The following is a 144,179-nucleotide window of genomic DNA, read 5'->3' on the forward strand; positions in this document are numbered from 1 at the left end:
TGTAGATATTTTTTTGCTGAACATTTCTGCCTAAAATTAAAAATCTGAATACACAGTTTGATTCAGCATATAAAAGAACCCCAATAATTCAATTTTTGATGAAATTCAACAGAGTTTAATTTTGGAATCATCAGACCTCTATGTGGACCAATTTAAAAACAGGGCCCAAAGTCTAACATTTAAATTCATGGTTAGATTCAGCATAATAAAGAACCCCAAGAAATTAAGACTGAATTAAACCCATTGAAATTGGTCAATAAATTAGCAATTTATACAAAGTATTAGAAAAGTATTGTTTTTGGCTCCTATTTCCTAAACGGTTTTGGCCCTAACCCCCAAAATCAATCTCAACTTTCCTTTTTAGCTCACCTGGCCCAAAGGGCCAGGTGAGCTTTTCTCATCACTTGGCGGCCGTCGTCGGCGTTAACTTTTTACATTTTGAACTTCTTCTAGAGAACCACTGAATGGAATGAAACCAAACATGGCATGAATGTTTCTTATGAGGTGCTGACCAAGTGTTGTTACTTTGTAGCCGATCCATCATCCAAGATGGCCGCCAGCGGGGCACTTAGTTTAACATAGGACCCTATGGGAAATGCAAACTAATGACTTCTTTTAGAGAACCACTGAATGGAATGAAAACAAACATGGCATGAATGTTCCTTATGAGGTGCTGACCAAGTGTTGTTACTTTGTAGCCGATCCATCATCAAGATGGCCGCCAGCGGGGAACTTAGTTTAACATAGGACCCTATGGGAAATACATACAAATGTCTTCTTTTAGAGAACCACTGAATGGAATGAAACCAAACATGGCATGAATGTTCCTTATGAGGTGCTGACCAAGTGTTGTTACTTTGTAGCCGATCCATCATCCAAGATGGCCGCCAGCGGGGAACTTAGTTTAACATAGGACCCTATGGGAAATACATTAAAATGTCTTCTTTTAGAGAACCAATAAATGGAATGGAACCAAACATGGTATGAATGTTCCTTATGAGGTGCTGACCAAGTGTTGTTACTTTGCAGTCGGTCCATCATCCAAGATGGCCCCCAGCGGGGGACTTAGTTTAACATAGGACCCTATGGGAAATACATACAAATGTCTTCTTTTAGAGAACCACTGAATGGAATGAAACCAAACATGGCATGAATGTTCCTTATGAGATGCTGAACAAGTGTTGTTACTTTGTAGCCGATCCATCATCCAAGATGGCCCCCAGCGGGGAACTTAGTTTAACATAGGACCCTATGGGAAATACATACAAATGTCTTCTTTTAGAGAACCACTTGCTGACCAAGTGTTGTTACTTTGCAGTCGGTCTATCATCCAAGATGGCCGACAGCAGGGGACTTAGTTTAACATAGGACCCTATGGGAAATACATACAAATGTCTTCTCATAGAGAACCACTGAATGGAATGAAACAAAACATGGCATGAATGTTCCTTATAAGGTGCTGATTAAGTGTTGTAACTTTGCAGTTGGTCCATCATCCAAGATGGCTGCCAGCGGGGGACTTAGTTTAACATAGGACCCTACGGGAAATATATACAAAATGTCTTCTTTTAGAGAACCACTGAATGGAATGGAACCAAACATGGCATGAATTTTCCTTATGAGGTGTTGACCAAGTGTTGTTTCTTTGCTGCCGATCCATCATCCAAGATGACCGCCAGCGGGGGACTTAGTTTAACATAGGACCCTATGGGAAATACATACAAATGTATGTATTTCCTCCCTAACAGGAGGGATTGTGCCTGATATTCATATGATGAAGACATAATCTTTCAATCAGTTTAATTGAGGTCTGGAGCTGGCATGTCAGTAACTGCTAGTAGTCTGTTGTTATTTATGTATTGTTGTCATTTTCTTTATTTTCTTTTGTTTCCTATTTTGACATCGGACTCGGACTTCTCTTAAACTGAGTTTTACTGTGCGTACTGTTGTACGTTTGTTTTTTCTACATTGGCTAGAGGTATAGGGGGAGGGTTGAGATCTCAAAAAACATGTTTAACCCCGCCGCATTTTTGCGCCTGTCCCAAGTCAGGAGCCTCTGGCCTTTGTTAGTCTTGTATCATTTTTAATTTTAGTTTCTTGTGTATAATTTGGAGTTTAGTATGACGTCCATTATCACTGAACTAGTATACATATTTGTTTAGGGGCCAGTTGTAGGATGCCTCCGGGTGCGGGAGTTTCTCGCTGCATTGAATACCCATTGGTGGCCTTTGGCTGTTGTCTGCTCTATGGTCGGGTTGTTGTCTCTTTGACACATTCAATTTTAAATGTCTTCTTTTAGAGAACCACTGAATGGAATGAAACCAAACATGGCATGAATGTTCCTTATGAGGTGCTGACCAAGTGTTGTTACTTTGCAGCTGATCCATCATCCAAGATGGCCGCTAGGGGGGGGGCTTAATTGAACATAGGACCCTATGGGAAATACATACAAATGTCTTCTTTTAGAGTACCACTGAATGGAATGAAACCAAACATGGCATGAATGTTCCTTATGAGGTGCTGACCATGTGTTGCTATTTTTTTGCTGATTTACTGTTCAAGATGGCCACCAGGATATTTTATTAAATAACGGGACCAATATTAATCCAAATTTGGCCTCAATCATTATTATTTGGGTATCTGTTATGATTTTTATCTATCTTTACATGATTTCTAAAACCAAAGTAGAGTCAGGTGAGCGACACAGGCTCTTGAGAGCCTCTAGTTTAGTATGGAACATTGTGATACAATTTCATAGAGATCCATACACAAGTTATTGTCCTGAAACAAGAAAAATGATTGTTTTTGGCCCCCTAATTCCTGTATAGTTAGGACAATAACCCCAAAAATCAATCCCAACTTCTGATGTGGAACCTTGTGGTACAATTTTATAGAGATCCATACACTTATACTCCAATTTATTGTCTGGAAACTGAATGTCTTTGAAAGACGACGATGACAACTTCATACCATTATACAACTGCAAAAATTTGCGGTCATATGAAAATTAATATTTCAACAGGCTGAAGGACATCTTTTTCATGGTTAAATACTTGATGGTTGAGGGATTTTGCAATCTTTTCATGTTAAGAGTAATGTGTCAACTATATTTGGTCTATAAAATCATTGTAAAGTGTATGTGTCTATCTGACCTGGACCTCATTAAGTGTTTCAGTTCTTGTACATCGTTGGCTTTTGTGATTATGCCAGTTTTTTCGTGTTCTCCAAGTATAAAAAATATTTGGACTACAGAATCCTGTCAAGGGGCATATCCAGTTTTTAGCTCACTGGGCCCCAAGGGCCCCATGTGAGCTTATGCCATCACTTGGCATCCGTCGTCGTCGTCGTAAACTATTTCAAAAATCTTCTCCTCTGAAACTACTGGGCCAATTACCTTCAAACTTTAACTAAATGTTCCTTAGGGTATCTAGTTTATAAATTGTATCCGAAGTTTTAATCCATCGACAAACATGGCCGCCATGGCTAAAAATAGAACATAGGGGTCAAATGCAGTTTTTGGCTTATATCTCAAAAACTAAAGCTTTTAGAGCAAATCTGACATTGGGTAAAATTGTTCAGTTGGTCAAGATCTATCAGCTCTGAAATTTTCAGACGAATCGAACAACCCATTGTTGGGTTGCTGCCACCAAATTGGTAGTTTTAACAAAATTTTGCAGTTTTTTGTTATTATTTTGAATATTATTATAGATATATATAAACTGTAAGCAGCAATAATGTTCAGCAAAGTAAGATCTACAAAAAAGTTAATATGACCATAATTGTCAATTGACCCCTTAAGGAGTTATTGCCCTTTAAAGACAATTTTACACAATTTGTTCATCAAGTTTGCTAACATTTAAAAATCTTCTCCTCTGAAACTACTGGGCCAATTACCTTCAAACTTTAACTAAATGTTCCTTAGGGTATCTTGTTTATAAATTGTATCCGAAGTATGTATCCATCGACAAACATGGCCGCCATGGCTAAAAATAGAACATAAGGGTCAAATGCAGTTTTTGGCTTATATCTCAAAAACTAAATCTTTTAAAGCAAATGTGACATGGAGTAAAATTGTTTATTTGGTCAAGATCTATAGGCCCTGAAATTATCAGACGAATCGAACAACCCATTGTTGGGTTGCTGCCACCGAATTGGTAGTTTTAACAAAATTTTGCAGTTTTTTGTTATTATTTTGAATATTATTATAGATATATATAAACTGTAAGCAGCAATAATGTTCAGCAAAGTAAGATCTACAAAAAAGTTAATATGACCAAAATTGTCAATTGACCCCTTAAGGAGTTATTGCCCTTTAAAGACAATTTTACACAATTTGTTCATCAAGTTTGCTAACATTTAAAAATCTTCTCTGAAATACAGGTGAGCGATTCAGGCTCTTGAGAGCCTCTTGTTTTGAAAGGGGGTGTAATCCAAGAAACTGAAGAAATACTGCAGAGCAGAGCAAAGCCAACACTTTTTTGCACGAATATGCAAAAAAATTAAATAAATTGGGAATGTGTCCATGGGACACAGATGATGCCCCCGCTTGCATATAACGTTATAAAGGGCCTTAACTCAAGAACTGTAAAAGTGACACTACCGAAATTTGAACTTGATCTGAGTTTTGTGGTAATAAGCATTATTTATAAGTTTAACATTTAGTCGACATAAACTTAAATTAGAGAACAGAAACGAAAAATTCAGCAATTTTCCCATTTTTAAAGGTGCATAACTCTAGAACAGTAGAAGTGACGCCACCAAAATTCTTTATCTGTGTTTTGTGGTAATTATCATTGTGCATAAGTTTCATAAAATTTGGTTGAGGCAAACTAAAGTTAGACAACAAAAACTAATATTTCAGAAATTTTTCCATTTGTAAAGGGGCATAACTTTAGAACGGTGAAAGTGACACCACCAAAATTCAAACTTGATCTGTGTTTTGTGGTAATAAACATTGTGGATAAGTTTCATAACATTTGATTGAGGCAAACTCAAGTTAGAGAACGGAAACAAAAAAATCAGCAATTTTTTATTTGTAAAGGGACATAGCTCTAGAACGGTAAAAGTGACGCCACCAAATTCAAACTTGATCTGTGTTTTGTGGTTATAAACATTGTGGATAAGTTTAATAACATTTGGTTGAGGCAAACTAAAGTTAAAGAACTGAAACAAATATTTCAGCAATTTTTCCATTTGTAAAGGGGCATAACTCTCGAACAGTAAAAGTGATGCCACCAAAATTTAAACTCAATCTGTGTTTTGTGGTAATAAGCACTGTGGATAAGTTTCATAACATTTGGTTGAGGCAAACTAAAGTTAGAGAACAGAAACCAATTTTGGGACGTACAGACGGACAAAGGTAAATCTTAATGCCCCCAATATGTCCATAAAAATCTATTAAAGGGTGCATACACCCTCTATGCCACCCCTGAATTTACCACTGATGTCCTTAATTTCATGGTTCATTGATTCATATAACGTCAGCTACATTATGTAAGTTTTAGGTAATATCTTGTCTTTTATACAACTGAAGTGTTGTTCTTTCTCGAATTGGATACTTATTGTTTGACCATGATCATGTTGATATCATTGACTTTCAATACAATGTATAATTTATTCAAAATCAATTGAGTACACCTCCAATCTTTGCAAGGATTAAATAAATAACAATTCCCATACACTGTGAAATCAAATTTATTTCCTGGCTACCAGCAACATATTGATATTAAGAGAGCAACAGAATTCGTTAAACAATGATCACCGTGTTTTCCTGAAAAAATAATGAAAATATTAAGTATGGATAAAATTTTCAAAACCAAAATTTAAATATATAGCTGAGAATTAAAATAAATATGTTTTAGTTAAATTTAAACTCGCCTTTAAAGAGAAAGTAACTAAATAAAAAACAGGAATAAATAATCTTTTTGGCATGTGCTTTGTGACTATGAATAATATGTATTCCATATTTAAAGAGTTGAATAGTAAGTGTGGAAGACGTCCTGCATAGTTTCTTGTTATTGATTTTCTTTCTGCTGGGAATGCACTTTAAATTCCCCCCAAAATTGTACTGTTTTTGAGTCAATCACTGAGGGAGAGAAAAATGTCTAGCATCACCTCCATTCTACAATTTATGGAAAACCTAATAGGTATAAGTAATTATCTCTCTAGGTCTTTCTTTTATCAAATGAACTCATAATTTATTACTCAGTAACAATCCTCTTTCTTTTCTTCTGTTTTCAATATATTTAGCTCTACAAAAGATGTACAGCTTTTGGCCATTTTGATTATCTTAATTTACCAGTGTCCTCAGCCCAAACAAACCATCAATATAAAAAAAAAAAAAACCCAAAAAACAGAGACTTAATCCTAAACTATTATGTTATTACATTGTAGCTGGTTCACATACTATGCCTCTTTAAGGTAGATACTAAAAATTAATATATTTTGTTTTGTTTACCTACTGGTTTAAAGATACTATTCCCGTGTTTCATCTCACAGGGACACAACTTGAAAAATTACAGTTATATGGTGGCTAAAATAAATAGCTCAAGTGCAATGCATGTCTATTTTACACAAATGCAGCCCGAAATATGATTTTTTTTTTAAATTATCTCCCTTACATAAAAAAATATTCATTATTAATTACCTCCCTTATTCATGCTTGCTTTGCATCAGTGATTTTATATTTAGACATGCAACTTTTACATAAAGAATGGTTATTAACAGAAACGTGTGCATGCATTTGAATATATATACCTTTACACAAAGCTAAAAGAACAAATAAAATATTTCAAATAAAATAATACAAGAAATCTTTGGCACAAAAACATAAAGAAAGCAATAAACATGTTATAATCTTACAACCATTGGTTAAGGGGGTATCCAACACTTTAGATAAAATAGATTTGGCTCGTTTAATTTTCATAAATTTTTTTACAAAATATTAACTTTGACCTGTTGACAAAAATACAAAAATTTCAAGAAATTTGAACCTCACAATTTACAGGAATAATTTTATTGGATATATAGCAGTTTGACAGATACTAATTTTGATCATTGAGAAGCTTGATTTCTCTTTACTTACAGTATGTGACTAAAATGGTCAACTATTTTTAAAGAGTTAACTCCCTTAGGTGTTCTGTACCCCCTTAAGTACACTATTTTCATTAGATGAAGTTACAATTTGTATTGAGATAGTTGTATATATAAATCTTGTGTTAAGAAACTATGGTCCCTACAATATTAGCATTTCTCTGGCAAACAAAATGTTCAAATGTTTTTCTCTTTTCTTCATTCAATTGCACCATTTAACCAGATCCTTTTCAACTGTAAGCTGGATTTCAAAATAAGTCTGCTTGCCATTTCTGCTGCATTATATGACAATTGACAAAAATTTCATTTTTTTTTTGCAGCATGCCATTTCTTCTGCATTATATGGCCATAAAAAAATTCATTTTTTACATCATGCTTTAAACGTTGTCAATTTTCAACAGTCTGTCATGACATTTTCTCATTTGTTCAGTGTTTACACTCAGCTTCTATGAAACATGATATGACTAGTCAACCACCACATCATGAGAGGTTGTAGAAGTGATATGGACAGAATCAGATACCAGCTACGCTTACTTCCACCACGTGAAAATCCATCGTCAGCTGTCTGTGATAACAACTGTACTCTTAATGTGCGAATCTGTAAAATATGAACTGAGATTGCATGAACAGGATCAATAATTCATACTTTGAATAATCACATGTATTTGTACATAAACAAATCTGGAATATAAATTTTTCAAAACATTTCCAGATACTTTTTTTTCGAGATGTGCCAATCAGACCACTTCAGACATGTGATTAAAATGCCTAAATTTTATGACTGCTGTGGGTTTAAAGATATATAATCCAATTTTCCATACAATAAGAACAAGTTTCTGGTATTTTACTCGGCACAGAATTAACAAAATAGATTTACATTAATGTCATGTCTGGCAGTATTATTGGATACAGGGTTCTCACTGAGGATTTTTCAGGTACTCTCAACACAATTTTTGATTATGGCAGGTCCAAAGTTCTGATTCAAGTTTAAAAATTTAAGATGTTTGTAATGAAATCATAATGAATCTGTATAAAGTAACGAGATATAGTAGGATATCCAATGAGACAACTATCAGAGTTAAATATGACTCCTGGTTTGGTATATTCTAGAAGCAAAGTTGAACTCACTTGTGCAAAAGATTGTGTCAAGTCACATTTTTACGATTTAAGGACTAATGCACTTGTTTTTCTGAGAACACTGATATAAGTGATGAATACTTACTAAAAATACTGAAATTGTAATACCAAACCATAAAAGTACGAAGTAATATCCATTGGCTAAGAAAACTAGACCTGATATCAAAGCAAATATCATTCTGAAAACAAAAAGAAATACATGTGTTTTTAAAGTGATCTACATAATATCTATACATGTATGTACACTATTCCAACTATAAGAAAGATCTTCACTTACCTAAAGCTATCTACAAATAATATATGAGAATAATATGACATATAAAAGCATATTTCTTTCACTTTCACCAGTAAAACCTTATTCTATTAAATATTGCTGAATTTTTTATATAAATACAGAAACAATATTTTGAGTTAACAACTTCTATGTAAGCTATGGTTTTCAAGGGGATATAAAATTTAATCACACATTGTTCAATGAACTTTGAACATGTCCAGGATTCCTAATAGATTCATAAAGAGTTTTTAGTGTATAACGACTTCAGGCCCTCCCAAGTAGGAGAGATTACAGGTAGGGACTGAATTTTTCAGGTTATCACCTATCTGGTATACACACATAAGTCAGGAATCTGATGTTCAGTAGTTGTCGTTTGTTGATGTGGTTCATAAGTGTTTCTCGTTTTTTATATAGATTAGACCGTTGGTTTTCCCGTTTGAATGGTTTTACACTAGTAATTTTCAGGGCCCTTTATAGCTTGCTGTTTGGTGTGAGCCAAGGCTCCGTGTTGAAGACCGTACTTTGACCTATAATGGTTTACTTTTATAAATTTTGACTTGGATGGAGAGTTGTCTCATTGGCACTCATACCACATCTTCTTATATCTACATATAGTCAAACTTCTCTTGCCTCCACATATTTAAGAAATGTTGCAATATTAAACTCACCCAACAAATTTATATCCACAATATGCTATCACATCTGTGTATTTTAAGTTAGTGTTGACATTCATTATATATAAACTGATCATAATAACAACAAGTTCTATAATTAACCAAACAAAAGCTGAACTGGCTTGTATTCCTAATTGTTCTGGTGTAAATCTGAAATAAACAATGATACAAAATTAAGATATAATTCATATTTTTAATTGTTTGATTGATTGTTGGTTGCTAAATACCATTAATTTTTAATTGACACATTAAAAATTTTGTTTGATGCTGTTTTCTGGCAAAATTTTAAATTCTATTCCCATTTTTTTATGATTGTTTAAAAAGAAATAAAGTTGTTTTGACCATTACTGATCAGATGGTACCTGGGTAAATCTAAAAGTAAATTCATGAAAACATGTGCAATTTTATTTTAAACACCTTATATTTTTTTTTAAATTGCTCCAGATTTAAATTGAAATTAAATGACCTGTGTGGGTAAGAAAATTGATAATACATGATTTGTTTATAGTGTAGCAGTTGTGCTGGATGCATGAATACTGTAAATTCAGAAATCCATTCATTATTGTGATTGTTGACCAATGGACACACACGTGAGATTAATTATTGCGATTTCAGGAAATGCAGCATAAAAATAACTGCATAGATATTAAAAATGCAAGTTTTTATTTTTGTGAAAAATAACCTGTCAAAATTTTTGCAAAAATAAAAACATCCCAATTGTTCTGAATTTACAGTGCACAGTTAAATTCAATCAGAAAGAGTTCATAATTGATATCAGCTTCAATAAAGCATGCTGTATTTAGGAGCAAGAGCAAAAATTGGTCGGGTCGAAGTCAAGAGTAATGTGTCCGTGTAGGGTGACATGTCTTCCTGCAGACTGTTACCCTTGTGAACTAGCACGTTAAAAATCCGTCTCAGCATGTCAGTCTAGTACAAAGCAGGATTAATATTCATATCTCATTAACATGTTATCGTCCTAAATATGCATTTCATTTGCCACTAGACATTAAACAGCCATCCATCATCATCATCATCAAGTCTATTCAATGACAATGTATTAAATATAAATTTTATTATACAAATTATCCATTAAAGAAAAAAATTGTTTTTATCTGTAGCATATGTTACAGGTTAATAAATCTCTTACCTGTTTTGTGTTCCTAGGACAATACCTGCTACTAAAACATATGTTACAAAGGCCATAGCTGAAATCAGATTATAAACATCTGTAAACATTTAATATGATCGTAATACACTGAAAAATCATTACTAAACAATTTTTCAACAATTTCTGCATCAATAGTATATCACATACATACAAAACTCATTTATGTTTTTTTAACTAAACTAGTCAAAATTCTAAAGGTATTGGTTTAAAAGAAAAGTTATTTGATGTCTTTAATGATGGTGTTGAGGGGGTGGTAGAAAAAATTTTCTCTTTGAAGAGAAATCATATTTTTTAAGAAAGGTTTCAAGAAAAAAATAACACAAGTACTACAATCCTTGCTGAAGACTGAAGAAAAATCAAAATCCCAGAGACTGTTTTATTTTCAGAGAAGAAAACTGTTACTTTTTTTAAAATCCAAAAATTCAAAACCATGGTTGTCATTGGTTGCTGTCTGCCATAATTGTTTTTTGCATAAAACGAACAGATGGTTAGCTCATTTGAATTGTTTCCCATTTTGTAATTCCTTACTTCTCATGCCTTAATATACTTACAACATGGGTTTTGCTCATTGTTGAAGGGCATATGGTGTCTAGTAGTTGTTCACATCCTCATCTTTTAGTCTCTGGTGGATAATTGTCTCATTGCCAATCAAACAGATCTCCTGACTTTTTTAGTAGAATTCTAAAAAGCTTAATAACCTATTGTGAACTTTCTTGGGTTTTATCTTACCATACTTACATGGTATATACAAATCTGGTGCATTTAATTCATATCTAGGTTGGACTGGTTCATCTGAATTGTATTTTATTGACCAATCCTGTAATATATTCACGTAGTTAACATTTTTTTAAAATTAATTAGAAGTGTCATTCTTAATACTAAATATATCATCATAATATCATAACATATGCATGCATACACATCATGAATTTATAGTCTTATACACAATAACATGTATATACACATCATGAATTTATAGTCTTATACACAACATATGTATACACATCATGAATTTATAGTCTTATACACAATAACATATAAATACAAACCCTTCAAGAAAAAAAATTAAAATCTACCCTTTTAAGTCATATAAATTCTACTGATACATAAATTTTACTATTCTGTTAATTTCTGTATGAACTTTTATATTAAACTACATTTTCAATAGATTCATAGATCTCAAAAGGCTGCATTTAAAATATGAATGGAAAAATCACTTCTCCTTTTATCTAAAAAAAAGGTGATGTTATGGAAACATAGAAAATAAATTACGTATGGATTTATTTTGATTTAGGAGGAAATCTAAAAAAAAATAGAGGATAAAACTTCTCCATACAACATATTACATGAAGACTTGCAAATCAAATATGGATTCTACAGCTTCCATTTCCCCTTGTATTGTTAGTCTGGTGCAATTTCTCAAGGCTTTTTAGAACTTATGCTAAGTTGCAAGAATCTACTCATTGTTGGGCCAAAAATAAAATTGAAATTGTTTGATGTTGCCTACCTCCCCACCTAAAAAGTAGCCTACCCAAAATATTTTATGACACACATCTTTTTTTATTTTTTTTCAAAGTTTTTTCATGCTCTAATGTTGTTTTCTCGTCTAAAACATGTGACACATGTTGTTGGCCAAAAAAGCAAAAAAAAACCTACAAGGCATTGTTAGGCAACATCAAACAAAGAATTATAGGATGGCCTTGACCACTAAATGTGATTATGAATAACTTCCCATCTTAAGAATAGATCGAACATGAACATATATTATATTTAGCATACAGGTACATTATGTTTATTTTCCATCATATTAATAGATCATACTTACTGATTGAGTAAAGGGAAATAACAAAAGTCCTAATTTTTTCCCAACATATGCAGTATCAACAGCGAAATAGTACTTTAATCTGGATGTAGCTACATATTTTTCTAACTGAAATGAAATATTATTAGAATTATATGCAATAGTTTATATTATAGATAACATTTCATAGATGCAAATACAAATATAAATGTACATTCCTGCTACAGTATGATTTAACACAAACTAGGCTTATTAATATCAATTAGTCACAATTTCATATAAAATGACCTTGTCATATAGCAAAAAAATTATCACTTTTTTGTGGCAACATCATTCTATTATTTATAGAACCACTATTTCTAACACTGCAAAAATGCAAAGTGCCAAAATGAAGAAATTCATCATCATTTTTTACAATTTTGAAATTGATTATCCTAGAATTAAATTTTATTGCATAACAACTTTTATTATTAATCCTCTAAAATGGCTACAAACTATTTACATTTTTATTAACATAATCTTTGCCTTGGTCTGCTAGAGAAGAGCCATACTGCATTGCCATATTTGCCATGGGATCATTGAGTATCTGACTTCCTGGCATTCCAGCAAAACCACTCTGATCATAACCTGCAAAAGAACATAAGATACAGTGGGATTCTTCAGGTTCTGGAGACCTCATTTTCTAATGGGTTGGTCTACATTTACCTTATAGATCACTCATCTATTATAATTATGGCAGGGTATGAGGGGTAACCCTGATGAATAGTGAAAATGTATTTGATTTAACGGTTAAGGAACATATATTGCATATGATTAGGGTTTGTCAATGTTTTGTTGCAAGTTTGTGATTAGAGCTTTTCGATCATATTTTACACGATAGTAATTTTGTGCGTCTTTAAGAAGAGCATGTAGATGTACATTTGTAATAAATAATATAAACTAAGTTTAATTTTGGACCCTTTGGACCTTAATGTAGACCAATTTAAAAAACGGGACCCAAAATTAAAAATCTAAATACACGGTTAGATTTGGAATATCAAAGAACCCCAATAATTCAATTTTTGATGAAATCAAACAAAGTTTTATTTTGGACCCTTTTGACCTCAATATGAACCAATTTGATAGCGGGGTCCACAAATAAAAAATCTAAATACATGGTTAGATTCAGCATATCAAGGAACCCCATATATTCAATTTTTGTTGAAATCAAACAAAGTTTAATTTTGGACCCCAATTTGGACCAACTTGAAAACTGGGCCAAAAATCAAAATACATGTTTAGATTCAGCATATCAAAGAACCCCATATATTAAATTTTTGTTAAAATCAAACAAAGTTTAATTTTGGACCCCAACTTGGACCAACTTGAAAACTGGGCCCAGAATAAAAAATCTAAACACATGTTTAGATTTAGCATATCAAAGAACCCCAAGAATTCAATTTTTGTTAAAATCAAACTATGAGAAAAAATTGACCCCCACATTTTCTTTTTACCCCCCCCCCCCCCCTTTTTTCCCCCAAAAAATTCTTTCCCTCAAGATATGGTCATAATCTCAATTCAAATTTCCAATGGAGTTTGCAACCATAATTACCCATTTAAATTTACCATAGTGCTAACTTAATCTATTTTATAATAGAATTTAAAATATAGTGTCAAATCTTTCATATGGATTTTTTTGTAAAAAAAAAAGATGCAACATTTGCAAATATTTTTACTGGTCTTCCTTTAAAAATATGCATTTCTTAAAACATAATTTAAAAGCAGTGTAAGGGAAGTAACCAAAACGTTGTATTTGGATTACCTCCCTTACACTGTTTTAAATTATCTTTATTGTTCATTAACCATTACTTTATACATAATTTAAAAGCAGTGTAAGGGAGATAATTTCAATGATGTATTTGATTTATCTCCCTTACACTGCTTTAAATCATGTTTTGTACTAAAGTATTTGTCCGTTAACCAGGACAACCTTGTTTTTCCCCATTTTTTGCCCCTAATTCCTAAACGGTTTGAGCCATAACCCCCCAAAGCAAATCCTAACCATCCCTTTGTGGTATGTAAACTTGTAGTATAATTTCAGAGAGATCCATACACCGTTCCACAGTTATTGTCTGGAAACTAGAAAATGCTTATTTTTGGCCCCTAATTCCTTAACTGTTGGTACCATAACCCCCAAAATCAATCCCCACCTTCCTTTTGTGGTATTGAACCTTATGGTAAAATTTCAAAGAGATCCATGCTCTTAAACTAAAGTTAGAGTGCGAAAACCAATGTGTCGTCGGTCAACGACGACGTCATACCAATATACGACCGCAAATATTTTTTGCGGTCGTATAAAAATGATATGAGGAATTCAAGGAAAAAGGACCTCAACTTCCAATAAACTTTGATGAGACCTGTTTATTTTACATATTTCACAATACCTTGTCCAGGTGGTGGTCCATATCCATACTGTGGAGGGGGTGGTTGTTGCATGCTTGTGTCTTCATATAACTGTGGTTTAGATCCAGGCTTCTTTTGTCTTCTTTTCTGTCCAGCTGTGGAAAAAAATGTTAATATGTATACATGTACATATGACTTATGTTTCAAATTATCAAAGAAGCATAACACGACAGTAACAATAATGTTTTATATTCTTTATATATACATTATAATGAGATATTCTAATCGTTGTTACAATGATGTTAAAATTACTGTTTCCAATCAGCCAGGTGCAAAAAAGAATTTTTTCCATAAAAAGGGAAAAATAAGAGAGTTCTTATGAAAAGTTGATTTTAAAAAAAAAATTAAATACATCTTCATGATGTATGTATATGTAATTATCTAAGTTATCTTTCAAAGGAAAACTGAGCGTTTATTTTACTTGTACCTGTGTTGCAGTTGTCTCAGTATTTCAGAGTTGAGTGATTTTTTTCTGAACTAACTTTTATAGTACAAGCTTCATCAGTTTCTTCATACTATTGAAAAAAGATTTGACGTGACCTTGTAATTTCTATGGTCCAATAAGACTGTTCAATGAATTTATAATCACTGAAATGCATAGCATTACTGGAAAAACAAAATTACCACACAGACTTATTCCAGGACATGTATATGAAGTTCAAAATAATTACATGTACCTCATGTCATAAGCTTTTGTACTTAAAATTCATACTACACATGCCTTTGAATGTGAAGTTACAGTTTTGTACAATGATTTCTTAAAAGCATATGAAATCCATGATATATGTACATGTACAAACATTTTTCACTGGAAATTTTACGGTTCGATTGATATAAATAATCAATTATTGGTGGATGTTGAGTTTATAGAAATCACCAAACATGAAAATTTGTCCAATCCACATATACTATCTATAAATTTTCACCATGGCTTTTTAAAGCTGTAGAAGACTATCTTAATAAAATAAAGTGGCAAGTCTGGTATTGAAAAGCTTACAAGTGTAGTGTTTGCATTTAAAGAAGTGCTTAGTTTCACATGTACTTTACATTGGAAAGATTAAATTTAGGTGACAAAAATCAATAAGATCCAAGTTTTACACAATCAACCACAAAATGAATGCTCCAAATTTGTAAAAAAAACTAGTTAAACATTGCCACCTTGTATACTTAAATAAACATGTAACAATTGTAAATGGTTTATATATTTGTTTGGTCATCATGGTCATCAGTTTGACCAAAGCTGATTAATTAAACAATAATGTATACTCATGTCATGAGTGATAACATAGACTCACAAAGCAAATGTAAATATAAAACCCAAAGCAATTTGCATATGATACTTTTAAAAGTGTAATAAATCTTCTTATTGATCATTAAAAATATCAGAAAAAGACCAAGTCAGGAAAATGAACTGTATTCAATTGAAATACTGAATTGAAGTTATTTACATACTAAATAATTTTATATTAACATGTGCTTCCAAAAGGTCTAGTACATTATTCATGAACTTTGTAGGTCTCAACATTGAATAAGCTAGTCTGAGAGGCTTTTCAGAGGACTTTGTGTCGTACAAATGTACCAATAAAATTAAGCTTATTAATGTTATTGATTATTGAGAAAAGAATGCTTTCCAGTGGCCAATCATGTTGGCAGCAAAATACCTTGAGCTTTCATTTGTATTTTAAATACAAAATGTACTATATCCTTGAAAAATTTGTCAACTATTTTTTAGTAAAAACTGTACAATGTAGATACTTCAGTTTTAATAGGCTTTTTCACAGTTATTGCAGCTATATTGAATAGGGGCAGATTTTCATAATGGAGGTGAAAATGCTTTGATAAACACGGGAAAACATCATTGAAAATGAACAGTTGCTTGGAAACATGCATAGGTTTTCCTGTACTTTCTTACTATTTCCACCTCCATCAAAAAAATCTGCCCCCTATTCAATATGAATCCGGGTCGGTTCGCCCTGATTCGCGTTCACCCTAGTACCTGTTCGCCCTAATTCCTGTTCGCACCGAGTCCGTTCGCCCTGATTTCTATTTTATTTTGTTATCTTGTATAATATAAATTATTTGAATCAGACTACACGAAATTTGTCGGACCGTCAGACAAATCCGGTGAATAATGGAGCGGTCTGGTAAAATTTTGTTGAATTCCGGTCCGAATGTCCGGTGTTGTTTTTTTCTTGGATTTTTCTAAAAACCCTACATTTTTCCCAATTTTGGGAGCAAAATTCTAAAAATGATCTCAAAATTCATTTTCATCTTTATTATTCATGACAGCGATGTTTATTTTGTTCAACCGCTAGCTTTATGCCGAAAATCGTCAACAAGTAATGTGTAAATTCGAGTAAAAACATATCTGCATGACTGACAAAAACAACAATGGCTGCCATCAACCGGAAATATAGACAAAACCGAATCAGATTCCGGGAACGGATAAGGCCAATTCCGGGTTTGCCGATCAAATACAATAAAAAATCCAAGCAGGTTCACAATATACAGCTATGAAATATAAACACTAGATTTGAAAACCAAAAGATATATGAAAAAGAAAGAAGATACAGGAATTATTGTATACAGATACTCTAAATTATTTTTAGTTCACAAATAATTTTCATGTCAAAATCCAATAGAATGTGACATTACTTTTCTTTATCAGTGAAATGCATTCAAGCAATTGTGCACAACTTTCATCAAAATATACACTCTTGTCACACGATTTTGTTTTTGTGCATTTTGGAGTGCAGTAGGGCACAACAAGTCATAGGTTTGTTGGTATTTTGTCGGATAATATACAATTAGATGTAAACAAAATTGGTCTGGTAAAATTTCATTCGGTCTGGTAAAGCTAGGTTGTTTACCAGACCGAATGTCCGGAAAAAATAAAATTCATTCGTGTAGTCTGTTGAATTAATTATGTTAAAGTTTGTTGAAAATTCCACAGAAATATTTGGTCAGATCATACGTTTTCGTACGTCATATGAATTCGTACTATGCATGCTTTTTCAATGGAAATTGTGACGTCACAATGCATTCTTAATAGCACGAAAACCCATGAGACAAGGATTTATGTTGTATTGATGCTACCAGATAATGATTTTTCTTTTGATTGCATTGAATATTTTGGCATATTCATCATGTTGAATGTGGACAGTATTTTGAAGAAGAAGAATTCAGGAACTGGAGACCAAGTTATCTGTATGAATTTATCTTTTTTGAAACCTTGTAACAATTTCAAAACAATCCAAACAGGTATAACAAGATCCAACTCACTCAACATCTTGAGATCAAAGAAGCCAAACGCGAAAACAATTTCCCTTTAATGTCTTACAGTTCTTACATCATTGTTTTAACTCATTTCAAGCTGACTTGTTTATTTAAAAAAAACAATATCATTATTAATCCATCAAAAACAATAACAATAACAACAACAATCAGTGAGACCAAAGACATCGTAATCATATCTAATCAGCATTCTAAATTACAAAACTTTGAATTTTCAGAATACTAAGGCTTTCCACCTCAGAAATATATTACCTTAGCTGCAAAACTTTTAGGAATTTTGGGTCCTCAATGCTCTTCAACTTCGTACTTTATTTGGCCTTATTAACTTTTTTGATTCGAGCGTCACTGATGAGTCTTTTGTAGACGAAATGTGTGTCTGGCATACAAAGTTTCAATCTTGGTATCTATGATTGATGAGTTTATTTACAATCAAGTCATTAAAAGTAATTCAGAATAAAAACAAATGTAACAATGAAGCCAATTAGCCTGATTAATGCTCCAAAACAAAAACTTTTTTTTTTTAATTTCAATGTATATTCATGAATTTGGAGATATACATTTTTAATATTTACCATTTAAATAACTGAATAAGATTACAAAACTAAATTAAACCATTAATATTACTTTTTTTATAAAAATTAGGGTGAACGGACCCAGGGCGAACGGACTCAGGGCGAACAGACTCAGGGCGAACATGTTATTAGGGCGAACGGACCTGATACCATTTAATATGGCTGCAATATCCGTGAAGTGGCCTATTGAACATGCTTATTGGGCTAAAACTTATACACCTTATCGCTTATTAGTCCAATCCAGGAAAAAACAATCACTAAGACTGTTTGCTAAAACAAAGGCCATCAGTAACGAGCTGAGGGAGGGAAAAGTTTAGAAAGCGAACATTTTGAAACTTTCGATAGATTATGATCCACTTTTTTGAAACACAAATTAAATAAAATGCTTTGTTTGAAGTGTTTACGATGGTTTAAACATGTCTCTTTCAAAAGTCTTATGCATAATACATTGTTTAAAAACGGCCCCAGATAGCTTTAACTTCAATTTTTTTAAATAAGTCAGCTTGGAATGAGTTAAAACAATGATGTAAGACATTAAAGGGAAATTGTTTTCGCTGCTTGGCTTCTTTGATTTCAAGGTGTTGAGTGAGTTGGATCTTGATATAACTGTTTGGATTGTTTTGAAATTGTTACAAGGTTTCAAAAAAGATAAATTCATACAGATAACTTGGTCTCCAGTTCCTGAGCACTTCTTCTTCTTCATAATACTGTCCACATTCAACACGATGAATATTTTAGCAAGTATATTCAATGCAAATCAAAATAAAAATAATTATCTGGTAGCAGCAAACAACATAAATATTTTGATGGAATTTTCAACAAACTTAAGTCTTAAACATAATTAATTCAAATAATTTATATTATACAAGACAACAAAATAAAATAGAAATCAGGGCGAACGGACTCAGTGCATCAGGAATTAGGGCGAACGGACCCCTGGCGAACAGGTATTAGGGCGAAAAGGTACTAGGGCGAACGTGAATCAGGGCGAACGGACCCGGATTCAAAAAGTATACAGATCGTTTGACCATCATAAGAAACAACTATGTTAAGTTTCATGAAATTTGGATAAGTCGTTCTCAAGTTACGGTGTAACATGTTTATGCCGGACAGACAGACGGACAGACGACATTTGTATACCATAATACGTCCCATCAACATTTTAACGAGCGTATAAAAACATCTGTGATACAAGCTCTGTACGACTGTAGAAACATTTGATAACTGATGAAAGCGAAAACTGTTTTATTCCTTACAATCTACTATTCAAACTAGAATGCATATCGATTGACTGGTACATATTTCCGACTCAAAACCATAAATACGAACCCTTGTGCAAATTAGAACACCCCCCTTTTGTCGACGGAGGCTCTTACTGTAGTGTAACGTACATTTCTTTCTTGTTTGCGCCAAAGACATTTCAAATTTAATGAATTACAGTAATTATTCTAAAGACTTTAAAAATAAGGATTAACTATTTACAACCATAAAAATCTTACGCTGTCTAAAATTCGACGGGCTATCCATATTTCGAAGATATTTTTCGACTGAGTTGGCAGGACACACAGACAGATTTGAAAACTGGTACCGTATTTAATCAGTAACGATGAGATAGCTAAAGAGTACGTCTACTGGTTTTAATGAAGACATCTACAATAAGTTTTCAGTCCCGTACCTGGGACAAAATTATGTGATTAATATATAAATACATCATGAAGCTTTTCATTCGAGGATATTTAATCAGCGTGCGAGGATATATAATCAGTGATTATAATTCAATATTTGATATATACGGTTTTCCATTGTAAAAATATTGAAAATTTTATTTTCACAATTTCAGCAACTCAGCACCAGAGACATATAAGCATGAATGATAAGATAAGATAAGATATTTTATTTTCCAAATTAGGTCCCCAGGGGGGGGGCATACACACATAACAAATATAATCTTTACAACATACAGTATTTTACATGACATTCATATAACACCTAAATATTGATATAAAGTGATACAGGCTATTTGTTAAATAAAAAAAAGTATTTAAGAGTTGCTACTCCAGAGATGTGGCAAACGTCCTCTCACTTGATTTTATTTGCAGTTGTTTTTATTTTATTTTTTAATATTTTTGATGGAAATGTATAAATATACTTGATTGTTTAGCTGCAACAGGTACCAAGGGACGATGCTCTAGGATTGTGAGCTTAAGAGCTCTAACAAACCTCGTAACTGATGCAGAGAAACAAACATAAATGTAACAAAAGTTCAAGTCTATTCACAGAAAATAACATATACTGTAGTAATAGGTATTGAGAATAGTGTAGATTTCCCTACTGCAACAGACACTACGGGCGGTGTTCAAGGAGCTGTGTTATTCACACAATCCAATTCATGTCTAAAGCAGACAAGAAAGCCACACCCTTAACAATTTTTAGAAGTAAATTTACCAGCAGCAATGAGAATTGACTTAATCTTCTGTGTTCATAAGCCATATCAGTTTATCTCTTGAGTTAAGACTTAGAAAATTGGGGCAACTTTTAATTATTTTTTGAAATAAATGAATGCGGTCATCATTAAATTATGTATTATAATTATGTCTCTGTCAGCACAAAAGATGTCATTAGATATAATTCTTTATATGCCATTAGATATATTTAAGTTTCATTTTATTTAAAAAATCATATTTTAAAAGGATAAAAAAAAATAAAGTTATTTCATTACAATAGACCGACTCAAAAGATGTCAGAAGGTAATCTATTGTTTACCTCAGTAGTACATACAGTGGACAGTTTATCATTTGTTTACAGTCTAGCCTAGTATGAAGTACAGCTTCAATATTTATACTTTCATCTCCAAAAAATTTCTTCAATAAAAATGTCATATTATTTTTCATGAATCTAAAATTTTCAATCCAACAACAAGACAATCTACAAATATTTGTTTATTTATTACTATATGTAAAGTGTACATCTTTATATTCGTTGTACATAGTATGAAGTACAGCTTTTACTTTTATATACAAAATTTGTTTTCAATAAACAATATTGTCGTGCAATATTTCATGAATTAAATATTTTCAAACCCAGTAAGCCTGTGTTCAAAGGAAAATCAATCCAACAACAACCAAAAGAATATTTAACTGTTAACCGAAATACTTTAAATTGTACACATATATTTCAGTTTGTCTGATTTCGTACACTCAAGTCTTTCAAAACTCTTATAGTGCCAAAAGTTTTTTTTTATTTTTCATAGTTTGTTTGTATGTTTGTTTTTAGTTTTTGTAGTTCATGTAGTTTCTTATTAATATGTCTACCAATTATTCATTGTTTTAATGAAATTTATGTCTGCTTCTGGTGGCTTCCTATTCTTTAACACCATTCTCCGATTTCTATCAGTTATGACCTCGAGATTAGGACTTTTAAAACAGATTATACAAATCTGAAAAAAAAGACGGACATTCAAATGTAAACAAAATTTCCTTTCACTTGTTATTCAATTAGTGCATGTTTTCTGTTTTTCAAATAAATAGTAGAATTAGGGATAATAGGTGCCGAACGTCTTCAAACATAAAATAGAAGAAATGTATAACGATACCCGGTATGAATAAACATGGGACATGATATATTGACTGTTAGTATAATAGTCCCAGAATAAACTTTAACTAGTAGTAGATAAATATTTGTTAAAATGGCGTGCCGTAACATATTCGAACAGGAAAATATGGTTTAATTTTATCTAACATTATATATCATTATATGTTGTCCTTGTCCACTTTGATAAGAAACACTAACAATTAAAATGGCGGATAAAAAGAAAAACTGGCCAGGTTTTACTGGAGAGGCATATCCAGAGGTGTGCGATATTCGGTCCATGCCACCTCAACCAGATGTGTTAAAGCCTGGACAGTTACCAGTTGAACAGATAAAGCAGTATTTTGAAGAGGTTGGTTTGGCTCTTTCTTAGACTAATTCATCGTGATAGATATTAAACACTGAGTAAATTACAATGTATGAATGTGTATTTGTTTAAATCAAATTACGACGTATATTTATTTGTTACATTAAATTACAATGTATAAAATTTTAATCTTCCTGTTCCGGGACATTTTACATTAAAAGTGCGAATTAGGTAAACAATAGTGAAATTAAGATAAGCGCATACTTTCATACAATATACATGTGTTATATAAACAAATGTTGTATGATTGCCAATGAGACAACTCTCCACCAGAGAACAAATGACATAGAAGAATAATTAGCATCTATAGGTCACCGTACGGCCTTCAACAATGAGCAAAACGGTTTAACCCAAACCGCATTAGCAATATGTCATGACTGTCAAAATAAAATATACGGACATTTACCTTATAATGTATATATACATGTATGTTTCATTTGTTTCATTCTTGAGGGTTGTGATTATTGTAGTACAGCTACTTTTGATAGCATATGGATCTGTTTTGTTTTGTTTTTGTTTTTGTTTTTGTTTTTGTTTTTGTTTTTGTTTTTGTTTTTGTTTCTTGTGTTGTATTTTTTATAGGGGAGGAGTTCAACTTGTATTATACGATTTGATCCTGTTTCATTCACGTTTTCCTATTATCTCCTGTATAATTTTTTATTGCGATTTTTTTTTCTTTTAGGGTTACGTGGTCATAGAAAAGTTTTTCGATATAGAAGCTGACTTAGAACCTTGTAGAAGAGCAATCGAAGATCTAGTTGAAGAACTTGCACAAAAACTATACAAAGCTGGAAAAATAAAAAGTAATTTTTTAATTGAAAAACCAACTTACAATATAGAGTATCAGGGGCGGATCCAGCCATTTTTAAAAGGGGGGTTCCCAACCCAGGATAAAAGGGGGGGGGGTTCCAACTATATGTCCCCATTCAAATGCATTGATCGTCAAAAAAAAACCCGGAACCCCCTGGATCCGCCACAGAGTATAAGATGACAGTTTCATTACATAAAAAACGACTGACTACAAGTAAGGGATAAAAATAGAAACCACGAGGAGAGAACACGACCGAGACCAATCAAAAGCCACGAGACAGGGATACGGACCCACAAGACGTTTACGAACTTCGAACGAATAAAAAATAACGATCTATATGCAATATATGGCGTTATTGTTGAAATGAAAAACAAGTATCTAGCAAAGTATTGGAAATCACAACAAAACCTTCAACCACCGACTTGATCATGAGAGCAAACACAAAATAATGAACAACAATGAACAGCATATGAATTGATTGATTAGTTACACATGTGTTGTTTCTATGAATTTATATGCCGGCGAGGGACAAAATTCAAATAAGGATTTTTATTATTAAATATTAATTAAGTACAAAACATTCTAATATTTTCATAAAAATAATCTGTCATATATATAAGATGAAATGGAACCAAGAAAGGAAAAGAGAAACACATTCTTTGGAAAGTGATAGCCGAATTTGCCCGTTAATTGTGATGTGCTAATGAAGTGATATATGACCTGGAAGTCGTATCTAAAGTGAATAGATATGTTTAGCAAACTACACATTCGAAGAACGAATTTTGTCTGATCTTTGTGTCCTAAATGCTCTTCAACTTCGGACTTTCTTTGGCCTTTTCAATTTTTTTGATTCGATCTTCACTGATGAGTCTTTTGTAGACAAAACGCGCGTCTAGCGTACAAAATTTAAATATTGGTATCTATGATGAGTTTATTTACTCCATAAGTCGGTAAATAGTGAAATGTTTCCTTCAAATTTCAGATTTATACAGAGATTATGGCCTGGATAAACGTCTGATAAAAATTGATGAAGAATGGCCTGGCGCTGTTATCCTTTTACACAAAATTGGTCATCTCCCACAGGTATTTTGTGGTTTTTTTTGCATTTAACACGTTTTATTGAGAAAATTTGAGATACCAAGGGAACACTAGAAAACTTTAACCAGAGGACAGATATGGAGTGATGATAAAAAGCTCACACACGCAAACGCCAAACATCTGTCCACAAAATAGTACACAGAAAATTAAATTTTGCAGCATGTAACGAAACAGTATTTTCAGACTATGTTGTTTTTCGATAAAAATATATTTATTAGAAAACAAATATGTACATACTACAGTCAGTATGAATATTGTTTATTTGGGTTCTCTGAAGAAAAGTTCGCCAAGCATTAGGAGCATGGCTCCCTGGAAAGCTACAAAAGCATAACTTTGTATGCATCCCTGCTTATGCGTTTGAGAATTGATCTTACCTGAAAATATCAAGAGTTTAATCTGTCTGATGTCATCTCCACAAATATCACGTTGATCTAAATGATTTAGTAAACTTTAATTGTATGTACTATGTATATATATATTTATATATATATATATATATATATATAAACAAGTCTAAATTGTGAAAAACGTTCAAACCTATGATTGCGTTGGATAAAAACCGCAATTTTTATACGTGTGCATGTAAAACAAATTTCTTGGTAGAGGGGTCTAAATACAGCACAAACAACATTTTCCAAAAGACCAAAAAAGTGAAAGTATATTTTAACAAATCGCATTTGACTAACAGGTCGAACAACTGATGTTCTTTAACCCTGCTGACTGCCATTGGCGATTGCCAAATACACGGATCACCAGATGTAACAAAATGGATCTTGACTAATAAGTTAATACCAAACAGAAAACAATAAACTTGTGGAAAAGATGGGTATACCGCAAACATGAGGTGCAAAAATATATATATACAACTCGTCTAAACATCAGCCCAACAATGTTAGATCTGTAAATTTGCTTTCGCAAATTTTTTGTTTTTCCCTCGCCGGGATTCGAACTCAGTATCTAACATTGTTGGGCTGATGTTTAGACGAGTTGTATATATATAGATTCTACCACTGCATCGAGTGTGATACGATATTTTTCCACTCGAGACAGTTAAATTTTCAAATTTAAAACGCGAGGCTCGCCGAGCGTTTTAAATATTTAAAATTTAACTGTCGAGAGTGGATACATATCGTACTACACGAGATTTGGTGGTGGAATCTGTTTCTCTAATGATTTTCAAACAATATGCAGGCAAACTTATTCCGTCTTTTCGAATGATCTGTAACAAGATGTGTTCTTTCTATGTGACGTCATCAGGCATGGTCGCCTTTTTTCATGCTGTCACAATAGGAAATTCAGAGGAAAGCAAGTAAATTCGACATCATAATCGGATTTTAACCAATGAAGAACTGAGATAAAACGAACCACACGTTAATTAAATTTTTTTTATACAATGGGTGCAGAAAGGGATAAATTGACGAAGAATTAGAGAAACATAATGTACACAGCCATGTATCACCATCACTGTTGGTGATCCGATGGATAAATCTGTTGTAGAGTTGTCACTGGTTCAGACGTACTTATAAATATACTATTATTTCTGTGACTGTATCTTGCATTAATTTGTAGGATACTTTACAATAGATATTTCAGCTGATCTGTAACAATTCCATCTTCATGCCTTATATATCATGTACTGTATTACGACGCTAGATTAAAACTGACGAGGAAAGATAACACCCGGCAATCGAAACCTTTAGCGCGTCGGATACAGTGCAGGCGATTTGGTGTCACGATATCTCAGTAGCATGAGTTCGAATCCCGGCGAGGGAAGAACAAAAAATTTGCGAAAGCAAATTTACAGATCTAACATTGTTGGGCTGATGTTTAGACGAGTTGTATATACAGAATGTACACAGCCATGTATCACCATCACTGTTGGTGATCCGATGGATAAATCTGTTGTAGAGTTGTCACTGGTTCAGACGTAATTATGAATATAATTATTTCTGTGACTGTATCTTGCATTCATTTGTAGGATCCTTTACAATAGATATTTCAGCTGATCTGTAACAATTCCATCTTCATGCCTTATATATCATGTACTGTATTACGACGCTAGATTAAAACTGACGAGGAAAGGTAACATCCGGCCACCGAAAGCTTTAGCGCGTCGGATACAGTGCAGGCGATTTGGTGTCACGATATCTCAGTAGCATGAGTTCGAATCCCGGTGAGGGAAGAACAAAAAATTTGCGAAAGCAAATTTACAGATCTAACATTGTTGGGCTGATGTTTAGACGAGTTGTATATATATATATATACTGTTTAGTATTAAATTTATAATTCAGATCCATTTATTACATCGGTGATCCGTTTATTTGGCAATCGCCAAAGGCAGTCAGCAGGGTTTAAGAACATTTGTTGTTCGACCTGTTAGTCAAACGCGTTTTGTTAAAATATACTTTTTCACTTTTTTGGTCTTTTGGAAAATGTTGTATGTGCTGTATTTAGACCCCTCTACCAAGAAATTTGTTTTACATGCACACGTATAAAAATTGCGGTTTTTATCCAACGCAATCATAGGTTTGAACGTTGTTTTCAATTTAGACTTGTATATATATATACATATATTTAGTATATTATCACCAATGTCTGGTTAAATTAGATATATCTGGTACATATCAATAAGAAAAAACGATAAAACCTTAAAGGACATCCTGTTGGCAACTGCACAGTGTATGGCTTATACTATGTGTTCTATTGTTAGAATATTTGGTCTATAGATTGGCAAATGAAGAAGTTTGTGTGCACGTAAAACTGGGTCAACCCAACTACGCTCTGTGCCTGTAACAGGTCCACAAGTACTTGTTTTAATCATTGGCAAGGTCGACTATATGTTTCTATCAATGGGAAGGTCGACTATATGTTTCTATCAATGGCAAGGTCGACTATATGTTTCTATCAATGGCAACGTCGACTATATGTTTCTATCAATGGCAAGGTCGACTATTTGTTTCTATCAATGGCAAGGCCGACTATATGTTTCTTTCAATGGGAAGGTCGACTATATATAATGGATGGTCGACCTTCCCATTGATAGAAACAAGTGCATGGACCAGGTCATGCTATAGATAAGATCAGATCAGATCAGATATTTTTATTCCAATTAAAGGGCCCATGAAAATCAAAGTAATTTGGTACAATTATTATTTATAATTGACACAAATAATTTTAACAATCATATATAAATATGAATATAATCAACTAAATTTTAAGATCTTAAGCCACAGCCAGATCAGAGTCATAAGCATATGTGTAAAAAGCAGTATATGCTATATGAACCATGTGTTGTTCGTTGTTGTTTATCTTTGTTTGTCTTTCTATTTCGGAAGGAATCTGTTGATGGTGCTTTGCGTGGTTTGTTGTACAAAGGAGGTTATATGAACCTCCTTGGTTGTACTATCCAATATTTTTGGTTATTCCTGTTTACCCTTTTGTATGTAATACCAGTACAGTCAGTTGTGTTGCATGGCTGTGATGTATGTTTACACAATTTTGGCTGATGGATCCCAATTATTGTCACATTAACCTATTATGTCTGTTTGGGTTGCTCACCCAATTTTGTCAATATGACGGACCTATAAACAATTATCATACAAGTGGGAGGTTTAGCTAGATATAAAACTATGTTTAACTCACCGTTTTCTTCGGGAAATGCCTGTACCAAGTAAGGAATATAACTCTTGTTTTTCATTCGTTTCGTTGGTTGATAACGTTTGATTTTGTCAGTTTTTATGAACTATCCCTTTTTGAGTTTACCCTGGAGTTTAGTATTTTTGTTATACTTTTGATCTAACAAACAAAATATTCATTTAAATAGTGAATATGCAGAAGTCCGAATACTACAATATTCATCTATTTACTGCACTAATTTCAGGCTTTTCGAAACCTCTGGGGAAACGAAAAACTACTGAATTTGATAGAGCAAGTCTTGGGTCCAGATATTGCGGGGATGCCAAACTGGAATTTCCGTGATAAAACACCGCATAATGAAGCAACGACAGTCCCGTGGCATCAAGGTAAAATTTATGTTAAAGAGAACCGACATGCGGGATAAATTGTAGACATTAAACTACAATGGTGGGTCAATGATTTGTAACAATATAGCCAAGGAAAACCGAATCAATATAATTTCTCCGCACTCACTTACATTGCAACGTAAAAAACAACAAAAGTGAGAACTTAGAAGCAACCTTGAAGAACTAATTTTAATTAGATTGATGAAAACTTTGAATGAACAAACTCCCGGCAAAGCTGCAAATGACACATGTAATCAAACGTCTCCCTTGTTACAATATCAATGATGTTTTTGATGCTTATAGTAGTTTTCGTTAAATGAGAACTTTGCGCTCCGTAATTTCAGCCTATTTTTTCAGACATCTTTAAATAAATCATCATGACCCTCTCATCCTGTCATCTCATTGCTTTTATTGACTCCGGACGCACTAAATTTATATAAGAGTGTTATTTTCATTTTATAAGTTTGGGGAATTATAATTTTCTAAATGAGTTAATTATCTAACAAAGTTCAAGTAGCTGCACATGTCGTTGGTTAGGTAAAGGGTTGTACCGCGTTAGGTTAACAACTATAACAGGTCTTCAGTAAAACAAATTAAAAAAAAAAACAAAAACAAGAAAGTAACACCATGATTTAAACAATTACATAGAAAGATGAATAAATAAACATGAGGCCAAGACATTAATTTTGACTATGGGAAGATTAATTTCTTATTACTTTTATATAGATATTTTATGCACGTATCTTTTTTTATAAATGGTACTCTTACTCTTTGGGACTACTGTATTGTGCCGTTGGTGTTGTCTGTTATTGTCTTTTTTTTGTATTAACTATCTATTATTTTCAGACGCTGGCTATTTGAGCACAGATGTGTATAAGGTTCTACTTGCTACAGTCTGGATACCATTCCTTGATACAAATAGGAAAAATGGATGTATGGAGGTAAGTGGAACGCTTATCAAATAAGTCAGTTGTTAACTTCTACGTTATTTGGTCTCTGGTAGAGAGTTGTCTCATTGGCAATCATAACACATTTTCTTTTTATACGACCGCAAAAAAATTTTTGTGGTCGTATATTGGTATGACGTTGGCGTCGTCGTCGTCGTCGTCGTCGTCGTCTGGCGTCGTCCGGCGTCGTCCGAAGACACATTGGTTTTCGCACTCTAACTTTAGTTTAAATGAATGGATCTCTATGAAATTTTACCACAAGGTTCAATACCACAAAAGGAAGGTAGGGATTGATTTTGGGGGTAATGGTACCAACAGTAAAGGAATTAGGGGCCAAAAAGGGGCCAAAAATAAGCATTTTTACCCTATATACCACATTGCCTCACATTCTCATTAAGAAAAAATTCACACACCTAATTAAATGGGCATTTAAAAAGTCAGAATGTGAATATATATGTTCAAACTCTTTTAGGTCATTTTTTAGTAGCAATAAACAGAAAAACTATGTCAATTGGATATGCTTTGATACTATATATGCCCTTGAATTTTTACTAGATAACATTTTTGTTCGCTTTGGAGATTCCGTATATCGTCAGGTTATCGGAATTCCAATGGGGACTAACTGTGCACCACTTATTGCGGACCTTTTTTTGTATTGCTATGAGTTACAATTTATGACAAAAATCAGCAAAGACCCATCGAAACAACATCTGATACACAAATTTAATAATACTTTTAGATATTTGGATGATATTTTGGCTCTCAATAATGACAACTTCAGTATGTATACTAAAGAAATTTATCCTGTTGAACTTACTTTAAATAAAGCTAATACTAACAATGACCACTGCCCTTTCCTCGATCTTGATATCTATATCATTAATGGAAAGCTTAATACTAAAATATATGATAAAAGAGATGATTTTTCATTTCCTATCGTTAATTATCCATTTTTAGATGGTGACGTTCCCTTGTCACCATCTTACGGTGTTTATATATCTCAACTTGTACGATTCGCTCGTGTATGTAACAATGTTTTAGATTTTAACGAGAGAAATTTATGTATTACTGAAAAATTATTACACCAGGGTTTTCGATATCACAAACTAGTCAAAACATTTACTAAATTTTATCATCGGTATAAGGACATCATTCGTAAATATAGCTCAACATGCAGACTTCTTATACGTTCAGGTATTTCACATCCAATTTTTTATGGAAATATTCTTTATAAAGCACAAAAATGTCAGTATTCACCTCTGAAGCTAACAAAACCTTTAAATAGACTTATTAAGAAGGGATATAGTTACGATACTGTTGTCAGGTCGTTAAAGATTGCATATTTTGGCGTTAATATTGATTCACTTATAGGGTCTTTGCATCGGCACTAAACACATTTATTTAAAAACCAGTTGTTGGCATGACACGGGTTATGTTCTTCTCATATATGTTATGATGGTATGATACTAAACCCCTAACGGGAAGGATTGTGCCTGATATTCATATGATGAAGACATAATCTTTCAATCAGTTTAATTGAAGTCTGGAGCTGGCATGTCAGATAACTGCTAGTAGACTGTTGTTATTTATGTATTATTGTCATTTTGTTTATTTTCTTTGGTTATATCTTGTGACATCAGACTCGGACCTCTCTTGAACTGAATTTTAATGTGCGTATTGTTATGCGTTTACTTTTCTACATTGGCTAGAGGTATAGGGGGAGGGTTGAGATCTCATAAACATGTTTAACCCCGCCGCATTTTTGCGCCTGTCCCAAGTCAGGAGCCTCTAGCCTTTGTTAGTCTTGTATTATTTTTAATTTTAGTTTCTTGTGTACAATTTGGAGTTTAGTATGGCGTTCATTATCACTGAACTAGTATATATATTTGTTTAGGGGCCAGCTGAAGGACGCCTCCGGGTGCGGGAATTTCTCGCTGCATTGAAGACCTGTTGGTGACCTTCTGCTGTTGTCTGTTCTATGGTCGGGTTGTTGTCTCTTTGACACATTCCCCATTTCCATTCTCAATTCTATTTTTTACAGAGTTTGTCTTTAGTGCCGTGTGGAGACAGTAGAGTGCCTCCCCGTGCTTCAGGTTTATGCTCTTATAATATACTAGATTATGGAGTGTGTGTCCGAGCGAGAACTTCTCTAGTTCATTACTTTAGGAATATTTATCAAAAAGTAGTATTTCAATATTCAGCCCCATTCTACTATTTAGTCAGACGTCAGTCGCTACCCTGATATACCCTTTCTTTTTCGGGTAATTACTACGGATAGCGTTTGACATCTTTAGCCGAACAGATTTATCATTTTTACATAATTTAATTCATTGTATGCTGGTTCATATTCTGGACGCCAGTCTTTGCTCCTTTCTAATATAATTCACAAACAAAAAACAAATATGAAGCTTAGAAATGGAAAAATATTAAATACTAAACTCGTTCAAAGGGTATCTACACGTCTCAATCTTCTAAAAATACTACCATCGCTAACATTTTTAACAATAAAAATCGTTGTTACCCTTCTATCGATAAGTGTCATGCCAGAAAATGACTTACACGTCCCCGTCTTTCCACCAACAATACGGTAAGGTCCACGTTTAATGGTCGCACATTTTCTTTAAATTTTGAAACTGATATAACTTGAAAAACAAACAGTATTAGTTATTTACTCACAAGAAACAAACCGGGATGCGGTATTCAGTACGTAGGTGAAACTGGACGATATTTATCTAAACGCACTCAAGAACATCTGTATCGTTTTAAAAGACCCAATAAATTCAAAAGTATCATTTATCAACACCTTAAGAAGCACAATCATCCTATTAAATATTTAGCAGTTCAACCTTTAGAAGTAGTAAATAAGCAGCCTGGTGAATCTCATTCAAAGTTTGTACGATCACGGAAAATAATTGAATTAAATTGGATTAAAAAATTACAGACAGTCTACCCTCTCGGTCTTAATGATAATATCATGGGAATTGGTAATATATCAAGAACCGATTCTGTTAACATTTTGGATATAGTTTCTAAAACTGTTCGTCAAAACCGTTCTCATGGTCGTAGAAAAAATCGCAATCAAAGAAAATTTTGGACCAATCATACCAATATTTCGGACCTAATTTCTATTTCAAAAAACAACGGCAGACATTATCTGTTAACAAAGCTCTGTTCATTACCGGTTAATAAGTTAAATAAAATTTTAGAGGATTGCAACACAATTTCATATAGCAGTCCTAAGTATGAAATCGTTCAAATTATAATGGCATATTGTTATTCTAAACTGTTTCCCAAAATTGATCGCCCTGAAGATCATAAAAAACAGTTTATTAAAATAAGGTATGTCAATAAAGGTTTTGATTTTGTAAATATTGCCGGTATTTTTAACGACCATTCTGTTAAAGAACAAATTCCGGGATATTTTGATAATACTGAACTCCCTCTTATTTGTTATATTTACAAAAAATCTACCCGGAAATTTGTGTTTAATTATAGCCAATTGTGTAAAGATGTTAATATCAGTGAAAATACACCTACTTCATGTAATTGCAGTAATTCCGAATACATTTATGGACCCATTTCCCATGTTATAACTGGAGATCTTAACATCGTTCAAGACCGAGAGTTAAAATCATTCCTCAGTAAAGGACCTAAATATCGTCCCCCGTCAATTATTAATTGGAATGAGTGTCGTAATATCATCCACGAGTCACTCCATACTTACTGTTTGAAATGGATAAAACGGGAAAAAGCTGACAAAAAATCTTTGGACTCTTTTTTTAATTCAGTAATGAACATAGTTGATATACGTATTCAACATTTTAAAGAACATTTTACTCTTAACAATAACCACAATAAACCTATTTCTCGTATCAAACATAAACTAAAAGAACTAGCCAAGGAATTTGTTTTTGTCCCGGCCGATAAAGCTGCTTATAATATTATTATCGTTTGACGTAAATTTCACATTGAGGTTCTGAAAAAAGAAATCACCATTTCACCAACATTCCAACTGACTCCATTTTCAGAAAACGACATCTGTAACAAACATAAACTTTTAGCTACCGCTTTACAAGCAGAACCAAATACAATGAAAGTCCAAACTATGTATTGGCTTCCGAAGCTACACAAAACACCTTACAAATATAGATTCATTTCGTCTTCAAGCCATTGTTCCACTACTAAATTGTCTATTCTTCTTACCAGTACACTTGGTACAATCAAAAACCTGATAATAAATTGTTCAAATAAGGCTTTCGAAAATAAGTATTGTGCAATAGCAAGAAATTTTACAATTGCACAGTATTGCACAATAGCAAGAAATCTTCAATTGCACAGTATTGCGCAATAGCAAGAAATCTTCAATTGAACAGTATTGCGCAATAGCAAGAAATATCCAATAGCACAATATTGCGCAATAGCAAGAAATTGTCAATTGTACAGTATTGCGCAATAGCAAGAAATATTTAATTGCACAGTATTGTGCAAAAGAAGATACTTCGTATAAATTGCTTATTTCTTGACCAATTTCAATGGGGTTTTATTCTTGAATTCTTGGGGTTCTTTAATATGCTGAATCTAACCGTGTATTTAGTTTTTGGATTTTGGGCCCCGTTTTTAAATTGGTCCACATTGAGGTCCAAAGGGTCCAAAATTAAATTTTGTTTGATTTCATCAAAAATTGAATTATTGGGGTTCTTTGATATGCCGAATCTAACCGTGTATTTAAATTCTTAATTTTTGGTTCCGTTTTCAAATTGGTCTACATTAAGTTCCAAAGGGTCCAAAATTAAACTTAGTTTGATTTTAACAAAAATTGAATTCTTAGGGATTATTTGATATGCTGAATCTAAACATGTATTTAGATTTTTGATTATGGGCCCAGTTTTCAAGTTGGTCCAAATCGGGGTCCAAAATTAAACTTTGTTTGATTTCAACAAAAATTGAATATATGGGGTTCTTTGATATGCTGAATCTAACCATGTATTTAGATTTTTGATTTTTGGGCCCCGTTATCAACTTTGTCCACATTGAGGTCAAAAGGGTCCAAAATTAAACTTTGTTTGATTTCATCAAAAATTGAATTCTTGGGGTTCTTTGATATGCTGAATCTAACCATGTATTTAGATTTTGGATATTGGACCATAATAGGTGAATGTCCAATTTAAAATTTTTAAGTTCTTAGACCACATTCATTCTGTGTCAGAAACCTATGCTGTGTCAAATATTTAATCACAATCCAAATGCAAAGCTGTATCAAGCTTGAATGTTGTGTCCATACTTGCCCCAACTGTTCAGGGTTCGACCTCTGCGGTCGTATCAAGCTGCGCCCTGCGGAGCATTTTATTTTTTATGTTTTATAATAGCATCAGTTTTTAATATGATATTTACTTCAATATTATTTATTTGCATCGACGAATACGATCTATTGAATAATTCAGTGAGGTTCAGAAGGCGTGCCACTACTGGAACAGGAACTGCTTATACTTCCAGGGAACTTTAATTTCATCCCAATTTTGGCGGGGTTCATATTGCTCGATTTTTAGCTGACTGAGTACATGTAGTTGTTTTGTGAACAGTTGTCGGTCTTTTCGTTGTTTTACGTTTTGAATTATAATTTTTATTGCAACAATGATATCTTATTTCATTTTTCAGAAGTATAAGTTATTGTTTCTTTTTATATAACCAAATATATTGCAATTTCACACATCTCTGAGGTGACGTAAAATCTCACCCTAGGAATTCTATATATATTCAACCTTAAAAAATATTCCTACAAGTGAGACAAGAAGATTACATTTTTAGAAATTTTCTCAACTATTTGAAGGTCATACCTAAAGGTCATTCTTCTGGTATGGTTGCTAACCATACTTGTTGTACAGGAGATACATGGTATATACAGTTAGACGAGGAAGATATGAATAAAACTTTAGGTAAGCAATAATGAATCTAATCAGAAACGCAATTGTTATGAACGTTTCTTACTGGACAATAATAAAAGGAGAAGGGAATTTTATTATTTCTTAAAAAAAAGCAAAAAACAAAGCAAAAACAACAATATATCAGGAAATGCTAGTGTTTATTAACATAGATAGCAGTCTCATCAACATTTAACTTATATCTGACATCCTGTTTAAAAACTTACATGGGTAGTGAGCATGATTGCTCTGACGCCTAACTGCCTTTTTGGGAATTGCTGGATTCATGGGTCATGGCCACTTCTAACGTCACCAGGAAGTCCTCAAAAGGCCATCAGACATCAAAGCAATCTCGGAAAAGGTAATGATATGCAGTAACATAGGAAGGATTATTTATAACAGCATGTTTAAGGTATTATGTTGGTCACAGTTCAAAGTTCAAAAGCTTTATTTAAAGACGTATATAAAAATATACAGAAACCATTGATTGACTTAAAACCATTATTTAATTTTTCATTAATACTTTATGTAAAATAGATACACTCAAATTGATTTTGCAAACATTTTGAGAATTGATTTAATCTCATTACTTTACAATTCGTTAAAGGTTGTAGTACTAAAGACAGACAACTTTGTCCAATACCCTATGGTGGACTTCTGTTATTTAACAACTTTATTCCTCATAGAAGGTAATATTTTAATATCGTATCATTTTTTGTTTTATGGATGTAATTTTGCAATACAGATTATAATATTTTTTTCAGTGTTTGTAGATATTATATAATATCCATATATTATACGGAATTTTGCTAGATTTAATTTTGACTTGTTTGCCTAATTTGGTTTTACAGTACCGCGCATGTTTACTCTTCCTTCATCATTCGGGTAAATAATAAAGTGCAAAATTTCATTATGTGAAATTAGTTTAAACAGTTAAAGGTTTCATAATTTGTGGAAATTGGCTATCACTTGAGGTTTCTTCGTAGAATTCATTGATTTTGGGCATCCATAGCAATGTTTAAATAAAATGACCGTTATTTCATGTCAAAACAAGACCCTAACCTGGCTTGTGCTGAAAAAATTAACATATCTTTAATTGTTGTAAGAGCTTATTGGTTCCCGGAAGTCATGAAGTACAAAAAAACAGGAACTTCTTATCTGAGAAACAGTCAAAATATGCCCTTCTGTTTAAATTTTATACAACTTTTTTATTATTCAAAATAAACATTCAATAAGGGTTCAGCAGTGCTTCCAGGTGTTTCCCGAACACGAACCCTACCAAAAACTGAGGGTGATCTCATGTGCTCCGGAATGGTAAGTAGATCCTGTTCCACATGTGGCACCCGTCGTGTTGCTAATGTAAGTACAAAACTGGTGATAAATCTAATTCGGATTGTAGTTACGACAATTGGAACATATATCCGTCGTCATCTGTAAAACACTTATTCCATAACGGTCAACCAACTCGTGATGGCGCTCGTAAAGTGTACGAAGGGATGATTTCAACTTTACCAGTTGGAACAGCTTCCTTATGAGCAGCAACCCTCTATCAAGGAAATCAGGATCGAAAATACAAGCCCTGGAATATCATGGATATTATTAAGCCAACCAAATTAACGCATTTTTCGTATCAATTATTCATATCACACTTCATTCAGTGTGATACGAGAGTTATCTCTTCATGCGTGAAATAGACAACCGAGTCAACAACCATAAGAGAACATTTATTTACTTAATCATCACATAGTAATATAATACAAATTCATGAAATAAATATCAAGGATTCAGAAAATAACACGAAACAGAACGAAATAACTAGAAAACAGTAGAACTTTGTTACCAAACTTTCCATAAAGAAATAACAATTTTCTTCAAAATATCGTTAATTTTACAATTTCATACTCTAAAAAAAAATATATTTTCCCAGTCTGGATAATGCATCAGAAGGAGTGCGTTGGAGTATTGACCTCAGATTCAAGAAACCAGGTTTACCTAATGGTATGTTCGGGTTAAAACCAGACGTCCTCCTGAGAACAAAAGAAAATCCTAACCTCAAGATTGACTGGGATACGTTTGATTCTATTGATAGAACGAAAGCACAAATTGCGTCAGTCAGAGATATTGTTGAGGTAAGGGAATATTATGATGATAATGTTGTTTAAAATTTAGAGGGTGATTTGTATGCACCGCCTACGAACATTATGTTTTCAGGTCTGTTCGTCTGTTTGTTGTTTCGTCTCGTACCAGGCGAATGAAGTTTATATGAAGTTGTTGTCACATCAACTTGGTATTTAGAAAACAAATACATGATTATTATTATGTGAATGTTTATAACATATGCCAAATTACTGGTAGATTATTTTACCCAGATTTCATGGTTCACTTAACATGGTTCACGGCAATGTGATATCGTGTGAAATACATGGTGTTCCGAGTTTTATTCGTCTGTCTATTTCATATATTTAAAAAAAATATCTAAGGTTCCTTTGCTTTAAAGTTAGATTTTTCTATTGCTTATACAAATCCAGGCAAGTTAATAATGGTACCAAGTTAACTATATAATGTCAATGTATTGATCAATACTAAAATAAACTAATCCACCATGTACAGCATTATTTGAAAATATTCCGGAGCTGGAAATAAAGAAAGGAGGATTTAAAACGGATCTTCTAAAGAGTTACAGCTAACGACGTTAATAGTTTGCACTGATTATGCAGTCTGAAATCGATTTTAGTCAGAACATGGAAGTATTGACATATGATACTTTCATGGTCAGAACTAGTAATAATAATGAGAAATCTCAAGTTATTACTAATTTGTCGTTTGCTATATATGTGTGATGCAGGAATTTCAATATTTGTATGTAAACATTTGATGCTACTTGATGAATCCCAATGTACCGGTGATAAGATTATTTTGAACATTGATATCAAGAGGAAAAAATCTTGTCAAAGCTCTGCAAGTTGCTGAAACGTTTCTGGAATTTCATTGCGTTTGGCACAAATGACCAGAGGGCGTTGATGGTCATATGGAGAAAAAGAGGTTACAGTTTAATAATGAGCAAGCATTGTGAACGATGTTGATGCTAATGATGAATTGGTGTTTAAAGTCCAGTAGCAAATATTACATTCATATCAGGACGAAAACATGTTAATGTGTTATGAAAATGAACCCTGCTTTGTCGACTAGACCGACACACCGAGTTGTTGTTTTGATGTGCTAGTTCAAATTGTAACAGTCTGTAGAAAGACATGAAACCCTACCCGAATCCATTGTTCTGACTCCGAGCCGACTGGTTTTTGCCATTTTTCCTTAATTTCGCGTGCTTTAAGGAGAAGAAACAAATACACATTTGCTAGTCTCTCTCTAAATATCCTGGTGAGGATCGAACACAAGTCATGCCTCACTCGAAGATGGCTCGCTATGATGAATGTAAACGGACACAAGTCATGCCGCACTCGAGGATGGCTCGCTATGATGAATGTAAACGAACGGCTGTAACCAATTTTTATTAACTCACAACTCAAAACTTTGTGAAAAGTTAACAAACAACAATAATAATAGTAGTTCTTTGTTTAAAGAGGGTTACAACGTAAGCTTTTAAACAAATCTTCTCTTAGGCCCTAATGATGTAAAACGAAAGAGTAAAGACAAATTAGTTCTTCGTAACAAATGAGAATATTTTGCAATTGGTATTTTTGTTAATTTACAGATAGCGGAAGATCAGGAGTTTGACACAAGTGTTCAAGGACCATGGATGAGAAAGTGGGAACTAGTCAACCACAACAACCACGTCAAAAAGCACGTGGAAATGGAAGCGGCAAAGAATAAGGATAAAAATTTAGGCTAAATGATAAAAGATGTTACAAAAAAAAAAATTGACTTATAAATTCAAATGCGACAATTAACTTTGACCTTTTTGTAGAAAAACTGTGATTAGACAATTAACGATTTGATAATTGGTGTAATTATGTGAGATTTTGTGAAAACTTCAGTTTTCTTGAGATCGTCGTTGAATAGCATTCGAAATGTTAGTTTTTCCGTTGCTTTAAGTTTGATATTGCCTGAGGCAAAATTAAAAAAAAATACTTGTGTTTAGGGATTCCCTACCTACCCTTTATTTATGCCAAAAATTGTTAATCCTTGAGTTTTTATTGAAATTTTTAGTTGTAAATCATGACAAAATTGCCATATTCAAAGGAAAAAAACTGAGCAAAATAAAAATATCATACCAACCTAGCCTATTAACACACATCTATTTTTGTTTGGCCTGACAACAGTTCAGATATGTTTTTGCTTTCAAAATATGTTGTACAAATGTGTATATTAATTGACAGAATTATACATATAATATATTATATTTAAATATGGGGTAATATTTTCATTTCAACATTGGGAACACATTGCATTTTATTAATATCATCATATATATATTTTAAAGATTTTCTGGAAAACGTAGGTTTTGGATTTATCAATTGGAGAAGTTCTAGGAGAACTGTAATTGATTTGGTTATCATTGTATTCTGAAAATTATTTCAGTGTTTTTCTAGTCTCAGTGAAAAAAAATTTGTACACTTAAGCACGTGCAATGATATTCTTTTGTGTTTATATGTTTGTTACTGGGTTGTTTAACAAGTAGCTTTATTTCTACATTTCCTGTATTTTGATAATAAAATGGTACACTTAAATTAGTATTATTTTTTACATAATAGTATTTAGTTCTTCAGAATCAAAATCGAATCGTTTTTCTATAACGATTTCCTTGATAGAGGATGGTATCAAAGAAGCTATTGGACCAAATGTTCTTAATAGTAAAGTTGAAGTTATCTTTCCGAAAGATGTACGGACGCTTTCGTGATTTGGTTGAACTTTATGGCATATTAATGATAATGTTAAGTTTTCTTCTTGACGCATATATTCGTGTGGCTAATGGAACATATCTATTGTCTTCTTAACGCAGATACTCGTGTGACTAATGGAATATATTTATTGTCTTCTTGACGCAGATACTCGTGTAGCTAATGGAACATATCTGTTGTCTTCTTGACGCAGAGTCTGGTGTGGCTAATGGGATATATCTGTTGTCTTCTTAACGCAGATACTCGTGTGGCTAATGGAATATACCCATTGTCCTCTTGGTTCAGATACTCGTGTTCCTAATGGAATATATCTATTGTCTTCTTGGCGCAGATACTCGTGTAGCTAATGGAACATATCTATCGTCTTCTTGACGCAGATACTCGTGTGGCTAATGGAACATATATATTGTCTTCTTGACGCAGATACTCGTGTGACTAATGGAATATATCTATTGTCTTCTTGACGCACTTACTCGTATGGCTAATGGAATATATCTATTGACGTCTTGACGCATATACTCGTGTGGATAATGGAATATGTCTATTGTCTTCTTGACGCAGTTATCGTGTGGCTAATGAAACATATACGTTGTCTTCTTCACGCAGATATTCGTGCTGCTAATGGAATATAATTCGTCTTATTTGCGCAGATGATCGTGGGGCTAATGGCATATATTTGTTGTCTTCTTGGCGCAGATATTCGTGTGGCTAATGAACATATCTGTTGTCTTCTTGACTTTAGATATTCGTGAGGCTAATGGAACATATCCGTTGTTTTCCTAGCGTAGATATCCTTGTGGCTAATGGAGCATATCCGTTGTCATCTTTAATTAGATATTTGTGTGGCTAATGGAACATATCCGTCGTCTTCTTGATGTAGATGTTCTATTCATTGACAATCATAGCCCGACATATGTAATCATAATAAGCAACACTATGAAACAAGAACACTAAACATTCTGGAGCACTTGAGATCATCCCCCGCTTTGGATAGGATTCGTTTTGCGCAATCTTTAGTTTTAATACTGTGCATTTGCGGATCCAGTGGGTGTTCCTGGGGTTGGACCCCCCTTTTTTTATTTTTTTTTTATTATGTGAATATTTCATGGTGTTCCGGGGGTTGATATCCACACCCCCTTTTCAAAATTACTGGGTCCGAGCCTGCATTGTTTTGTTGACTGTTTGTCTACAACTTTAACATAGACATAACACGAACGAGATACATCAAAAGAAAGGTGAAAGAAAAACAATTCAGCATATACGAATAGCAAACAATTAAAAAGAAAGAGCTGTGCAATGCGAACACCAACGATGAAATAGTGGTGATTATCAGATGCAGAAATATCAGTTTCAATAGCTTCATTGTAAGCAGTAACCCTCTATCAAGAAAATCAAGTAAACACTAGACGTTGATTATCGTACCAATCGGTTGAAATTCCAAAGAAGCATAAAAGAGACAAATGATTGCGCAGGATTTCCCCCTTTCTTTATTGTTATGGATATATATATTTGGGGTTTCCAAGTTATTTTTCAAAACCCATCCATTAAAAACCAGTTAAAATATGTCATTTATTTACAATTTGTTTTTTACTAAAAACGACATATTTTTTGGAATTGCCTCCGGGATAACAATTAGCATATTTATTATGGATGTATGACAACTGCTTAGATAAATTTGGGTGTTTGAAGACAGATGAAGCACGAGTCTTTATAGACCCATTAAGTTTTAATCGATTTTAATGCACACATATGCACGACATAACAAACAGCCTTAGAGTATCCACGTTTTTTCACGTTGTGTCCATTATTTGAAACAATCCTTGAATGAACCAATTCGTATTTTAAAGTTTTGTTTCCAGTCTTATAATTAAGGCTCACAAGATTTCGGTCTTTTTGGCTAGCATATTTCGTAGAGAAGTGTTGTAGACCGTTTTAAGGTCGCCATTTATAGTGTTGACAGCATATGGATTGTATATGAATGGGGAACATGCACATGTGCAATCAGGTCGATTAGACTCGAAATCGTCAATAATAAGATCCTGCAACACATATGTGTTGTGTTGTTGAACATTTTGATTGCAATAGGTGTGGTAAAGGCATATTAAGAGATGATTGGACCAGACTGAAACACTTAAGTACAAGCAATCTTGATGCACATTTATTCAAATGAGATGTATATAAACTTTATATCTGTAAAACTGTATATAAAATGTACATCAGTTGAGATGCATATAACCTATACATCTGTAAAAATGTATATAAACCGTTAATAAATCAATAATCAAGATCCATTTTGTTACATCTGGTGATCCGTTTGTTTGGCAATCGCCATGACAGTAAACAGGGTTTAAGAACATCCGTTGTTCGACCTGCTAGTCAAATGCGTTTTGTTAAAATATACTTTTTCACTTATTTGGTCTTTTGGAAAATGTTGTTTGTGCTGTATTTAGACCCCTCTACCAAGAAATTTGTTTTGCATGTACACGTATAAAAATTGCGGTTTTTATCCAATGCAATCATAGGTTTGAACGTTATTTTCAATTTAGACTTGTTTATAAACTGTTAATATATATTTTTACCAATGTACAGTATATTTGCATCTTTCCAGATGTACATATAATATAAATCTTAGCATGTGTACAGTCATATTATATGCATCTCAATAGATGTATAGTTTATATACATCTCAGTAAATGTACACTTTATATACATCTTAACAAATGTACAGTTAATATGCATCTTACTTCAAAATTGCGTGTACTAAAGTAGCTGTGTAAAGTCGGGAGATAATATTTTTAGATTTGAAAGATTTATGATGAAGGATATTGCCTTATGGCATCACGACTTTAATCCAAAGGAACGTTAAAGAAATAATAGTTTCTTCGTTTCATCTCTTCCAATTTTGAAGGAGGGTAGGACCTTTATCGGGACTCCGGGATTGGGTGTTTTTAAGCTCGGGATTTCGGGATCTGGGAATTCTTTTTTCGATTCTCGGGATGTCGGGATTTAATTTTTTTAAATTCGGACAAACCTCGGGATTCCATGTTTTTAAGCCCGGGATTTCGGGATCAAGACCCCTCCTACCCCCCCTCAATTTTAGAGCTTGACATATTTCATAGACATCCGCATATTATTGAAACCGTATGTTGACCCATATACATATGATTAATCTCTTGGTGTATTTTTGCTTTTTTAACTATCATTAGTATATTGGGTTCCTGTTTTATTGCCCATTAGCCAAAGACAATGTGTGTGCAAGTAACTGTCATGATGTTATATGCAACTCATCATTTACATAAATAGCAAAGATATCCCTTTTATAAGACAAAAATGGCTTTCCATACATCAGTGTATATGTTATCTGTTTTCTTCACGCTTACTCGCTCACGTAGACACATAGAATATAGATATAGAGGCACTTACCTGTCCTTATATAATCAAACACATCGGTAAATTTAGGACGATGTCAGACACAAAAGTGATATACTCTGGTTCTACTGATGAAGCATCTCCAGAATTGTTTAATATTCAGGCAAAGCCTCCGGCGCCAAAGGAAAGAAAGAAAGGACAGCTGCAAGATGAACTAATTCGGCAGTTTTTTGAGGAAGTAAGCAAACGTGTCTTTACTTATCTATGTTTTCCTTTATACCCTGAGCCTTTATATAAAATAAGGCTGCCTCTGAATTACAGATACCCGATATGAGACAAGCACATACAGAATGTCACGGGTTAACCATGGTTTTGAGCGCTCATCTTCTAACTTAACCTTTGACAGCGGTATAACAGCTCAACATGAAAACAAACTGTAAACATCAGTTGGAAACCCATGGTCTATAGTTGAAGCCAACACGAAGAAGATGTTTGAAACATATGATAGTTAATAACCTTTCTTTTGTTTGTCAATTTGTCAAATTTGATGACATTTTAGAAAAATATTAAAGTCTACTTGTTTAACTGAGTTTGCTTTTGAATATATCATGATAAATATTTTCCATTTTTTATCTTGGCATGATAATCTCAATAATTACTAGAATAGTTCTGTCTGCCTTTAAGCTTCCCAAACTTTCCCCTTGAGACAAATGAGATCATGGAGGATGGCTTTATAACACCGATATACTACTTGCATGCTTAATAATAGAAAACTGCTTTGCCATTCGTGAAATGTTCCCATGTGCAACATTGTAATTTTCCTTGAGATCTGCGCACAAGGAACACTAAATGGTATTTTTTATCATGTGTTCCCCATGGCAACCTTTCAATGTTGCCCAGAAGACCATTTTACTATATGGTAACTCTTGATATGTGTTCGCCAGGAGTGCATTTCACAAAATGGTAAAATAGTTATGTATTGTTACGCATTCAAATGCACTACTTGTCGGTTCCCAGGGGGATAGTTGATATAAGTTGCGCAATTTATATTTTTGTTGAAATTATTCCCCCTATTCATGCAATAATCTTTATTTTTATTATGTAGGGTTATCTGGTTGTTGATGAATTCTTCACGAGAGAAGAATTAGATGCATGTAGAGAAGATTTGAAACTTATGGTAGAAGAACTTGCACAGAAGCTGCACAACGCTGGAAAGATCAAAAGTATTTCAATTAATGAATTACACCACGTTATACTTTTTAGCCATAATTCTCTATCCTTAATTTTTTAGGCAATTTTCTCTATTCATTATTTTTTTATCAATTGTTGTTTATTTTGTACTGCCTTCATCAATGAGCAAAACTTGTACCACATATCAAGCTATAAAAAACCGACATGACAAATGTATAACAATTCAAACGAGAAAAACAACGACCTGATTTATATACAAAACAATAAACGAAAAACAAAAAAAAACGACAACCAATTGCAGGCTCCTGACTTGGGACAGGCACATTAAGAACGTGGGTGATGGAGTAAAACATGTTTACGGGAGCATAACATGCGACAGTTGTGTAACAACACAACAAAATAAACTACAAAATCAGTTGAAAAGATTGACTCATCAGATTGACATAAAGCACACAAAAACAACTAACAAATAGTACCGATCTGAGTGTACTCGCAGTGAATGAAAGCTAGTTCAAATCCAATAACAACTGATAAAAAAACATATATCCAAGACTAAAATATCAATCAGAACACTGGATGGATTAAATTTAAATATGTCATAAACAGTCAGAGAAAACCCTAATCTTGTGCGATGTCAAAATATAAGTATGGACAGAATGTGGTATCCTTTTGGTCATTTAACATTTAGTATTTATACATCCCTGACTTTCCTTTTTTGACTTTGAGCGTTAATATGATGAGATTAAATCCAGAGAAGCGGTACGGTAGCACTAAAATTAAGTGTTGTTATTTTCTTTATTTTGAAATATAGTGTATTTGTAAATGCTCTTTTGTTCCGACGTTGGAAAGTTCCGGGCGGAAAGAACTAACTAGCCGAAAAGTTCCGGAGGAACTTATTAACTAGTTACTTTGTTCTTCCTCTGGTTTAAAAGTTCCACCGGAACAAAGTGACTAGTTGAAAAGTTCCAACGGAACATATCAACAAGTTAGAAAGTTCCTTTTTGCCAAATTAGTCAAAACCGGAACTAACAAACTAGCACAAAAGTTCCAACGGAACTTAACAACCAGGCAGACAGTTCCATTTGGAGAATTGATGCAAAGTAAAAGCGCAACATATTATATTTGAACCTTTCAATGGGAAACCAAGATACTGATTACAAAAGTCAAAAGGAACTTATCAACTAGCCACAAAGTTCCTCTTTGGCAAATAAGTCAAAACCGGAACTAACAAACTAGCCCAAAAGTTCCAACGGAACTTATCAACCAGTCACAAAGTTCCATTTGGAGAATTGGTGCAAAGTAAAAGCGCAACATATTATCTTTGAACCTTTTCAAAGGGGAACAAAGATACTAGCCACAAAAGTCAAACGGAACTTATCAACTAGTCACAAAGTTCCTCTTTGTTAGGGTTAGGGTTAGGGTTAGGGTTAAGGTTAGGGTTAGGGTTAGGGTTAACTATTCAACTAGCTACATTGTTCCGGGACTTTTCAACTAGCTACTTTTTTCCGGAACTTTTCGACTGCACTCGGAATAAAACAACTAGTTGGAAAGTTCCATCGGAACGAAATAACTAGTTGAAAAGTTCCGCCGGAACAAAGTAACTGACGGAACATAGTGGCTGTTACATATCGATGCATCCTTTAGCGATTAAACCGAAATCCATTATCAGATATGTTAGTGGAAAACTCTATTAGCAGTTGGCAGAGTATGATAAATGAACCGAAAGGGAATATCATTGAGGAAAGAAAGACAAACATACAAAGATAAGCTAATACACCGAAACCTAAAGATTATTCAACACGAAGCCAGCCAAAAACCGGGACTGATCTCAGATGCTCCGGAAGGGTAGACAGTAGTGACACGCTTTGCGTTTCTTGATCATCCAGTGGTTAGGCGAATTCTGTGATAACTGACTTCAATTTAGATTTCATGGGCTACTTCTAACAAGCTTTTCTGAACTTGTCCATTTTAGAGTTATACAGGGACTATGGTTTATTTGAGAGACTTACGATGATCGAAAAAGAATTTCCTGGCGCAAATATTCTTTTACACAAATTGAAGAAAATGCCAAAGGTAAGCCATGTAGTTTGAAATTATATATTTAGTAATTTTACATGTGTCCTTTTACGACATTTTAATGTTTGCCAGTTGATACAAAAGAACGGTAATATTGATTATCTGTCTGAAATTAAACTTTCAGTCACACGCAACAATTAAATTATTAGTTGACTCGTAATTGAACTAAGTGCCCTGGCTTCATAATGAATAGTAACAACCAACCGGGCCTTCCCTCCTACAAAAACAAAACAAAAAACAAAGAACCCACCTTATTGCTGGAAAAGTTATTCGTATTATGTCTGTAAGTTTTTATGCTATCCAGTCATTAAAGTACCTCTATTCTCTATTTTGATTTTGAAATAGAACACAAAGATGATAGTCTGATGTACTTCCTCAGTCATATATATAAACAATTAAACCAGGATTCGGATTGCAGTTCTAAAAATTATGATAATTTAGTAAAGACTGAAATAATTTTTAAGAATGCATACTGTTTCGAAAAATTTATCATCAGGGGTAAACTGGTCATCTCTTTGTTGTCATCCAAATAATTATTAATATTATAGAGGTTTACTATATATTTTTCAAATATCATATTTTCAGTCTTTCTCTGATTTGTGGTCGAACGAGAAGATTCTAAATGTAATGGAACAGATACTCGGTCCAGATATAATGGGTCATCCGGTTTGGAACATTCGAACCAAAACTCCTCAAAATGAGGCTACAACTGTTCCTTGGCACCAAGGTAAAATAGGTCGCAATATTTTCCTTCTATAGAGAATTAAAATGCAGTATCATCTCATTTATTATAAAAATCGATGTATTTTTTAGATGTTGGTTATTTGAATAATGAGTCTTATAAAGTTCTGCAGCCGACCGCCTGGATACCGCTCCTAGATACAAACGAAGACAATGGGTGTTTACAGGTTTGTTTGCACTTTGAAATGTCTTTACGGTAATATTATGTGGACATTTTATCCCTTGTGTAATATTGACTCCTTGTACATGTAAAAGCATTTTATTTTCAAATTTTTTGTAGATAACGGAAAGAAAGTATTCCTCTCCAATTTAATATATCTGTATGTTAGTTTAATTGTTTGTCTATAGGAGTCCTTCAAATTCAATACTGATCAAATTGTTATCGAAATTAGTTGCAGTATCTTTCTAAAAATTGAGAATTGAAAACATGTTTACTACTTGTATTCGAATGATAGTTTACTATCTCCATTTTTTTCTTAAATGGCATGATCACTATCCTATTATGTGTGCAAACAGTTTGAATATAACCATCAGAGGTATTTATATTTTGGCTTGTTGTTTTTAAGTATATCGCCTTTAACTTAGTTTAAATTCAGTTCCTCTTTCCTAGCTGGCAAGACGTGGCCATAAGACAGGAAAAGTAGCGGATCACCAGTGTTGCTATGGAGGTACATGGTATGTTATGTTAGAGGAAGAAGAAATGAAAAGAAAGTTAGGTAAATAAAACTGTAACTCTCCAGCAGGGTCATTGAGAAAGGTCATGTGGAGTTTATTACTGAATCAATTATTCGCTCAAATAAGAGTATGAAATGTTCTCAACGTTAAGCTATATTCTAAAAATCATTGTCCATATATTGTGTATTAGTAAGTTTTATGAAAACTTTGAATAGTGATGTTCATGGAGGAAATGATGATTAAAACTGTCAAAATCCTGACTTGGTACAAGCACTTTCGAATAAAAATCGTGGGTTGAACCATATTTTACAATGCGCCAAACACCCTCCGCTTGTGTGACAGTCATTTCAGTTACAAGGAATCGTGTATCTTTATGTCCGTCTGTCTGTCTGTCTGCACGGCAAAATGCATATTTTAAGTTGAGTCTAATTTAGTTGGAAAAAATTATCGGTGTCGTTATGCCATTAAAATATTTAACTTTACTACATTAAGAGTGATTGTTGTCATTAAACTATGAATTCACTATTTCGTTTTAGTCATTTTGCATATTAATTGTTTATATTATAGCTTAATTTTTAAAAGTTGATAGGACTTTTAAGCATTTGAAAGGCTGAAAATCCAACGAGACTTATTTCTACCGAGAACGTAGGTTGAAGTCTTTATGTAGCAAGATAATGGAATATTTTCTAACAGTGATGTTTTTTTTAAATTCAGAAATTGATTTAGATAATGACTTGAAGATATGCCCTATTCCTTATGGAGGTATGCTGTTGTTTAACAATCTTGTTCCTCATAGAAGGCAAGTGAATATAGTTTATGAAATACGTCATTTTGAACCAAAATTAAACATAGATACATATAGATTCTACCACATAGCCCGTTGATTACGATATCGTCAAATTTTCAAACTTTAAAATACGAGGCTTACGAGGGTAAACCATGCATTTCAAAATTTAACTACCTATGTTCTAAGTCCGTTTAATAAAGTGGTAGAATATGTTTCTCTATTGATCGATCAAAGGAAAATCTCGATAGCAATGTTCCGAATGGATATGGCAGGAAGTAGCATTTAATCAACGTGTGGTTTATCAAAATTATTGGTAAGAACCACAGGCACTTGTATCTAAATAAAATACATATATACTGTAATAAAGTAAATTAGTATTTTTTTAAGCGACAAGTGCCTGTGATTCTTAGTTGTCTCTGAAAAAAATGACCTATATACTTTAATATAATATTATATTAAGGTATATTAGGATTTTTGTTTTCAGAGACAAATGCCTGTGGTAAGAACCTGTATAATGATGCACACGGAAAAAGGATATGAAAGTAATGACCGAAAGGATATGAATTTTAATTACCGTTCCAAGTTACCATTGTCGGTTTGCTGGGATTTGTAGCCAGGGAAGATTCTTGATTTTCTGACCATATATATCTTGGTTAAATTTACAATGTTTTCGAAAGAAAAACCTAAAAACGATCCTGTCTTATTTTTAGGCATAATTTATTAGGATAAAAAACTCTAGTAATATAATTACATTGTTAACTATTACAGTTGCCTTAATTATTTCTTTATTGATTGATTGATTGACTTGTGCATGCTGAACGTCACGTGGCTTACATGGGACAGGTATGGGGTATACATGAATGAGACGGCAACCAAATACATGCATAATATTCCAAACGATTTTTGAGTCATATTTACCGCACAAAATTATAAATAGCGTTTATGAAGAAAAAGAAATGTGGGATAAACGTCAGCGAGACAACAACTCGGCGACTAATTAAACAATAGTCATCTAGAGGTCAACAATAGGTAAAGACTGTATATAGTTTAGGGGTTCTATTTAGATTATTTAGGTATTTTTTTCCTTCAGCACCTTTTCTGCACTTCGATCCCTCAACTTTTGTTGTGTCCCATGTGTCGTTTGGCACTTAAACCGGTATCATACGTTTAAAAGTCTGGTGTTTTATTTGTTTTGCGTCGTTTTAAACCTTTTCGAATCCATCCAATTAGCCAGGATGAAAAACAACACACACATACGCACGAATAACAAACATATATGGAGATGTGGTATGATTTCCGATAAGTCAACTATCCACTCATGAAAGATCGAAGAACAACTCCAGATCACCATACAGTCTTCATCAATGAGCAAAGCAAATACCGTATAGTAAGCAATAAAAAGCCCCGGTCTTATTCATGTAAAAAACTAACACGTGAATATGCTAAACATACCGTACAGTTTGACACCTGTTTTACATCAAAATAAATTCCTGTTCAATACTTTTATACAGGACACTACATTCGAGTATGTTATATTTGTATCATTTGAACCAATCATTGATTCAAAAGACTTGCATATTATATATGACTTAACTTTAAAAAGTCTCCTTAAAATCCGAATTTCCTGATTCTAAAAATAGTTTATGTTACTGAAAGCAGACGACCAACGCGCGCGCAAAACAAAAATGTTACTTTGTCCAATTTTAACAGCTGTTGACATAAAAAAAGTTACAAACCTACATAAATTAATTGATTGGTTGTTGCTTATTTAACGTTCAGCGGCAAACATTTCATGCATGTTCAGGACGAGAATAAATTAACAATAAATACAATAGGTAGGTCCTGTAAAAGAGGCCTGTCCGTGATGAAGGTCCGGGAATTTTTGATTGCCACTTGAAAACGAGGGATAGAAATTTTGCCTCGCAACAGGCCATTTACGGACCCCTCAAATAGTTGTTACAAGGGTCCTTAACGTTTAAAGAGCGTGGCACTCTCTTCACGAGGCATCGGATTTAACGTCCCCATTCTGACCGGACGTGGTTGCGAACTTTTACATCCCGTACAGCCAAACGGACGCCCCACTTCGGCTAGGGTTTTACTGCCGGTAGTAAGAAGACCAAAGCGATCACATTTCTATTCACCAGTCACCCTTTGGGGGACATAAGTTAATCAAATGATGACAAATCGTTTTTGTTTTAATCAAATAGTACAACGTGTTATCTGATAATGATAAATCTGGTAACCTATTAAAAGTTATAAAAACATATATTAACATACAGGAAAATAGGTTGAATAATTTTAACTAACATAAATAATAACAGAGATGTGGAGTATACATTATTGACAAAGCAATCCAAAATCACAAGAAAGCTCAACAGACATCCAGAGTTCTAAACGGAGTTTTCAGACAGGTGTCCATATTTCCATCTTTGAATAGACTTGAGTATAGAAAAGCTTTATTAACATGCAACAGAGACTATCAAAAATGATCCGCCATTAACAGAGACTTATTTTAAAAGAAAAAAAAACCACTAATATATAACTAAAGATAAGTACTGGCATGAACTTGTGGCAGGGATTTTAAATATTTCAGTACTTGACGGTCCCCCTTTTTACCTCTGTTCAGTGGAGTAACAAAAATACATTTCAAAATTCCCCTAGAAATATCAATTACTGTATAACATAAGTCGAACCGGCAGACAACAAAACACATGATATGTATGAGTATTTTAGATGGGTACTCTTTTTGTTGTGACTTTTACTTAAAAATAAACTTTTTATAGTTCGATCTTATGTTGTACTGTTACACCACTGTCCCAGGTTAGGGGGAGGGTTAGGATCCCGCTAACATGTTTAACCCCGCCACAATCTGTATGTATGTGCCTGTCCCAAGTCAGGAGCCTGTAATTCAGTGGTTGTCGTTTGATTATGTATTACAAATTTGTTTTTCGTTCATTTTTTAGGCAGTTAAGCTGCCTTATGCTACCACCCTAGATTTGTGTTCTTCCCACTGAATGGTGTAAAAAGTGCTATTGTTATTATCTAGCTGGGTAATATGTTATTAATAACTAATTGGGCACTTTTTTCATACTTTCAATTCTGGAATACAAAAAATATGACCAGAAAAACCTTAAATGATCGTCGAACCACCCAAAATTTTTGAAGTTGCACATAGGAAGTAGTGCTCAATAGAAATCCGTACGTAGTTTATTATCCCATGTGCTTTTGGCTAAGATGACAAAGAACAATTGTATGAAATATTTCATCGCCGAAAATCTCTAATTGCAAGTCGTTTACATTTCCCAAATGGCAAACGGCGCAGCAATATTGTTCATGTACACCAAATCTCTATGATAGAGGAAATAAAGTTATACATAGTAGTCTAAGTTGGCGGTAATTTTAACTTACACGAAACGTAAGCTAGTAAGTATTCTGATGTTATAAAGTAAGTTTTGTTTATCATGATCTTCTTTTCGTTTAAGAAGACTGTGATTAATCAATTAATTTCAATTAAATGTATGCACATTTAAATTCCTTTCTTTTATTAATTATTCCGACTGAACTTGCCAATAAAGTTGTTGTTGTTTTATGAATGACAAAGATGAAAATCGACGTTGATCGGATGTTTTATAAAATGTGGACAACTCGTCCCAGAGACAACTCGGACCGCTTGTCAGATTTACTTAGGGTTTCATAAAATGTTAGACTAACATGTCTAGCGGAGCCATCAATCTTTCGTTTGTGCCTTGGGGTCTATTTAGGGGTATTTTGAGGGGCCTTAAGAAGGGAGGAGTTTACTATAGAACCCTATGGGATTTTATTTTTTTTCAATTTTCAAATGACTATTACTTGAAAATAGTAAGTGATAGACGCACACGGTCTTCAGTAATAATAACAGGACAATAGAACAAATCAAATAAAATATAGGGTGAGTCCCTGGGGGTCATCCCACCCCCTTCAATTCGAAAATGTGCTTTTATCTTGTAAACGGTCGCGATCCCCATTCCTAAACCATATATATACTTGTGTTGGGACAATAAAACAAATCAAATGAAAATTTGGGGGAATCCCCAGCGTCACCCCATCCCCTTATGTTTGAGAACTTGTAAAACGGTCGAGATCCCCACCCTACTGCATATATATTCTTGTATGGAACAGTAAAACAAATCAAATGAAAGATAGGGGAGTCCACAGGGGTCACCCCCTTGTTTTTTGAAAACTTGTAAACGGTCGAGATCCCCACCCCTAAACAGTATATATTCATGTATGGGACAAGATAACAAATCAAATGAAATATAAAGAGAGTCCCTGTGGTCACCCCCACCCCCTTCTTTTTGAAAACTTGTAAACGGTTGAAATCCCCACCCGTAAACCATATATATTCATTTATGGGACAAGATAACAAATCAAATGAAATATAGGGGAGTTCCTGGGGTCACCCCACCCCCTTATTTTTGAAAACTTGTAAACGGTCGAGATCCCCACCCTTAAACTATATATATTCATTTATGGGACAATAAAACAAATCAAATGAATTATAGGGGGAGTCCACGGGGGTCACCCCACCCCCCCCTTATTTTTGCAAACTTGTAAACGGTTGAGATCCCCACCCCGAAACCATATATATTCTTGTATGGGACAATAAAACAAATCGAATGAAATACAGGGTAAGTCCCCTGGGGATCACTCCCCCCCCCTTTTTGAGAACTTGTAAACGGTGAGATACCCAACCCTAAACCATATTTATTCCTGTTCGTCATTTCAAGAAGATTTGAATGATATACAGGGTCAATCTCCTAGGGGTCACATATGCATATCACTTTACTAGACCTAACCAATTTGTACTGGACTTTGCCCAATGTCAGGCGACCATGGGAATGAAGAATTATGGGAGCTCTGTTTGGAAGACTTCGTAACATCATCCTATTACAATTATTTCTTGTTTCTTATAAAATTTAACTGATGCAAAAATAAGTCTAGGTTAATTGAATTTACTTTACTTAATTTTTTAATTATTTCTGGGCCTATGAAAATTTTTATTTATGGCTCATTTTAAAGAAAACATATAAATCTTTCAAGCAGTGTAAAGCCCAAGAATGTTTGACCAACTGTTTTATAATCACCTGTCATTTTACTCCAAACTTGGGATGGAGTGACATCATGGACTTGGTGAAGGTAAGGATCATTTACATTTACTATGGGCAGGTCAATCAGACCTCACCTTTGATCCCTGTAGTAGTAAACCTTTGGCTGATTTGTGTCTCAAAACTTTTGTACTGTAGAACCCAAACGCAGTGTTACTGCCAGGGAAGCAAGTCCATTCATACTATTACAAACTCGTACTACGTCAACTTGTACCACTAAAAGTCAATTGGTACCAACGTTAACTACCAACTAGAACAACTGCAATCATTGCGAACTTGTACCATTGCAAACTCATCATTAAAAATATACATTGATATATGCATTGCTTTTGAGAACCTTGATAAAATATTAATTAATTTGCCTTAATAATCAATTCATTAAATAAACATACATGTACAATATACGAATGTTTAATGTTTGTTCTTTCAAATCTTAAAAAAAAAATGAAGCAACACTGCCACAGTTTTCATAATTATTTTTGCTTTGGTTTTTGGTTAACTGCCTATAGCGCTTACAGTGCTTTGATTGTACATAAATTAGGCCGTTATTTTTCTCGTTTGAATTGTTTTACATTGTCATATTGGGGCCTTTTATAGCTGACTGTTTGGTATGGGCTTAACTCATTGTTGAAGGCCGTACGGTGACCTATAGTTGTTAATTTCTGTGTCATTTGGTCTCTTGTGGAGAGTTGTCTCATTGGCAATCATACCACATCTTCTTTTTTATATGTCACTTATTAACGAAAACAAACTTAGACAGTTTGAAATCCAAAGCCAAACATTCAAAATACTGTAAGTAAAAAAAATATTCGTCTACTTTTTAAATCACAGTCTTGAAAGCTAAATTTATACAAATTGAGATAATGAAGTTAGAGTACAGGCACTTGTTTCAATCCATGGGAAGGTCGACTATCCATATATAATAGAAGACACATGGATAGAAACAAGTGCCTGTGAGTTAGAGGTTATACATTTTAATCCAAGGTCAAAAGAAAACTAAAGTTTTTAATGCCGACTTAAAAATGATAATGTTCGTATGATGCTATTTATGGTAACAGTAACATGCATTTTTACTAACCTCATGTGTATCCTCTTTGCATCAACAGCCTTCCAAATATGTCCAAAAAAATCAGATGGAGTCTTGACCTTCGATGGCAACGACCTTCGGAGCCAGTTGGCTTTTATGGTCTGAAAGACGGTATTCTGATGAGAACATCGAAAGATCCCAATTATAAAATTGACTGGGAATCATTTAACAAAGTCGACAGACACCAAGCACAGAAGAAATCGATTGAAGAAAATGAAAATGCTGTAAGACTTACTTTAAATATTTCAATAAGACGTTGGTGTCGTTTTTTTTTCGAATTCCAATCCTAGACCCCCTTTTAAACTCAATCATGAGGTAGTATGGTTTGTAAACTTCCCATATAATTGTTTAAATCAGAGGGTCAAAACCAGAGAGCTGATGAAACGTTGCAGATGTTCATAAAAAATGAACGGATACTCAGTGATATAAGGATGTTGAAACATCCATGTTTACATTCACATGAAGTTGCAGTACTATTAATAAGCAAACATTGAACAAAAATTTGGTATCAAATAAATTCTGCGGATATCGGACCTAATTCTTTCACAAACATTCTTAACAGTTTGGCATAGACCAATACGAAAAGTATAGTTAAGATTTGCTTCTTCTATTTTGGAACCATTAAGGGTAGAATGCTAGTCCCCGATGTTATCATCATATTCTAGTCCTTAATTCTACTCTGCTATTTTTTTTTATAATAAACATTTACAGTTCGTTCACAGATTGTCTCCCTTTTCTCTTCTTCGTGCCAGAATTACATGTCAGGTTTTGACTGTTCTGTTTATGTTCCTTTTGAAATGAGTGACCAATATTTCATGTTTTATCAACTCTTAAAATCATTTAGTCAAGTAAAGTCAATTCGGTAAATTAACTTAAAGGGAAAGTTCGCGATTTTTTACTTATTGTCTTATTATAGAAATAAGAAGATGTGGTATGAGTGCCAATGAGACAACTCTCCATATCCTCCATCCAAGTCACAATGTGTAAAAAGTAAACAATTATAGGTCAAAGTACGGCCTTCAACACGGTATGTTCACCATAACATAAAAAAACATATTCACGAAGTTTTATCTAGATATGAACACTAATAAAGAAGAACATTGCATATTATTAATTTTATTTATTGGAATTTCCTTGTGAATATATTATATGAATTTTCAGACCGAAGATGAATTTGACACAACAATACAAGGTCCATGGATGAAGAAATGGGAAATAGTTCATGTCAACAGGCACATATTAGAACATAGAAAGAAAGAAGGAAACCCGGAAACGTGGACAAAAGCATAGGATACATATGTGCTACTGTGGGCTGTATTTACTATTTACTCAAACTCCGAAACAATGATTACGTCGTCTCTACTACGTCAGTTTGCAAGTGACACCGCCATTATTTCGCTGTGTAGTGCTTACTTTGACTTCGAACATGTTGAGAGATATTTTTTTAAGTTTCCTTGCTACAAAACATGTCGTTAACTCATATCAATAATCAAGAAAATAAAGATAATACTAAAGTTTACAGCTATGATGAGTTGCCTTCTATTGACACGGAACTAACAGTTTATCCATCATTCAATCGTTTCACGATGTTTCAACCTATTGCTTATGCGATACTTTGAAATTCTAATCTGTATAAGTAGCTGTATCTATCATCCAAAACGATTTGCTTGTACATGACTTAAAGTTTGTAAGCAACATAAAGGACCAAAGCCCAATGCGATCATGATTTTCAGGAGGAAAAGGGAGGGGGATTAGGATTTAGAAAATGAACATCCACGCCTGGTCAGACCTGAAAATCTGAAAATGAATTACCACGCATGAGACAGGATGTAAACAAAATGCAGAAAACAGTTGTGTATAAAAGTGAAAATAAATTTTCGCACGACCAAAAATAAGCATGTCATTCAACAGTTGAAAACGAAAAGTCAATTCCCCAATATCCACCTGTCCCGACCTTACACAAAGAAAATCCACCTGTCTCGCCCTTACACAAAGAAAATCAAATGGTCGTCCACTTACACAATGTTAAGTCTTTAGCTTATTATGTTTTGATTTGATTTTACAGTCTTTTTTATCAGGAGAATAATATGTCTGTATTCTATACGACACTGTTCTGGAATGTTATACGCATGTATATAATAGGCATTGCAGTTTTATCTACGTCGCCAGTGGCGAGAACCGGTCTCAGTAACCGCTACAGTCCGTCCGTTTGTCCGTCCATCCGAAACAAAGAATTCCTAGTTTGTGTCATTTTGTTTGATATATGTTGAACTATAGTAATTTCTACCATTATATGATGAAGATGGCCCCTAGCTTGTGCCATCCATAACTCCCAACAGTTTACATTCAATATTTTCAAATCAAGCATTTGGGGGCCTGAATACTAGTATCTCCATTTTCGTGATTAAAGCAATATTCAAATACTTACCAAAAAGTTAAACAAACAAATCTTGTGATATTTAGTTATTGCCATCTTCAGTGCTATGAAGATAAAACCCTTTTATTGTCTGATACTTTCTGAACTACCTTAGGATCTTCCATATTCATGTATTCGACATTAAAATTGAGAATGGAAACGGGGAATGCGTCAAAGAGGCAACAACCCGACCAAGAGCAGAAAACAACCAAAGGCCACCAATGGGTCTTCAACACAACGAGAAAATCCCTCACCCGGAGGGGGGCTTTAGCTCACAATTTATATTATTAAGTGTAATATGTATTTATTCGATTTCATATTTTTTTGTCTGGAGCGTACTATTTATTGTAGTTTATGTCCTAAGGATCGTACAAGAAAGTTCACCAATGACACACTTTACGAACACATTGCATTACGTTTCTCTCGTGTTTTCTGTACAAGAAACATTGAACATAGTCATACTTTTCTCAGACTTACACGAAACACGTTGGAGGTATGCTGATCGACATTTTAGTCCGAGAGAACATGGTTTGTTAAATAGTTAAAACCAGGCTTTGAACTGGCTTTCAGGAATTGGGAGTACTCTTATATATGTATCTTGTGTTTTTGTTATTTGTTTACATGCTAATCTGATGAATCGGTACCTTTCCATATGGTTTTTACAGTGTTCTTTTGTTGTGTTGTGTTGCATCACAACTTTACATGTCAGTGGAGGGTTGAGTGCTCATGAACATGTAAAACCCAGCCGCATTTTGGTATGTGTCTAACCCAAGACAGGAATATTTTTGTTTAGCAACTTTCTTGCACATAAATGGAAGAGTGTCTTATTCTAGACGGATGAGAATCTCATTCATTCGAAGAAGCAGTTTTAAAAATAAAATTTCCGTACGTTTCGGCCTTCTTCATTGGAAGATGTGTATTAAAGCCAGACCCCCACAGTCACTTCGGACTAATTCAAAGTGTCCAGTCGTCGTAGTGCAGAAAACGATCACTCGCACATGCAAATTCAAAGAGGCAGTACTCGCAGAAGCATATTTGTTTTATATTCTTGAGTAGACGCTTGTTCTACTGTATGGTGTATTTGGATGTCATATATATAAATAAGAAGATGTGGTATGAGTGCTAATGAGACAACTATCCATCCAAGTCACAATGTATAAAAAGTTAACAATTATAGGTCAAAGCACTGCCTTCAACACGGAGCCTTGGCTCACACCGAACAGCAAGCTATAAAGGGCCCCAAAATGACTAGTGTAAAACAATTCAAACAGGAAAACCAACGGTCTAATCTATATAAAAAACGAGAAACGAGAAACACCTATGAACCACACCAACAAACGTCAACCACTGAACAACAGGCTCCTGACTTAGGACAGGTGCATACAAAGCAGCATGTATTTCATACTATTCACAGTTTTCTACCTTTGAACCTCTTAGGGTCCTGGCCCCAGCGTCATAAAACTTATATTTTCTGAGAAAAAAAATATTCTCAGTATGAAATATATTACTCGGCTTAGAATGATAATTTTTTTCTCTTCCATAGAACAATATTTTCAGCGATGTAAGCGGTATACGGATGTGTGAAAACTAGAAAAGTGTACCAAACTTCGCGAAAATGCATGTGAGATTTGATGATTGTTGTCAAAAGTCGTCTGCTAAAATAATGTTTGCTATCAGTATAGTGACGTTCGTCAATGCAAATTCTAACAAAAACACTATTAACAGTTGTAATTTTCTATCAAATTGCCTTCAATAGCAACATCTAACCATTTTTTTATATACTGAGGTATGGTTTTGGCAATACTCAAAATTTAAGAATATTCTTAATATGGTGGTGTGTTTTGCTGAGAATATAAAAATTGAGAAAATTCTCAGGCTGAGCCAAAAAAAAAAAATACTCAGAAAGTTTTATGGCGCTTGGGCCTGAATATCCTACTTCAAATATCCGAAATAGATAGAATCCATAAAGCGTTGCCTGAAGTCGTCTGGAAATTTGTCGCTTATGAGTTTGATGTGATGAACAATTGGGATAAGATGTCTATCCCGAAATGCTGTTCCACAGTTTCCGCTACTGCATTTCCCCTATCCTGTTGCTATGCAGGTGTTTGCGGGTGATCTTAATTTCGTTCTTATGACCGGCTCTACAAAACAGACTATTAAATGCTTCGTCTGTCTTTTCTCCAGAAAAGATGAAGTCAGTGTTTTCTAGCTTGATCATCATCATCAGCTTTCATAAGATCACAAATATTTTTTTTTCTTTTCTTTATTGATTTTTTTTTTTTTGGCCTGCAATAGGAGGCAATTGCCTACATGCCTCTACAGAATGTACGGCCCTGGATAGTTGTAATGAGTAATCACATTATTAAAATAAGTAGATATGTTTGGAAAAGAAAAACAAAACCTAGGAATTTTCAGTGTACTTCTATCTCGTAAATATATTTGTTTTTCTTTGAAACCGAGATTCAAAGTAAAATTTATGCATATTAATTATCCTATTTATGAAAAGAGGTAGGGCCAATTTCCCCTGAAATTTTTTTCACAGAAGGACCAATTTCAAAAAGTGCTGAAAGAATAAAATTTACGATAAAAACAAGAAATAAAAATGTTTTTTGGTCAATATCTCGATTTTTATGTATTATGTTATGTCTGGAAAATAGTTAATTTAACCTCCAAAAAAGGATGAAAGTCAAATAAGCGGAATTTACCGTGTTTTTAGGTTGGAAAACAGGGAATCCCCCTAGAAGGACACTTCAAACCAAAACAAAGTTATGTTTTTTGTTGTTGTTGTAATTTTTACAACTTTTCCCCTCAAAAATGAAATTGGTTTAGTGTGTCCTTAATACCTAAAATACAACTTTTTTAATAAAAAGTGGAACATCACTAAATTTCACCTATATAGCTGCTTAATATCAATTAAGTTTTCAAGAGTCGCCATGGCTCCATCGGTAGCGCTTAAAACTGTAAATAATGGATTGTTTTTAAGATGGGGTTCAAATCTCACGCTAATTTTTCTCATTTTTTATGTTGAAATATTAAAATGTTATGTTTCTATCACATTTTTTCGGATGTTTGTTTAATTCAAAGAGTCACACTGAAGTAGGTGCTTGTACATAACCAATAACACGAGAATTGATTAAAGCAATGAAGCCCAAATGTTTGTGTTATACACATAACGAAAAAAGGCCATAGCAGAAAATTTAAAGCAACAAAAATATTTTTTCTAAATCTTGATCAAGAACGTTTTAGAAAATGGTATGATATGTAACAAATGCAGACAGTAATGTTATCGCCAATCAACCAACTGTGTAGATACTAGTACTGGCATTGTTACATTGCACCACCGTCCTACACCGGAATCTAAGTCTATGAAAATGAAACAACACCACAGAAAATTACACTACCAATCGTGACTGTAGGTAAAACATCAAGAAAGTGTTGAATCTGTATCACAACATAGGGTCGATCCATTTGGTACAATGCCATGCAGAAAAGACCAGATTACATGTGTTTGTTACGCAAGCCGTTCTAGTACCAACTGGTGTAAGCTGTTGTCCGGTTCATATAGACGGTAAACCTTAAAAGCCGGAACAGTGTATAGATATAGATTCATCTAGATTGAGGAAAACAACATCCCAGTTACATTTGTAAATGCGTCCGATATTTTTTGGCTTCTTGGCATTAAAACAGAGACCGATCTTGAATCAGAATTAGCTGATTTATATCAGATAATTAGATTATTGAATGTTTCTTGTATTTATATTTAACCCCCTTTTTTAGGCGCCACTTAGGGGCATTCAGTTTTTCGGTCTGTGCGTCCGTTTGTTCGTTTGTCCGTCCGTCTGTCCCTTCGTTCGTCCGTCTGTCCCGTTTCAGGTTAAAGTTTTTGGTCAAGGTAGTTTTTGATGAAGTGGAAGTCCAACCAACTTGAAACTTAGTACACATGATCCCTATGATATGATCTTTCTCATTTTAATGCTAAATTACAGTTTTAACCCCAATTTCACGGTTCGCTGAACATAGAAAATGATAGTACGAGTGGGGCATCCGTGTACTATGGACACATTCTTGTTTAATAGTTTGTTAGTTTTAAGTTAAACGAAGCTGTAAAATACATGTACGCTACAAATCACCTACCAACATTAACACGCTAACTAGCTGAAGCACCATGTTTTTTTTTAATACAAAACTTATTATGAATATCTATTAGTTGATAATTCGTATTTTAATGCTCATCAGGGGCACTAACAAACAAAATCAATATTGGTTTTGATAAATAAAAAAAATCAATAGTCTTGGCCTTGATTATTGTAGGAATACCTGTTCAAGGTATGAAAATAGATGATGTGACGTGTTTTCATATACTATAATTAGCATCTATCGGGCTATTTTAAAACATGATTTACCTAGCTAGTCAAATGAAAAAAACTCACGGGAAAATGGACCTACCTCTTTACTTCATGTATACCAAAGAAATAAAAAACTGACCACCCCTTAAATTGTGTCAAACACCCTTTACGACACGGGTACAAGACGAGAGTTTTTTTTTCTGCCACCGTAACTGAAAGTAGGAGGGCATATTGTTTTACCCCTGTCCGTCCGTCCGTCTGTCTGTCTGTAATTAAAAGGTTGGGTTGCATCTTTTTCATGATAATACTGTTTCACCAAATCTTTAGAATTGAACACAGGTCTAGTTTGATTTTGTTTTGAAATTTAACATTCAAGAGAAATGTGCCCTTAGTTAAAATAAGTTTGATTGTCTTCTGTTTTTGGTACTGACTATTCTGCTTGTGTCTTCGATTTCTGGTACTGAATATACTGCTGGTGTCTTCGATTTCTGGTACAGAAGATACTGCTTGAAAAAATACTTTTGAAAAGAAAACAGTGTCATGCACCATAAAATACAGGTCAAGTTAGATTTTAATGTTTTTTCTCATTCACCGTCTAGGATTTATGCCCTTAAGTTGCCGTAAAAAATGATATTCCTTATTTCCAGATGGCAATGAAAGTACTGTTTGACAAAAGCTTTTTTGATTTTAACACTGTTACGAAACATGAATTACAGGTCACATTCAATTTTAATTTTGGTATTTCATGAAATGTTTTCTGCAAGTAGGTGTATCTGATTAGTTAAATCTAGTTTGAATCTTGGAAATGCAGGTCACAGGAAAGAGGTTTCTGAAATTAAGGGTGTTTCACATTATTTTATTTCAATTACTTGGTGTTATTATTATTTTATTTTCAGATCAATGATGCAAATAGCATCAGACACAAGTTGGTAACCCTTTTGAACCTGTACAAATTTTTATCACAGGGATCCAAGTAAATTTTTCGAGGACGCTTACTCCATACTTATGGTTGAAGTTTTTTTTAGGTCCTTTGTTGTCTTTTAATGCCCTTTAGTGCTATATGATACATTGTGCTTCTGTACACAAATGAGATCCTTTGCAGTGTTTTTAGAGGCCAGCTTGCATATGTGGTTTCACATGCTAATTTGAAGGAACATATTGTGTATTGCCTTTATTTTCAAAAAAAAGCAACCCATTCATTTCCACACACAAAAAAAAATCTGCTGAAAAGTAGCTTTTGCCATCACTAGGCTTCCCTGGTTGTACACTTTTTAAAAAATCGGTAAAACTACCAGATCAAATGTACAAGACTTTTATATGAATTTCCTTTAGAGTATCTTGTTTTAAGATGTTATCCATGGATTTGATCCATCAACAAACATGGCCACTGTTGCTTGAAAAAGAACATAGGGTTAAAATTCAGTTTTTGGCTTGGATCTAAAAAAAAAAACAAATAAAGCATTTAACACAACTGGCAGAGTAAACATGATCAGCAGGTCAGAGTTATCTCTCATGTAATTTTCAGAAAAATATTACAATCAAGATTGGAGTATTGCCCCTAAGATGTGATTTTTTATGCCGCTGTCGTAGGCAATCGGGGCATTAAGAGCAATTATCTGTAACCACCAACCATTTCATATAGGGGGGTCGGCACGCATAGTCACAGATTTTCCTGAAACTTAGTCTTACCATCTACTAGTAATTAGGTGAAAAGGTAAGAAAAATGCCTCCCAAAGTGTTGCTATGCCACGGTTGCCATGGCAACCAAGTTAATGAGTTTTCCCGTACATTTTGGGGACTTTAGCAATAAAAAAACAACTACTTTGCAGGCATTCTGAGGTAAAACCAAATTTCATTTAATGATATTTGTTAACATTTTTCAAAAACATGATACTTAACAAGCATAACAGCAATGTCATATATAAATAATATTTTAGATGAATATTGTCACAACCGAAGGAGCAGAGGTCATTTTTCATTGTATTTGTGAAGGCAAATTATACACATTTACATTTAGCATGAACAAAATATACAGTTTTGCATCCACCTCCATTTAAGTTGTGGTTATAAATATAAAGTATCAATGTTTCTAGTCAATAATTTACAACAAAATATTTGGGATTTAAGGTACTATGATGGTTGCTATGGAAACCAAAATGTGTCATTTTTGTTTTTTTCTTCCGAAATTCGAACATGTTATTAAGATTACCCGAAAACAGTAATTACTATTGAATGACTATGATGTGAAAACTATTGAGCATTAAATGACCTTCAATTTAACCCAAGGTCAAATGTCATAGATGACCTTGACCTGTGACCTTGAGTATATTAATTGGATCTTGTAAGAAAAGATAATAGATAGAAGCAAACAATACGTGATAAAAATGTCCAGGATGATTAAAGCCATTGTTTTGTTTACAGGTCAACAGTAAGAAATCAAGGTCTTGTCAAAAATTATTGGCAACCACCCTTATTTGATACAAAATAACCTAGTAACGATCTGTGTTTTGATTCAAGACTGTGTTGATTATTACATAGACCCTAACTAAAAGGTCAGGGGTGAATGTTATCACACTAGTCCTTAGCAACCATTCATTTATAGTGTAAACGTGCCTAGCAACCATGTACATGTATTTATATTGGAAAATTGCCATGCAACCATTTATTTATATATATTTTCGGTTTCATTCAGACAAAAATAAAAAAAAAAATTATATCAAACATGCAGTTTTCTTTACATTAGTAGTCCTTTGAAGAACACACATTGTATGTACCGAATTGTTGGATTACACTGAATTGATTGTACAAATGCATAATTCAGAATAGTTAATTTTCTGGAAAATTCAATTTCAAGGTTGAAAAAATAAGGGTTTGATTACAAATCCAAATGCAAAATAAGATGTGGTATGACTGCCAATGAAACAACGCTCTACAAGAGACCAAATGTTATATTTAAGACAGGTCCTTTGAATCTACAAAACAAGGCGAAACGAACAAAATTGCTTAGAGAACGAGCAATTTATTTCTTTAGTTAGGGTTGGGCTTTGGAGCAAGAGGTTTTGCGTGGAAAGAATAATCATTTTCACCCGTTATAAGGCTGGATTACTGATTTCATTTTTTTTCGTCGAAAATTATTCTTTCCGTTGTGTACACACCTATGTCTTTGTTCAAATCGTATGTGCATCTGAATGTACAGAGAACATTCATTTTCAGCATGTGTTGGGCAAAATTATTAATCTTCAGTTCTAGACACCATCCCATTCATTTCATTTAGCATCCGTTATCCCCATCACAAAGTATAGAATGGTCCTTCCCTAGCTAACAGAACTACTCTGAATCCGCTCAGTTACATTTGTATTCTGTGGATAATTTAAAAAAAAAAATCCTTCTTAAAAACAAATACATTGCGTGTTCTGCAAAATTTACTTTTTTCATGTAGATTTTATCTTGGTTTTCACATTTTCTTCCTATCTATTATAATTTTTAAGCTAATTGTAAAAACTCAAAATTTAGCTAAAAAAATCTTTTCGGGCAATGATTGCTAAAGAAAGTCAATTCACAATTTCAGCAATGTTAATCAATTAGTAAATCTTATCTTGAAGCTCATTTAAGCTGTGTATTGCCTCTCTTTACCTATCAAAATTTTCAAGAACGGCAAAAACATCAATGACGATTTCAGTTATGTCAACGTATTTTAACTCCTTTCTGGTTTATCTGGGTTTTTTTTCTGAAAGTATATCTCTATCTATGATAGTTCTTAAAATAAAACCCAAAACACAGAAAGGGAGAACAAAATCATTATTTAAGGTCAATAAATGTTAAGGAGTTGATTTCCAATTAAGTTATCTTAACTTATTTGTTGATCGTATATGGCTAATATATTTCCGCTAACATTTTCTTTAAATCTATTACACTTTTCAAGAAAATAGCCAAAAACAATCATAATGCGCAAACATTATCATTTTTTTAGCCAATTATAGAGTGAAGTTTCTAAAACAAAAGTAGAACCCAACCTATACGATGCCACTACAAAATGTAGTTTCTGAAACAATAGCAAAAATGTAGTTTCTGAAACAATAGCATATCTCATATTTTACAATGCCACTACAAAATGTAGATTCTAAAACAATAGCATGACTCAGTCTATTCTATGCATTCACAAAGTGAAGTTTCTTTTTTTTTCTTTATTTTTCGTACTTTTTTTTTTTATTTGTTTAATGACAATTTGTCGCACCTGGGACTAACATGAATAATACAGTCGCTTGGTCCAAGGTTGTCTATTCCTTCATTTTTTTTAAAATATCAAAGACTACTACCTGATTTATTTTATTTAAAAGCTTATTGTATTTCGATATTATGCGAATAAATCTCTTTAATGTGTTCATTAAAAGAAACGTTTTGTTTTATGGTGTATAACAGGAGTGATTTATATTGTACAGTGTGCAAATGATTACTTGTTTTACTTAGAAATATAAGCTTCATACTATAACGATAAAATATTAATAAAAATATGTTAAATGGCTGTTAGATATTGACATGGACATCGACAGGACACGTGTGTGTTTTGTATTTTGTTTGTTAGGGAGCTACCATTTGATTTTTATGGGGGGGGGGGGGGGGGGGGGGCTAGGATGAAAAATTTTGTCCTGTTCACTCTATGCGGTCCTGCCTTTTTTTTAAATGTTTATCCTGACTTTTTTTTACCTAAATTGTCATCCTGATGTTTTTTTTGCAAGTGTTTCATCCTGCCTATTTTTTTTACTCAAAACTCATGTCCTGCCCCCCCCCTCCCCATAAAAATCAAATGGTAGCTCCCTTATACGCCACAAAATTATTGTTTCTATTTTATTTTATATTTTTCTATGTTTTCGTGTATTTCAGAGACGATCCTTGTGTTCTGGATTTTATACTGAATAGAATTAGTTAGTTAGTTAGTTCAAACACTATAGAATTTTCGATGAGGATTATAAGTGAAATAAATGTATGTCCACTTATAAAGAAACACAATCTGTGTTGAGTAAAATACTATTACAAAAAAGGTAATATAATTATGTAGACAGTATGTAATATAAATATGTATAAAATAAAAACTATAAAATTGACTTATATAAATAATGGTGATTGTTGGTAAATGAAGGTGTAATCAATACACTAGTTCAAAGTGTGCCTTTTGTATTCAAATGATAACTTTAACTATCATATCGAGGCACAAGTTATGTCTTAAACATGTATATATATTTACAAAATGAGCAAAGAAATAAGCAAAGAATAAGCAAATTCGACCATTAATAGTAATTACAAAATTTAGATAACACAGTCAAGTTTGTCTATTTCGAATAAGTTTTTTTTTTGATTTAGCGATCATTTTGATAAAATCGTTCATCTCATTCTTAAAAATACGGAGGATGGATGTTTTATCAAATGATGTTTTGATGAATTTTATGTCGTTCTGACCTTACCAAATACTATATTTTCCCGAAACACTATAAAATTTCCAATATTTATTTGCGTTTAATCATGTTTTAGACATCAAAGTTAAGCGTTATATCTATGCACGAAGATAGCAATCTTTTTTTTTTCAATGATGTTTTGAATTTTATAATAAAAATAGAATAGATGCTCTTGGGTTTCAAAAAAATGCCACATAAGTTTCATAGGCCATCGGACTATTTGGTACAATTTAGATTCAGTGTTTTGTATATTATGTAGTCATTTCCATTGGAATTGTGAAATATTGTTTGATACAGGCAGCTTGTGAAGCTTTTCCCAAACTAATTGCCAGTGTAGTTCCGTTTATAAATTACACATAGCTGAGAGGGTGATAGAGCAGATTGTAACCCTGAGAAAACATTGTCAACTGAGGCGAAGCCAAGGTTGACAATGTCTTTTCGAGGGGTAACAATCTGCTCTATCACCATCTCAGATATGTGTTATTTAATTTATTATAATGAATGTTCTGTTATTAATGTCTATTAAATTTAAAATTCAAAGTAATAAACTATGTCGTCTTGTACATAACAATCATCCGTATTTATCAAAGCGCACACTTGAGCAAGAGTCTCCGTGAAGGGTAATAGAGTATTTGCCATGGGATAGAGTAAATTGTCTGTATTAACCAATCAAAATCTGGCATTTCGACATGAAGTATAATAATATTAAATGTTCTATTCCATTTAATTTCACCAAGGATTTGTATAGTATTTGTCTTACTATACAAATTCTTGATTTCACATTTTGCACTATAGTATTTTGTGTAATGATTTTAATTGATTTTTTTCTGGGGTAATAAATTTTCTTTCCATATCCTATATTTTGTTATTCTGGATTTTTATGTGCTTCAAATTTGCTGGATTACTAATGACACCGCTTCTTAGTTCGTTAATCCAATCAGTGGGGATTGATTTTTTTTATTAGATTGTATTCGCATATCCAATTACGTTTATCTATTAGTTTATCAAATAAAATTGTATTACTATAAAAGATTTCCGTTTCGATATTCCAATAACCTATTATTTTGGCGATATGACTCTTGGTAAACGAAGGGACGAGCAAAGGTTTCCCTTTTCATTTTGTATTGTTATTACCAAATACATTCTCTTCAAGAATGCTATTTTTGTAACTTTTGGTCATTTTACTTTAAAGTTCACACCATTCAGTAATCGCATTTCGGTATAAATTTGACATATACTTAATATTAAGTCCATTTCTATCTTTACAGGTACATATGAAATGATCAATACAAAATTTTATGTCAAAGGGTTTTAGGCAGTTTTTGGCAATTGCATTCCAACTTTGTGTTGGACTTTCTAAAATTCTATAAATTAATTTTATATGTTTGCCTTTTATGAAAATTTCCAAACGTATAATTTTGACCCCCCCCACCCCCCTCTAAGCTTTCATCTAGACAACATAATTTTCTGTGTATATATATATATATATATATATATATATATATATATACATTGCCTAACAATGTAATTTTAACACACTATTTAGTATGTAAATATAAGAATGTTTAAAATATTTACAAAATGAAGAAAATAAACGCAATATTTCGCTAGACTAACTAGCTTTATCAAGCGTGCATCTATCCAGGTGAAATCGGATGTAGATGATAAGAAACTTTTGCAGCTCAATGTATATGTTGCACTTGAATTTAGCTGCCTTGAAAATAATACATAATTTGGATGAAGTTCAAGATTTTTACAAAATTGGTAGTTGAAGTTAGCAACGTCCATTGGCCAATATTACCGGATAAAAAGGACGATGCTGTGTACTAAATTATTCTTTATCTTTCCTGTATCTTTTCTCATCTTTTTCGTTAAGACCATCAGGTTCTAAAGTGTGGAGTTGGTGGATCCAAAAATTTTCTCTTCTCCTTCTCGCCGTGGTGTCCCACTCGGTGTTGACTTCTATGATTTGGAAGGTAACATTATCAAAAGAATGTTTCGTTGAACGAAGATGTCTTGTGAGAGGACAGTTTTTGTTGGTTTTGTACCATGAACGATGGTTATTGAGCCGAATATTAAATTTGTCCATTGTTTCTCCCACATACTGAATGCCACATGTGTCACATGTTAATATATAAATTGAGTTCTCCGTTTTACAGTTGGAATTTGAGTAGATGGTATAATTTTGTTTAGTAACGGAGCTGATGAAAGAACTGCTTGTATTGGCAGCTTTACAACACAAGCAGTTCCTTCGGCCACATTGTTTGTAGCAACCGGGGGATGGAGTAGGCTGCTTTGCTAATACAGATGTCACTAATTTGTCACGGATGTTTTTAGGTCTTCTGAAGGCCATGACTGGTGGTGAGGAAAATACTTTTTTAAGATTTGAATCATTTTCTATAATTTTCCAATGCTTCTGAACAATGGAAGACACATTTTTAAAATCAGGATGGTAAGTGAGTACAAGGGGTGTTCTGTTAGCTGCTTTATTCTTATCTTTGTACTCTAGAAGTTCTTGGCGACTAGTTTTGTTTGCTCTTTCGAAAGCGCTATCAATGATGTTGTTATTGTATCCTCGAACAACTAGATGTTTACGTAGTTGTCCAAGTCTAGCATTTTGCGTATTTTCAGTAGAGCATATTCTCTTGATTCGCAATGCCTGGCTGAATGGGATGCCACGGGAGCAGTGTTTAGGATGGCAACTTTTAGGAGAAAGGAATTGATGTTTGTCCGTTTGTTTGGTATGAAGGTCCGTTATAATGGTTCCGTTCTTGATGTAACTCGTAGTGTCGAGGAAGTTTATTTTCTCCATAGATGATTCATATGTAAATTTTATTGAATGGTGGAAAGAGTTACAGTGTCCTAGAAATTCATTAAGATGTTCTTGTGAATCTGTCCATTTGAAATCAATATCGTCAATGAATCGGAACCATGATAAGGGCTGGTATGGAGCACTAGCCAAGAGGCGTTTTTCAAGTTGGCCCATAAATATGTTGGCATATGACGGGGCCATTTTTGTGCCCATACTAGTACCGTCTATCTGGAGATAATGTTTTTCATTGAAAGAGAAGTTGTTGTTCTCTAGCACTAGTTTCAGAAGTGTAACAAGGCACTCAGTTGGAGGATTTTTTTCACTATGAGTGTTCCATACCTCTTCACACGCTGCTATTCCTTCGTCTTGTGGAATGTTGGTATACAAAGAAGACACGTCCATGGATGCAAGTATAGTATTGCTTGGTAGAGGATTGAGGCTTTCCATTTTCTTTAGATAATCAGTCGTATCTTGGATGTAAGAGGGTAGTTCTTTCACATGAGGTCTTAGATGATGGTCTAAAAATTCTGATATCTTTTCAGTTGGATGACTATTTGCTGAAACAATTGGTCGACCCGGATTGCCCGTTTTATGTATTTTAGGCAACATATAGAATCTTCCGGCCTTTGCTTCGTTCTCAAGAGGTCGGAGATAATCAAAGGTGTCATTGTCTATATGCTTTTTGTCGAACATCTCTTGAAGGATGGTGTTGATCCTTCGAATATTATTTAGTGTTGGATCTGTGGTTAATTGTTTATAAAAAATGGAGTTTGAAAGTTGGCGATTTCCCTCTGCTATGTAATCTGTTTTATTCATGACAACCACAGCGCCCCCTTTGTCGGCAGGTTTTATTACGATATCCTCTTGATCTTTTAACGCTTTCAAAGCAATGCTTTCTGACTTGGATAAATTATAATTTCTTGTATTTGTTATACAGGACTTTATATCAGACCTCACGTAGTTAATGAATGACTCCAAGTTATCATTTTTACTCTTAGGTGGTTTCCATGAACTTTTTTTCTTAAATTTTGGGATGGGCGTGACTTCTTCATTGGTGTCAGTATCTGAATCTGTTAATCCAGCTTCTTCAAGGTTTTTCTTGCCCCTATTGTAGAAAAAATCTTTCAAGCGTAAACGTCTAGCGAATTGGTCTAAGTCCTCGTCTAGCTGAAAGTTATTTACATTTGATGGGATAGGACAGAAGTTTAAACCTTTACTTAAAAGAGATTCTTCAGCACGTGTAAGTTCTTTAGATGACAAATTTACAACAATGCTTTCAGTTTTTTGTTTCCGTCTTTTGAATTTTCTTTTTCTAGGGACCTTATGGTTTGTTGTATTGATATCATTCATATCCTGATTTAAATAGACAGTGTGAATTTTATCTCTTTGAAATTTATTCCTTTGTTTTTCTTTATGTTTGGATAGTTCAATTTTTTCAATATCTGCAAGGCGACGTTTAATTATTGGTAAATCGTCACGTGAAATGTTACTATTGTTGATGATATCTGATATTTCATTTACAATTTGTTTGTAATTTGTGGTTGTAAAAGAAAGTAACAGTTGAAGTAGCTGGATTGAACAGTTAAACAGAATTTCATTCCAACGGCTCATGAATCTTTTGGATTTATGTCCCGGTGCCTGGGGACTCACTTTGATGTTTAAACCTTTTGGTACAGTTCTACTTTGAATATATTTTTTTAAGTTTGATAAATGATGTTCAGTTTGTAGTTTCTTTTTAGTTAAAGATCTTAATTTCTTGAAATGCAGTGCGCTATCCATGTTGTAAAGATAGCGATAGATTTGAATGGATTACACAAACATTTGTGAAATGCGTGCTACTGAAGATAATAATATAAGTGCCTATAAATAGCAGCACATGACATACAAATCTATGGGAGTGTGGATTAATCAGTACAGAGATTAATTCAATTACAAAAATAAAATTATAGATTGCCTAACAATGTAATTTTAACACACTATTTAGTATGTAAATATAAGAATGTTTAAAATATTTACAAAATGAAGAAAATAAACGCAATATTTCGCTAGACTAACTAGCTTTATCAAGCGTGCATCTATCCAGGTGAAATCGGATGTAGATGATAAGAAACTTTTGCAGCTCAATGTATATGTTGCACTTGAATTTAGCTGCCTTGAAAATAATACATAATTTGGATGAAGTTCAAGATTTTTACAAAATTGGTAGTTGAAGTTAGCAACGTCCATTGGCCAATATTACCGGATAAAAAGGACGATGCTGTGTACTAAATTATTCTTTATCTTTCCTGTATCTTTTCTCATCTTTTTCGTTAAGACCATCAGGTTCTAAAGTGTGGAGTTGGTGGATCCAAAAATTTTCTCTTCTCCTTCTCGCCGTGGTGTCCCACTCGGTGTTGACTTCTATGATTTGGAAGGTAACATTATCAAAAGAATGTTTCGTTGAACGAAGATGTCTTGTGAGAGGACAGTTTTTGTTGGTTTTGTACCATGAACGATGGTTATTGAGCCGAATATTAAATTTGTCCATTGTTTCTCCCACATACTGAATGCCACATGTGTCACATGTTAATATATAAATTGAGTTCTCCGTTTTACAGTTGGAATTTGAGTAGATGGTATAATTTTGTTTAGTAACGGAGCTGATGAAAGAACTGCTTGTATTGGCAGCTTTACAACACAAGCAGTTCCTTCGGCCACATTGTTTGTAGCAACCGGGGGATGGAGTAGGCTGCTTTGCTAATACAGATGTCACTAATTTGTCACGGATGTTTTTAGGTCTTCTGAAGGCCATGACTAGTGGTGAGGAAAATACTTTTTTAAGATTTGAATCATTTTCTATAATTTTCCAATGCTTCTGAACAATGGAAGACACATTTTTAAAATCAGGATGGTAAGTGAGTACAAGGGGTGTTCTGTTAGCTGCTTTATTCTTATCTTTGTACTCTAGAAGTTCTTGGCGACTAGTTTTGTTTGCTCTTTCGAAAGCGCTATCAATGATGTTGTTATTGTATCCTCGAACAACTAGATGTTTACGTAGTTGTCCAAGTCTAGCATTTTGCGTATTTTCAGTAGAGCATATTCTCTTGATTCGCAATGCCTGGCTGAATGGGATGCCACGGGAGCAGTGTTTAGGATGGCAACTTTTAGGAGAAAGGAATTGATGTTTGTCCGTTTGTTTGGTATGAAGGTCCGTTATAATGGTTCCGTTCTTGATGTAACTCGTAGTGTCGAGGAAGTTTATTTTCTCCATAGATGATTCATATGTAAATTTTATTGAATGGTGGAAAGAGTTACAGTGTCCTAGAAATTCATTAAGATGTTCTTGTGAATCTGTCCATTTGAAATCAATATCGTCAATGAATCGGAACCATGATAAGGGCTGGTATGGAGCACTAGCCAAGAGGCGTTTTTCAAGTTGGCCCATAAATATGTTGGCATATGACGGGGCCATTTTTGTGCCCATACTAGTACCGTCTATCTGGAGATAATGTTTTTCATTGAAAGAGAAGTTGTTGTTCTCTAGCACTAGTTTCAGAAGTGTAACAAGGCACTCAGTTGGAGGATTTTTTTCACTACGAGTGTTCCATACCTCTTCACACGCTGCTATTCCTTCGTCTTGTGGAATGTTGGTATACAAAGAAGACACGTCCATGGATGCAAGTATAGTATTGCTTGGTAGAGGATTGAGGCTTTCCATTTTCTTTAGATAATCAGTCGTATCTTGGATGTAAGAGGGTAGTTCTTTCACATGAGGTCTTAGATGATGGTCTAAAAATTCTGATATCTTTTCAGTTGGATGACTATTTGCTGAAACAATTGGTCGACCTGGATTGCCCGTTTTATGTATTTTAGGCAACATATAGAATCTTCCGGCCTTTGCTTCGTTCTCAAGAGGTCGGAGATAATCAAAGGTGTCATTGTCTATATGCTTTTTGTCGAACATCTCTTGAAGGATGGTGTTGATCCTTCGAATATTATTTAGTGTTGGATCTGTGGTTAATTGTTTATAAAAAATGGAGTTTGAAAGTTGGCGATTTCCCTCTGCTATGTAATCTGTTTTATTCATGACAACCACAGCGCCCCCTTTGTCGGCAGGTTTTATTACGATATCCTCTTGATCTTTTAACGCTTTCAAAGCAATGCTTTCTGACTTGGATAAATTATAATTTCTTGTATTTGTTATACAGGACTTTATATCAGACCTCACGTAGTTAATGAATGACTCCAAGTTATCATTTTTACTCTTAGGTGGTTTCCATGAACTTTTTTTCTTAAATTTTGGGATGGGCGTGACTTCTTCATTGGTGTCAGTATCTGAATCTGTTAATCCAGCTTCTTCAAGGTTTTTCTTGCCCCTATTGTAGAAAAAATCTTTCAAGCGTAAACGTCTAGCGAATTGGTCTAAGTCCTCGTCTAGCTGAAAGTTATTTACATTTGATGGGATAGGACAGAAGTTTAAACCTTTACTTAAAAGAGATTCTTCAGCACGTGTAAGTTCTTTAGATGACAAATTTACAACAATGCTTTCAGTTTTTTGTTTCCGTCTTTTGAATTTTCTTTTTCTAGGGACCTTATGGTTTGTTGTATTGATATCATTCATATCCTGATTTAAATAGACAGTGTGAATTTTATCTCTTTGAAATTTATTCCTTTGTTTTTCTTTATGTTTGGATAGTTCAATTTTTTCAATATCTGCAAGGCGACGTTTAATTATTGGTAAATCGTCACGTGAAATGTTACTATTGTTGATGATATCTGATATTTCATTTACAATTTGTTTGTAATTTGTGGTTGTAAAAGAAAGTAACAGTTGAAGTAGCTGGATTGAACAGTTAAACAGAATTTCATTCCAACGGCTCATGAATCTTTTGGATTTATGTCCCGGTGCCTGGGGACTCACTTTGATGTTTAAACCTTTTGGTACAGTTCTACTTTGAATATATTTTTTTAAGTTTGATAAATGATGTTCAGTTTGTAGTTTCTTTTTAGTTAAAGATCTTAATTTCTTGAAATGCAGTGCGCTATCCATGTTGTAAAGATAGCGATAGATTTGAATGGATTACACAAACATTTGTGAAATGCGTGCTACTGAAGATAATAATATAAGTGCCTATAAATAGCAGCACATGACATACAAATCTATGGGAGTGTGGATTAATCAGTACAGAGATTAATTCAATTACAAAAATAAAATTATAGATTGCCTAACAATGTAATTTTAACACACTATTTAGTATGTAAATATAAGAATGTTTAAAATATTTACAAAATGAAGAAAATAAACGCAATATTTCGCTAGACTAACTAGCTTTATCAAGCGTGCATCTATCCAGGTGAAATCGGATGTAGATGATAAGAAACTTTTGCAGCTCAATGTATATGTTGCACTTGAATTTAGCTGCCTTGAAAATAATACATAATTTGGATGAAGTTCAAGATTTTTACAAAATTGGTAGTTGAAGTTAGCAACGTCCATTGGCCAATATTACCGGATAAAAAGGACGATGCTGTGTACTAAATTATTCTTTATCTTTCCTGTATCTTTTCTCATCTTTTTCGTTAAGACCATCAGGTTCTAAAGTGTGGAGTTGGTGGATCCAAAAATTTTCTCTTCTCCTTCTCGCCGTGGTGTCCCACTCGGTGTTGACTTCTATGATTTGGAAGGTAACATTATCAAAAGAATGTTTCGTTGAACGAAGATGTCTTGTGAGAGGACAGTTTTTGTTGGTTTTGTACCATGAACGATGGTTATTGAGCCGAATATTAAATTTGTCCATTGTTTCTCCCACATACTGAATGCCACATGTGTCACATGTTAATATATAAATTGAGTTCTCCGTTTTACAGTTGGAATTTGAGTAGATGGTATAATTTTGTTTAGTAACGGAGCTGATGAAAGAACTGCTTGTATTGGCAGCTTTACAACACAAGCAGTTCCTTCGGCCACATTGTTTGTAGCAACCGGGGGATGGAGTAGGCTGCTTTGCTAATACAGATGTCACTAATTTGTCACGGATGTTTTTAGGTCTTCTGAAGGCCATGACTGGTGGTGAGGAAAATACTTTTTTAAGATTTGAATCATTTTCTATAATTTTCCAATGCTTCTGAACAATGGAAGACACATTTTTAAAATCAGGATGGTAAGTGAGTACAAGGGGTGTTCTGTTAGCTGCTTTATTCTTATCTTTGTACTCTAGAAGTTCTTGGCGACTAGTTTTGTTTGCTCTTTCGAAAGCGCTATCAATGATGTTGTTATTGTATCCTCGAACAACTAGATGTTTACGTAGTTGTCCAAGTCTAGCATTTTGCGTATTTTCAGTAGAGCATATTCTCTTGATTCGCAATGCCTGGCTGAATGGGATGCCACGGGAGCAGTGTTTAGGATGGCAACTTTTAGGAGAAAGGAATTGATGTTTGTCCGTTTGTTTGGTATGAAGGTCCGTTATAATGGTTCCGTTCTTGATGTAACTCGTAGTGTCGAGGAAGTTTATTTTCTCCATAGATGATTCATATGTAAATTTTATTGAATGGTGGAAAGAGTTACAGTGTCCTAGAAATTCATTAAGATGTTCTTGTGAATCTGTCCATTTGAAATCAATATCGTCAATGAATCGGAACCATGATAAGGGCTGGTATGGAGCACTAGCCAAGAGGCGTTTTTCAAGTTGGCCCATAAATATGTTGGCATATGACGGGGCCATTTTTGTGCCCATACTAGTACCGTCTATCTGGAGATAATGTTTTTCATTGAAAGAGAAGTTGTTGTTCTCTAGTACTAGTTTCAGAAGTGTAACAAGGCACTCAGTTGGAGGATTTTTTTCACTACGAGTGTTCCATACCTCTTCACACGCTGCTATTCCTTCGTCTTGTGGAATGTTGGTATACAAAGAAGACACGTCCATGGATGCAAGTATAGTATTGCTTGGTAGAGGATTGAGGCTTTCCATTTTCTTTAGATAATCAGTCGTATCTTGGATGTAAGAGGGTAGTTCTTTCACATGAGGTCTTAGATGATGGTCTAAAAATTCTGATATCTTTTCAGTTGGATGACTATTTGCTGAAACAATTGGTCGACCTGGATTGCCCGTTTTATGTATTTTAGGCAACATATAGAATCTTCCGGCCTTTGCTTCGTTCTCAAGAGGTCGGAGATAATCAAAGGTGTCATTGTCTATATGCTTTTTGTCGAACATCTCTTGAAGGATGGTGTTGATCCTTCGAATATTATTTAGTGTTGGATCTGTGGTTAATTGTTTATAAAAAATGGAGTTTGAAAGTTGGCGATTTCCCTCTGCTATGTAATCTGTTTTATTCATGACAACCACAGCGCCCCCTTTGTCGGCAGGTTTTATTACGATATCCTCTTGATCTTTTAACGCTTTCAAAGCAATGCTTTCTGACTTGGATAAATTATAATTTCTTGTATTTGTTATACAGGACTTTATATCAGACCTCACGTAGTTAATGAATGACTCCAAGTTATCATTTTTACTCTTAGGTGGTTTCCATGAACTTTTTTTCTTAAATTTTGGGATGGGCGTGACTTCTTCATTGGTGTCAGTATCTGAATCTGTTAATCCAGCTTCTTCAAGGTTTTTCTTGCCCCTATTGTAGAAAAAATCTTTCAAGCGTAAACGTCTAGCGAATTGGTCTAAGTCCTCGTCTAGCTGAAAGTTATTTACATTTGATGGGATAGGACAGAAGTTTAAACCTTTACTTAAAAGAGATTCTTCAGCACGTGTAAGTTCTTTAGATGACAAATTTACAACAATGCTTTCAGTTTTTTGTTTCCGTCTTTTGAATTTTCTTTTTCTAGGGACCTTATGGTTTGTTGTATTGATATCATTCATATCCTGATTTAAATAGACAGTGTGAATTTTATCTCTTTGAAATTTATTCCTTTGTTTTTCTTTATGTTTGGATAGTTCAATTTTTTCAATATCTGCAAGGCGACGTTTAATTATTGGTAAATCGTCACGTGAAATGTTACTATTGTTGATGATATCTGATATTTCATTTACAATTTGTTTGTAATTTGTGGTTGTAAAAGAAAGTAACAGTTGAAGTAGCTGGATTGAACAGTTAAACAGAATTTCATTCCAACGGCTCATGAATCTTTTGGATTTATGTCCCGGTGCCTGGGGACTCACTTTGATGTTTAAACCTTTTGGTACAGTTCTACTTTGAATATATTTTTTTAAGTTTGATAAATGATGTTCAGTTTGTAGTTTCTTTTTAGTTAAAGATCTTAATTTCTTGAAATGCAGTGCGCTATCCATGTTGTAAAGATAGCGATAGATTTGAATGGATTACACAAACATTTGTGAAATGCGTGCTACTGAAGATAATAATATAAGTGCCTATAAATAGCAGCACATGACATACAAATCTATGGGAGTGTGGATTAATCAGTACAGAGATTAATTCAATTACAAAAATAAAATTATAGATTGCCTAACAATGTAATTTTAACACACTATTTAGTATGTAAATATAAGAATGTTTAAAATATTTACAAAATGAAGAAAATAAACGCAATATTTCGCTAGACTAACTAGCTTTATCAAGCGTGCATCTATCCAGGTGAAATCGGATGTAGATGATAAGAAACTTTTGCAGCTCAATGTATATGTTGCACTTGAATTTAGCTGCCTTGAAAATAATACATAATTTGGATGAAGTTCAAGATTTTTACAAAATTGGTAGTTGAAGTTAGCAACGTCCATTGGCCAATATTACCGGATAAAAAGGACGATGCTGTGTACTAAATTATTCTTTATCTTTCCTGTATCTTTTCTCATCTTTTTCGTTAAGACCATCAGGTTCTAAAGTGTGGAGTTGGTGGATCCAAAAATTTTCTCTTCTCCTTCTCGCCGTGGTGTCCCACTCGGTGTTGACTTCTATGATTTGGAAGGTAACATTATCAAAAGAATGTTTCGTTGAACGAAGATGTCTTGTGAGAGGACAGTTTTTGTTGGTTTTGTACCATGAACGATGGTTATTGAGCCGAATATTAAATTTGTCCATTGTTTCTCCCACATACTGAATGCCACATGTGTCACATGTTAATATATAAATTGAGTTCTCCGTTTTACAGTTGGAATTTGAGTAGATGGTATAATTTTGTTTAGTAACGGAGCTGATGAAAGAACTGCTTGTATTGGCAGCTTTACAACACAAGCAGTTCCTTCGGCCACATTGTTTGTAGCAACCGGGGGATGGAGTAGGCTGCTTTGCTAATACAGATGTCACTAATTTGTCACGGATGTTTTTAGGTCTTCTGAAGGCCATGACTGGTGGTGAGGAAAATACTTTTTTAAGATTTGAATCATTTTCTATAATTTTCCAATGCTTCTGAACAATGGAAGACACATTTTTAAAATCAGGATGGTAAGTGAGTACAAGGGGTGTTCTGTTAGCTGCTTTATTCTTATCTTTGTACTCTAGAAGTTCTTGGCGACTAGTTTTGTTTGCTCTTTCGAAAGCGCTATCAATGATGTTGTTATTGTATCCTCGAACAACTAGATGTTTACGTAGTTGTCCAAGTCTAGCATTTTGCGTATTTTCAGTAGAGCATATTCTCTTGATTCGCAATGCCTGGCTGAATGGGATGCCACGGGAGCAGTGTTTAGGATGGCAACTTTTAGGAGAAAGGAATTGATGTTTGTCCGTTTGTTTGGTATGAAGGTCCGTTATAATGGTTCCGTTCTTGATGTAACTCGTAGTGTCGAGGAAGTTTATTTTCTCCATAGATGATTCATATGTAAATTTTATTGAATGGTGGAAAGAGTTACAGTGTCCTAGAAATTCATTAAGATGTTCTTGTGAATCTGTCCATTTGAAATCAATATCGTCAATGAATCGGAACCATGATAAGGGCTGGTATGGAGCACTAGCCAAGAGGCGTTTTTCAAGTTGGCCCATAAATATGTTGGCATATGACGGGGCCATTTTTGTGCCCATACTAGTACCGTCTATCTGGAGATAATGTTTTTCATTGAAAGAGAAGTTGTTGTTCTCTAGTACTAGTTTCAGAAGTGTAACAAGGCACTCAGTTGGAGGATTTTTTTCACTACGAGTGTTCCATACCTCTTCACACGCTGCTATTCCTTCGTCTTGTGGAATGTTGGTATACAAAGAAGACACGTCCATGGATGCAAGTATAGTATTGCTTGGTAGAGGATTGAGGCTTTCCATTTTCTTTAGATAATCAGTCGTATCTTGGATGTAAGAGGGTAGTTCTTTCACATGAGGTCTTAGATGATGGTCTAAAAATTCTGATATCTTTTCAGTTGGATGACTATTTGCTGAAACAATTGGTCGACCTGGATTGCCCGTTTTATGTATTTTAGGCAACATATAGAATCTTCCGGCCTTTGCTTCGTTCTCAAGAGGTCGGAGATAATCAAAGGTGTCATTGTCTATATGCTTTTTGTCGAACATCTCTTGAAGGATGGTGTTGATCCTTCGCATATTATTTAGTGTTGGATCTGTGGTTAATTGTTTATAAAAAATGGAGTTTGAAAGTTGGCGATTTCCCTCTGCTATGTAATCTGTTTTATTCATGACAACCACAGCGCCCCCTTTGTCGGCAGGTTTTATTACGATATCCTCTTGATCTTTTAACGCTTTCAAAGCAATGCTTTCTGACTTGGATAAATTATAATTTCTTGTATTTGTTATACAGGACTTTATATCAGACCTCACGTAGTTAATGAATGACTCCAAGGATATGAATGATATCAATACAACAAACCATAAGGTCCTTAAAAAAAGAAAATTCAAAAGACGGAAACAAAAAACTGAAAGCATTGTTGTAAATTTGTCATCTAAAGAACTTACACGTGCTGAAGAATCTCTTTTAAGTAAAGGTTTAAACTTCTGTCCTATCCCATCAAATGTAAATAACTTTCAGCTAGACGAGGACTTAGACCAATTCGCTAGACGTTTACGCTTGAAAGATTTTTTCTACAATAGGGGCAAGAAAAACCTTGAAGAAGCTGGATTAACAGATTCAGATACTGACACCAATGAAGAAGTCACGCCCATCCCAAAATTTAAGAAAAAAAGTTCATGGAAACCACCTAAGAGTAAAAATGATAACTTGGAGTCATTCATTAACTACGTGAGGTCTGATATAAAGTCCTGTATAACAAATACAAGAAATTATAATTTATCCAAGTCAGAAAGCATTGCTTTGAAAGCGTTAAAAGATCAAGAGGATATCGTAATAAAACCTGCCGACAAAGGGGGCGCTGTGGTTGTCATGAATAAAACAGATTACATAGCAGAGGGAAATCGCCAACTTTCAAACTCCATTTTTTATAAACAATTAACCACAGATCCAACACTAAATAATATTCGAAGGATCAACACCATCCTTCAAGAGATGTTCGACAAAAAGCATATAGACAATGACACCTTTGATTATCTCCGACCTCTTGAGAACGAAGCAAAGGCCGGAAGATTCTATATGTTGCCTAAAATACATAAAACGGGCAATCCGGGTCGACCAATTGTTTCAGCAAATAGTCATCCAACTGAAAAGATATCAGAATTTTTAGACCATCATCTAAGACCTCATGTGAAAGAACTACCCTCTTACATCCAAGATACGACTGATTATCTAAAGAAAATGGAAAGCCTCAATCCTCTACCAAGCAATACTATACTTGCATCCATGGACGTGTCTTCTTTGTATACCAACATTCCACAAGACGAAGGAATAGCAGCGTGTGAAGAGGTATGGAACACTCATAGTGAAAAAAATCCTCCAACTGAGTGCCTTGTTACACTTCTGAAACTAGTGCTAGAGAACAACAACTTCTCTTTCAATGAAAAACATTATCTCCAGATAGACGGTACTAGTATGGGCACAAAAATGGCCCCGTCATATGCCAACATATTTATGGGCCAACTTGAAAAACGCCTCTTGGCTAGTGCTCCATACCAGCCCTTATCATGGTTCCGATTCATTGACGATATTGATTTCAAATGGACAGATTCACAAGAACATCTTAATGAATTTCTAGGACACTGTAACTCTTTCCACCATTCAATAAAATTTACATATGAATCATCTATGGAGAAAATAAACTTCCTCGACACTACGAGTTACATCAAGAACGGAACCATTATAACGGACCTTCATACCAAACAAACGGACAAACATCAATTCCTTTCTCCTAAAAGTTGCCATCCTAAACACTGCTCCCGTGGCATCCCATTCAGCCAGGCATTGCGAATCAAGAGAATATGCTCTACTGAAAATACGCAAAATGCTAGACTTGGACAACTACGTAAACATCTAGTTGTTCGAGGATACAATAACAACATCATTGATAGCGCTTTCGAAAGAGCAAACAAAACTAGTCGCCAAGAACTTCTAGAGTACAAAGATAAGAATAAAGCAGCTAACAGAACACCCCTTGTACTCACTTACCATCCTGATTTTAAAAATGTGTCTTCCATTGTTCAGAAGCATTGGAAAATTATAGAAAATGATTCAAATCTTAAAAAAGTATTTTCCTCACCACCAGTCATGGCCTTCAGAAGACCTAAAAACATCCGTGACAAATTAGTGACATCTGTATTAGCAAAGCAGCCTACTCCATCCCCCGGTTGCTACAAACAATGTGGCCGAAGGAACTGCTTGTGTTGTAAAGCTGCCAATACAAGCAGTTCTTTCATCAGCTCCGTTACTAAACAAAATTATACCATCTACTCAAATTCCAACTGTAAAACGGAGAACTCAATTTATATATTAACATGTGACACATGTGGCATTCAGTATGTGGGAGAAACAATGGACAAATTTAATATTCGGCTCAATAACCATCGTTCATGGTACAAAACCAACAAAAACTGTCCTCTCACAAGACATCTTCGTTCAACGAAACATTCTTTTGATAATGTTACCTTCCAAATCATAGAAGTCAACACCGAGTGGGACACCACGGCGAGAAGGAGAAGAGAAAATTTTTGGATCCACCAACTCCACACTTTAGAACCTGATGGTCTTAACGAAAAAGATGAGAAAAGATACAGGAAAGATAAAGAATAATTTAGTACACAGCATCGTCCTTTTTATCCGGTAATATTGGCCAATGGACGTTGCTAACTTCAACTACCAATTTTGTAAAAATCTTGAACTTCATCCAAATTATGTATTATTTTCAAGGCAGCTAAATTCAAGTGCAACATATACATTGAGCTGCAAAAGTTTCTTATCATCTACATCCGATTTCACCTGGATAGATGCACGCTTGATAAAGCTAGTTAGTCTAGCGAAATATTGCGTTTATTTTCTTCATTTTGTAAATATTTTAAACATTCTTATATTTACATACTAAATAGTGTGTTAAAAATACATTGTTAGGCAATCTATAATTTTATTTTTGTAATTGAATTAATCTCTGTACTGATTAATCCACACTCCCATAGATTTGTATGTCATGTGCTGCTATTTATAGGCACTTATATATATATATATATATATATGTCGTCTGAAAATTAAACCCAACAGTGTTAGAATTAGATTTTTATGCTGACAAATTTTTGTCCCTCAACGGGATCTGACTCACACCTTTGATACACTACAGCACCAATCGCTTAGCCTCATGTCCAGCTCTCTAGACCACTCGACCACATCCGCTATATAAAATTATAACTTCAATAGTCGTAGTGTTACCTTGTCCCGTAAGGCGAATCTAGAGATAGACATAAGACATGTTTTTTTAAGCGTGTGAAGATGTTATTTTATTATATAGAAATAAGAAGATGTGGTATGAGTGCCAATGAGACAACTCTCCATCCAAGTCACAATGTGTAAAAAGTAAACAGATCCCTCTTATTTGTTATATTTACAAGAAATCTACCCGGAAATTTGTGTTTAATTATAGCCAATTGTGTAAAGATGTTAATATCAGTGAAAATACACCTACTTCATGTAATTGCAGTAATTCCCAATACATTTATGGACCCATTTCCCATGTTATAACAGGAGATCTTAACATCGTTCAAGACCGAGAGTTAAAATCATTCCTCAGTAAAGGACCTAAATATCGTCCCCCGTCAATTATTAATTGGAATGAGTGTCGTAATATCATCCACGACTCACTCCATACTTACTGTTTGAAATGAATAAAACGGGAAAAAGCTGACAAAAAATCTTTGGACTCAGTAATGAACATAGTTGATATACGTATTCAACATTTTAAAGAACATTTTACTCTTAACAATAACCACAATAAACCTATTTCTCGTATCAAACATAAACTAAAAGAACTAGCCAAGGAATTTGTTTTTGTTCCGGCCGATAAAGCTGCTAATAATATTATTATTGTTTGACGTAAATTTTACATTGAGGTTCTGAAAAAAGAAATCACCAATTCACCAACATTCCAACTGACTCCATTTTCAGAAAACGACATCTGTAACAAACATAAACTTTTAGCTACCGCTCTACAAGCAGAACCAAATACAATGAAAGTCCCAACTATGTATTGGCTTCCGAAGCTACACAAAACACCTTACAAATATAGATTCATTTCGTCTTCAAGCCATTGTTCCACTACTAAATTGTCTATTCTTCTTACCAGTACACTTGGTACAATCAAAAACCTGATAATAAATTGTTCAAATAAGGCCTTCGAAAATATTGGAATTAATTACTTTTGGAGTGCCAAGAACTCGTTGGAAGTACTTGATAAATTGCATGCATATATTGGTGATTTTGAATCTGTTCAAAGTTTTGATTTTTCTACCCTATATACCACATTGCCTCACATTCTCATTAAGAAAAAATTCACACACCTAATTAAATGGGCATTTAAAAAGTCAGAATGTGAATATATATGTTCAAACTCATTTAGGTCATTTTTTAGTAGCAATAAACAAAAAAACTATGTCAATTGGACATGCTTTGATACTATATATGCCCTTGGATTTTTACTAGATAACATTTTTGTTCGCTTTGGAGATTCCGTATATCGTCAGGTTATCGGAATTCCAATGGGGACTAACTGTGCATCACTTATTGCGGACCTTTTTTTGTATTGCTATGAGTTACAATTTATGACAAAAATCAGCAAAGACCCATCGAAACAACATCTGATACACAAATTTAATAATACTTTTAGATATTTGGATGATATTTTGGCTCTCAATAATGACGACTTCAGTGTGTAATCTAAAGAAATTTATCCTGTTGAACTTACTTTAAATAAAGCTAATACTAACAATGACCACTGCCCTTTCCTCGATCTTGATATCTATATCATTAACGGAAAGCTTAATACTAAAATATATGATAAAAGAGATGATTTTTCATTTCCTATCGTTAATTATCCATTTTTAGATGGTGACGTTCCCTTGTCACTATCTTACGGTGTTTATATATCTCAACTTGTACGATTCGCTCGTGTATGTAACAATGTTTTAGATTTTAACGAGAGAAATTTATGTATTACTGAAAAATTATTACACCAGGGTTTTCGATATCACAAACTAGTCAAAACATTTACTAAATTTTATCATCGGTATAAGGACATCATTCGTAAATATAGCTCAACATGCAGACTTCTTATACGTTCAGGTATTTCACATCCAATTTTTTATGGAAATATTCTTTATAAAGCACAAAAATGTCAGTATTCACCTCTGAAGCTAACAAAACCTTTAAATAGACTTATTAAGAAGGGATATAGTTACGAAACTGTTGTCAGGTCATTAAAGATTGCATATTTTGGCGTTAATATTGATTCACTTATAGGGTCTTTGCATCGGCACTAAACACATTTATTTAAAAACCAGTTGTTGGCATGACACGGGTTATGTTCTTCTCATATATGTTATGATGGTATGATACTAAACCCCTAACGGGAAGGATTGTGCCTGATATTCATATGATGAAGACATAATCTTTCAATCAGTTTAATTGAAGTCTGGAGCTGGCATGTCAGTTAACTGCTAGTAGTCTGTTGTTATTTATGTATTATTGTCATTTTGTTTATTTTCTTTGGTTACATTTTCTGACATCAGACTCGGACTTCTCTTGAACTGAATTTTAATGTGCGTAATGTTATGCGTTTACTTTTCTACATTGGCTAGAGGTATAGGGGGAGGGTTGAGATCTCATAAACATGTTTAACCCCGCCGCATTTTTGCGCCTGTCCCAAGTCAGGAGCCTCTAGCCTTTGTTAGTCTTGTATTATTTTTAATTTTAGTTTCTTGTGTACAATTTGGAGTTTAGTATGGCGTTCATTATCACTGAACTAGTATATATATTTGTTTAGGGGCCAGCTGAAGGACGCCTCCGGGTGCGTGAATTTCTCGCTGCATTGAAGACCTGTTGGTGACCTTCTGCTGTTGTCTGTTCTATGGTCGGGTTGTTGTCTCTTTGACACATTCCCCATTTCCATTCTCAATTTTAATTATAGGTCAAAGTACAGCCACCAACACGGAGCCTTGGCTCACAACGAACAGCAAGCTATAAAGGGCCCCAAAATGACGAATGTAAAACAATTCAAACAGGAAAACCAACCGTCTAATCTATATAAAAAACGAGAAACGAGAAACACTTAAGAAACACATCAACAAACGACAACCACTGAAACAGGCTCCTGACTCAGGACAGGTGCAAACAAATGCAGCGGGTTTAAACGTTTTAACAGGCGCCAACCTTCACCTTCAAAAAGCAATATTCGTTCTGAACATTTTTCTATTCAAGGTATGGGTATATTTGTAACCATTTCTGACAAAATCTAATAAAGAAAGACTCAAGGTCAAAGGTCAAGGTCATTAATAACCATTTACCTTTGGATCAAACTTAAGGTCATTGAATCCGCAACATTTTTCAATTGATTTTCATCCTTTACCTGTCATAGTTTATGAGATATTTTAATAACAAGGTCAAAATTATTTTACAAAATAACAAAAAATTTACTTTAGGTTCCATTAGCAACCACCCTAGCAACCTGAATCCCAAACCTTTAGTTATAAATTATTTCTAGGCAACAGTGTTAGGTTACATTAATAATTTCAATGTTAATGGATGTGGATGCAAAAGTGTGTAATTAGTTCATGCAAAATGCCTATAATTTGCCTATTTTAATATAATGAAAACTCCCTTATTTTGATCGGTGTTGCCACCTTCTCCCCTTTTCATTAGAATTATTTTTTTTATCTTTTATCTAACTAATTAAATGTTATATTTTAATGAACAAATGTTACAATATTCATCAAAATTGAATCGTGAGCATGATAACTGCATGAAAATGGTAAAATTTCCTCCTTAAAAAATGCAATTTTTAACCAAATTCTAAGGGGACACTTACCATGGCAACGGCATAAACACATTTTTTGTCAATATATTTCTTATATGTTTGTCGATAGCTACCAACAAACTAAATTTCAAAAAAATCTGAGACTATTCGTGGCGCAACTTGGTTGGTGGTTACAGAGAATTGCTATTAAGTATTACCCTTGACGTTCCTTCCTTCCTTCCTTCCATCCGTCCGTCCGTCCGCGTTCGTCCCATTTTCGTTTCCATATTCTAACTTAACTTTTCCTCGTCCAAATTTTGTGTAACTTATACAAATTGCTAAAAACAAAATCTTGCAGACAGAGTTCGAATTTGGTCAGTGAGTCATTTACCGTTCTAGAGTTATGCCCCTTTTTAACTTGAAAAATTGCAAAGCTTGAGCGGTGGCATTCGTGTCCTCAGACACATTCTTCCTTTTTTTTTCATTATATTAGTTCAAAAACGCTGCTGGTGGACTATCAGTCCCCAAGGATATCAGCTCAGTATTCAATACTTTGGTACTGACATGATTTATATCAAACCTTTCTTATATTGTCCGTTAAAAAATTAAATCTCTTAAGAAAAGAATTTCAACTCCCCCACAGTAAAGTTGACTACAGATGGATTTGACTACTAGTTTTATGTCCTTTTTGGTCATAAGCTCTTCAACTGTTTGGGTTCTTATACATCCTTGACTTTAAAATATTTTCCTTTGAGCTTTCCTGATGGAGGTTAATCCATAGAAGCGCTTTGGACGTATGACATTTATAAAGTGTTGTTTTCATTTTTTTAAAACTATAATACCTACGACTTTTATACTATTAGTACAGAATAATAGTCCCAAATAATACATGCAGAGAAATGGTGAAAATGACAATTATAATTAGTTCTACAAATAAATAAACATCGACAAAGTCATCATGTGACCCCTAGTAGGAGTTATTGCCCCTGAAGTTGATTTTAACCTTTTTTGCAGAAACTATGATAGAGAAAAACTGTAAGAAGCAAACAAGGATCTACAAGTATATCAACATTGCCGAAATAGTCAATTGACCTTAATAGGAGTTATTGTCCTTAAAGTTTAAAGAAGATTTTTTTTTCTGGTTTTTAGAGAAACCATTATAGATAAAGAGAAACTGTAAATAGCAAGAATGTTTAAGTAAAATAGGATCTACTAATAACAAAGCCGAAATTGATCCCTTATAGGAGTGATTACAGTTGAAAGATGGTTTTTACACATTTTATGCATTTGTTACAAAAACCGTATGAAATGGATAAATTAAGGGGCTAGCTAAAGTCCGCCCCCGGGTGCGGGATTTTCTCGCTGTATTGAAGACTCATTGGTGGCCTTGATGTGTTTTTTGCTCTTTGGTCGAGTTGTTTTCTCTTTGACACATTCACCGTTTACATTCTCAATTTTAGAAACTGTAAAAATCAAAAAAGTAAATCAACATGGCCAAACAAGTCAATTGACCCCTTTTTGCTCATTTTTGCAGAAACCATAGAGATTAATTGACTGGTTGTAGATATAACTTGTCAATGGTTGAAGAAGGCTATATCTGTATATTTTTTTGTTATTTTTGTGGGATTGATGTCACTTTTTCCTGTTATAACCTTTTAATGGTATCAATTTTGTTCACATAATTGATTTTTTTTTATTTAATGCTCCGACATCTAATTAGCTTCAGATACTTATGATTCAATCAGCAAACGTGTCATATTTTATCTTAATTTCCCGAACCTATCATAAAGCATGTAGAGCTTGAAAAAGCGACATGTTCCCGCGGCTCATTTCTACCACTTAGTACATAAAAAGTGCCCACTGACAAAGAATCTACTTTTCGATTTTTGTCTTGCCTGCGAAAAAAGTCGCGTAAGGCGAAACAGAAGTGTTTTTTTCTGACGACGGCGGCATCTTCGTCTTCGGTGTCATCAATTGTTAAATGTTCTGCTTAAGTTGGTTTGATAGGAACAACTTGTGACAGATCAATGAAATTTTCTAAAAAGTTGCTTTTCTATCAGTACATATCAGTTTGACGACTTTTTCGAGGCCATGACCCCTAGATCATGGACCAGTGACTTGAAACTAATTAGCAATTTATAATTTAAACTTTTCTGCTCAGTCAGTTTGATAGGAACTACTTGTGATACATCAATGATAATTTCTATTAAATTGCATTACTATCAGTACATATTAGTTTAGATCGGTAGCCGGTTAGTGTCAGGGTGGAGTTTTTATTTTTAAGTCGTTATAACGACTTAGCTAACTTGTTATAACGACTTAGTTTATATAACTCGTTATAACAACTTAGCTAACTCGAAATGACGACTTAGCTAACTCGTGTAAACAACTTAGCTAACTCGTTAAAACGACTTAGCTAATTCGTTTAAACGACTTAGCTAACTCGTTATAACGACTTAGCTTATCTAAATCGTTATAACAACTTAGCTAACTCGTTATAACGACTTAGCTAATTCGTTTAAACGACTTAGCTAACTCGTTATAACGACTTAGCTTATCTAAATCGTTATAACAACTTAGCTTACTTGTTATAACAACTTAGCTAACTCGTTTAAACTACTTAGCTAATTTGTTTAAACGATTTAGCTAACTAGTTTAAACAAATTAGCTGAGTTGTTATAACCAGTTAGTTTTCTCAATTGAATTGTTTAACATTGTCATTTCGGGATCTTTTATAGCTGACTGTGCGGTATGGGCTTTGCTCATTGTTGAAGGCCGTACGGTGACCTATAGTTGTTAATTTCTGTGTCATTTGGTCTCTTGTGGAGAGTTGTCTCATTGGCAATCATACCACATCTTCTTTTTTTATAGATAAGCTAAGTCGTTTTAACGAGTTAAATCAGTTGTTATTACGAGTTAGCTAAGTCGTTTTAACGAGTTAGTTAAGTTGTTTAAACGAGTAAGCTAAGTTGTTTAAACGAGTAAGCTAAGTCGTTTAAACGAGTAAGCTTAGTTGTTTAAACGAGTTAGATAAGTCGTTATAACGAGTTAGATTAGCTAAGTTGTTATAACGAGTTAGATAAGCTAAGTAGTATAACAAGTTAGCTATGTCGTTATAACAAGTTAGCTAAGTCGTTATAACGACTTAAAAATAAAACTCCACCCTGACACTTACCGGCTTCCGTAGTTTAGCGACTATTTCGAGGCTCTGCCCTATGTCATGGTCCAGCGACTTTCAATTAATACGCAATTTTCAATGTTCATGTTTCTGCTTAAGTCAGTTTGGTAGGAACTATATATACTTGTGATAGATCAATTGTATTTTCCATAAAGTTGCATTACTATCGGTACATATTGGTTTGACGATTATTTCGAGGCCCTACCTCCGTAGTTCATGCTGGCACATTATATATTAGTGTAACAGTCCCAGGTTTATGGGCCAGTTTTCAATGTCAAGTTTTCTGCTTAAGTTAGTTTGATATTAACTATTTATGAAAGGCAATGATATTTTTTTATAAAGTTGCATTACTATCATTACCAGAGGCGGGTTTAGGTGGGCTGGGAACCCGGATACATATATGGTTACTTTATGCATGGACTTTTTACATGTCCTACTACAAAGTTAACGTTGCCTAGATTTGGGGCCCCAGGGCCCCACTGTTTCAAAATACTGGATCCGTATCTGACAACATCTCAGTTTGCTTACCTTTTCCGAGATTATGGTTCAGCAAATTTGAATTAATTAGTAGTGTTGCTGTCCTACAGATTGTCGTTTTCTGATTTTTTTGCTGTTATGCGAAACATATTTCTGTCAACATTTTTTTTTTATTTTCTGCTTTTTTTTCATTTATATTACGGGGCTTGGAGTTTCAGATTTAAGTAAATTTTTCACACGTTGTTCCGTAACTTGAGTTTGCTAGATTGAATAACAGGAAAATTATACATAATTGTTAGAATTGGTGAACATATCAAACCGTTTTGATTAAAAATAATTACGATATTTCATTCCGGAGTTGTGGGACTTTGACCCTGGCATTTTATTTCAAATGTCATGCATGAGGGTGTGGGTGGGGGTTTACGGAATAGAGAATAATAGGTAAAAAGTATAAAGAAAAGAGAAAAACGGCCTACAAAATTAAAGAATATGGAGGACCTCCCACCCATGCAGAACCTCATGCATTCGCTCAAGTATGCTTGCATCAAATTGCTACAAACTTAATACTGTTCTTTTGATAGGTGAATGTAGACTCGTTTTTGATTTTGAGAATTTTGTGGTTTGTCCTACCACAGCTGTTGACAATATATTTATTTGCCTATGGGTATCCTCATACATGTTATTCTACAGAGCCGACATTTCATTTGCTTTTGATCATATAAATGCCTTCTAAAATATCCCATTTTGTTCTAGCAACAATTTAAATATGCACAATAAGGGCATATCATTCTCTCTTGATGCAGCTGCTTATTTTAAAATTTGTTCTCGTCCTGAATATGCATGAAGTATTTGCCACTAGACGATAGACAAGCAACAATCTAAACTGGTCACCCGCTGATTGATGCTCCAGTAGATAAGAGCGAAACAACAGCAGGGTCCAATTTAGCAACAATTAATCGTCTTGGAATTCCGAAATGTATGTCAACATATAGAACGCCAAAACTTGTTATGTTCCACATCTTTATAATTTGGTCCTTTCAAAGTTGTCTCATTGTCAAATATACCTTATATTCTTCTTCTTCTTCTTCTATACCACATCTTATTTTTATATCAACTGTGACAAGTTCATACAGTTCATAAAAGATGCCTCTCTGTGTGTGTTTGCTGCAAACTACGAGAAAAAAAGTTTGGTCTTGTTTGTTATAAATTTCGCTCATATACTAGTACCACTTTTATGTATATCGACGCGACTACGGTGTATTTAGCCCACCTTTTTATGTCTCTTGATTAAGTTTTGGCAAAATATCTTTGGATTTCTAATGTTTAGGTTTGGTCGGTCGCTTTGAAGGTAAATCAAGATCGAAAAGCGCTCCGGGCTCACCAAATTTGCAATCTGTTATTTTTATGTTCTAGCATTGGGTCGATACCGCTGCTAGTGAATTTTAATTCCCCAAGGACATCATCATTTCAGTCAGTGCTTCGGTATTCACACGATTTATTAATATACCTTTCTAAACTCGTCGTGGATAAATTTAGAAATTATGGACTTGTTTTTATGTTAACACCAGGAACAGCCCGGGGTTTAATTCATTAGACATCAATAACTTTGACAAACCTTCATTGATATTACAAAACGTGAACAGAGCCTCTCTTTGATCATGAAATAGAATCTGTAGAAAAAATTTAAAATGAAGATTCCTGTAAAATTCGCGAACTGTTTTGGACTAAAAGACTTTTAGACAAGGAACATATTTTTCAGTTAACAATCAAGAATTCTCTAAATATACTGCTGAATATTACCCATTGATATGTTCTTTTCCAGATTTTAATATTTCAGTTTCACATGGGAAACTATACAAACTTTTACGACAAAATCGACTATGTTTCGTTCCTTATTGTTAATTTTCGTTTTTTGGAAAGGGATGTTACTTTGGTCCAATATTCCGGTGTTTATATATCCCAAACTCGTTTGCTATGCCCGTGTCTGTAGTGACTTTATAGATTCCAATGAATGTCATCTATGTATCACTGGTAAATTATAAAGTCAGGGATTTCGTTACCAAAAATTACTTAAATCTTTTACTAAATTATTTTATAGATACAAAGATTTGGTTTCGAAGTTTGACTGTACCTGTAGAAAAACTATTACATACGGTATATAACCTAATTTTTACGGTAATGCTGTCTACAGAGCTAGTAAATTTCGATAAATCCATGAAAACTCGTCGATCCGTTGAATAAACTTATCATGAAAGGTTATCAGTTTAGTATTGTAATAAGATCTTTGAATATTGTTTATCGGTTCTTACATTGATTTTGTTAGCAATAGATCAAAACATAAATACATATGTATAACTACACACTTATTTTAACACTTACGACCCTAGATCTGGTCAATACTTAAATTTTAGCATTGCACAAGGTCGTGTTTTTCCAGACTGTTTATGACGTCTTATACACTGAATCCATTGGTGTGTACTGATTGATATTTTGTCTTGGATACATGATTTTTTTATTAGTTGTTATTGGTTTTAAACTAGCTTTTAGTAACTGTAAGTTCTCTCAGGTCGGTTTTATGATCTTTTATGTGTCTTTTATTTAGTCTTTTCGTCTGTTGTTTATGTTTTGTGCTTTGTATCATCTAATGAATCAAGGCAAGACCTTTTCAACTGACTTTTACATTTTGTTCTTATGCTGTGCTGTTATACACCACTGTTCCATGTTAGGCGGCGGGTTAGGGCGGTTAGGGCAGGAAACTGACTAATTTAGTGGTTGTCGTTTGTTGCTGTATGCATATTTGTTTTTCCGTTTTTTTGGTTTTTACATTAGTCATTAAACGTTTATTGGTTTTCTCGTTTGAATTTTGTTTTTTGTGATATCGGGGGCTTTTATAGCTTGCTGTTTGGTATGGGATTTGCGCATTGTTGAAGGATGTACGATGGCCTATAGTTGCTGACATATACGTCATTTGGTCTATGGAGATATTCATCTCATTAGCAATAATACCACATGTTACTATTTTTATATAGCATTTAGATACAATTTATGGTTTCGGATTTTAAAACACCAATAACCCATCCATTTTCAATCCTTTTTGAATTTCCGGAAGCTTTTACAGAAACTTCTTCATAATAAAGAGATACCTTCTAGAGTAGGATTTTGTTGGGTTTTTTTTATTTCCGTTTTTGTTTAGGATTAATTTGTCTTACCTTTTTGTCGTCAACATTAAGGTACATTTTGTGGTTAGAGGTTTTTTTGTCAAACCTAAATGCAATTTTACATACGTGCAAAGGGGAACACCATATGAAATTCTAGGAGAGGGAGGAGGATTTTGAATATAAACATTCTGGCCTGGTAAGAACTGACAATGAAAAGGACCGAATGAAAATGATTTGTAATAATAAACATTCCGTCCGAAAAAATTCTCTGCCCCTCAGAATATCAAATGGTCATCCCCCAATTTATAGTTTTAGTTTAAGCATATTTTATTTACAAAACAACAGGTAGTCTTACTTAGATCGTCTTCTCCTAAGATACAGTATTAATCAATAGAATTTCATACCAATCATTTAAGAAATGCTTCCTAGAACTCAGAATAAACACTATATCATACTAAATACGTTTGTCTTTTACTGTTTCGTTGCTCTCTTACAAATAATCACTGTACAAAAACCGTCACAAATATCCTTCTTTTTTATAAGGTATTCGAGATGGCAGTAGCAACTCTTTTTCTGTGTTTATTGTGAATTTTCTTCTGTAAACTTTGTCCAAATAGTAGATCATGAAATTATTAGTCATCCAAAGCCAAAATTAAAATCTTTTATCCAGCGCACATCTGACGGCATTTTTTTTTTTTGTATTGAAGACTAGGAATTTCAACGTTATTCCAGATGAAATAAAGTTAACAAAATATTACAGCCAATAAAATTTCAATACCTCACGATGTTGATGCTCTTTCAAATGCATATGTTGGTCCAAGTTTGCCTAAACGAAAGCCGTAAGAGGAGTTCGTTGAACATTGTTTGTCAAATGGATTAGATGACAAGTAAAGTCCTTTCCAACTGTTGTTGTGTGTATAAAAATGAGGAGATGTGGTATGATTGCCAATGAGACAACCATCCGCTAGACTTAAAATGAAGTGATAGTAAGCAATTATAGACCACCGTACGGCCTTTAACAATGAGAAAAACCCATACCGTATAGTCGGCTATAAAGGGCGCCGACATGAAAAATGTGCGAAAACTAACGGCCTTATTTATGACAAAACAATTTAAAAAAAAAACAAATATGACAGACATAACCACTGTACTACAGGCTCCTGTCTTGGGACAGGAACATACAGAATGTGGCGGTGTTAAACACGTGAGGGGCAAACCCACCCCTAACCTTGGACAATGGTGTAACAGCAAACATAAGAACAAACTGAAGAATTCAGTTGCAATTGGCTTTACTCAAAATATTGATACGAAACACAAAAATATCTAACTTAAAAACAATACACATAAAGTATCGCAATGAGAGTACTTGCACTTAATGATAGTGAGTTCAAAGTCAATTACAACTAAAAGATAAATCATGTTTTTCCAGACTAAGGTATCATTGATCATCATTCAGTACACATCCAACGGAATAAGACTAAAGACGCCATAACAGTCTGAGAAACGCATGACCTTGTGCAATGTCAAAATATAAGTAAACAGTATCAACATGATGCAGGATCTCATGAGTTCTCAAAAGTATACATATATAGTTATACATATTTAGTTATGTTTTGATTTTTCATAAACAAAATCAATGTTAGAACCGATAAAACAATATTTAAAGATTATACTTCTGTTATATTGAGAACCTTTTTAAGAATAAGTTTATTCGAGGATCAATTAATTTACAATCACACTTTATTACCGAATGATAGTTTACTCGGGCTAAACTAGTCCGGCTCTTCAAAATCAAGAAACAGTTCATCTGGGTTCTTGATATCCATCTCCGAGAGACCAAGGGCCATAACAGTGCTACCATAACAGTAACAGTCGTTATTTCTTCGTATTGGTGCTTATTTATGATTTTTCATGAAGATAAGACGATAAACACGTAAGAATTTAAACTTTGAATGGAATCTATATAGGGCGGGTATAGGTTTTAAAATGCTCATAATAATCATACCGAATGACAAATCAATTGGATTTTGACATCACCGTAGCAAAACTGTGATGTTTGGGGAAATTAGAAATAACGTTTATACCATTAAAGAAAAAATATAATCGAAGAAAGAAAAACGGTTAATTTTGAGAACTGTCTCTTCATTTTTACACCTCCACATCAAAGGAACCGAATTACTTATCAACGATGGTAATAAGTTACATGTTCATTGTATAAACATGTCCAATCGAATCTAAATATAGATCTCTGATTTCGTTATCCTCATAAGAGTTTTACGAGCAGGCGAGTTAATATTGGTCTGAATTTTAATCAGATTGAAACATGTCCTTTAGCCTTAAGGGGTAAAGATATTGTATTTGTACTGCATGACCCCCTGGATCCGCCTCTGAGATTCAGGCAAAGAACCTATAATCCATTGGTTGTTTATGATTGCTGTCTGTCATGTTTTGATTGGTTTCGTTTCTTCTTGTAGTCATGATAACTCAGATATCTTATTTTATTATTAACTCATAAGTCGGAAATAAACTGACAACGCCATGGCTAAAAAAGAAAAAGAACAACAGACAAACAATAGTACACAAAACACAACATATAACACCAAAGACTGAGCAACACGAACCCCACCAAAAACTGGGGGTGATCTCAGGTGCTCCGGAGGGGTAAGCAGATCCTGCTCCACATGTGGCACCCGTCGTGTTGCTCATGTTAGTACAAACCCGGTAATAAGTCTAATACGGTAGGTTACATTCGGGAAAAGGGGACGGGATTGTAGTTACGACATAAGGACCATATCCGCTATCATCTGTGAAACGGATATTCCATAACCGTCAACATTCCATAACCGTCAACCAACTCGTGATGGCGTTTGTAAAACTTACAAAGGGGTGATTTCAACTTCACCACTTGGAACTCTTGGTTTAATAGCTTCTTTGTGAGCAGTAACCCTCTATCAAGGAAATGACGATAAGAAATACAAGCCCTGGAATATCGTATCAACTGGGAGACTTACACTCCGTATGCAGGCGCTGCTGGAATGTTGCTACATAGAAATGGAAACAACCGACCCTCATTGTCAATTTCTAGATGAAAGCAAGATATGATGCAGACTTAACTGTATCTGCTGTATCCTTTATCTCAAGTTCGATGGGATAGATGCGTTCAACATAGTCACCAAATTTTGAATTATTTAGTGAGAGAACATCATCTATATAGCGGAAAATAAAGTTGAAGGATACTGCTAACTTGTTTTCTTTCTTTCTAAGAAGTTCCTGTATGAAGTCAGTCTCATATGAATAAAGGAACAAGTCGGCAAGAAGAGAGGCACAGTTTGTTCCCACGAGAATGCCAATTGTTTGTTGGAAAACACGTCCTCCAAACGTAACAAATATGTTTTCAATCAAGAAATCAAGCATCTTGATAATGTCAGTTTCAGAGAATTTTTTGTTTGAATCAGAGTGAATTTTTACAAAGTAGGATTTATCACTCCCGAAGACAAGATACTTGTATCTACGTTGGCCATTCTTTTTTATGAAACAAAGCAGGACCAACTCTTTCAATTTGTCTTTTAGTTTGGAATGGGGAATACTTATGTAAAGTGTAGGAAAGTCAAATGTTTTAATACTATTGCAAGATGAAAGAGTCTTAGATTGTATGTACTCTAAAAGATCTTTGGAATTGTTTAGTATCCACATCTGATTCTCGCCACTTCTAGAATAGGTAGTGGCACAATAACTTTGAAGCCCGTCTTTGATTGATGATACAATTGATGTTAATAATTTAGAAAGAGGTTTCGTGGAGCACTTGGAAGACCCAGCAATATACCGTTGTTTGTAAGGACACTTATGTAGTTTAGGTATCCAGTACAATGATGGAAATTCCAGTTCTTCATCTTTGGTTGAAATTCCAAAGTAACATAGAACAGACCCATGCTTATCCAGGATTTCCTTTTTAGTAAGTTTCGTGGGGGTATATGTTGAGGATCCAAGTGAATTGTCAATACCCAATTCATCTATCAAGCAGTTTATGTAATGTGATTTACACACAAACCGATGTTGATTGGGCCTTTATCTGCGGGGACAATAACATATGTATCATGGGGGTAGAACAAGTGTTTTGCAACATTTGGGTCTTTAAAGATTGATGTAGCACGGGTATTAATAGACACATTCAGTTTCTTAATTCAGATTTGTATCAACGACCCCACAGCCTTAATCCTACGGAAAGAGTATCTACGTCTTCATTCTCGCGTTTAACCCATTGCCTGGAATAATCCTCGACTGAATCCATCAGTATTTTGAAGTTATGTTTCCAATTGATGGAATTAGGCTCGCAATATTTCGGGCCTTTGGATAACACATTTCGCAGAGAAGTGTTATTGATAATGTTTAGGTCACCGTTAATAACGCGGACAGTCGGATTATATATGAATGGGGAACTAGCACATGTGCAATCAGGAGGTTTAGACTTGAAGTTGTCAATATTGAGATCTGCAACACGTGTTGGTAATTGAAAATTTTAGTTGCAATTGGTTTGGTATAGGTATAAGAAATGATAGGTACAGACTGATCTTTAAAATAGGGACTCGGGTATTCCTATACGGTATAAGATTTGCTCATTGTTGAATGTTGTATGGTGAACATTTTATAAAAAATGCTATCCAATTGGCAGTCGGAAACGTATATCCGTATGCTCAGCCAATAATATCGGCAATTTGTCGAGCGATTGTATTTTTCTACCAATTTACCCTTTCATAATGAAACTTCTCACATGTACAAAATACCTTCAAGGGTAATTCAACAATACAACAGAGACTGAGATTATAAAAATGTGGTAAATTAATTTTTCTTAACATTCATATTGGTTGTAAACATGAAATAGATACAAGAAGATGTGGTATGAGTGCCAATGAGACAACTCTCCATCCTAGTTAAAATTTATAGCATGTTTTAATACTACAAAATTTATTTGACAAATACAATATTGTCGCAACGAATCTTACAGTTTAAAAAAGTGTATTGATAACGAATCGTACACAATATGAAAATAAAGACATGTAAAAGAATGCATTTCTTTGTTTCCCAGATAACACATAATCCTGCAATCCTCTTTAGTTTGTTACGTCTAAACATTGATATTGTTAAAAAGGTATGTTTTAAAAAATCTGAGGCACAGGAAATTTAGAATTTGTTATTATCAAAATTGTAAAAATGCTTTTATCTGTGGCAAAGTCGTGCGTTTTTTAATGTTTGCCTATAAAAATATCACATATTTAAAAAAAAAAAAAAACTTGCACTAAGTAATTAGTAATACGGCAAAGAATATATTGCAGCAAAATATCCTAAGAATAAATAATTAGACTTTCTTTTAAAGTGTAAATTCTCCTCTGTCTGAACTCAGTGGTACACGGTGTGTTCGATTCGAAAACGTCAACGTCCGGATTCGTTTGTATCGGGGTTATACGGGAGACCTGATGTTGTTTAAGAGACAAATAAACAAAAATAAACAATACAAGGTCATCTGGTTATCAATTGAGAATACGACTTAAATCTCCCGAATCAGTGAAAAGAGGTTGTTTGACGTCTGACGGTAAAGACCATTCCCACGACGAATGGTCGGAAATTCTTTTAAGAATAAAGTATATAAATCATCCAGCAAAATGTAGATTTTTTATTTTTTTATTTTTTCTACATTTCACTAATAAATGGCAGTCAACATTACACTTTTACACTGACAGCAGCAGTCACAGGTGAGTCACAGGGTTCTGTGGAATCCTTTAAGAATTTTGGGTAATGTTTTTCTTCTACTCTATCATTCATTTGTATAGATGGAAAACAAATACGCAATGCAATATGACACACAAGAAAGGAATCTACAACAACAACAACAACAACAACACAACAACAACAACAACAACAACAACAACGACAACAACAACAACAACCCATTAAGTATGATACAGTATTTCGCCTATTTCATGTTAAACCGATAACTCTAATGGACAAATATTGTTTCACTCCGTACACTTTCGTCTAAATGTTTATGTGTTTGACTTATGTAAATACAAATTGTACTGCTTACACGTGTTTTCAGCATTTGCTACTTCAAATATACTGTACAGCAATGGTGCCTTTGTGGTGTTAAATGTATGAGGTAAAATACAACACATGCATGTTTTTTTATTTTGTATGTTTTGTATGTTTTGTATGCCAGTAATGTATTTCTTTCTCAATGAATTGAAAGTTAACGTTGAATACATTTTATGATAAATACATCTTGTCTTTCCCATAGGCGGATCCAGGAGGGGGGCCCCTTTTGTGGGAAAAATTTGGTTGATTATATAGGGAATCACTGAAGCATGACTGGAGCGGGGCCCCCTTCTGTCAGTCAGCCCCCCCCCCCCCCCCCTTATGAAAAGTTCTGGATCCGCCACTGTTTCCCTTATCTTAAATAATATTAAAAACAAATGCAGGACATTGGTAGTGATGTTGAAGTTGACCGTGCAAAAAGTTGATAATTTTACTTTTGTCGTTGGTTTTAATACGAATACAGGGTTAGATAAAACCAGTGCAAACATGGTTTTTTTTCGTCTTTTCCGGATTTTTTTTGGGGAAACAAATAGAATCCAGTGCAACAGTTTTTTTAATGATAAGATATTCTGTGATTTAATTTGTGATTAGAATTCCTATACAATGAGTTATATAAACTAAGAAAAAGCTTTGAATGTCCTAAGACTTGATCACTAGTGCAGTATTTGTCAAGGCATTTGTGTTTGATTGCATTTCCTTCTTATCACTAATAAATCAAACTTTGCTGCGTTCGAATCCATAATGGATTAACCTTTACCATATACATGCCAACAAAACATGTTTTAAAGTAAGGTTCAAGAGAGTGCATCATGAGTATGCAGACATGTTTTAAAGTAAGGATAAAGACAGTACTTCATATACATGCAGACAAACTCATGTTTTAAAGTAAGGATTAAGACAGTTCATCATAAATATGCAGGCAAAGAGATGTATCAAAGTAAGGATTAAGCAAGTAATTCATATACATGCAAACAAACAAATGTTTTAAAGTAAGGATTGAGACAGTTCTTCATAAATATGCATACAAACACATGTTTTAGAATAAGGATTGAGACAGTTCTTCATACATATGCATACAAACACATGTTTTAAAGTAAGGATAAAGACAGTTCTTCGTATACATGCAGACAAAGACATGTTTAAAAGTAAGGATTAAGGCATTTCTTCATAAATATGCAGTTAAACACATGTTCTAAAGTAAGAATTAAGACAGTTCTTCATTAATATGCAGCATTAATTTGCAGACAAACACAATCATGTTTTAAAGTAAGAATTTAGAAAGTTCTTCATATACAGTTGTCTCATTGGCAATCATACCACATTTCCTTATTTTTATATATACAAACAAGCACATGTTTTAAAGTAAGGATTAAGATAGTTCTTCATAAATATGCAAACAAGCACATGTTTCAAAGTAAGGATCAAGACAGTTCTTCATAAATATGTAGACAAACACACGCATTAAAGTAAGGATTAAGACAGTTCTTCATATACATGCAAACAAACACATGTTTCAAAGTAAGGATTAATGCAGTTCTTCATAAATATGCAGTAAAACACATGTTTTAAAGTAAGGATTAAGACAGTTCTTCATAAACATGCAGACAAACATATGTATTAAAGTAAGGATCGAGACAGTTCTCCTTATACATGCAGCATGAATATGCAGACAAACACATGTTTTAAAGTCAGGATTTTTACAGTCATTCATAAATACGCAGACAAACACATGTTTTAAAGTATAAGGATTAAGCCAGTTCTTCATAAATATGCAGACAAACACATGCTTTTAAGTAAGGATTAAGACAGTTCTTCATAAATATGCAGACAAACGCATGTTTCAAAGTAAGGATTAAGACAGTTCTTCATAAATATGCAGACAAACATGTTTAAAGTAAGGATAAAGACAGTTATTCATAAACATGCAGACAAACACATGTTTTAAGTATCACATTTTACAATTTATATAATTAAAAGTACAACAACTTATTATAATTTAACCTGAATTCTTTAAACATGGATTAGCTAAAATGTCAAATATAAGGGGAAAGACTGTGGAATTTTTTCTTTATAAAATTTCCATCTGCTTAGCTTTGAAACAACAAAAGGGTACATAATTCATACTACAGAATGACTAATATGTATACATCAAAAACAGTATTATAATTATACACATATTTAACATACTAATGCTAATGGAGATTTTCAATTTGATACAATTACAAAATTTTTTGATACACTTGTTATGTCTGTAATTGAAATACGGAACCTCAATTTGCGATCACTGACCGAGATTTTTCATGTATTAATGTTGCGATTAAGCAATGAGAATGTTTATAGGTGTTGCAAAATATTTTTAAGCATTTTAAGGAGACATGAGAAGGATGCTTTGTGCTATATCTCTTACACATTGTCAAGTAAAAACATATCTTGTAAAAATGCACGTTGTAATAGCTAATTCAAATATCGGAACTTGGTCATAAAGTCCATTTACAACTTAAAGAAATGAATATGGATTTTTTATGGTATACCGATATTAAAAAATCATTAATTTAATACAATAGAACAGATTGAAAATGATCATTTACAAGATATAGAGAGACATGGTACACTGACTTAATATGTAATGAATGTATCAAACAAAAGTTTACCTATCTAATTAAATGGTCGTTTGATAAATCTGATTTTAAATGTATTTGCTGCAACTCATATAAAGCCTTTATTCTCAAATAAGAAATGTAAATATGCTAGACATACTTATTAGAGGTGTGATGAGATGATTACAGCCGTAAATTTTCTCCTTGACAACATCAATGTACGTTCCGGCAATAAAGTTTATCGACAGGTTGAAGGTATTCCTATGGGCACCAATTGTGCCCCTTTAATAGCAGACTTGTTCATGTTCTGTTATGAATCAAAGTTTATGGCTAAACTCAGTAAAGACCCATCTTTATTCCATTTAATTGATAAATTCAACAACTTCTACCGTTATCTTGTTGATATGTTTTCGTTAAGTAATCAAGAATTCTCTAAATATACTGCCGAACTTTACCCAAAGGAACTTACTTTAAATAAATCAAATATTTACAGCAATAACTATCCTTTCCCAGATTATATATTTCAGTTTTACACCATAAACTCTACACAAAAAATTACGACAAAAAGGACGATTTTTCTTTCCCTATTATGAGTTTTCCTTTTTGGACAGTGATGTTCCTTTGGCACCGTCTTACGGTGTTTATATATCCCAACTCGTTCTCTATGCCCGTATCTGTAGTGACGTTTTGGATTTCAATGAGTGAAATCTATGTACTACTGGTAAATTATTAAGTCAGGGATTTCGTTACCACAGATTACTAAAACCCTTTACTAAATTCTTTCATAGATTCAAAGATTTGGTTTGCAATTAAGCTTGACTGTACCTGCAAAAACTTATTTCAAATGGAATAGCACATCCTAATTTTTACAGTGATGTTGTTTATTGAGCCCTGAAATTTATATACGATCCGGGGAAACGTGTAAATCCTTTAAACAAACAATAAACTTATTCTAAAAGGTTACCAAATCACCACTGTATTTATATCTTTGAATATTGTTTTTATTGGTATAACATGTATGAATATTGATTTAGTTATCAGTAAATCAAAACATACTAAATATCATTGTTATACACATGCATTTTGACGGTACTACAATCTGTTGATACCTATATTTTGGCATTGCATAAGGTCATGTTTTTCTCTGACTGTTTATGAAGTCTTTACACTAACTAAATCCATTGTATGTTGGATGTGTACTGATTGATATTTTAGTCTAAGATACATTATATTTGTATTAGTCGTTATTGGCTTTCAACTAATTGTTAGTAACTACGAGTACTCTCAGATCTGTGCTTTTTTGTTGTTGGGGATGTATACGTCCGGTCTGTGGTTTTGTAAGATGTTTTTCTGCTTTGTATCGATCTGATGAGATAAGCTTTCAAAAATCAGTCTCCCAAATAAAGTTTGGAGATTTCTTCTTCTTCTTCTTCTTCTTCTTCCGCCGCCTTTTTGTATGAACTTGTCCGCATCCATTTTCCAAAACCGCTAGTCAGATTTACTTAAGGTTCCACAAATTCTTAATTAGACTAACATATCTAGTGGTGCAATCAGGGTTTTGTTTGTGCATTGGGGTCTAAAATTGGGTACTTTGAGGGGCCAAAAGAAGGAAGGGGTTTACTAGAGAACCCTATGGGATTTTATTTTTTTTAATTTTCGAAATGATTTTAACTTGAAAACATTTAGTGATTGACACAATCTTTATAATTGAAAATGTTCTACATGATACAGCATATCAAATGAAATAAAGGGTCACCCCACTCCCTGCCATTTTAGAAAAATCTAATATCTTGTGAATGGTCGAGATCCCCATGATATATAGGGTCAGTCCCCAAATTGTTTCCCCCACCCCATGTTTATATATCTAGTAAATGGTCGAGATCCCCACCCCTAAACCATATATATTCCTATTCGTCATGCCTCGAAGATTTGAATGATATATAGGGTCAGCCCCCAATGATCACCCACCCCCCTGCCATTTAAGAAAGCTCTAATATCTTGTCAGTGGTGATGATCCCCACCCCTAAACCATACATATTCTGGTTTGTCACAATAACGCACATCAAATAAAGAAAAGGGTTAGTCCCCATGGATCAACCCCACCCCTGCTATTTAAGAAAGTTCTAATATCTTGTAAATGGTCAAGATCCCCACACCTAAACCATATATATTCTGGTTTATCATGATATAGAACATCAAATGAAATAAAAGAGTAGTTCCCAGGGGTAATCCCCAACCCCTGCCATTTGAGAAAGTTCTACTATCTTGTAAATGGTCGAGATCCCCACCCTTAACCATATATATTCCTGTTCGTCATGTCACAAAGATTCGAATGATACATAGGGTCAGTCCCCAGGTGTTTCCTCCCACCCCTAATGTTTATATATTTTGTAAATGGTCGAGATCCCCACCCCTAAACCATATATATTCCTATTCGTCATATCCCAAAGATTTGAATGATATATAGGGTCAGTCCGAATCACCAGGGATCAACCCCCTTACCCCTGCCATTTGAGAAAGTTCTAATATCTTGCCAGTGATGACGATCCTCACCCCTAAACCATATACATTCTGGTTTGTCATTCCAAGATGATTTGAATGATAAACAGGGTAAGACCCAAGGGGTCATCCCCATTTGAATATGTTCAAATATCTTGTAAATGATCAAGATCTCCACTCCTAAACCATATATATTCCTGTTCGTCATGTCACGAAGATTTGAATGATATATAGGGTAAGTCCCCAGGGGTCACTAATGCATATCACTTTACTGGACCAAACCATTTTTTATTGGACTTTGGCCAATGTCCGGCGACCTTGGGAATGACTGTAACTATGGGAACTTTGTTTGGGAGACTTCGTAACAGCATCATGTTACAATCATTTCTTGTTCTTATGTTGTGCTGTAACAACGCTGTCCCAGGAAAAGGAGGGGGTTTAGCGCTCACAAACATGTTTAACCCCACAGTGACCACATTCTTTATGTGTCTGTCCCGAATCAGGAGCCTGTAGTTCAGTAGTTTGATTTTTATAGTTTGTTCTTATGTTGTACTGTTACACCATTATCCAAGGTAAGTGGGAGGGTTTTGCGCCAACAAACTAGTTTAACCCCGCCACATTCTGTATGTGCCTGTCCTAAGTCAGGAGCCTGTAATTCAGTGGTTGTCTTTTATTTCTGTATATCATATTTGTTTCGTTCGTAAATCAGTTTTCTCGTTAGAATTGTTTTACACTTGTCATTTAGGGACCTTTTATAGCGGACTATGCGGCATGGGATTTGCTCATTTTTTAAGGTAGTACGGTGACCTATTATAATTGTTGTTAACTTCTATGTCATTTGGTCTCTGGTGAGGAGTTGTCTCATTTGCAATAATACCACATCTTCTAACATGTATATTGCTGTTTAGAATAGATTGTGTTTTCATGAAATATGTATTAAGAATTGTATTGTCAACGATGAGAAACATGTATTATTTAACTGTCCAGTATATGCAGATTTTCGTGCTATATTACTTAACCATCACGCTTATTCATTTGATTGTAACTTTGTTTATATGTCCAATATAAGATGACAAATTCAAGTTATTATTCACAAATGAAAATTTGTGTTATTCTATAGACAAATTTGCTGTTATGTCTTGTTGAAAAGAAAAAGTATTTTATATACTTGTAGAAAGTTGTTTGTTTTGTGTGAAAATCTCTCATAATATTTTTAAGTGGCTCTTGTTGTTATAAATTTTGACTGAGATTTTATCAATATCTGTATAAATTTGATGTCAACAAAAAGGTGAAACGTTAATAAATAAATGTGGATAGTGTCCACATGTGGACACAGATGATACCCCCGCTTGCATATCATATAGTTATAAAGGGACATAACTGAGGAACGGTAAAAGTGACGCTACCCAAATTTGAACTTGATCTGAGTTTTGTGGTAATAAGCATTGTGTGTAAGTCTCATAACATTTGGTTGAGGCTAACTTAAGTAGAGAACAGAAACTAAAAATTCAGCAATTTTTCTATTTGCAAACACGCATAACTCTAGAACGGTTGTGTATAAGTTTTATAACATTTGGTTGAGACAAACTAAAGTTAGAGAACGGAAACGAAAAATTCAGCAATTTTTATGTTTATAAAGGGACATAATTCAAGAATGGCAAAAGTGTAGCCACTACATTTTGTACTTAATCTGTATAATGTAGTAATAAGCATTGTGTATAAGTTTCATAATATTTGGTTGAGGCAAACTAAAGTTAGAAAACGGAAACAAAAAATTGGTACTTAACCTCAGTTTTGTGGTAATGAATTTGGTGTATAGGCTTTATAATGTTTGGTTGGGGCAAACTTAAATAACAGAATGGAAACTAAAAATTTTGCAATCTTTCGATTTATAAAGGGGCATAACTCAATAATGATTAAAGTGACACTACACAAATTCAACTTGATCTGTGTTTTATCAGTGGAAGTCAAAATAAAACTTTGCATTGCATAAAGCATTGATTCTAGTTGATTCAACTATAATCATGGACAAAGGAAGATAACTCCAACTTTTTAAAATAACTTGATATTTAGAAGAAAATAAAAAATTTGCATTTTTTTTCATTTATAAAGGGGCATAACTTTAGAACGGTTAAAGTGACGCCACCAAAATTCTAACTTGATCTGTAATTTTGTGGTAATAAGCATTGTGTATAAAATTCATGCATTTGGTTGAGGCAAACTCAAGTTAGAGAACAGAAACCAATTTTGGGACGGACAAGGGTAAAACTTAATGCCCCCACCGCAACGGCGGGGGCATAATTATGTGTGTTATGTGCAGGCATGGGGCGAATTACATTGCAATGTAATGCATTATATTACAATTACTTTGACCAAACCATGCATTATATTACAATTACAATTACATGCATTTATCAAAGTAATGCATTATATTACAATTACTTTTGCAAAGTAATGCCTTGAATTACACATTACATTTGAAAATTTTATTAGTGAATAGAAAAATTAAACATTTTGAAAAACAACTAGAAGTCACAAAAGATTCTAGCATATGCAGTAACTGTTCCATGAATTGAATATAAGTATACATGTAAAAAGTCTATTTAATTTGACTTTTACAATTTTTAATTATTTTAACTTAATGTTGACTTTAACTTTTATAAAATATTTTTGTTGTTGTTTTTTTTTTTTAATTTTAAACGAAATATTTAATGACTGTGAATTACTTCCCTAATTATAAAATAAACATAGACCTTAATTAATGAACAATTGTCAAAATGGTGAAAATATTGATTGTTAAACAAACTAATTAGTGTTTTATAACAAAGTTTAATTATCTTTTATTTAAGCAAAACAAAGATATTCTTTGATCTTATGACAACAATACAGCTAATCTTTTCAAATATCAATCTTTTTATGCAGGAAAATGTATGAAATAAGATGAAATAAAGAATATATTTTAATGATTAACATATTCTTAGTTAATCAAGAAATCTTAAATTTGGTTAAGTTAAAACTCCAACAATATGTTAAAGATGTAGTATGTATGTAAAAAAGTAATGACATGTAATGCCATGTAATGCATGAAATTACACAAATTTTTGCTAAAGTAATGCATTATATTACAATTACATGTAATGCACAAATTGCTGCATTACACATTACATGCAATTACTTGGAAAAATATAATGCATTACTATGCATTACAATTACAAATTTGCATTACCCCATGCCTGGTTATGTGTATAATTATGTATATGTGTCTTATCAACTTTTCATTGATAAATTAAGAAAATAAGCTTCAAACTCCCTCAGAGAAAGTTGGTCTAAGGCAGATTTGGCTATTCTTTCTAGATCTCTTTTGGTCATATAGCTCCGCACGTATTCAAGTATTCATGAGGATCTGGATTTGGGGAGGGGGGGGGATCCTCCATTTCTGTAATCAATAATTTTTAGGCCATTTTTCTCTATTCTTTATTTTTTGGACCATTATCCTCTATTCTTTATATTTTAGCACCTCATAATTCTCTATTCTTTATCTTTTTTTTGTTTCATTTTTCTCTATTCTGTATATTGTTTGTCCATTACTCTCTATTCTGTACACCCCCACCCACACCCTCATTCAAACATCCTTGGCTTTCAATGTTTTGGGTTGACCGTTCCAGCTGAAGGTAAATCGAGATGAGCGCTTCGGACGAACCAAAGTTATAAAATGATGTTTTCTTTTGTAAAGAATCACTCTTCATAGAGTTATGGGAAATTTATTTAAAACATTAAAAGGGGTTGTTCTCTTCCAGTACAAATTGAATACTTTAGAAAAATATTGTAAACTTCCTAATGCAGTTACTATGTACAGTTCTGAAAATAAGGATAGCGGTAAACACGGTAAATGCTTCAGTTTTTCCCATTTTTCAAAGTACCATACTCTCTACTAATAAAAAGTATATGTTGGTTGCAGTTTAACTGCTTTAGGCGAGAGGATTCCGTGGTGTTTAATTGTTTAAATAGTCACAGGTGAATTATAGTTGTTTTTTTTCTTATCCTGAAAGTATTTAATACAGAAATTTATCAATATTGCTCTTTTTTTTTGCCTCCTCGGGGCTTCATTTACTTTAGGGGACCCTGTAGTTTCAAGTGAGAGTGCCGGCTTGGGTTAGGTTAGGATATGTTTTCATGCAGGGTTAATTATGTGTAAAAGATAGTTTTAAGTTTTTGGGTTGAGGTAAATTTAGGACTTTTAGGTCTTTCTGTTTTGAATTTCCCTTGGAGTTATTTTACTTTTAAGAAAAGTCCAATATGGTTCGGGTCCTCTAAAGTAAATGATAAACCCTCCCTTCGAATTACCGTTTTGTTAAGTTGTTGTGTCTGCATTTTATTTAAACATATAGAGTAATTGCATAGTCATTGGTAGTACATTTTGTTTTATTCTTACATTTTTTCTAGTGTAAAGAGACAGACTCAGATAGTGCAACGACAACTTTTGAGATCGAATTAAATGCACGAGTCTAAGCCCCTCATGCAGTCGAAAGTGAAATTGAGAGGTGTAATAACTTTAAAAAAATGTCAAGTTAATGTACTATACATACAAGAGAAGTTGACACACTCGAAGATCAAAGGAAAAACTAACATATAATAATTTATGAAAACAATATATATCTTTCCGTTAGTCTAAGTTCCCTGCTAACCAATGAGGACGCAGATGTGGGGGTTAGAACAGGTCAAGTCCGTTTTTATTATCAAAAGGGGGAAACAAGTACGAAGTCTTGACATAACAACTACATGTAGTCAATCTAAAATGTCAATGGAGCTTAGCAAATCTCAGGAGTAACACGTAACATGTACTATTTTTCATGTCCTTTTATGCTGAATATTTGGTGCCCACAACTTTTGATTTTACATGTAGCTCTTGATCACTTTAGCGTTACAGTATAAATAAGAAGATGTGGTATGAGTGCCAATGAGACAACTCTCCATCCAAGTCACAATGTGTAAAAAGTAAACAATTATAGGTCAAAGTTAGCCCTCTTAGTTGTCAAACTTGGTAGTTTGAAATTTCAAGATAATGTTATGAAATACAAAATGCATGGATATGGTTTGTAAAAATCCCCAATGTCTATAGTAAACACGAAATGATCACGGGGTGTAAGAAGCAGCTTCACTTGACTCAGAGCGACTAACAAGTTGACATATTATGTTGAAATTGATCTATTACAATAGGGCCAAAAATAAAACTGAAATTGTTTAATGTTATGTTGCCTACCTACCCACATAAAATGCAGCCTACCCGAAAAAATTTATGACACAAAATCATTTAAAAAAAAATTCAAAGATTTTTTCCTGCTCTAATGCGTTTTCTTGTGTAAAATTTGTGTAAAATTTAAGTGTGATGTTGCGCCGATAAGAATAGAAACTGTGTGATGTAAAGGCATTGTATAGTTTGTTCTTATGTTGTACTGTTACACCACTGTCCCTGGTTAGTGAGAGGGTTTTGCGCCAGCAAACTAGTTTAACCCCGCCACATTCTGTATGTGCCTGTCCCAAGCCAGGAGCCTGTAATCCATTGGTTGTCGTTTGTTGCTGTACATCATATTTGTTTTTCGTTCATAAATCAGACCGTTAGTTTTCTCGTTTGAATTGTTCTACATTTGTCATTTAGTAGCCTATTATAGCTGACTATGTGGTATGGGATTTGCTCATTTTTGAAGGCAGTATAGTGACCTATCATAATTGTTGTTAACTTCTATGTCATTTGGTCTCTGGTGGAGAGTTGTCTCATTGGCAATCATACCCTGAGATCATACCACATCTTCTTATTTTTATATTGTTGCTGAGAATAGATTGTGTTTTCATGAAATATGTATTAAGAATTGTATTGTCGAAGTTGAGAAACATGTATTATTCAACTGTCCAGTATATGCAGATTTTTGTGCTATATTACTTAACCATCACGCTAATTCATTTGATTGTAACTTTGTTAATATGTCCAATATAAGATGACAAATTCAAGTTTTTATTCACAAATGAAAATTTGTGTTATTTTATAGACAAAATAGCATCTGCTATATTGTCTTGTTGAAAAGAAAAAGTATTTTTATTTACTTGTAGAAAGTTGTTTGTTTTGTGTGATAATCTCTCATAATTTTTTTTAAAGTGGCTTTTGTTGTTTTAAATTTTGACTGAGATTTTATAAATATCTGTCAACAAAAAGGTGAGACGTTAATAAATTATTTGTGTTGTCTTTAACAATTTTCATTGATAAATTAAATTATTAAGAAAATAAGCTTCCAACTCCCTCAGAGAAAGTTGATCTAAGGCGGATGTGGGTTTTCTTTCTATATCCTTTTTGGCCATATAGCTCCACACGTATTTAAGTATTCTTGAGGGTCTGGATGAGGGTTCCTCCATTTCTGTATTCTTTAATTTTATAGGCCATGTTTCTCTATTCTTTATACTTTTTGTCCATTATTCTTTTGTCTTTTGTAAGAATCTCTCGATATGGAGTTGTGAGAATCTTATTTAAAAAATCAAAAGTGGGTGTCCTCTTCAAATGAAAATTAAACAATTTAAAAAGAGATTTTAAACTTTCCAATGAATTTAAAAAAAAGAACTATGGTAAACGCGATAATCCAGCATTTCAACAATTGTGATTACTTTGCATTACTTTCCATTTCTTCGAACTATCGTACTCTAAGTCTACTGCCGACAAGGGCGATTACCTTCTAATAAAATGTATATGTTGGTTGCAGTGTAACTGATATAGGCGAGAGGATTCCGTGGTTGTTCATTGTTTTTAAATATATCCGTAAATGTTTAAAACACTTAAGTAAATTTCGAATTAACTGGCAAAAGGACATATTTCACAAAAATATATTTGAACTAAGGGAACAAATAAATGACTGTGTCACATTTTGGAACGGTACTTGCATGGCTACTTGCACGAGAAAGCAATGGTGGGTAAAACCAGGTTTCAAAAGGGAGAATCTTCCACTTTGATAAGTTCAAAATTACATACGCGAACGAACATAATGACAACACTACAAAGCTTTTGTGTCACACTTATGTTTATAAATGAGTGGGTGTGTGTGAAGCGGTGACATATATGTCATACATGTACCGTGGCATGTCATAGTTATCAATTAAAAAATCGTGCTACGTACTGTAAACTAATTTTGTCCGTAAATGTCTTGATAATGTAGAATAAATAGGTAACTGTATGTGACAGATGAAAAAACTGATATTTAAAAGAAATTCTCTACTTCAAAGGTTCAAGAAATTCTCTACTTAATATATATGTAATATAGAAAAAATAGGAAACTATGAATTTAACATAACAGTTTAAAAACTGGTGTTTAAAAAGAAATTATCCGCTTAAAATGTTCCTACCATCCCCCTCCCCGAATCCCCTTTAAATTCGTCAATAAATTTTAAAAAAAACATGACAATTTAAGACGGTCAGCAGAAACTTTAATTTCATAATACAATTACTTGAATTAGAGTTATCTTTCCTAAAATAAATAACTTTCATCACCACGTCTTGCATGAACAATATTTTGGAAAAGACGTGATGGGTCTATCCATTACTTCTATATCTCCACATAAATTATAGTATGTCTTCTTTTCAGGACAGATTACAAAACCTGCACCATAATTCGTGCTCAGACCAAGCTTGACAAGCAATTCATGATTATAAGATGTCAATGTCTTGTGTTTTGATCCTTCTTTATTTCCCGCTTTTGTTGTCTGATGGCAAGCAAGGACGGTACTAGTAATGTCAATGACAGTATAAAAATGACAACGCGCAAAACCAACTAGCCAATTATCATAGGCAGGTCTGCCAATAACAAATTCTGGAATTGTATTCCAAGGAAACCTGGAGGTTGTTATGAAATAGTCTTCAGATGCAACGATAAAAAGTTTTCCTCTCTCTGATGCCGCCTTCCGAATATTGTCATAAGAAACCACTTCTTTTAAAGATAAATGTGGGATGTTAGTTCTTCTGCCTGTCAAAAACACATTGTGGTCTCTGTATGCCCGATTTACAGTATTTAAAGAATCTAAAAGGTCATCAATAAATAAAATATCACTATTACTAAAGCCATAATACGTAGAATTAAAGGTTGAGATGACAGTTTTAAACATATTCTTTAACACTGGAACCCCTTCAATGTGGTGAATAATCGGAAGCACTGACCACCCGTATTGTAGAGCCTCTTTTTTTAAATCTGAATTATTTGTGAACAGAACTAAATTTACCTTTGGTATGAAAGAACTCCAGTTTCTAAGTGTACAATTGTGAACGAAAAACTTTTCTGGTGACGGTTCCATGTTGTGAATAATGTTAGCAACGGGCGATCTTCTGCATATTCCATCTGGCGGGAAAAAACATGCCGACGCCTGCACTCATTAACTGTCGAATGGAATGCCTTTTCCAGTTTTTTGATATGAAGAGTTAGACTGGTGGATTCCACATCACAGTTGTTCGGTAAAATATTTTTAAATGTTCTTGCTCCATTATGATCAAGAAATAATTTCGCAGACGACAGGAAATCGCTAACAGAACAGAACAATCTGTCCTGACTTTTACGAATGTAAATGTATGACAAGACCATCATTAACATATTAAACACGACAAGAAATGTAAATATCGTTATGAATTTCTCCATCGTGCGTTGCAAGTAGTCCAACTTTACGCATATTGTTGTAAGTATTATTTTGCTTAGAAAACAACGATGCTAGCAGCTAAATTGTTTGAAGTAAATAAAAAACCATCACAAGGACAATATTGTAAAATGACTGTAGGTTGTGTGTATTGATGCAATCACAACTTATAAATAATAGGAACATGCATTTTATGCCCCAAGGCAAATATCTATAACGTGTTGTTTTGCCCTTAGAGCAAGTACACATTTCAGGTCTTAAACCAGAATACAGTCTTAAAATTAATACATTTATATTTTGCAAGTGAAGGTTTCATGCTTTTTCAAAGGAAAATTACTTATTTTGTTGCTTTAAACGTAAGTTATTATCCATTTTTAATTGTCTGTATTAACATAAATAATAGGATGAGTGTTTTCGAATATAGATTAAGGTTGCCAGGGAGTTTGTTAAATCATCAATAAATATTTAGCATAAAATCGTTAACAATGGAACATTTCGTTTGTAGTTTGTTAGTAATTTACATGAGCGACTATGACACTTGTAACACCTTCTCGTACCCAAATTTGAACAGGAAAAGGCAGATATATTTGTATGTGTCAATCAGATTTACTAATAAAAGGATCTTCGAATTATATTTTAAATGTTTCATTTGAACAAAGGAATAGTGAGAGATAAGAAGTAAATGAAAGGGTAAGCTTATGTTTCTTTTTTTATGGGGATCACACGCTTTAATTTTTATATGAGGATATAGGGGACAAAAAAGTGAGGATGTGAAATATAGGGGTTAAAAAAGGCGAGAAGTAGGAAAAAATTACAAAAAAAAGGGGATTTGGAAAATGGGCACCTCCGTGTCACCCCTCTTTTATTTTCTATTGCTCAAGGTCAAATTTGGAAACCTAATAAGCTAGCAAAGAGGAAAGAAACACAAAAACAAAACCACAGCCATATTCAATCAGCGCCATATTTTTATGGCCATTTATTCATACCAAATGCTACTATACTGTTCAACATTTTTATCTGGAATATATATAATGTTTCTATTTTCAACCCAATAATGACTAGAGGTCTGTGAATTTTCCATTGATAATCCTAGCTTCTTCTTTCTCAATAGGTTTTTTAAAATAAAATTTTGTTGTTTTTGTTTTTGTTTTATCACAGACAATCAAAATCCTACATATAACTTTTATAGCGTGGCTTTTTCTCATTGCTGAAGGCCCTTACATAGCTGTTCACCTCATCGTCACTGGCAATCATACCACATCTTTTTATTTTTATTAACAAACAAAAACTAGTTTGATTTAACAAAGCAACACAATCTTGCATATAATTTAGAAAGTTATGTTTTAGAGTGTTTCATATGAATTGGTATTTTACCCTCTGTTGAAATATACTATTTGTAAACTAGTTTTACATGCATTTGAATTTAGATTCGGCTATGAAAAATAAAAGAACTTTTGAGCACGCATGCTGAAACAACTACAACTTCATTATTGTTTATAGATTTATTGAAACCATGTAGCTTTCACTTTGTATATTAGATTCTTATTCAAATTTTACTATAATAGTCTAGACTATTAATCAAGACTTTAATTCTCAAAACTTCAACTTAGTTAACATGTGATCACAGACGTTTGGAGTTAGAACGTTGATGACTTCGTTTCATTTTCATTTTAGTATCGTGATTAATTGATACATTTATTTTCCTTCAGGAAAAATAATGACCACTAAAGTTCATTAATTTAAATACTAAGTAAAAATAATAATAATAATACGAATAATATTCTTTATTTAAAGATGGTAACCAAAGTAACTCAATGGTTTTTATCACAGCGCTGTTTTTGCAGGATTTTTTCTTTCGCCTCCAAATATAAAATATGGAACCCGTGTACACGCGTATTGAATACATGTTGGTAAAGTTTAATTTCATAGTTTGAATGCTTTCTATGAGAAAGGGGTTGTGCCGTTAATATTATCGGTAAAAAGAGACGTTTAGAAATATTTTTACGAGAATTCGAAAAGTGCTGTATTAATGAATCATTAACACTGCTATTGTTTAATGAGTCATACATTTATTTAAACACAGGAATATTATAGTTATTCATTTTGGTATTTCTAATCCTGAAAGTATTTGACAAAGAAATTAATCAATATTGCTCTTTCTTTTTGTAGCCCCCCCCCTTTTTCGGGCCTCCAGTTACTTAAGGGGATACTTAAGTTTTAGGGTTGAGGTAAATTTAGAAAGTTCCCCATATAGTTCGGGTCCACTAAAATAAATGACACCCCCTCCCTTTGAATTGATGTTTTGTTAATTTGTTGTGTCTGCATTTTATTTAAACATATAGAATAATTGCATAGTCATTGGTAGTACATTTTGTTTTATTCTTACATTTTTTCTAGCCCAACGAGACAGACTTAGACAGTGCAATAAAAACTTTTGAGATCGAAAGGTGTAATAACTTTAAATTTTATTTATGTTTAAAAAATGTCAGATTTAATGTACTATACATACAAGAGAAGTTGACACACTCGAAGATCAAAGGAAAAACTAACATTTATGTCCAAAAAAAAAAAGACATAACAATTCATGAAAATGATATATATATCTATCCGTTAGTCTAAGTCCCCTGCTAACCAACGAGGAGGTGGATGTGGGAGTTTAGAACAGGTTAAGTCCGTTTTGATTATCATAAGGGGGAAACAAGCATGAAGTCTTGACATAACAACTACATGTATAGTCAATCTATAATGTCAATGGGGCATATAGCAAATCTAAGGAGTGACACGTACTAATTGTGCATGTACGTTCATGCATATGCTGACTATTTGAAGTCCACAACTTTTAATTTTACATGTAGGTCATGTAGCTCTTGATCATTTTTGCGTATAACTATTGATGATACAAAGTCCTTAGTTTGACAAACATGGATGTTTGAAATTTCAAGATAACTAGAACACACCCGCGAAATCGCGTGCATTTAGAGTGTGGTTGAAAGTATGTAAACTGTTGTAGGATGAATTTTTGTAAAAGATTTTATGAATGGAGAATTTCAGGAGAGGTATCAAAAGTTATAGGTACTTGGTGAAAGTACAATTTTTTTTAGCCCTCCCCCTTTTTTCCAAAGTCCGTTATTTTTTGTTTTCTGTTTTTCTGTATACTATGAACATACATATACTATAAATAAAGTGTATTTGCTATTTACTATCAATTCCAAGTTGTAATACCATCCTAGGCGATTTAGTCATTATAGAGACTCTCTATATAATATATCAGTGACAGCCGCGGATAGTAAACTTTGAATTGATAGTAAATAGCAAATACACTTTATTTATAGTATATGTATGATCCTGGTATACAGAAAAACGCAAAAATAATTGTCCTGTCCCCAAGTGCTTATGAAAATTATGTGTAATTTTAAAAACAGTCCTAAACGGAAGTCTAGTCCATGACTTGAAAGTCCGTTCAATGACGGAAACAATATTCGTACGCCTTTATTTTTGTTTTTCTCCCAAAATAACCCAAACTGAATAACCATAAGCGCGGATGACAAATGCGACTATGCACGGTACCTATAGGACACAGAGGCATAATGATTAATTCATTGTGGAAAGAAGAGAAGCGACACACAAAATGAGGTCTTCTCATTTAATAGTATAGATGATAAGAAACAGAAAATACATGGATATTGTTTGTAAAAGTACACATTATATCTATAGTGAACACAGAACTATCCCGGGGGTGTTGGTAGCAGCTTGACTTAACTCAGAGCGACTAGCAACTTGACATATTATGTTGAAATTCACTTATTACTGTAACAATAGTTTTGCTAAAAATATAATTGTTTTTATTGACAACGTCAAGTGATATTAAATAGAATAGAACATATGTTTGTTTCTAAACTATGATGGACGGACTAGGTTAACCAAAGATTATGACAATAAACAATCAACTAAACACGTACAGAAGAGCCGAGGGAAATAATTACTTAAATGTATGATTTACTGCACAAAAAAAAAACCAATGTAAATAAATAATTATACAATTGTTTTTTTTTAACAATTTCTAATACTCGATTATGATTTCCTCTAGCCAATTTCAATATATGAGGATCTGGATGGGGTCCATCATTTCTGTAATCTTTATTGAATGTTTTAGGCCGTTTTTCTCTGTTCTTTATATTTTTTGCCCATTATTCTCTGTTCTTAAATTATTTCAGCACCTCATTTTTCTTTATCCTTTATCTTTATGGTCCATTTTTCTCTTTTCTTTATATGTTTTGCCCTTTATTCTCTATTCTGTAAACTCCCATCCACACCTTCATATATATACAATATGATTTTGGGGGAAATATTTCAGTATTTTATGCACGTTATATCCTGTTTTAAAACAATATGATCCCATGTTTTAAACAATAAGGCCCTTCCTACGTTTAATTGATGAAAGATGAAAGAAATTTCAAACAAGGGGTATGCTAAGGTTTTTACTTACATGAGCAACACGACGGGTGCCACATGTGGAGAAGGATCTGCATACCCTTTCGGAGCACCAGAGATTTCCCCCAGTTTTTGTTGAGGTTCATGTTGCTCAGTCTTTAGTTTTCTATGTTGTGTTTTATGTACTCTTGTTTGTTTTTTCCTCGTTTTTTGCCATAAAAGTGGTTTGTTATTTTCGACTTATGAGTTTGAATATCCCTTTGGTATCTTTCGTCCCTTTTTTAAGCAGTAACGAAGAAATATGGCACAAAAATTAAACCTATATGCAGTAAATGTAAATAAGAAAAAAACATGTATTCGGCTCGAAACCGTTGAAGTGCTCGGTAGACCTCGCTCTTCCCCAGTTTCTAGGCCTCATACAAAAAAGTTGATTTTTTCCTGACATTGAAATAATATTGTATATATAACCCATTATAATATGAGTATGTGTGGTTAAACGTCAATAAAAGAGCAACCCAACGACAAAAAAAAAACCAACTACAGTCCTGAACAATTAGGAATTGTCTTTAAAATAAAACGTTAACCTCTCTTTAATATATATGCATTATTTCTCTTTTGTTCGTCTGTACATTTGTCTGTTCGGCATTTCTATCTGGAATTGTTCATTAACCAGTGGCTAGATAACAATTTTTCATAAAAATGTTAAGTCATTTCGCAAATCCTTTTCTTTTCTTCACGAACTGACCCATTTTTGAAGGTTTCCAATAACCAAGCATATGGACTTTGTTATTTACAAATAGGAGTAAGCATAGTGTATCTGCATCTCATTTTAACACTGACTTGATTTCAATGAAATTTTACAGTATGTTCCTTACAGAATGTCATTGTGTCCCTCTTATGTTAGTTTTCTTTTTTTTTAAATAATTATAGGGGCTTAGAGGACGACCATTTGACATTTTGGGGTGAAGGAGGGGGAGGGGGCAGGAGATTTTTTTTATCAGATTGACTATTCATTTTCGTCCTCTCTTATGCAAAGTTTTGTATTTTCAGCTCTTACAAGGCCAGGATGTCCCCCCCGCAGACAATCAAATAATCGTCCCCTTTAAAACAAAAAGCACAACATGGATTTGCCACATCCATCACTATTTTTTTTATCATACATAATGAAAAATTTCAAATAAAAGGGCGTTTTGTTGATTACGTGTAAACCTAGCTATGTATCATATTATTTAGACGACTGATCAAATAATCTTATTTACATCAATAATCTATTTGTAAAGATTTATTATTTAGTTCATGCTGTCATTTCAACATGAAAATACAACAAAAAAATCACCTTTCGATTTTCTTGCATCTTCTATGTCAACAGCTGCTCGGCTTTTAATATTGAACCAATGTCCTTTCAAATTGATGACCTATAGAATGATCAGTCTGCTTTATTCATTCATACATACAGACATTTTCACCTTATATTCTTAAAATTTGAAACTGCAATTTTATCGGTAAGCATAATATATTTTGACGTGAAATTCCTACAACTGATATGGATGTAACGTTATAAATAATGTTACTATAACTGGTTTATTTCAGCAAATAAATGGATTTTGGTGAATTGGTACGAATACAACTGCACAATGGATTGGAACATACAGATATTAATTGGCCTTTCGTCTATTGGGATGCTAAATTTATTCTATTTCCTCTATATGACGAAATCACAGACGACGGAAAGAGTAGAACCGTGTTCGATAACAACATATTTAAGTGCTTTTACGAATTTTATGGATAATAACGGCAAACTACAGTTTTCTGATTCATTATCAAAGGAATGCTTGGGAAAAGCAGGAAATGAGGTTAATATGATCGTAAGAAAATCAGTTGCCCAAAGTATACGGGAGTGTCAATTAGAAAGTGCTAGGAAAATCGGTAGAATACCACTAAATGATAATATTTTGACATTATTTACTTCTTGGTCAATAGAATCTGATAAATTTCATGTTCACAATAACACAGTAATAAACTGGAATACATTCATGCCTCGTGTAAATTTGGTTTTATTTACAAACGACAGCGCATTGTCTGCTTATGTGCGGGACCGTGGCTGGACGTCATATCCGGTGACAAGACATGCAGCAGGAGGTGCGCCAATTCTTAAAAATATGTTTCAGACTGTCATGAATAATTTCAATTCCACTTTTTACGCATATGCAAACAGTGACAATCTCTTTGACTCATCATTATTAGATACATTATCAACAGTTTACAATGATCTAGATAACAAAAAACCTTTATTCATTAGTGGCAGAAGGACAAATGTGGCATTTTTGACCCCAAAAGAAGCGGCATCTTATGGAAATATTCAACAGGCAGCTAAAACACGAGGGGAATTGTTCTTAACTAATGCTCAAGACTATTTTATAACAAACAAGTATTTTGATTGGTCAGGTTTTCCTGACCTAGTTATTGGCCGCAGAGCATATGATAATTGGTTGGTATTACGTGCTCGTGCAATGGGTGCAAAAACAGTTGATGCGTCTAAAACTTTGCTACTCGTTCATCAGACTACAAAGGGAGGAAACTTTGAAGGACATGGTCGTGTAGACCCTAATTACAATGATGATCTCATTCTTCGTTTAGGCCTGGATAGAACATACGAAAAAGGGTTCACTACATGTATGGAATATGAAACCTTTATGTCACTTTGTGACGAAACGGAAGTAATTCAGCGTAATGTGATACCCGATTATTGTAAGTGAGATGGGGATAAATTAAATTCAATTAACCAAAAGCTCAACAATGGCATACACTTTCACATTTGTTTATTTTCTTTAATTTGCTACCATCTAGACTTTTTTTAAGTTGATGAGATCTAATCAAACCTTGTTGTCATACTACAAATTCAATATCCAAAGCAGAATTTTTAATAAAAGTATTCATTGGTGTCAATATAGCATGTGTTTTGTGTTCCTTTAGCTATGGACCCTTGGAAAAACAATGATACAATTTCCGTGCGCTAAAAGTTTGAAAAGCCCTCTCCCATTAAAAAAAAAGCAAAAAAAAAACAACAAAAAAAACAACTTTTAAGACCATATACCAAACGTGCCTAAACAGAGCAGTCAAAAAAATATTTAAGGTCAGATTTGCATAAGGGGTTGCAACCTTAGTTTTAGCTATAACTTTATTGCCATATAAATCATAAGATTTGTGATAGTAACATACACACATATAACATATAAACATTATATGAATGAAAACATACACACAAATACAAAAACAAAACCATAGGAAAACACATCCCATAAAACACATACAAGTAAAAAGCAAAACAATCCATTTATATACTAAAATAAATAAATCAAGAGTCCCCTGTCCACAGTTCTAATGCCTGTTTAAAAAAGGACCATAAGCCTTCTACTTCTTTTGAGGTTGATGGAGCAAGGACGATATTTAACTTTCTCATTTTCTAGCCAGGACATAAAATCTGGCATATGTTTAACTACATTTCCTGAAAAGTTATCTCTTAGTTTAGAATTTTTTTTACAGTATAAAATAAAGTGAGCTTCATCCTCCAATATATTACAGGATGTGCATAGTCTTTTTCTCTAGGTATTTTTAAATGTCTTCCTGTTTCTATCAATAAATTATAGTCGATAATTCTCATTTTTGTTATGTTACTTCTCTTTTCAAAAGACTTACAGTTAAAGTAATTTTCATTTCTAAATTTTGCTTCAAACTTTTATATAAATAAAATTTACTTTTTTAGATTTTTTTTTTCAAATTTTTGTTCAAATATATTTGTGTAGAAATTTAAAAATTGGTGTTTTAAAGTTTTTTTTAACAACTTTGAGTATTTTTTCCTTTGTTTCCCTCAAGAATGGATACTTGCATGTTTACCTCTTTCAAAATATTTTTAACATATGTAAACCAGGTATCACAACCTGAATCATCCAAACTTTTAGAAAGTAAAAAGGATTCATATAATAATGGATTAAATTCAGAATTTAGTAATCTTGTTAGGTAAAGTATACTCTGAGTTTTTATATGCATCTCTAGTGGGTATCTTCCTAGCTCTGTTTAGCACTCGGGGGTTTACTTTTTAATGATAATGGTGATGGATGGCTGCTTTATTATTGTCCAGTGGCAAATTAAATGCATATTCAGGACGAGAACATATTAATGTAATATGAATATCAATCTTGCTTTGTACTAGAACTTTAGTTGAATTGAAAAAAAAAATTTTTTTTTGAAGGTATGAAGTGAGAGATAATGTAAGATTTTATTATGTCACTGTGTATTTCTCAAGACTATAAAATTAATTCGAAAATTCGCAATGTTTTATGAAACATAGTCTTGATAAACAGGAATTTAGAATAAAAAGGGTTTAATCTCAGAAAATGTACTATATGCTCATTCTTTATAAATGGAAACCGAAATGAAATTTGAATACTAGAACAAATGGTAATTGAAAAATAATAATTACATAACATGTATGTTTCACAAGAATCCGTACTTTTGATTGGCTGACAAAAACTCTAGAGGGATTCCAAAATTAGATTTTATGTCCAAATAGAATGCAACATTTACGACAACATGTGCTTCCATTGACAACGTCTCAACAATGCATAGGAAAACATACGAAAATTTGATATGACAAGTTATTTCATGGTCGTAGCATAAAAATGTAATTACATGAATTGAATGCTTCTTTTTGTAATTTTAATGGGTTGTAAAAGTGTTGATCACTTCATACAAGCCGTGCTTTGGTCAATGGGTAAATGCTTTAACACCCCAATAAAATTACAAAAAGAAGAATTCAATTCTTAAAATCATCTATACTATAGAAAATTCATGACACAATCGCACATAAAGAACCGAATAATTATAATACTTTCAGATCTGTTTGTCATTTTAAAGAAAATCGATGATTTAGATATTTGCAACATAGGAATCTAATTTATGTATTTCTGTATTTCTTTTAAAAATGATGTACAATTTTGCTATTTATTTATGTACAAAATTGTCATACCACAAATCAAATGTTTTAGTATATATGTTTCACATACCGATATGTGATAACTAATAAAGGGATATAAAACGTATATGTCAATGAGACGGCAACCCGACAAACATTTATAACAACAAAAAAAAAAACAAAAAAAAAACAGCAAGATTATGATATCTCTCAAGTCCGGTCAAGGGTCTAAAATTAGTCAGTTCCGGTTACTCTTTGTTCTTGGCTAACCCAAAGCACTCTTGTTTTCCACAAGATAGACGCAATGAATATGCAAAAATTGCTCTAAACCACTGGAAAACAAATATGTCTAGAGTGAGGTATAGTCCATTTCATTAAACATAAGATTCTGAAGCTCAAAGCACACAGATATGGATTTAAATATAATGGACCTAACCACGATGTCTTAAAAAAGAAAAAGGAAAATACTGTAAAGACGCAATTTCATTACAGCTGTTACAGGACACAATACACATACTTGTAATGAAATATTAGTGCGCGTCACATATTTTATTGATTCAGAGGATTTTCATTGACTTTATTTGATATGAATAACCTATTTAAAGAATTAGGCAGTCTTTTATTCATTAGGACAAAAATCAATGTAAGTAATAAAATAAATGAATAAAATCAACCAAAAGTACATGACACAGTCCTTTGATTGTTAATTGTGGAAAATAAGAAGGAGGGATTGCACATGAAACAATTAGTGCAGTCCTTATAGTCAACACTCTTACTGATGACTTCATTTTTGGTCAGAAATTTTGACTTAAAATGAAAAAATCAAAAGATGAAAATCAGAAATCTGGAATTTTATAATACATTTAATGTAGGAATGCCTTTCGATTGTTGTCGGCCAATCAAAGTATGAATTTTTCTTAAACATACGTGTAATGCATTTATTATAGAATAAAGCGGACTCGCTTGATATTCTTGCTGATAAAGCCAGTATTAAAGTAAGAAATGCCGTTATTCTTTTTATCTAAGGAATAGTCAATCTTAATCGCGTTTTTGTACATTTTCTATCATTAAATATACTTACCACATATTGGAGAACATTATCTAAAATATCACAATATTCATAGTGATTTTGATTACTGTAAGCACACTTGAACTTAAAAAAATATATATTAATGAGAAATTTGGTACAATTGTAAAACCATCTTGTAGGAATTATCTTTAAGTTGCAACACCGTGGGAGGAATTACTCACAATTTTTTAAGCGAATATAACTGAATGAAAACGGCCTATAAAATATGCTAAATAAGACTACATAAATATAATACAAATTTAGTTAAAAAGGTCAAAATTGTTTTGTTATAAATTAGGCCGTTAGTTTTCTCAATTGAATTGTTTCTTATTTTTCATGTCGGGGGAGGGGGGAGGCTTTTATAGCCGACTATACGGTATGGTTTTTTTTTCATTGATGAAGGCCGTACGGTTGCTATAATTGCTTACATCCACTTCATTTGAACTGTGGTGGATAGTTGTCTCATTGGCAATCATGCTACATCTCCTTATTATTTTTATATAAGCTTGGTCAAAATATAAAATTTGTTTTGCTTTTATTCTGCACTTAGTCATTTCTCTATTCTGTAAACCCACACAGACTCTCTTACATACACTACAAAAGTCTAAAAATCTGAAAAGACCAGTTTTTGTCTTAATTTTGCATGAAGTTTTACTCGACATTCTCCAAAATTATGACTTGTGTCTTAATTTTTCTTGACAAATTCTCATTTATATTAAATTTGTATGAAATTTACTCGACATATTCTCGACATTCTGAATATGGTCTTAAAATTTCTTGACAAATTCTTGACATTTGAATACTGTCTTGAAATTTCTCGACATATTCTCGACATTCTTATTTTTTCTCAGTATGGCTTGACATATTCTGAACATTTTGAATTGTGTCTTAAATTTACTTGACAGTTCTGAGTTTTACAAATCATGACCAATATTCATGATATAACTTTAATCTTTATTTCTCTTTATATAATATACTGTTGTTTCAAGTTACACTTCTTTATAACAAAAATAAAAGTTGGGCATGTAAAATAATTGAAAATTTGGGTATATAAATATTTTTACAAATGCAAATATGGCTATGAAATCTAAAGTATAAAATAATTCAAATGTGGGTGTGTTGATATAAAACAATTTCAATGTGGGTTTTTAAATAATTACAAATTTTGATTCCAAAATCTTATAAATTAAATGATTCAAACCAATCATACTGTAGACATATTTCATTCTACATTCATAATATTCAATGTTGATATGGTAAATAATTATTATACCAAAATGTGGTTTATAAAATTGCAAATTATGATGATATACAAAATTAGAATAAAAAGATTATGATTGTTATGTTATATGGCACGTGTCAATCGGTTCACTGATTTTCGGCATATCAAAGAAAAACAGGCACGTGTCTGAACAAAGCTTAATTACTCGTTTATTTGTTATTATATTTCTGTAAAATTTTAAATATATGTATTAAATATCAATATCTACCATAATATGAAAGAAATAACATGTAACAGCACCCTTTCTAGTCCTTAGTGGCATAATATACGTCCTTAGTGCACTAAGGACTCCTTAGCAGTGTTTAGACGTACCGAAATTTGTGTAATGTCATCTGTTGGAATATATTAAGTATTACACATGGACAGGATGTTCCCCATAAAATTAAGGTATTCCACACCCCAGAGTACACGCAACTGTCAAATAGAAGTTATTGCTTTACCTGTAATCAGCCATACAACTTATCAGTTGACCGACCATGCCACTACAATTTAAAAAGTTTGTTGATAGATGAAAATGAAAATCATCATTTTGATGAAAAAAAATTGAATTGAAATGGATTTTCTTCATCAAAATTATGAAGTTAATTATTTTAACATAAAAACAAATTGAATAATTCCCAAAGATTAAAAGAAAATTATTATCTACTCCAGGAATAATAAAAAAAAATGTATTTATAATGGGTCCTATCAATGATTTCTATAGAAATCATCGGTCTTATGAAATGGTTCTCAAACAGACATGCATAATATAGATCTAAACATTTTTTTCTTTTCAGGAAGGAGTTATCACAAATATTTATTTTTGATAAAAAATTATAAAAATCAACACTCAAATTTGAATAAAAAATGTTTTTGGGTTGTTCTAAAAAATGAAAAATTCGTAAGGGTTCCGCGGAACCCAGTGTCTCGCCTACTTTTTCTGTTAATCGCAGGCTCAACAAAAATGAGGAAGTAAATCAATAAAAATATTCCTCTTGATACTATCTTTTGATTGTAAGAAGCTTCTGTCCAAGTTTGGTAAAAATCCAGGATAGTTTATGAATCTAATAAATATTCAAAAACTTTAACTGCAGACTGAATGTAATGTTCACTGGAAGAAAACAAAATTTCCTTCTAGATACTAGCATTTGATCATAAACAAGCTTCTGTTAAAGTTTGGTACAAATCCAAAATAGTATAAGAAAGTTATTAAAATTTTAAAAACTTTAACCACAGAGTGAATGTGTTGTTTCCTGACAGAAAATCTAAGTCCATTCAAAAGTAAAATACGGAAAAAATGGATTTATTATTTTACAAAATTTCCTTCTAGATACTAGCTTTTGATCATAAACAAGCTTCTGTCCAAGTTTGGTACAAATCCAAAATAGTATAAGAAAGTTATTAAAATTTTAAAAACTTTAACCACAGAGTGAATGTGTTGTTTCCTGACAGAAAATCTAAGTCCATTCAAAAGTAAAATACGGAAAAAATGGATTTATTATTTTACAAAATTTCCTTCCAGATACTAGCTTTTGATCATAAACAAGCTTCTGTCCAAGTTTGGTACAAATCCAAAATAGTATAAGAAAGTTATTAAAATTTTAAAAACTTTAACCACAGAGTGAATGTGTTGTTTCCTGGCAGAAAATCTAAGTCCATTTAAAAGTAAAATACGGAAAAAATGGATTTATTATTTTACAAAATTTCCTTCTAGATACTATCTTATGATCATAAACAAGCTTCTGTCCAAGTTTGGTAGAAACCCAGGATAGTTTAAGAAAGTTATTAAAATTTAAAAAACTTTAACCACAGAGTGAATGTAATATTTCCCGGCAGAAAAACTAAGTCCATTTATAAGTAAAATACGGAAAAAATGGAATTTTATTTTTACAAAACTTACTTCTGGATACTATCTTATGATCATAAACAAGCTTCTGTCCAAGTTTGGTAGAAATCCAGGATAGTTTAAGAAAGTAATTAAAATTTCAAAAACTTTAACCACAGAGTGAATATTTGTGGACGACGCCGACGGAATGTAGGATCGCTATGTCTCGCTTTTTCGACTAAAGTCGAAGGCTAGACAATAAGGTTTTTGAATCAAGATGGGAACAAATTCTTTGACCTAAACAAAAGCCCCCCCCCTCTTTTTTTAGCCACACAAACCCAAAAGATGAATTGTGGGGTCCAAAAGAGATACAAGACACCTATTTCAGTAAAGCAAATTTGACTGGCAGTTTTGCGAACGGCAAAAATCTAAATGCTGTTTGTCAATACCTTCGACTTATATTCCAAGTGAAAACAATTACTTAAATGTTTAATAAAAATAAATCAAAATTAAACTACATGGGGGATTATTCAGGGTATTCCAACTTAGTTGCACCAAAAGGGTATCTTACTATACCAAATTAATCCTTGATTCTTCAAAGTTTAGTTTAGCCATAATAAAAAGGAGTATATAACAGCAATAGAATGTCATAAACAGTGCAGAATAAGTCTGTTCACATTTCAGGCGAAATTTATACTGTTGAGATAGTGTCAAGACATATTTAAGACTGTCAAGAATGTGTCGAGACATATTCAGACATTATTTAGAATGTCAAGAATATGTCGAGACATATTCAGACATTATTAAGAATGTCAAGAATATGTCAAGACAGATCGAGACAAATTTAAGACAGTCAAGAATTGGTCGAGACTAATCCAGACTCTTATCAGATGATACAGGAAGTGTCGAGAAATTTTAAGACAATGTTCATACTGTCAAGACACTTGTCAAGAGAAATCAAGAACCTTATTAGACAAATTCATACTATGTCAAGAATTTTTAAAAAATATTCAGACAAATTAAGAATGTCGAGTAAAAATTCATGCAAATTCAGACAAAAACTGGTCTTTTCAGACTTTTTGACTTTTGTAGTGATAGCAATACAATCGCTACCCTCGAATGCAGTCAATGTATGCTTAATCGACATTTCCCAAAACGAAGAAATCAAGATTAAATGTGTAATTCAACAAATTAATCAAAAACAGTAAAACAAATCTAACTGTTCCGTGTAACTAAACAGGTTTATAAGTATAAAAAGGCTAACCAAAAAGTAGATAGACATCTATCACTTTGTTTCAATCTCCAATCAGAACACAATTGCTTAATGAAACAATTAGTATTCCTTCAAAATGGTCTAAAATGATGGATAAAAAAGCAAAATAACAAGAAACATCCTCAACGTACATGTGTGAGATAAGGGGTATGCGTTCAAGAGACAGCAACCCAAATGACACAAAAACAGAGCGACATCTGGTTTTCTAACTTTATCCTTGACATCCAATGAATTATCATTAAATTGGTCCCAACTACGGGCTTTGTTTTTCTGTTTTTAACCATTTGGTACACGTGTATTTTGTACTATATGCTATTGAACTTTTTTCGAGGGTACCTAATGAAGTTTACTATAGAAACATTGCCATCCCACTTGAGGAAGTACACCAATGTTAAAAAAAAGTATATTGTTTTCATTATCAGTCTAAACAACGCACTTTCGGGACTCAGAAGATAAGAATAAATATTTAATTTAATAATATTTTTTTTTTAAGATCGTAATCGTCTAAGAACTGAATTGTAAGTTAAAGGGAAATAACCATTGCTAAAAGTCGTGTTCTAATCCTATAAAAATTCAACATAACAAATGTCTGCGCTTCTGGAAATGCGTTCAACAGGATTGCTCAAAATAGTTAATGAAGCCAAATTAATTACATATCACGAGCATTTAACACAAAAGGACTTAACAACTAAATTCGGCTACGGTCAAATTGGACCGAGAGAAATAGACACCAAACATTTCAGTTAACAAAATAAAAAAATAAGAAGATGTCGTATGATTGCCAACTCTTCAACCAAAGACCAAATTACGTAGACGTTAATAACTGTAGGTAACAAAAGGCCTTCAACAAGGAGTAAAACCCATACTGCATAGTAAGTCTTAGTATCCTTCATTATAAAAAAAATTCTTTAGACAAAAAATTAAATTTATTTAATCTTGTTAATTATGCACTCTCTCGTTACTATGTTAAAGAGGAGATAACCAAACACTGCTGTTGAATTTGAGTGAGGGATTTTATGATTAAGGACTTTTACTAAAACTCAGACCACTATAAACCTCGAGTATCTACGAAGATCACTTTATCATAGTTGTATGAGTTATAGAATGTGTATAGAATGCATCAATGAGATAGCAACCAAACAGTGGACTAAAAAACAGTACTTCAAAGAAAACGCTACAAAAATTAGTACAAGAATTACTCTGTAGTAATGATTTAAAAGATAATAGAAACATAACTACAAACAAACTATATCAATATTGTATTAAATAATGCTTGCAGTTACTGAAAGCTGAGCTGAAATCACGCTCAAAGTTCTTAACCTGCTGGTGGAACTCATTATACAATGGAAAAGGAATTCAACACGGACAAACTCACTAACTAAAAGATAATCACTATTTAGAATAAGTATCCGTGACGTGCTTTTAAAGCCTGATAGATTCCATAAAATTGAGAATGGAAATGGCCGGGGAATGTGTCACAGAGACAACAACCCGACCAAAGTGCAGATAACAGCCCAAGGCCACCAATGGGCCTTCATTAACACAGCGAGAAAATTCCTCACGCGGAAGGGGGCTTCAGCTGGCGGTTGACGACACAATACATATAGGCTGTACTTGTATCGCGAAAAGAAAGAAAAAATATGAATTAACCTTTTGTTTTTAATAAACATTTTAATACATTGCATAGATGCAAAGTGTCGAGGGATTTGATGCAATACGTTATTTGTCGTTGATTATTTCGTCGTCTTCCTGACATTCTTCTTTTTTACATTTAGATATATTCTTTTTAAATGTTCTGTTTCTATTGATAAGTAAGCATTTGTACGATTTATCTATATGTGTTTTTATGCAAAACATGAGCCTTTTATTCTTTGTTGTTTTTTTTTGTTATACATTCTTAATAAATTACCATAAATTACTTAAAACTTTTACTAAATTCTTTCAAAAATACAAAGATTTGATTAGTAAATTTGGCTGTACCTGTAGAAAACTTATTAAAAATGGTATTTCACATCCTAAATTTTATGGTAATATTGTACTTAAAGCGCGGAAATCATTATGTGATCCGTGTAAACTCATCGAACCTTTAAACAAACTTATTAGTAAAGGTTATCGTACCAATGTTGTAATTAGATCTCTAAATATAGTTTACATTGGCACTAACATCGATTTTGTCATTAGCAAATTAAAACATAACTAAATTTGTATTTTCTTTTCAAACGGGATGTATAGAGACACACACACGTTCATTTTTATCTATAAAGAAGTCACTCCTAACTATCCTATTAGGGAGCTACCATTTGATTTTTATGGGGGGGCTAGGATGAAAAATTTTGTCCTGCCTTTTTATTTTTCCCTCTATTCGGTCCTGCCTTTTTATTTTTCACTCTATTCGGTCCTGCCTTTTTTTTTTTTAGTTTATCCTAACTTTTTTTTTACATCAATTGTCATCCTGCCTTTTTTTTTGCAAATCATCTCATCCTTTTTTTTTACTCAAAACTCCTGTCCTGCCTATTTTTTTCAAATTTCATCCTAGCCCCCCCACCCCCCCATAAAAATCAAATGGTTGCTCCCTTACCTGTCGATACATTTATTTTTGGCATTGCACAAGTTATGTCTTCTTTGACTGTTCATGACGTTAAAATACTAAATCCCTGGGATGTATTTTAGTTGATTTTAGTCTCTGATGCATGATTTTTTTATTATTAATTGTTTTGGCTTTTAACTAGCTGTCAGTAACTGCGAGTACTCTCAAATCGTACTTTCTTTTTTATTTGACCTGTTGATACTATTTGTAATGCTTTTTTGTTATTTAATGTTAACATGGATCTTGTCTATATAGTACCTGCTTTGATTATTTGGTATTCAATTACTATAAATTTTCACTTCTTCGTACTATGAACATCAAAATTATTTCATTTTTCCTTAGATGCTGTTCTTGGACCTGTACAGGAAGTTTTATCTAGCACTAATTGTATATTTTTATTGTTGATATTCACCCCATATGTACCAAGTGTTAGATTAGTTTTATTGATATTAAAGAAATTTCTTGGTATTCCTAAACGGAAGATTTTATACACACAGAAGAAGAAGTATACTTAACAACAAAATTATTTTCATTTACCTGTGAATAATATGACGCAGGTCTCTTCAAAAGTGATGATTTTCTATAAATTGTTTGAAATTTCACAGTGATATACTGTAACTTTGTTTAAACCTGTTTATTTACTTTTGACTTTAATTATTTATCCCTTGTAATTTTTTATTAACTGTGTATTTGCATTCAGGTGTCACAGGTTAAATTTATTCGTTCATTGTGTGTTAATTTACGTTTTTTGATTGAGTTAAGCCTTCCAATTGATATTTTTTAGTGTGTCTTTCTATGTTGTGATGTTATACTATTGTTTCAGAAAAGGGAAAGGTTTGGTACCATTAAAACGTTTAATCCCGCTGCAAATGTTTGCACCTGTCCTAAGTCAGGAATCTGATTACAGTAGTTGTCGTCTGTTTATGTAGTTCATACGTGTTTCTCGTTTCTCGTTTTTATATAGATTAGACCGTTGGTTTTTCCGCTTGAATGGTTTTACACTTGTAATTTTTTGTGGCCCTTTATAGCTTGCTGTTCGGTGTGAGCCAATGCTCCGTGTTGAAGGCCGTATCTTGACCTATAATGGTTTACTTTTATAAATTGTAACTTGGATGGAGAGTTGTCTCATTGGCACTCATACCACATCTTCCTATATCTATTAATAATGATGCACGCCGTTTCCCAATTAAATTTTTGAATGGGTGTGTTTTTGGTGTTTTAAGTTGGACATGACTGAGGTATAGGTACAGCTGAATAAAAACACACCTTTTTTCACAAAGTGTGGGGACATAACGACTCACAGACGATTAGCAAAGGTGCCTTTTTGGGGGATTGGCATATTGCTCACATAGGCGTCGGGAAAAGCCCGAGAGTATTTGCAGTCATATAAGGAGTTTTTACAACAAGACAGTATACTTGTAAGTATATATGTAAATTAAAAGGGTTGCTATTTCTTTGTGTGCATAAATGGAGATATACAATAAAACAGCTACATAACACGTGACTAATGCAGGATGGAGGAGTTTTTTTACTGATAATTTGTAGTTTTAGTAAAGATTCGGTGGTCTCTTGAATTGAAAAGTGAATAAATATATTTAATATAGCAAGTATCAAATTTATCAAATTATAACACCACATGTTCACAAAAAAAGTCAAATTTGAAATATAACAGCTACATATTTCAGTCTCCTAGTACTTATTTGTTAGTCTTTAAACTTCTTGTATTCAGGAAAAAACTCAAACCATTATGAAATAAGGAGATGTGGTATGATTGCCAATGAGACAACTTTTCATCAAAGACCAAATGAATTAGATGTCAGCTTGCTTACATTGCTACATTTTAGATCTCCCAATTACCATTCCACTATGAACTGCTTATTCAAAAAGATATTTTACCACTAAATGCCTTATAAAATAGAACATCGTTATATATGCTAATATATTTTTTGCTCCCTCGACAAAATGATGGGAACATATTGTTTTACCGTGTCCGTTCGACAGTCCGTCCCGCAATTGGTATATAGGGTTTATACGTCTGATTTCGTAGGACTACATTTTTAAGATTAAACTTTTAAATTATGTACCTGGTGTAAGTACATATACTAAAGATGCGCGTCTTGTCAGATTTTTATTTTTTAATATTGCACCAAATGCTTTACCTATATTGAGGGTGCATATAATATTCTCAGGTTTAATTTTTTAATAATGTTCCACGAATGACAGAATGTTAAACTTTGTCTCTTCAATGTGTAATTTTGCATACAGTTTGCAAGGTTTGTCCTATTAACTACGCACACAACCCACACGTTTACACCATACAGACTATAACTATTTGGAGTATGTATTTGCTTTATGATTTTCACAACTAACAGAATGTTTAACATTTTTTGACGGCTGCATCAAATGTGTTTTTTAGACACAACTATTTCAAATTGCATTATATCGTCCTGAAAATGCATGAAATATTTGCCACTGGACGTTTACCAAATCAAATTTTTGAAGCACTTGCTTTTATTCATGCATGGATACAGCGATGACATCACCCTTTTCTAGTTTGATAGCTATAGGGTTAAATTAAAGATTCAGTTTTGAAAAGCTAAAAGTGCACCCAGTTAGGACGAAATAAAATTAACTCGATAGAATGTTTTATTGAATTAATCGGAAATTTACGACAGGGGGAATGAAAATAAAATAACAAATCGCGTTACATATTTTTTCAATACCTCTGAATAAAAATAACTTTATTCTGTATCCAGTACCGTCACGCGTATCGGTCAACTTTGAAGCAATGTATCTAAAACAAGAATGGTGACATATGTGTTTCTATACATGTATGGATTCAGTATACAATCCTGAATATCATGTTAGTTTTTAGTCTTTCTTCGTATATAAGAACATAGCCATCCATTGAAAAATCTAAAAAAAATAAGTTGAAAAAAGGCATTTTCCCTATATATCTTTTTTTAGAAAAAAACACGCGTCTGGTGTACATATCTAAGCCTGGTATCTTTGATGTGTTTGTTTGTGAAGTTTACTGTTAAAGTTGCAACACTTGCATTATACACTCGAAACTTCACACAGGCCAGACATAACTCTGTGTCAACAATTCATTTGATTAAAACGTCGATATACTGTAAGAATATATTTTTCAGAAACACAGTTCAAGTTCAGTATTTGCTATTCATTGACCTACCTTGCACACTTGTACTTTTCAGAGTGCTGCCTTTTCCAAACTCCTTTAAAAAAATCGATTTTGTATATATTGAAAATATTTTCTAAAATTAATACTTGTTAATTTTTTGTTCTTGTTTTTGTTTATATAAAATAAAGAGATATGGTATAAATGCTCATGAGAAATTTTCCACCAGGGACAAACTGATGTAGATGTTAGCAAATATATAGTTCAACGTAAGCCCTTCAACAATTAGCAAAACCCATACCGCATAGCAAGCTACAAAAGACACCGACATCACAAAATGTCAAACAATTCAAATGAGAAAACAAACGACAAAAACAAATATGATATACAGAAACAAACGACAACCACTCGTTGTTGAAATGTGCTTTTAAAATAGCTTTCAGTTCAGTGAGGTTGAACACTCACAAACATATAACATCGCCACATACTGTATGTGCCTGACACAAGCAGGGTATCTATACCATACAATGACGGGTTGTCGTCTGTCATATTTGTTTTTCTTTATTGTTATTATCAAACACCTTTTACATTGTTTCTCATATTAATATCCGGGAAAATGTAATCAAAGCATCATATTTATCATTTGTTAAAACACAACGGTCATGTATTACTTTGAGAATTTAGTGCTGATGACAGTTAGTATAGACATGTACAAATGTATGGTAAATATTAACATTTACCATCTCAACACATGTGTTTCTTAATGAAGTTCGTCCTGTAACTCTGTATGCATTATATTGATGTAGTCATATAAGATTTTATCTGTTTGTATTTAAGTATATATAATCACTCGCACAGAACTTCATCATAACTCTCAAAAATCACTCGAACGTTTATTTCAACCATTTTGATAAATATTTTCTAATCTTTTAAGTAACAGAGATTATTATATGTTTCATTAAAAGCATTGATGAACATGACTTTTTTCAAGCGAGAATTATCCCCCTTAGCCCAGGTCTATCCCCTATATTATATAAACTAATTTCTCTCGTATGGCCGGACTGATGATATTTTAGCTGACATCGATAAAAGGCTGTTTTCATATGTGATAATAAAATCATGGCCTCTTACACATTTATTTCGACATAAACTATTAAGACCTATTAAATTCGAAAGCCTTGTCCTTCCGCAACAAAAAGTAAAAATTTGGTACATTTAGTTTTCCGAACAGCTTTTTTTACTATTTTTATCGTTTATTTGTACCTTTGATCATTGCGTTGTATATCATTTACAATATCACGACGTGGTATCGGGACGGACTTTTCGCAATTTTTCCGTATTGCTGAACTAATCGAGATCAGATCAGGACTGTTTGTGATCAAAACATTCACACGGCTGGTGAAAAGATTGAAAATGGTAACGCTTGAAATTGTAAATGTCTTCTTTATATTATATGATTCCTTTCATTTTATGTAATTATCCCCTTGAATATGTTGTCATAAACCAAGAATTTTCCACTTCGCTCTCACCCCATATAGTATTAGGTCACCAGCACACTGTGTAACGAATTTATCTTACCGACTATCTTAACATGTGGCAATTAGACTAGTGGCCTATCAAAGTGATCAAGTCTTCAATAGTGATCAAGTCTTCAATATTAAGAACCTACTTACATTGGTCTATACAAAAACAAATGCCAACAATAAATAATTTGTTAGCATGTAATGTGTTTTCTATATTTATTTCAATTGTTCATCATCAATTTCTTCGTCTGTTGAAACCTTTCAGATTTTTCCTCAACACCTTGTTGTTTTTACAAAGGGACGTAACACCACTACTAACCGTGCATTAAAATAAACCACGCATACTAACCCCATATGAAATATACACGGTCTCCACGCGATTGTTTTAACCAATCATTTTCCTAGAAATTTTTTAGGAGGTAAGATAAAAACAAAATATTCAGATGAAGCATTACGATTAAGAAACGGACTTTTCGCGATCACATCATGTGCGACAATTTTCTAGCACCGGACTTGGTTGTGATTTGAAGGCAATGGACTATGTACAAGTGATTAAATAGTTTATATATGTACACAGTTGATTCACAGGCATTTACCTCTGAAATTATTTTTATACCAATATACATTTACTGAACAGCGTCTCGAGTTTGTACTGATATGAGCAATACGACGGGTGTCACAAGTTGATCAAGGTCTGCTTACCCTTCAGGGACAGGAGTACAAGAGACCCCCCCCCCCCCACACACACACACGATGGGTTTGGTAAGGTTCGTGCTGCTCGTTAGTTTTCTATGTTGTGCTATGTAGACTGTTGTTTTTTTTAATATATGAGTTAAATTTGCCTCCTTGGTATAGTATGTTCATATTTCTTACGATGTAAAAAAACCAACACCCCTTTCAATCACGATTGCGTAAAGCTCCGCCGTAGGATATATGCATTTGTCAGGAAATGATACTTGTAAATATATAATATTAGTAGGAGAAATAGAGCGAAAGGTTAATAGGAACAAATGTTAAACGACTTATCATTTTAGACGTCTATCATACGGTAAAGGCTTAATACTCTCCTTTTGATGAATTTTGACCTGAACTCTTTATTTGTTAGAGGACATAAATAATATCGCCACTACTTTATATAACTGTATAGCCTATCCAATATAGTACATTATTTAAGATTAATTGATTGTTCCGTACATTTCTACAAGCATTTGTATTAGTAAAATCATGTGTCACAAAAAAGAGGTCTTATCTAACGTTTAAACTTCAACTGCATCAAACATAGATCACCAGAATTTACTATGTTTTGTTGACAGGTGCGATAAAACATTAACTACCATCATGCATCAGCCTGAGGTGGCGGATGAAAATGAAACTGAGAAAAGATGGTGTTTAAACACACTATATTTCTCTTGGGATATTTAATTTGTGTGAATGGACATGGGTTTTTATTAGATCCACCTCAGAGATCTTCACTGTGGAGAATTTATCCTGGACATTTCCCGCCAAATTATAACGATAATGCTCTGAACTGTGGAGGCAGATTGGTAGGTACCAGTTTTTCTATTTCTGTTGTTTTTGTATTTGTTGTTGTTTTTTTTTAATTTTAGACAAACGAAATGTATCTCGTTCTTGGATTTTATTCCGAGCCAAAAAGGTGCATGATACATCGTTTTTAGTGAATCCCGCCCAGAAATATATATATTTTTTAACATGAGCCAAAGGCAAATTGTGCTGCGAAAAATACTCTTTAAAGAACATAAAGTCAAATTAGGCGGTACGAATAAGTCTAAAGGAGTAAGTTTTTAAAAGTCTTTCTTTCAAATCTAAACTGAGATTATAGCATAATAGTTATTTCAAAAATGCAGTGGTGAATTGATAAATATATATTATATAATGCTTTGTGATGTTTGTCCATTTTGTGAACTTGAAGCAAACAGTCGTCGCGACCTCAACATGTCCAGTCTTCTGAAACCTTTGCATACAGAACCAAGATAATATATTTCATCATCAGTAAATCTGAACGGAGGAAATTATAATAGCAGCGGGGTCGTTACTAAAAGCATAAGAAATGCTAGCATATTTACTGTTTAAAAAAAAAAGATTTGATATTGAGTACATGTAGTAAATATTTCCACTTTAAAACTCGATGATGGAATAGCGCTATGTCGTAAATATTATATTATATAAGTGCTGCACGCATCTATAAAAAAATTAGATACAGTTTGATATTAAAAATATCGTAACGTGATGATATACGTATTTGCCAAGTTAAAGGTACAATTATATACCTGCTATATAAGTCGTAGCCCAAAGGTAATCCACCTGACCGATTTGTACTGGTCAAACATAAATAAAAATAAAAAAAAAAACGAAATGTTTTCCTTCTAATAAACCATTACAATTCTTACTTTGAAATGTATTTTTGAATTAAAATAACACTATACATACTGTGCGTCCGACACACTTTTCTGGATTTAGAATCAACGGGGACGTTCAAAGATGGTCTGTATGGGGGGTCCTTCGATTCTGTATTCTTTAATTTTTTAGGCCATTTTTCTCTATTCTTTATACTTTTTGCGCACTATTCCCTGTTCTTTATATTTAAGCACCTCATTTTTATATTCTTTATTATTTTGGTCCATTTTTTTCTAATCTTTATATTTTTTGCACATTATTCTCTATTCTGTAAACCCCCATCCACACACTCTCCAAACTTAAACATTGAAAGCCAGTAATGTAAAAATTCTTGGAAACGTTAGAAGTACCAGATTTCGAGAACTGATTATCAATTAATTCAATAGGTAGATTCTGTAGTGATAATTTCGAATACCTTTGGTAAATATGGGTATGTTGGATCGCGGCAGATAACTTTTAAAATAAACATATATTCCTCTTGCACTATATGTTTATCTAAAACAATGTTAAAAGCGTATTATAATCTTAGTTATTTTATGAAGTAAAACGAATCATACTTATTAATCAACTGAAGTTTGATGTCTAGATTCATGAAATAAGTGATTAGGCAAGGTGTGTACGTTTTGGGTCAGAATGATAACGCTAAATCCAAAGCCTCGTCTGAAGAAAATATCGCCTTCTTTGAATATTAAGGACTCATTCTAACAACTCTGAGGGGTCCGTAGATATAGGTTGTGGTAGGGTTAGTTTTTAGCATATCTTGTTTTTCTTGCTGCAGTCAAAATTGTCCAACCTTCTTCTCGGCCGAATCACTTTACAGAACTAAACTCAGTAGATTTATTGTTAATTTGGTCTCGCCCTGGTATTTTTGATGATTTTTTTCCCCTGAACATATATGAAATATTTGCCACTCGACAAACTAAACAAACATAAATCAACTATTAACTGATTGAAAACACTAAATTGGCTTTGATGGAATCCATCTTACACAACCAAATCTTTAGTTAGTTTATTACTATACGGATTTCCGTATTGTAAGTGATATTTTATGTCATATTTATTTTTAAAAATTAGGCATAGTTTAATACAATTGTGAATGAACATATACGTATATCTAATCAAAGTTTTCTCTGAAGAAAACTCTGATGAGTTTTCTATTACAAATTTTTCACAAAAACACCATTTCTTTTTAACAGATTCAATACTTGTCTTATTATGAATCCAGAAACATACATGAGTAAAACGCATTTTTAATTAACTTTTTAAAATTTAGCATCTATATATATTACATTTTAATTACAGTATCAATGGAAAGAGAAAAATGGTCGTTGTGGATCGTGCGGTGACCCATTTGATGACGTCAGACAGCACGAGGATAATGGACTCTACGATAGCGGATTTATTTCTAGAAATTATACTTCAGGTTCAGATGTTATTTTGACTGTCAGAATAACATCCAATCACAAAGGATGGTTCGAATTCAAAATTTGTCCACGTGATAACTTCCAAGGACCATTGGATACTTGCCTAGAAAATCACATTCTTGAAATAGATGGCCGAGGGATTCGGTATGAATTAGGTCAAGCATCTGGTGATATTGAGGTCAAAGTTAGACTGCCACCTGGTCTTACATGCGGAAGGTGCATATTACAATGGAAATATAATACTGGTAGGTTCGGAATAGATTTTTTTAAATAAAAGTTTATGCACTTGCAATCATATATAAAACTTAAAAAATGTTTTAGTTTCTTTCAACATATTTTACATTGTTATGTAATGCATGTACATTTTAGTTTTTATTTTTCTTAAAATAAACAGTTATAAACAGAATATTTAACAGAGCTATTTTGATTCAAAACCACATGCTTGTTTTTTAAGATTTAGTATTTTGTTTTACCTTCCAATCTATACTAGTCTTAAATTCACTTTTAACCACTTTGATTTCAGACACTGAAAAAATATGAAATAAATCTTATGACGTCAGACAGAATCTATGTTACCCGAAAGAAAAAAACAAAAAACAAAACCAAAACAAAACACCACCACCCCAAATAAAAATATTTCCAACAAAACAAAAAACTAGATAAAAAAAAATCTAACATCTAAGTTGTTCTTCAGGAAATTATGATATATGACATTAACAATGATATTTGCATTTCCTAGGCAACAGTTGGGGTTGTAATGACAGTGGTTGCTGTGTCGGATGTGGACCACAGGAACAATTCTACAACTGTGCTGACATTGGAATTTACAATTCTAATGAACGATATGATTTTGGTGAAATACCCATAAAAGATCCTCTTTCATTTTTACCTAAACCACTTCCAACAAGTAACCCAAAAGCTAGAACATGCGAGGCTTCACCAGATTACAGAGATGTAGTCGGCATGGAGAAATGGTGTCAAGATACGTGTCCATTTTGTCCGAAATCCCACTGTTTATGTAAATTTATCTAAGAATATTTTCCTCTGTGTTATATTTATAAAAACAACTACTTCTTTATGAGTCGTCTTTTTATTAAAAAATACAACGTATGTGTAACACATCGAAATTATGAAAAACAAAGTTCACTATGTGTATTATGAGCATACGAACAAAATAAATGCAATAAAATGGATAATAATGACTTAATTTCTTTAACAAAATGTAATCAGTGAAATGAATATTCAAAATATTTTAGAAGGAGTAGCAACAGACTACCTACGGGACACCTCAAGAGTTGTTGCAAGGGTTTTTTAACGCACTCTCCTTACAAACAAAAGGGTACAGATTTAATATCCACATTCCGATATGACGTGGCAGAGTCTTTCAACACCCAACACAGTCAAATGAACGCTACTGTAATCGATCCGTAGAAGTTTTTTATCTTCTCGTATTTAGTGACATACATAACACATTGTGTTTATTATGCTGCCAAGATATTCACTATAACAGAAAAAATTTTTTTTTTTTACATTTTGAAAAATCTTACGTAAATATTAGGTCCCTTTGTGGTATGGTTGCTTGTTCTTTCGCACTTCAAGTTTTCGAATATTTTATGTGTTATATCAGAGAAGATTATACAGGATTTGATGAAAATATTCCATAATCACACATTATCCTAGACAAATACACATTTTGACTTTATAAAAACTTAAAAGTCACATTTCAAAACCAAACCAAACAAAACTTTGTTTATCGGAGTGAGTGAGCAGTGATCAGTTTATTTACAATGCATGTGGTTCTTAAGTGTTTCTCGTTCTCGTTTTTTATATAGATTAGACCGTTGGTTTTCATGTTTGAATTGTTTTACACTAGTCATTTTGGGGCCCTTTCATAGCTTGCTGTTCGGTGTGAGCCAAGGCTCCGTGTTGAAGGCCGTACTTTGACCTATAATTGTTTACTTTTTACACATTGTGACTTGGATGGAGAGTTGTTTCATTGGCACTCATACCACATCTTCTTATTTATATGTACAACATTTGTGATGTCAGAAAGGTGATCATTCTTATAAAAACAATGAAGTCACAGACATTTACAACTTTACAACCAGTTTCATTTGAAAATTATGATTTTATTTTACAATTCTGCATGTCACTCTTATCAGTCTCAACTCTTTTGCAACTAGTTCCTGGGTTCCGTCACGCAGACATCTCCCCCAACGATTGTAACTCTTTAACAGACATATTACAGAGTCTAGATGGCCTTTTGTCTCAAACCAAAGATACTTTTACATTGAAACTAATAAAAATTACCAATGAAAATACTGACGAGCTTGAAATTCTGAGAATTGAACTTCTTAAGTCTGCGAAAACTGTAATGGCTTTTCCTTTCGAACGAAGTAACCTTAAACGTAGACTTGAACGAAATACAAAGGTCCGTAAATCTATCACGTGATTGTTATGTTCTGAGGAGTGCATTAACATGGTCATTTGTGAATGAATTGAAATGAATTGAAAATATCAGTCGCATCGACCGTGATCAGCTTATGGGAGAATACATACAAGACAGTACAGTGAATTTTTAAACAAAGCTGTAACAACAATACCAAAAAACAATACAAAATTGAACTATGAATCTCCAAAATCAAAAAATCAAATGAAAATAATTAGAGATGGAAAATTATTCCCTATTAGAGTAGCGTCAGCATTTTGTCGGAAGTGGTTAAGTCGAGAAATCGAACTTAACTTCCGACGTTACACAATTGTCGCAGTTAGTCAGCGATTTAGCTAGTTCTCTAGCCGACTTAAAGCAAGGTCAGCAACAACATGTCAAGGACATAACACTATTGAAAGCCTCAGTCAAAGATTTACGACAGGACGTTCGAAACGATTCGTTGCGTACTTAAAATACTACAACAACGATGTATGCGCACTGGAATCGAAAGTTGAGCTAATAAATGAAAAGCTAAAATATAATGATCCAGCATATCAACATCTCGAAACTTTAGTAGCCTCTTGTTGTAAATCAGTGTACGATCTTAGGAAAAATGTTAACAATTAAGAGACAAACCTTAAATTTAGTGACGAGAAAACTTTTCTAGACGCAATAAAAGCCAACCTACATATATTAAACAAAACATTGAATGTGAAGTTGTCCGTCAAACCCTTAGGGTCTTGAGCAACAATAGTGTGAATAACTGCACAAATCGATCAACCGAAAATTCAGACTTCAAACTCCAAATTGATTGAGTCGGAACATGTTAAAACCAGTCTCAACAAAAGTAAAAATGAAGTAAAAAAAAATTTACAAAAAGACCTCGTACTTCAGAAAATACCAGTACACACTGCAAATGACGCCAATATGATGTCAATTCGGGGAAATCCAAATGTTCATGGTCGTCGAAGAAATCGAGTCGATCGTTATTTTGTAAGCGGAATCAGCATAGACTAAGAAGAAAACGGTGTACGTTACACGATTTTGAGATTTTATAATAGCCGATATGGATCGTCGTTTTCCGCTCAACTTAATGTTGTGTGCTATGACAGTCGAATAATACTTGATCATGTTTTTTGGCCTACTAGTATTCGAGCAAGAAACGATGGATTCTGAAAAGTAGATTTAACGTGAAACATGAAAATGCCAAAGTTGATCCATAAGGAACCTCTGATAATGAATAAGCAACTCATTAGTATCTCAAAAAATGACAGACAAATAACATAATGTGTTGGAATTGTAAAGGCGTCATGTTGGCTGTTCCTTATCTAACTAATTGATTGGAAAAAATCGATCATGCACTTTCTTCAACAGATTGATTGCAAATACAAAATTTATGCGAAAAGCGTTGGTAAACTTTTACCAACGACACGGAAATGTTCTTATTACAGAAAAGGTGTTGCATTGTAAGTCTCGTCAAATATTGATCGTTATGTTGTGCATGGAATTGATATTGATTCTGATAGGATTATTGGTATTAAAATGTATCTGTCCGATGATATGACAGTTTTCTTTTTCTGTGTATACTTACCTTCTCCTTCTCTTTCCATTGAATTGCTTAAAGAATATATACATTTACTGCACGAACTGTATTCCGTATATACTAAGTAGTTAATATGGCATTGTAATTTTTGCTGGTGATTTTTAATGCGAAAGTTCAAGGAACACGTGTCAGTGGTGTTCAAGACGATCA

The 144,179-nt window shown here is 33.3% G+C and overlaps 6 protein-coding genes across 9 annotated transcripts; 4 read left to right on the forward strand and 2 right to left on the reverse strand.

Annotated features, from left to right (window-relative positions):
• Positions 1-5,678: 5,678 nt before the first annotated feature.
• On the reverse strand, positions 5,679-20,039 carry LOC127738827 (protein YIF1B-like). 2 transcript variants are annotated; one of them, XM_052250231.1, is made up of 10 exons: positions 19,954-20,039; positions 15,016-15,103; positions 14,570-14,683; positions 12,649-12,773; positions 12,171-12,275; positions 11,084-11,162; positions 10,325-10,382; positions 9,172-9,327; positions 8,315-8,408; positions 5,679-7,690 (listed from the first exon to the last, which is right to left on the reverse strand). In XM_052250231.1, the coding sequence occupies exons 3-10, from the start codon at positions 14,619-14,621 to the stop codon at positions 7,532-7,534; spliced, it is 828 nt and encodes a 275-aa protein (XP_052106191.1). In that variant the 5' UTR covers positions 14,622-14,683; positions 15,016-15,103; positions 19,954-20,039; the 3' UTR covers positions 5,679-7,531. The 2 variants fall into 2 exon arrangements, with proteins under 2 accessions (XP_052106191.1, XP_052106190.1); XM_052250230.1 differs by lacking the exon at positions 15,016-15,103.
• A 2,116-nt stretch (positions 20,040-22,155) lies between these two features.
• LOC127738817 (phytanoyl-CoA dioxygenase domain-containing protein 1 homolog) lies at positions 22,156-39,893 on the forward strand. The gene is made up of 9 exons (XM_052250218.1): positions 22,156-22,394; positions 23,092-23,212; positions 24,203-24,303; positions 28,199-28,340; positions 29,187-29,281; positions 35,115-35,220; positions 35,813-35,894; positions 37,133-37,334; positions 38,918-39,893. Exons 1-9 carry the CDS (start codon positions 22,251-22,253, stop codon positions 39,053-39,055), a joined length of 1,131 nt encoding a protein of 376 aa, XP_052106178.1. The 5' UTR covers positions 22,156-22,250; the 3' UTR covers positions 39,056-39,893.
• Positions 39,894-43,430: 3,537 nt separating this feature from the next.
• On the forward strand, positions 43,431-56,659 carry LOC127738818 (uncharacterized). Its single transcript, XM_052250219.1, has 9 exons — positions 43,431-43,671; positions 44,539-44,656; positions 46,597-46,697; positions 47,286-47,427; positions 47,514-47,608; positions 48,052-48,157; positions 48,831-48,915; positions 55,154-55,358; positions 56,296-56,659. Exons 1-9 carry the CDS (start codon positions 43,528-43,530, stop codon positions 56,422-56,424), a joined length of 1,125 nt encoding a protein of 374 aa, XP_052106179.1. The 5' UTR covers positions 43,431-43,527; the 3' UTR covers positions 56,425-56,659.
• A 56,206-nt stretch (positions 56,660-112,865) lies between these two features.
• On the reverse strand, positions 112,866-113,962 carry LOC127738831 (uncharacterized). The gene has a single exon (XM_052250234.1). It carries the CDS (start codon positions 113,741-113,743, stop codon positions 112,943-112,945), a length of 801 nt encoding a protein of 266 aa, XP_052106194.1. The 5' UTR covers positions 113,744-113,962; the 3' UTR covers positions 112,866-112,942.
• Positions 113,963-114,332: 370 nt separating this feature from the next.
• LOC127738821 (uncharacterized) lies at positions 114,333-121,457 on the forward strand. 3 transcript variants are annotated; one of them, XM_052250224.1, is made up of 2 exons: positions 114,333-114,432; positions 120,098-121,457. In XM_052250224.1, the coding sequence occupies exon 2, from the start codon at positions 120,142-120,144 to the stop codon at positions 121,261-121,263; it is 1,122 nt and encodes a 373-aa protein (XP_052106184.1). In that variant the 5' UTR covers positions 114,333-114,432; positions 120,098-120,141; the 3' UTR covers positions 121,264-121,457. The 3 variants fall into 3 exon arrangements, with proteins under 3 accessions (XP_052106184.1, XP_052106185.1, XP_052106182.1); XM_052250225.1 differs by lacking the exon at positions 114,333-114,432 and adding an exon at positions 114,672-114,766; XM_052250222.1 differs by lacking the exon at positions 114,333-114,432 and adding an exon at positions 119,916-120,009.
• A 15,996-nt stretch (positions 121,458-137,453) lies between these two features.
• Positions 137,454-141,198, forward strand: LOC127738830 (uncharacterized). The gene is made up of 3 exons (XM_052250233.1): positions 137,454-137,700; positions 139,874-140,240; positions 140,735-141,198. Exons 1-3 carry the CDS (start codon positions 137,539-137,541, stop codon positions 141,025-141,027), a joined length of 822 nt encoding a protein of 273 aa, XP_052106193.1. The 5' UTR covers positions 137,454-137,538; the 3' UTR covers positions 141,028-141,198.
• Positions 141,199-144,179: the final 2,981 nt, after the last annotated feature.

Source organism: Mytilus californianus, unplaced genomic scaffold (genome assembly GCF_021869535.1).
Source record: "Mytilus californianus isolate M0D057914Y unplaced genomic scaffold, xbMytCali1.0.p SCAF_4, whole genome shotgun sequence".
Classification (NCBI taxonomy): Eukaryota; Metazoa; Mollusca; class Bivalvia; order Mytilida; family Mytilidae; genus Mytilus; species Mytilus californianus.

Coding starts and splice junctions, on each gene's coding strand:
- LOC127738827 (XM_052250230.1), bottom strand. CDS start 19,981: ATGGATAGCCCGTCGAATTTTAGACAGC. Junction 14,684..19,953: donor CCCGTCGAATTTTAGACAGC/GTAAGATTTTTA, acceptor TTTTTTCCACAG/CTGGACAGAAAAGAAGACAA. Junction 10,383..11,083: donor ACCAGATTTGTATATACCAT/GTAAGTATGGTA, acceptor ATCTGATTTCAG/CTATGGCCTTTGTAACATAT.
- LOC127738818 (XM_052250219.1), top strand. CDS start 43,528: ATGTCAGACACAAAAGTGATATACTCTGGTTCTACTGATGAAGCATCT. Junction 43,672..44,538: donor TTCGGCAGTTTTTTGAGGAA/GTAAGCAAACGT, acceptor TTTATTATGTAG/GGTTATCTGGTTGTTGATGA. Junction 47,609..48,051: donor AAGACAATGGGTGTTTACAG/GTTTGTTTGCAC, acceptor CCTCTTTCCTAG/CTGGCAAGACGTGGCCATAA.
- LOC127738817 (XM_052250218.1), top strand. CDS start 22,251: ATGGCGGATAAAAAGAAAAACTGGCCAGGTTTTACTGGAGAGGCATAT. Junction 29,282..35,114: donor GGAAAAATGGATGTATGGAG/GTAAGTGGAACG, acceptor AACTATTTGAAG/GTCATACCTAAAGGTCATTC. Junction 35,221..35,812: donor AGATATGAATAAAACTTTAG/GTAAGCAATAAT, acceptor AATTCGTTAAAG/GTTGTAGTACTAAAGACAGA.
- LOC127738821 (XM_052250224.1), top strand. CDS start 120,142: ATGGATTGGAACATACAGATATTAATTGGCCTTTCGTCTATTGGGATG.
- LOC127738830 (XM_052250233.1), top strand. CDS start 137,539: ATGGTGTTTAAACACACTATATTTCTCTTGGGATATTTAATTTGTGTG. Junction 137,701..139,873: donor TGAACTGTGGAGGCAGATTG/GTAGGTACCAGT, acceptor TTTTAATTACAG/TATCAATGGAAAGAGAAAAA. Junction 140,241..140,734: donor ACAATGGAAATATAATACTG/GTAGGTTCGGAA, acceptor TGCATTTCCTAG/GCAACAGTTGGGGTTGTAAT.
- LOC127738831 (XM_052250234.1), bottom strand. CDS start 113,743: ATGGAACCGTCACCAGAAAAGTTTTTCGTTCACAATTGTACACTTAGA.